Source organism: Phragmites australis, chromosome 1, assembly GCF_958298935.1.
Source record: "Phragmites australis chromosome 1, lpPhrAust1.1, whole genome shotgun sequence".
Classification (NCBI taxonomy): domain Eukaryota; kingdom Viridiplantae; phylum Streptophyta; class Magnoliopsida; order Poales; family Poaceae; genus Phragmites; species Phragmites australis.
In genome coordinates, this window is record NC_084921.1 from 39518252 (window position 1) to 39662430 (window position 144179).

The 144179-nt window shown below is 42.7% G+C and overlaps 8 protein-coding genes and 1 pseudogene across 16 annotated transcripts in view; 4 read left to right on the forward strand and 5 right to left on the reverse strand.

Moving 5' to 3' along the window:
• Positions 1-557, reverse strand: part of LOC133884744 (protein FAR1-RELATED SEQUENCE 5-like) — a 3055-nt gene extending 2498 nt beyond the window's left edge. The window contains exon 1 of the mRNA XM_062324290.1: positions 466-557. Within this exon, the coding sequence (XP_062180274.1) occupies positions 466-557 (92 nt within the window). The remainder of the gene's footprint in view (positions 1-465) is intronic.
• A 25745-nt stretch (positions 558-26302) lies between these two features.
• Positions 26303-31778, forward strand: LOC133918569 (putative clathrin assembly protein At2g01600). 3 transcript variants are annotated; one of them, XM_062362503.1, is made up of 15 exons: positions 26303-26545; positions 26669-26738; positions 26909-27006; positions 28004-28142; positions 28251-28378; positions 28525-28617; positions 28755-28805; positions 29041-29106; positions 29201-29266; positions 29370-29450; positions 29548-29625; positions 30026-30199; positions 30277-30352; positions 30432-30559; positions 31088-31778. In XM_062362503.1, exons 1-15 carry the CDS (start codon positions 26456-26458, stop codon positions 31445-31447), a joined length of 1698 nt encoding a protein of 565 aa, XP_062218487.1. In that variant the 5' UTR covers positions 26303-26455; the 3' UTR covers positions 31448-31778. The 3 variants fall into 3 exon arrangements, with proteins under 3 accessions (XP_062218487.1, XP_062218497.1, XP_062218505.1); XM_062362513.1 differs by having other exon boundaries at positions 30435-30559; XM_062362521.1 differs by having other exon boundaries at positions 28004-28049.
• Positions 31779-38177: 6399 nt separating this feature from the next.
• On the forward strand, positions 38178-42962 carry LOC133918589 (phosphoethanolamine N-methyltransferase-like). The gene is made up of 12 exons (XM_062362530.1): positions 38178-38453; positions 38627-38754; positions 40018-40155; positions 40274-40411; positions 40633-40776; positions 40953-41063; positions 41146-41287; positions 41374-41654; positions 41938-42099; positions 42216-42269; positions 42362-42436; positions 42548-42962. Exons 1-12 carry the CDS (start codon positions 38420-38422, stop codon positions 42641-42643), a joined length of 1503 nt encoding a protein of 500 aa, XP_062218514.1. The 5' UTR covers positions 38178-38419; the 3' UTR covers positions 42644-42962.
• A 2105-nt stretch (positions 42963-45067) lies between these two features.
• LOC133918596 (glycosyltransferase BC10-like) lies at positions 45068-54671 on the forward strand. 4 transcript variants are annotated; one of them, XM_062362566.1, is made up of 11 exons: positions 45068-45587; positions 45711-45827; positions 45938-46038; positions 46934-47005; positions 47122-47203; positions 47295-47375; positions 48025-48063; positions 48573-48611; positions 48804-48869; positions 48966-49112; positions 49634-50665. In XM_062362566.1, exons 1-11 carry the CDS (start codon positions 45351-45353, stop codon positions 49718-49720), a joined length of 1068 nt encoding a protein of 355 aa, XP_062218550.1. In that variant the 5' UTR covers positions 45068-45350; the 3' UTR covers positions 49721-50665. The 4 variants fall into 4 exon arrangements, with proteins under 4 accessions (XP_062218550.1, XP_062218536.1, XP_062218544.1 ...); XM_062362552.1 differs by lacking the exon at positions 49634-50665 and adding an exon at positions 54030-54671 and having other exon boundaries at positions 45073-45587; positions 48573-48605; XM_062362544.1 differs by lacking the exon at positions 49634-50665 and adding an exon at positions 54030-54671 and having other exon boundaries at positions 45076-45587.
• On the reverse strand, positions 54544-58753 carry LOC133918616 (farnesyl pyrophosphate synthase-like). 3 transcript variants are annotated; one of them, XM_062362575.1, is made up of 12 exons: positions 58477-58751; positions 57618-57642; positions 57412-57527; positions 57226-57312; positions 56527-56643; positions 56350-56438; positions 56168-56219; positions 55698-55793; positions 55546-55590; positions 55358-55447; positions 55213-55284; positions 54544-55040 (listed from the first exon to the last, which is right to left on the reverse strand). In XM_062362575.1, exons 1-12 carry the CDS (start codon positions 58597-58599, stop codon positions 54915-54917), a joined length of 1038 nt encoding a protein of 345 aa, XP_062218559.1. In that variant the 5' UTR covers positions 58600-58751; the 3' UTR covers positions 54544-54914. The 3 variants fall into 3 exon arrangements, with proteins under 3 accessions (XP_062218559.1, XP_062218575.1, XP_062218569.1); XM_062362591.1 differs by lacking the exon at positions 56527-56643 and having other exon boundaries at positions 58477-58753; XM_062362585.1 differs by lacking the exon at positions 57226-57312 and having other exon boundaries at positions 58477-58752.
• Positions 58754-59663: 910 nt separating this feature from the next.
• LOC133884755 (putative D-cysteine desulfhydrase 2, mitochondrial) lies at positions 59664-63371 on the reverse strand (annotated as a pseudogene).
• A 10789-nt stretch (positions 63372-74160) lies between these two features.
• On the forward strand, positions 74161-89861 carry LOC133918633 (ABC transporter B family member 9-like). 2 transcript variants are annotated; one of them, XM_062362605.1, is made up of 12 exons: positions 74163-74596; positions 83644-83698; positions 84172-84347; positions 84604-84825; positions 84911-85149; positions 85294-85819; positions 85904-86177; positions 86302-86941; positions 87026-87254; positions 87471-87737; positions 87816-88079; positions 88961-89861. In XM_062362605.1, exons 1-12 carry the CDS (start codon positions 74333-74335, stop codon positions 89603-89605), a joined length of 3801 nt encoding a protein of 1266 aa, XP_062218589.1. In that variant the 5' UTR covers positions 74163-74332; the 3' UTR covers positions 89606-89861. The 2 variants fall into 2 exon arrangements, with proteins under 2 accessions (XP_062218581.1, XP_062218589.1); XM_062362597.1 differs by having other exon boundaries at positions 74161-74596; positions 86302-87254.
• A 4413-nt stretch (positions 89862-94274) lies between these two features.
• On the reverse strand, positions 94275-100714 carry LOC133918645 (ABC transporter B family member 4-like). The gene is made up of 12 exons (XM_062362617.1): positions 100328-100714; positions 100172-100226; positions 98990-99165; positions 98527-98748; positions 98194-98432; positions 97422-97947; positions 97054-97327; positions 96325-96955; positions 96004-96232; positions 95635-95901; positions 95283-95546; positions 94275-95083 (listed from the first exon to the last, which is right to left on the reverse strand). The coding sequence occupies exons 1-12, from the start codon at positions 100592-100594 to the stop codon at positions 94439-94441; spliced, it is 3795 nt and encodes a 1264-aa protein (XP_062218601.1). The 5' UTR covers positions 100595-100714; the 3' UTR covers positions 94275-94438.
• Positions 100715-113924: 13210 nt separating this feature from the next.
• LOC133918652 (UDP-glycosyltransferase 88B1-like) lies at positions 113925-115693 on the reverse strand. The gene has a single exon (XM_062362628.1). It carries the CDS (start codon positions 115608-115610, stop codon positions 114174-114176), a length of 1437 nt encoding a protein of 478 aa, XP_062218612.1. The 5' UTR covers positions 115611-115693; the 3' UTR covers positions 113925-114173.
• Between the last annotated feature and the right edge of the window lie 28486 nt (positions 115694-144179).

Sequence of the window (144179 nt, forward strand, 5' to 3'; positions counted from 1 at the left end):
CTATTGCTGCAATGAACTAATCGTTCCTTATCATTGACTCCAATACTCCCTAAAATAATTTGCATCCATCACATTCAGCAGCAAGTTGCTTTTAAGCCCAAATTCCCTCTCCGGTACCACAAATCCTCATCTCTTACTATGGTGTGCTGCCTGCCATCTAATAGGATACGCCCTAAATGTTTCCATTCTATTCGCCTTCGAAAATAAAATTTGCATTGCCCTAATCTTTATTCAAGTTTATTCACAAATGTCCTTCACCAAACATCCATCCCGGCATGCCCTGACGAAGAAATGGGGGAAATGAGATTTAATCGCAATTCCATCTTTCTCGAACTTCAAATCTAGCCCTTCCCCTGTACATTCGCGTAACCAAACCCCAAAATGTTCGCTTCGTCGGTTCTTGCTACAAAGCTCAGTAAATCCGAATGCAAAACAGATGAACCAGATAATTATTTGTGAATGTACCTTCTCACATAATCGACATGTGTCTCGCTCGTGCCTACCATGGCCCGCTGATACCTCAAACTGCCGCCGCTGCTTCCAGAGATTGACCCCATCGCAATTCCTTGCACCGAATCTGTTTCGGCCCTAGCCGAGACGCATTCCTCTCGTTCAGCAAGCTCATTGCTCTCCAGACACCTCCCTTCTAGTCTTGTATCTCCGCTGAAGGCGGCTGCTATCTTAACTTGGTGGACAAAGGTTCCGCCAAGATGTCAATCCGGAGTGGGGTGGGGGGGAGCTGGGTGGAAGGGGGTGCACCAGAGCTCCTGTCCTGTACTTGCACACATCTGCTCTGCTCAAGATCGGACCATTGAACACGAAGGTTCGCAATCTGAAGATGCAATCGGTACTTCAGAATAACAGGACCGCTCCGTGTCTAGAATAATACCTACCAACCGGCCTCTTTTCCTCTCTCCCGCGTCCATTTTCTGTAATCCCCACAAAACTCATGATTCCCAGCGCACGCATCACGATTCTATGTCCAACGGTGTAGATAGCAACGTGGCTCTACACCACTGTCAAAAAATCCTCTTCCCACCGCCCTCTGGTTTGACAATCTCCCATAAGGGGGGGGGGAATAAGTGGGCCGCGCGTGTAAATGAGGCCCATGAATTAGTGGTTGCCACGTCCTGGATTTCCTTCCGCTGGACCGTCTCCGCTGGCCCACCTGTCAACGACGATGTCTCGGTGCAGTTACGTCAGAGGATTTTCTCCCACGGAAGCAGTTCCTCTGATGCAGTGACGTCGTCGTTGACACGTGGGATCCATTAAGAGTTGGTCCGTATGTTAGTGGTCACATCACGGTACAGTTACATCAGAGTTCTTCTCTCCCCCATGAGGCCCACGCACCACTCTGCCTCCGCCCATTCTCCATCGCCGCCATTGCCCCAGATCTGCCTTCCCCCTCCCTGTGCCACCCTCTGTTCCCCTGTCACTTCACATCTAGCTATAAGCTTGTCTGATTGAACTGGAAACAGTCAAGTGGAAGTTCTAAGGGACAGTGCCATTGGAAATATCAGAAGAGTTGGCACCTATAGAATTTGAGACAGATGGTTTGGCTTTATTAAACCCATAGAAATATTCAGACCTTGAAAAATAGCAGAAAAATCCCTGTAATATTTAGTGATGAAATCATTTCCAATGTATTGCCCAGATTCTTCAAGATGGCATGTAAAAGCTATTAGATTTTAGAAAATCATCTCGCCTAGTTTTCTGAACATGTAGTTGACATGAAAAATACAGCTAGTAACACTAACACCTAATACAACTATTCGATAAGATATGCCAAGGATTCTGAGAATTCTAGGCCAGAAGGTATTGGCCATATGCGCACAGCTTTATGCTGCATGCTAATTGCTGATACCTTGATACTTCAGGTGCAGCTGTTATCCAGTGTTTCAAATTGCATCTCTCAGTTTGGGCAAGACAACAAAGAAAAAGAATATTTCCTAAATAAACTCGTTGTCTGATTGTAGCACAAAAGAATCGTCAGCAATTTTTTAGCATTATTTTAGTTTGTTGGCGACTCAAGTGAGAATTAGTCCGTCATAATTTTGTGATGTGGCAATTTTTTTAGGGCAGAAAATATATTGAAAGATATTACAGTTAGACAATTCAATAACACACGGACAATCAACCTGAACAAGTGAAGGGGGTAGAAACTTATTTTGCTCTTCCAATCATAGTGTTCATAATGCAATATTTTATTATAGCTTTAACATATTGTTAGTGTTATTAGGCTAAGCTATCTTTTAAATTACCTGTCACTAATCTCTGACATTCATACAACAGCTGTCCACAGGTAAGTTCCAGATGAACACTGCCCAGTTACTGTATTTGTTCTGTGAAATGAACCAGGTATTGTATTCCTGATTTATCAAATATACAGCAGGAATGTCAGAACCTAACAACAAGGCTACTAAAACGAAGGCTTTAAAGGGTGAAAGAACAGAAAATGAACTAATAACCCTCAGTATACACATCAAAGAACCATTAATCATATATTCTGGAATCAAAACCAGAACAAAAAATGGAGTCTCAGACGAGAACAAAATGTGCTGATCGCTGATTAGTCGCGGTGGCAAAGAAGCATGGCGACGCATCGTCGGATGATGTATAGCCTCGCCTTCTGCTCCTTCAACATTGTGCCAAGGCCTCGACCATTCTTCCCTAGGCACTTTGCCTTGTTCATCCTGATTGAGAAATTGGGGGTGTTTCTCTCTTAAGAAATGGGCACGCTGTTTTGGGTCTATTCCTTTACTGTTGGCCTGGTGTTTCTGCTTAGCATGGTCTTTCTCATACTGGCATCTGGTGTGCTTTTATAGGCAGAGAACGCAGAAGCCCGACATCTCTGCCTCATTGCCAAGTTGTAACAATGTAACCTTGTATTAATGTATCAGCTCTTCTTAATGTATTCCCTTTTTTACGTGGCAATATTCCACTTCTCTAGAGTGGGTAGCTGCCACTCCAAAGCACATGCTGCTGTTTGACAACTTGTACGAACTTTGACGCCAGATCTGGGGGACAAATGCATCAAAAATTTGTTGACCATAATGCCTCATGAATCGTTCTGATTCCCAGGAGATACATATATATCTCCCTGGTTTTGTTTAGCTACATGTATGGTCTACATATTCATACTTCTTTGACATCAACTTGGTTTTGTCTAGCCCTGAGCATACATATCTTAGTTTCTGTCCTCAATTTGAAGATACTGATGAGTTGAGATCATAAGATTCCCCTAAACAATGTTCCCAAGGCCAGCTTTCACTCATCACTGACCCCACGTGCTCTACATTTGTATCGACCTGTACAGACATGGGCATATCAGTATATTTCAGTCAGTTTGATATCAATTAGTAGAGCCTCCATGCACTTCACATTCTTTTTAAGGATGACTGCCGCGGAACACAATTTTGTGCCCACGGATTCACTACTACATAACACCATATATGTACTGGTCCATCAATGCTGGTTCAACAGTAACCGGTACTGTTGACAACAACCACTGAGGAGTTAAGAACCGGCACTGATAGTGTCTATCAGTGTATGTTCCATATACCAAGTACTGATGGGATGTTACAGTATAAAGCCCTCTTCCCCCGAGCATGACCAGAGCCACCACAAGCCCACCAGACCAGCGTCGTTCATCATTTTTACCATCTCTACGGTTGGAGAAATCAAGATTTTGAGAAGTCAAGTGCTCTAAGGTTAATAAGATATTTTATATTTATTTTAGATATATTTACTTGGTAGATTGCTCTAGGGTTGATGCTTGGTATTTGTTCTACGGTTTTGGATTTAGAGATGCAATTGAGATCTAATTTAGGAAAAATTTGCAATTTGTCATTGGTAGATGTATAGAGATGATCTACATTTAATTCTTAGTTGCATTTAGTTGCTATATTGCTCTAGATTTGAATTTAGATGGTTGTTCTTTGGTGTTGAATTTTGGAATTAGCAAGAGCTCCAATATGATATAAATTAGAGAAAGATTGATATTTTGTCATTGTAGATGATTTAAGGAGTAGATTAATAATCACATGTAAATAAATATGGATGCGTACATTAAAATCTATAGATAATTACAAATTTGCCACTACTAGAACTGTTATTGTCATTAAAAAAATTACAAAAATATCACTAGAACTATCATTCGAGTGGTATTCTTGCAAAGAATAAAAAATCATGTAGGTATATGCAAATACTCTAAAATCTAGCTCTAATTTTCTAGTACGTGATTTACGTATATTTTTAAAGTCTTGAATTTAAATAATATTGTAGATGATGCATGTGACCACCTATAGATTTTTCAATGGCGCTGCGTTCTTATAAACACCTAGAACTGGAACGTAGATTTGAATAATCAGAACTTCTGATCTTCAATTTGACGGTCTAAATCGTCTCTCATCAGATGAAGCAATAGTTGAGTGACCAGAGAGGCTTGCAATTGTGTGTTTCATTTGTGTTGTCTCCAAGTTTGGGTGCTTTGACTGAATACTTTAGGACAGTTCATGATTTCCGATTGCATCAACCGCCAGCTTCCGTTTGACCGGCACAGACAGTGCCTTTGTTCTGCCAACGTTAGCGTTTGTGTCCTCCAAGGTTTCATTCAACGGGCTTGCGCGCCAATGTAGTAGATGTGTCGTCGCGTAGATGAGTAATCTCTGATGTAATGCTAGTTTTACTGATCCAAACTTCAGACGCCAGCCGAACCTCGTCGGTCGTCTAGATACAGCGTACCCTGCAAATGCAAGTCCGGAATGGATCGCGCGTGACCAGCTTCTATGCAGGAGCTTACCTCATACATGAATTATCTGGGCTTAAAGATTAATTTTGAAATGAGATCTTTTACTGATTAATCCTTTAAAATTTATTTAGAATTATACAAATATAATAGGCTAAGCCATATATTCTAACGATGCCTGTAACTACAACATCAACACCTCCGGTGTTCGTCTCCCTGGCGATGGATTTGATTGGTGTTGTCCTCGTTTGCTCTCAAGTAGTGTGTTGTGAACCAAAACCACCAATCCATCGCACTGTTTCAGCAAGCTACACTTTCATCGTTGAATTAGTTTCTTAATTCATGATTCGTGACCTGTTGTTGTCTACGCCATCGCCATTGCGTTATCACGGCCTCTGTTCCTTGACCTCTGTCGTGCCCGAGTCCCAACCAGGGTTTCAAAATTCGACGGTTACCGCTCGAAATTTGTGGTAGCGACCTTACCGCTCTGAACCGATTTTAAAATACGAACGGTTATGACTAAGTTATTGCAAGATCAGTGTTTAACAACTCTGTGGCAGTAGAAGGCTATGACTAAGTTGCAAGGCATGTGGTCAAAGATCATATACAAGAAGGGGTGTGATAACACTGCAGCCGACACTCTATCTCGTTGCATTCCAGCTAAGGTAGCAAAATTGATCGCTATTTTCTCCAGCGTACCTATGGATCACATAGATCATCACTGGATACAACAATGATAAGCTCAATCAGGAGTTGCTTGCCCAATTCAGCATGGATCAAACAGCAGCGCCACACTTACATTGAAAGATGGGGTCCTCGAATACAAAGGCGCATTTGGGTTGGCCATAATCCCATAATGCAACAAGCCATATTGCAAGCGCTCCATGCTAGTGTCATATGTGGTCATTCTAGCATCCAAGTGACTTATAGTGGAGTAGAAAAATTGTTCGCATGGCTGGGTCTGAAGCAGGATGTCAAGGAATTTGTAGGGGCTTATACGATTTGTCATCAAGCCAAGCCAAAACAGGTGCAATACCCATGGCTTCTACAACCTTTACTTGTTCCTGAGCACGCCTGGCAAGTTGTATCACTGGATTTCATCGAAGGACTTCCCCGATCGTTAGGTTATAATAGTATCCTTGTGGTGGTGGACAAGTTTACAAGGTATGCATATTTCATTCCATTGTCTCATTGGTATACAACATGGCAGGTGGCACTGACATACTTGAACAATGTATACAAGCTTCATGGACTTCCTTAGTCCCTGATTTTAGATTGAGATCGCATCTTCATAAGTACTCTTTGGAAGGAACTATTTAAAATGGTAGACACAAAAACTGAACATGAGCTCAGCATATCATTCTCAAACTGACGGGCAGACAAAGTGGATCAATCAATGTTTAGAGGCTTATCTGCGATGCTTCATGCATTCTTGCCCAACAAAATGGCATTCTTGGATGGCACTAGCCAAATTTTGGTATAACACTTATAACCACCTTTCTCTGGGTTGTTTCTCATTTGAAGCGTTATATGGCTATGGTCCTTGATACTTTGGGGTGTTCGACTCATCAGTCTGTGCTAATCCTGATTTGGTTGAGTGGGCTAAGGAGCGCCTGTTGCGCCATTGCGCCAACACCTGCAACATGCTTTTTAGTTTATGAAGCAGCAGGTGAATCAGAAGCATTCTGAATGCTCTTTTCCGAAGGGCGATTGGGTGTATTTGAAATTACAACCTTATGTGCAGTCTTCAGTGGTAGAACGCTCTAATCACAAATTAGCTCTTCGCTCCTTTGGTCCATTTCAGGTTCTGCAGTGGGTGGGCATGGTGGTGTACAAGCTTCAACTGCAGGAATCAAGCCATATTCACCTAGTGATCCATGTCTCGTAGTTGCACCGAGCACTACCTCCAACAACGAAGAGTCAAGCCAGCCTACCGGAGCCATTAGCAGAGGACACATCGACACCTGAGCCCGAGACGATCCTTCAATGGTGTCTCCATCGACATGGAACGAAAGCGACGGAACAAATGCTAATCCAATGGGCAGGCCAGCCAGCAACACTTGCAACCTGGGAGAGCCTTTCCGAGCTTCACCATCGTTTTCCATCGGCGCTAGCTTGGGGACAAGCCGATTCTAAAGGAGGGGAGAATGTCACAGCAAAAGCAACCACCACGACGATGTCATCCAGTCTTAAGGACAAGGAGGCTAGAAGTAGGAATGACATCATGGTCCAATGGGCCGGAAGCTGAGCCAGAAGGCCCAAGACACTATACCCAGCTGCAGTTTAGGCCGAGTAATGTAATAGGAGAGTACTTAGATGAGGGAAGAGGGGAGGGGAGAGGCAAGGAAGAAGAGGGATAAGTCTGTTATCTAGACCCCACGGCTCTATCTCCTTCCCAGGAACCATGTGCTGATCTCTAAACCCTCTGATTTCTATCCAATTCTACCTTAAATTGCTCTCGTGAATTGTTCGGATTTAGTTGGAACGTGACACAGGGGCCCCACGAGCACATGCCGGTCGTCCAGATGGTGTTTGCCTCATTTTTTTTATGAGAAGACCTTCTATTGCATAGTTGCCAGCTTGTAATAATGTGTTCCACTTTGATGTGGTAGTATGACACTTCTCTAGAGTGATGGTCAGCTGCCACTCCAAAGCACAATCCTCAGTTTGACAACTTGCGCGAGCTTTGACGACTCAATATCTCAGGGACAATGCCTCTAAAATCTGTGGACGATAAAGCCTCGTGAATCATTCTGATTCACTGGAGACAACTTGATACTGTCTAGCCCTAGCCATACATATCTTAGTTAGGCCACATGTATGGCTTACACATTCCTACATCTTTGGAATCAACTTGATACTGTCCCCTAGGCATACATATCTTAGTTTTTGTCGAAGATTTGAAAAATCCTGGTGCGTTAGGACCATGATGTTTCCCTAAATAATGTCCCCCAGTCCAACTTCGACTCATCACTGATATCATTTGCATCGAGTCGTACAGACATGCGTACTGCAGTCTGTTCGGTATCTATCTGTAGAAACCCCAAGCATTTCGCGCGCTTTTTGTGAAGAGAAAGGGAATATGACTAACGCGTGCGAACCACAATTTCATGGCCAAATATTGTAGATGATTCATGTGACCATCTATAGATTTTTGAATGGTATCGCGTTCTCATGACACTCACAGTACTGTACAGGGACAGTACGTAGGTTTGGTTAGCAAGAACTTCGGATCTTCATCACGACGGCCTAAATCTTCCTCATAAGATGAAGCAATGGTTGATTAGTCAGGGAGGTTGCAAGTGTGTTACCTTCAGAGTTTAGAGGTTTTGACTGTGAATATTTTAGGCCAGTTATAATTTTCTGGCTATATCAACAGCTAGCTAGCTTTCGTTTGACCGGAATTTAAAAACAGATCCGTGTGCCTTTGTTCAGTCAACTGGCTTGCGCGCCAATATAGCGAATTCATGGCGCGGACAAGTAATCCCATATCCCATACTAACTAAAGATACGAGGTAATATAAATATAATCTGATGATCCACGTAATTGGATATTTTGATAATTATGATAATCTTGTTAAAATTACTCACCGTGCTTTTGTTAATAGAAAGATCAACGCCGTAAACGTCGGATCGCTAACCCTAGTCGATGGGGAGTAAATGAATTCTTATGCTGAATACAGATTAAATGTTAAAAGGGTAATAAAATATTACTCTTTTTAGAGACATATAACTGCAGTTAATTATTTTCATGGCACGTATTTTTTTTCTCAAAATAACTCTTATACTATTATACTATTCACATATACTACCTATACTACCGATAAGAAATGAGTAGTATTCTGACTAATTTGAACCGTTAGACTCTAAAAATATATGACTCTTATTAATTTTAGACCACCGTAAAATTTTTCTTAGATTAGGCCAATCTCTAGACGCCAGTCGGCCGAACCGCGTAGGCCGTCTGGGTACCATGCATGTATATATCCTGCAAACGCAAGTCGTCCGATCGAGCTGGATCATGCATGCACAGCTTCGCAGCAGTAGTCGTGACCCGTACCTTAATTTGTTCAAGAAGACACCATTGGAAAATTTTGCTCGGACTGACTGTCAATGCTTGACAAATCGACCTGATCTGACATTTATTTACAACAGAGCTAAATGCACCATTTTTCCAGATATAGTGTTAATCAGATGATTGCTCTGCACTCAACCGAGAGAAAGATTCTTGCTCCTGGTTCAAGCGACGCAAGCAGACAGGAAGTATTTGCAAATCTACGAAGAAAAGTTGTGGCTCGCGATACGATACCGGCACTGGCAAGGTGGCGATGACCGACGGCAAGCCGGCCGGCGAGGGCACACCGGCCACCGGATGGGACCATCGAGGTTCATAACACTCGAGCGCCATCATAGGGCTATTGACGCCCGTAGCCACCCTGCCAAAACATGGGTGTTAATCGGATGCGTGCGTGGGTGATTGTTTAGTTGAGCGTTAAAACATTAGCTCGTCCCAAGCCATTCTTGAGTCAAGTGTTTATTTTTGCATCCACACGCGGGTAAGATAGCGGTGGCAAAATTGTTCGTCAATTCTTTGACGAGCCAGCAATTTGGCATAAATAGGTAGGGCATAATACATACATTTTTATAGGTCTTGTTTGATACACTGAAATTTATAGATTTTTATTGAAAATTATTTATAGCTTTTGACTATTGTTTTTTACGAGAAATATTTAAATTCTCAACACACTAAAAATTAGAAAAGTTATTCTCAGTCAGCTTATTAGCGTTTAGTTTATTTCATCAGAAAATAGCTTTTTAGTTTTTTAAAAGTCAATAATAAATCAATCTTATTGTTTTAGCTTTTAACTTATGAGAAACAAAAGCTAACAATATACTGAAACAAACGTGTCATAATCTTTATAGGTCTTGTTTGACACAACTAAAATTTATGGATTTTTGCTGAAAAATATTTATGGCTTTTGACTGTTAATTTTTACAAGAAGTTTTTAAATTCTTATCACACCAAAACTTAGAAAACTCATTCTTAACTAACTTATCAGCTTTTAATTTATTTTATTAAAAATAACTTTTAATTTTTTAAAAACCAATAATAAGTCAATTTATTTATTTTTACTTTTAGCTTCTTATAAGCAAAAACTAACAATAAGCTGAAGCAAACCTGTCATAATGTCGCGGAAAACGGACGGGATCAAGCAACGGCCGGACGGTCGAGATTACCTCGAATAATTTGATCCACGCCGTCCCGACTCCAGACTTCCAGTTGGCTGATCCGGGGGAAGGTCGCTGCATTTGCACGGAACCGCATGCAAAGCTAGCGCGGTCAAGTCCTCGTACGTACAGGCACAGGCACAGGCACAGCTAGCTGCCGTAGCTGCACGAGGACTGCACCTTGTGCGGCCTACATTGAACCATCCAGAACCCAAGCGCCCTCCCCGGTTCCCCGTGCATTCAGCCGGCCAGCCCGAGTATCTAAGCGCGGCCGCGGCAGGAGCGACGCCACCAGCCCAAGCGCTTTGCGTACGTGTCAGCACTCAGCACACGCCTCGCGCGTATTTTTTTGGTCAGGAGAGAACCCAACCAAAAAATTGAGCGGAAACATAATCGAGACCGGCCTTCACAGCTTCTAAATAGAAACTTAAATTCACAAGTCCACTGAAAACAAAATTTTGAACAGGACTTGTTCCCTGTTAAGCCTCTCCTGTCCGTCCCTAGTTTTGGTCGTCTGGCTTAGGAACCAGCTCCGGCCACGAGCTTGTTTGGGGAGGAGGCCGCCGCCAGCCCGCCCGATCCCCAGTCCCCGTGCGTGCGCGGTGCCATCAGCACACGCGTTTTTTCGCCGTTGCGTTGCCCGCGGGGCAGTGGAGGAGGGGATGGAGCTCGTGGTCATCAGGAGCCGAGAGAGGCGCGGGGCCGGGGGCCTCCGCAGGGTCGTGAAGGAGCACTGGGCGCGGCACCGCATCGTCTGCCGCTGCGTCATGCTGCTCATCCTTGTGATGGGCGGCGCTGATTTGTTTGTGTGTGTCACGGTCGATGCGTTTTGTGTTTGTTGGCCTGGTGTCTCTTGTTGTTTCCTCGCCGAGGGGCTCTTATGGCCACGTCTCTTCGTTTTTTGGGACGCTTTGGCGTGGGCGAAGTAGGGAAGTGTGTGTCACATCAGGTAGGAATTTTTTTAAATGACTGTAAGAGATTTGTTGTGTTTTATTTAAAGAAGGAAAAGGTATGTAACAATTTAGCTCTGGCAACAGACTGGGGAACATAAGCAAACAACTAGAAGGAAAGAGCCACTGTAGGGACTAGGAACATATCCGGTATGCAACAAGGACCACTAACAGAGCATACACCATTTTGCTTTAGCAAAGTCAAAGGATGAACAGTACCATGATATTAGTGTTTTTGAACTGTTAGATCTGGAATAGATGTACTAGATTATCTGCTACAGTACCTCTATAAACAGTAGAATCGCATTTCGATGACTTTGTGAAGCAAAGTTAGAAGATGCGGGTCTACACACCTTATATAAATGGCCAATCACATCAAGCCCTTTTTCTTTGATCTATGTCAGTTTTTGTTAGCATGGCTACTACCTCAGGTTGTAGCAATTTTCTCTAAAAACATGTCCATTTCTTTCTTTCCAAACATTCTATCAAATATAAATGACAACTCCATTGAACTTCCGCCTATCTTCTTTTGCTATTTTGATACATGTATGTTGCCACCACAACTAGGTGTTTTTGTGATCAGAGAGGGCAGGGAGATGGTTCCAACCGAACCATAGAGCTAGAAAGCACCAGACCTGATGCGTGTAGTGGCAATGTTTTGCAAGGTGTGTGACATCCTCACTTGTCGTGTGGCAGAGGGAGCAAAGATGTGTGTGTGGCCATCCCTTCGTTGCCAAGTTTTCTACCGTCAGGACTTTCCCCTGCATAAGGAGCCAAACAAATGTTTTGCATTTCGGGTCCGCATAAGCCGTCCAGACAGGCTTCATGTTGTAGCGCTTTATGAGCTCCAGTGAATTGAATATTGTAAGCACTCTGCGAATCATAACTTCCTCCCGTAGTCCACCTCCATCGATGGAAACCAAAACTACTAATGCCTTGGTCAAGTCAATCTTGTCTTCCCTGCCAACTTGTTTGCAAACCGCTGTCAAGCTGCCCAAGAAGTTCTACAAATCTCTAGACCGATACCGCTATGGTTTCCCATGGAAAGGACATGAGGACTGTAGCGGGGGAGCTTAAAAAGTTGCATGGAATATGATCTGCCAGTTAATTGAAAAGGGAGGCCTAAGCATCCTAGATCTTCAGAAGTTTAGTATGACGCTTTGGTTACGATGTTTATGGTTTCAATGGAAAAAGACTGAGAGCCCCTGGATAGGACACCTGGTGCCATGCGACGCTGCCGGCATAGCTTTATTCCATTCTTGCACCAAGATCATACTTGGTAATGGAAAGAAAGCTGTCTTATAGAGTGCTCGATGGTTAGATGGGGAGGCCCCGAAAGACATAGCCATTTTTCTCTACTTGCACTCAAGAAGGAAGAATAGAATCCAATACTTTCTAGGACAACAATTGGATTCGTGACCTTCGTCATAACTTGATGACAGACTTGAGTTTGTTATTCTGTGGGACAGGATCCATGTAGTCCAGCTGAACCAAATGGATGACACGATCACCTGGACACCGCCAGCAGATGGAATATCTACAACAAAGTCTGCCTATCTGGACTAGTTTGCAGACATGCCTAACAAAGGATACAAGAAGCTTATTTGGAAAGTATGAGCGCCACTTAAATACAAATTCTTTCATGGCTGATGATTCAGGATCGAGTTTGGACAGCCCAACGCTTACTACTTCAACGTTGTATCAACCAATACTTCTGTCCAATGTGCCTTCGAAATCTGGAGACATCGGTACACTTGTTCATTGAGTACCCAACTGCTAGAAGAATTTGGACATGAGTTGCGGAATGGCTACACCTTCCTTCCTTAAACCCTTCTGCATGGACCGGCACAGCCTCCATTGAAGGGTGGTGGAGAGAGAGCATCTGCCAGCCGACAAGCTTAAAAAAGGAGTTAAGACTCTCATCATCCTGATCCTTTAGGAGTGATGGAAAGAACGAACCAGCAAATTTTTCAGGCCGAAGAGCTCAATGAAGATGCCATTTTCAACAGGAACAGAGAAGAGGCCATGGTATGTGATATAGCAGGCGCCCATGCGTTATCATCTCCTAGAGATAGCAATAAGAATTTTTCTTTTTAATATGATATACCGTGATGTTGTATGTTTTTTCTCTCACCTTGCCTGGGCCTTGGAGTTGGCTGGCCTATAGGCATGTAACCTTGTTGTAAGCATCATTGATGCATTCTTTTCTATCTAATATAAACGCCCATATGGTGGCTTTAAAAAAAACTCCTAAGATAAACAAGATTGCCAGATAAGATGACCGCGTTACAAAACTTTTGGCATAGAACCAAGCTATGGTCAAAATCTTTTCAAAAAAGAAAAACGAAATTTAGGTTCGGCAAAGCCTGGCTCTCGTCTCGTTGGCGCCAAAACGAACAGGCCGTGTAAACAAACAAGCCTACTGGGCAAACAAGTACTCCTACTTCATTTACGTTTCGGCCCAGCCTGCCAAGTTGTTCTGGCTTAAAGGCCGAAAGCTCTACCCGTTTCGGCCCTGATCTGACTCGCCATTGCACGCTCGCAACCCGCAACCTAATAGGGTCGTCGTTGCACCCTAGGTTTTGCTTGCCATCGCCCAGGGGTTCACATCTTTGCCCGGGCATCGCACAGGCCTCGTCGCGGTGTGCCGCTGCGTGAGCGCGCCGGCGGCGCCCGCTCTGAGTCCCCTTTCCCTCTTCTAGCCGCGGTGCTCAACTCGCCGTTGACTCCGTGACCGTGAGTTCCACTTGCTTTTCGATGACTACTGCATGGGCTCGGCGCCGGGGACGATTAATTAGATCGGTTCAAAGGAAGCTGGAAGTTAACGAGGCCGGCGTGGAGCCGTGTCACCGTGTGCATGAATTGCCCGTGCCCAACCGAAACATTCGGTGGACGATTCTTTCCTTCCACCAACCAGTCGGCGCCAGCGTCTCTTTCCTTCTCACATCCAAGACCGGTGGTGGCGAGCGCAGCTGGTAGCTGCAAGACGTGCCAGCTACCCTGAGCGACTGAAAGAGAGAAGCCACCCCTCCTTCGATCATAAATAAAAAAGAAAGTTCAGGCTGTAAGGCCATTCATGAGATCAGACCGAGCTGTCATATACGCCTTTACAACCGAATCACAACATAGTTTCGTATTTGAGCAACACCAGCGCGGATCCGCTGGAGCCCCTACCCGGGGGCACTTGAGCGCCCTTAGACCATCTCCAACCATATTACTTTCATTTCGTTCCCTTCCCGATTCCCTTCTTCGTTCTCATTCCCTTTATTTCCTCTCATCTCCAACAGCTTCCCCTCGAGGGGAATCGCGAAGGGAATGGAGAGAGAATCCCGTTCTGAAGGGAATGACCCTGGGAATCCCGTCGTGACGGGAACCGTGAAGGGAAACCGTTGGAGCGCTGAAGGGAACGAAAATCCCGTCGTGAAGGGATTTTGGCCCCTGAAGGGAAACCGTTGGAGATGGTCTTAAGCCATCCCACTCAATTTTTAGGCATCCAAGACGAAGAAGAAAAGAAAAAAAAAAAGAGGAGAAAGAAGAAGAGAAAGAAGAGAAAGAAGAGGAGAAAGAAAAAGAGAATGAGCCGCTACTTGGAGACTCTGAATCCATCACCGCACAACACGAAATATGATTATTGCAAAAAGACCAGTCTATCTTCAGATTCTATATCCACTGCATGCTCAGCTCAGTCGACGCACAGAAAAAAGCTGGAAGGGCCAGCCAGGGCGGCGGGACTTAGAATTAGACAATCACTTTCTAAGTTGAATCAAGTCGAGCTAAGGGTTAATGTTTTTTTTTGCGAGAATAATTAATGTATGTCTTGCAAAATACAATTCCCGAACGGTCATGAGAAGAGAGGTGAGCTAGAGTATGCCTATAGCCAGTTCTTGGCAATACGGCTCTTAGCTTAAAAAAAAGACACCGTAAAAAAAGGCTTAAAAAAAGATAGGCACGCCAGAACAAATCTTGATAAAAAAACATACAAATATTTTTCAGTTTCGGGAATATATCATATCAAGTTCCTTTTTAAAACATGTATTAAATTCCTAATTTCCTCTGAAGACACAAATAATGTTGAAAATGACAGGTAGTACTAGATTCCATTTTGTCCCTACTACGGGAACGCAAAAACCAGTTTAGCACACCATTTAGGTAGTGTTTAGTTTATGGGATGGGATGAGACAGAGTGGATTTATTTTGTTTTTGAGTTGTTTGGATAGAAAGCGGTAGGATAGAATGATTCGGAATTAGTGAATATTCTTTAAAGATTTGGGACGGTGTGAAAATCCAAACTCAAGTGTGATCGAGTTTGGCGAGAAAAATGGTTGAGAGAAACCTAGCTCAAGTGTGACCGAGCTCCTTAAAAGAGACGTAGGAACCTCAAGAGTAGGTATCTGAACTTCAAGAAATAAATCTTGTGTCTCCTCTCTTGTTTCCTCGTTCTTGCTTTCCATTTGTGTATATTTGATCGATCTACTTGTTCATGCGAAATTGTATGTAGGTTCTCTATGGATCTACTTGGAATCATAATTTGGAACACACGATTTCATTTGGTTTAAGCTAGAACTTATTAGGCGTATTTTAATTTTAGTTTCGAGCACTTTCTCTATCTGAACTCAGAAGTTCCAGATTGAACCTGAAACTTCTGGTGAACAGTAATTTCGGAACTTCTGGTGAATAGTAATTTCAGGATTTTCAATTAGAGTTTTATTGTATATTTTTTGCTAAATTTGAATAATCTTTGTCACCCTAGGATTGTAACCTTCACACCTATTTAGGATGATTGTGTACTAGTTAAATCCAGCATATTTAGGTTTTTCAATTGTAAAAAATATGTTAGTTTATTTTTCGCTGTAAGTTTAGGACAACGGTAAAAGGGGACGAGTTTTTTTGTAAAAACGTCTATGCACCCTCCTCTAAGCGATATCTTTGTCCTTTCAGCGGCATCGTTGCCATGGTGCCCGTTGCGATGGCCGTCGAAGGTCCTTGTGGCTAGATCCAGCGCCCTCTTGTGCGGATCTGGCGGAAGTGGGGTTCTTCCCTGCCTTGTGTCGCTCACTCTGTCTCGGTAGCCTAGTGCTTATTGGGCTCCTCCCCTTATCGATCTATCTCTTCCCATCGGACTCGGTCGGTGGGGAGCCTAGTGGCTAGTTGTGGCCTTGTGGGCGGCATGCGCGTGAGGTGTCAACGGTGGCTCCATTGACGATATGACTTCGACAGTTGCATTGTGTCGGTTCGAATGGGTGGTTGGTGTGTGGGAGACTCCGAGTGAAAGCTTTTTTCCTTTGCTGCTGGGGCTAACAATGGTGAAGCCCTCCACCGCCGCTCCCCTCCCTCGAGGCATTGTCATGGTGCCTCCCACCATCCATTGGGGACTCTCTACAAGAAATAGTCCGATGAGTACACACTATCCATACCGAAACTTCTGGTGAACACCGGAACATACGATGTTCACACCGAAACTTCCGGTGTGTGTAATTTTTCTGCGTACAGAGAAGAATTCATCAATTCCAAACACTGCCAACTCGAGTTAGACATGAACAAGAACAAGCATCCACAAATACATGCTAACCAAGTTTAAGACACATCAACTATTGTCAATGTCTTATCACAAGCAAACCAAGACACTTCTCAACTTGTTTTCTCAATATCCCCCTTGCTGAGTATATTGACAACCCTCAAAACACAATTATTTGGGATAGAAGAAGTGAAGCATATCCGAGTGACAAAAAACTTGAGAAAGAGTAAACACAAATCACTTGGTATAAGACAGATTGCAAAAGGTCAAAGATTTGCAAAGACAAACCAAAACCTAAAAAGAGCAAGAAAACCTAAAAAGAGCAAGAAAGCTCAAAAACTCAAAAACAAATGACCCCCCTTGATGAATGCATATTTTTTATCTTTCTTTGAGATTTGTTGCAAATTTTCTCATTTCTCCTCCTTTGTAGCATATTCTCTTCTTTGTGCATATGCTCTCCCCTTTAGCAATGCAAACATCAAAGATAAAATATTATGCAATGCATGAACATGCACTCATAGTGAGCTTTCATAAGTATACCACAAAGCATTTGCAAGTGCTAGAAATGTCAAAAGGGCTCCGGAAAGGAGATGATGGAATTCACAATTGCATAGAGGTTTAAAAAAAAAGAGTGACACAAGAACATGAAGCTTACATATGCAAACAAGCATTTATGATAGTAGGCTTTAAAAACACTCACATATGAAACAAAGACTTAGTTAGAACAAGTGATTAAAATAAAATTGATCATTTAGACATATTTCTTTCATTTTTATCCTCAAGTTGACTCTTATACAAGCAAAGTGCCGCGTGACTGGGTACGGTAAACACTTTGAGGCTTCAAGACAACCGTATTGGATCACATTTTAGCACAAGATACTTTAATTCACCAGATTATTCACAATTTCACAATGAAACAACTTTTCACATGATCAAGTCAAGTAGCATCTTTGCGACATAAGGAATACATGTTCCCCCAATATTTTATCATGAGCTAAACATTTGATAAAAGCAAAAAATATAGTGCAATGTTCCCCAATCCATAATCTTGAATCAAGAAGCTTAGAGCAAGATATCTATCAAACTAGCCTTAACACAAGTATTGACTAAGCCAAAGCTATTACGAACATAGTGATCAAGAATGTAACATTTTATAGTCTACATGATTCATAAAATTGTCAAATTTCATCTTAAGGAAAACTAGTTTACTTGAAATGTATTATGTCGAAGCATCAGGAAGAGCCTAAGATTAAAAGCTTGCTCCACACAACTACTCAACTTAGTCTAAATTCAAGTTTAGTAACCGAAAATACTAAAGACATACAAGTCAAAGCTCAACTACCATGATTATCTTACATAATGAGATACAATGCAAATGCAACAAAAGTAAGATAGAGTATGTACAAAAAAACTTTTCCTCACACAATACCATAGGGATGGCACACACCAAGCTCTCCTCTCAAATAGACAAATCTTGTAGCATCTAGTGGCTTGGTGAATATATCGGCTAACTGGTGTTAGGTATCTATGTAGCTCAACTCAATGTCTCTCTTCTCACTATGGTCTCTTAGAAAGTGAAATCTTATATCTATGTATTTGGTTCGAGAGTATTGAACTGCATTGTTTGCTAAGATTATGGCACTGGTGTTATCACATAAAAGTGACACACTCCTAAAATTCAACCTAAAATCTCTCAAAGGAGCAACCATCCACAAAATCTGTGAGCAACAGCTAGCAGCAGCTATATATTCAACTTCAGTAATAGATTGTGTAACGCTAGACTGTTTGCGAAAAGATCAACACACAAGAAAAGTTTCTAAGAAGTGACAAGTACCAGAGGTACTTTTCCTGTCAATTCTATAACCAGCAAAATCCGCATCTGAAAAACCTCGAATAGAAAGCGAAGAAAAAGCAGAAAACCAAAGCCCATACTCGAGAGTGTGGTTGAGATACATCAAAATGTGTTTCACCGCTTGGCGGTGAGACATCCTCGGTGAAGCCAGGAAGCAAGTACACAAGCAAACGGCGAAGTGGATGTCAGGTCTTGTCACCGTCAAGTACAGGAGAGAGCCGATCATGCTCATGTACTCCCGCTGGTCCACCTCCTCGCCATCTTCATCTGGATCAAGCACGGTCGAGGTAGTCATCGGTGTTACCAAGGGCTTCGCATCACTCATATCAAACTTCTTCAACAAATCCTTGGTGCACTTCATCTGGTGGACGAATTTACCTTGCTTGCATTGCTTGATTTGCAGCCCAAGGAAGAAGTTGAGCTCGTCCATCATCGACATCTCGAACTCCCTGCTCATAGTTTCTGCAAACTTGACCATAAATGCATGAGATGAGCCACCAAAAATAATATCATTTACATGTGTCTGAACAAATAAGAAATCATTATCATGCCTAAGAGTGAACAAAGTTTATTAGCTGACCCCATCATACCCATTCTATAGTAAGAAAGACCTAAGCCTATCATACCAAGCTCCAAGGGCATACTTAAGCCCATACAAAGCCTTTCTAAGCTTGTCAAATCTATGTGGGTATTTGAGGCGCTCAAAGCCTAGTGTTGCCTAATATAGACCTCTTCCTGAATAAAATCATTAAGAAAAGTACTCTTGACATCTATTTAGTACAACTTGAAACCTCAGGATGCTGCAAATGCAAAGAGGACACTAATGGCTTCTAGTATAGCTACCGGTGCAAAGTTCTCTCCAAAGTCTATCCCCTCTACCTGAGTGAAACCCTGAGCCACTAGTCTAGCCTTGTTTTTCACTACAGACCCATCCTCCCCTTGTTTGTTTTTGAAATCCATTTTGTGCCTATGGTGTGAACATTAGCGGGTGGCTCTACAAGAACCCAAACTTGGTTTTTCTCAAAATTTTCAAGCTCTTCATGCATAACATTGACCTAACTCGAATTAGATAAAGCATATCCAATATCATGAGGATTAAAAGAAGCAACGAATGTAGAATCAGTAAAATAAGCATGAGAAGCTGATTTGGACCTCGTTACCCTCTCATTGATATCACCGATCATCGTCTGTGAAGGGTATCGTCGCTGAATGTGTTGAGGGGCCTCACGTTGTGAGTGTACCTCCTCCTCAAACACTGCTAGTGCAGACTCGAAAGCAGCTAAAGTGGAAGTAGAGGATATAGGTTCCTCTGCTGGAGTAGAAGAAGCAGGAGCCAGCTCTAGAGCAGGTGTGGTAGAGGGAAGTAGAAGATCATCCTCATCATCACCAAGAGTTGGAAGGTCGCCATCTACAAAGATACTCTCGCTCATCTCCTAATCACCTACACTAAAAAACAGAACTAGCATAGAGAGTTGACTCATCAAAAGTCACATCATAGGATTCTATGGTTGTGTTAGTATCAAGATTGTAAACCCTGTAAGCACGACTATGAAGAGAATACCCTAAGAAAAAGTCATCAGAAGAACGCAACTCGAACTTGTCAAGATTGCCACATTTTAGAATAAAGCACCAACACCCAAAAACTCTCAAATGCGAAATCTTCAGCTTCCTCCCAAAATGCAACTCATAAGAAGTTAAATTCAAGATCGAGCGCAAGAAAATTCGATTGGAGATGTAGCACGCCGTGCTAATGACCTCAGCCCAAAACTTCCTAGGAGTTCTATGCTCATCGAGCATCGTCCTAGCCATCTCCATCAAAGTGCGATTTATCCTCTCAACCACACCATTCTACTGAGAAACGCGTGAGGCAGAAAATTAATGCTCGATGCCATGCTCAAGACAGAAAATATCAAAGAGATAGTTCTTAAACTCGATGCCATTATCACTGAGAATTGCTTTCAATACACTGGGGAGTTCTTTGAACAATATCAAAGTCAAGCTCCGAAAGTGTGAGAACACTCCATCCTTGCTCACAAGAAATAAGACCCAAGAGTAGCGAGAAAAATCATCAAGAATAACAAAAATATACCACTTCCCACCCGCCAAACGAAGCCGAGAGGGACCAACAATGTCTATATAGAGAAGTTCTCCCAGTCGTTCAGTCATCACCAGATTGACTGGTGGGTGGGAGGCAGCAACCATCTTGTCATATCGATAAGGAGCACAAATAAGATTCTTCTCAAACTTGAGTTTGAGGAATCCTCGGATCAAGCATAGGGCACTCAAACGAGTAAATAAATCAAAGCTTACGTGCCCTAGTCTCCTATTCCATATCGAAAGTTTAGAAGAAGGTTGAGTAATCAAACAACAAGAAGAACCAAGAGATTCAGAAAAAACAGCTCCAAAAACTCTCCTAACTCGAGAAATCTTGAAAATCAAAGAACCAGAAGAATCGAGAACTCGTGAAGTATCGCATTTGAAACGCACTTCCAAGCCCTTATCCAACAACTGAGATACAGATAGAAGGTTGTGTTCCAGATGCTCCACCAAAGCTACATCCTTGACAGTGAAACTCTCATTCACCCTTATCTTACCTTTGGTTTTCACCATTCTTTTCCGATCATCCCCGAATGTGATATACTCATGTCGTTTCACGGGGGTGAGGCTAGAGAACCATGATGAATCTCTGGTCATGTGGCACGAACAACCGAAGTCAATGAGCCACTTGTTCTCCAGACGTCCGCCTGCCACCTACATATGAGAGGAATAATAGATGAATGACTTAGTACTGGGGTTAGTAAAAAACCTCTTAGGAATCCAGTACTGGGTTATCCGTCCTGAAGTGGTAAAAGTAGGTGCATGTAAAATAGGTCTAGTACGCTAAAGGCGAGTACCACGATAAGAAAAATGTGGTCTGCTAAAGCGTTGAGACTCAAAACCTCTTACATAAGGACCAAAACCATATGAGTCATGGAAAAATCCACGCTAGGCAACACCTCTAGGAAGAGACTGAAAAGCGCTAGGGACTCGTGAGTGGAAGCGAGAAAAAGGCTCATGCACACCAACAGAAGAGCAGTACATGTCCCAGTGCTCCACTCCCACTCATGCCACTTATCTCTCCTACGATGAAAGCAGAACCCAACCAAGTAATCCTCTCTCTGGTAATAGGTGCAGTGGTAGCGTCTCTCGGGAACTCGACTACCGGTCACTCGGGGCTCTCTCATAGGCTCTCTTATCATAGGTTGTGGAGCTCTCTTGGGTTGTGGTACGTGTTTCTTCTTTGTGAGTTGAGGAATGGGTTTCTTAATGGGTTGTGTTGTGGTATTGATTTTGGACTTCTCAGTTTCTAGGGTAGTAGATATGGTGAACATAGTCTAACTCTCCCCACTGTAAGCCACCCTCTCAAAACCCAACCCAAGAGCTAAACCCGTCTTTTTTAACACACATCTTTGTATTGGCCAATATCAAATTCATTTTCCCTTTACTCTTTGAGCACTTCTCCATCAGACAAAGGAGGTACTCATTCTCAGTCAAAAGTTTTTAACTTGTCCTCTAACTTAGTTGAGTTTATCCTGAAAGATAGTGCAGATGGAACAACTTAGTTGCACATCCTTAGAACTTCCATCACTCTCCAATCTAGATTATAGATCCTTCAGGCGTTTGTCTTTCAGTTCAACATCCTTTGCAAGCAAATGACAATTCTTACAAACACATAAGAGAGTAGACCTAGACTCCTCCTCAAGGAACTTCTTCTCGGCACTCTCAAATCGACTGGTAACTTGAGCATACACATTACGAAGCTCAGCAAGTTCAGCCATGACTATTAGGCAACTCTCATACCCCTCAACATCGAGCCTAGACTAAGCAATGCAAGTTCAGTAAAGATAGACTCATACTTAGGCCTAAGATCCTTCAACTCACGCACAACTTTCTTAAGTAACATATCCTGGCTAACGAGAACATCATTCAAGGTATTGACTTGGATGGAAAGCTGGTCGTAGAAAGACAATACCTCGAAAGGATCTAGCTCGGGGTCGCTGTCATCATTGTTGTCATCCACCATGAAGTAGATGCCAGTGAAGTCCTTAGCCTTCTTCTTGTTCTTTGCTTGCGGTTCATCCTCCTACGAGCTCCCCTCCTCGTTGGAAGAGGTGTCGATGTCGCTAAGAGTCACCACGAATGCCCTAGAAGCCACCTTGATCACCTTCTTGGTCATCTTGTCACGGTTCTTTTTGAAGAAGGATTTCTTGTGCTTGTTGTAGTCATGGTCGCTGCCCTCCCTCTTCTTGAGTTTGGAGTAGTCTGCCTTGAAGTGGGTAGTGTCACCACACTCAAAGCAGGCACGAGGACCACCCCTCCTCTAGTCTCAGCAATTGTTGTAGAAGTGAGTGAACTTCTTCACAACCAGCGCAAGGTCCTCATCATCCAGCGTGTCCATCTGCTCCTTTGTGATAGAAACTAAGGAAGACAAAGTAAATTCACTCAGTGAAGTGTTAGCACAAGAAAAGCCTGCTACATACTAATTACCGCCACCAGATCTGGAAACCAACGCCATGTTCTGAGACAAAACATCTTTGAGACTGATTCGAGCCCTCTTGGCTATCTTAGTAGACTTGAGCTTGCTGAAGAGCTTATCACAAATCAATGTGTCATAACTTGAAGGCTCTTTAATACTTGAGATCTTCACTTCCCATATGTTACGGTCAAGAGCATAGAGAAGCTTGATTGCTCTCTTATGGTCATAATAGGGCAAAATATCAGTTGATCGAGTATTGCTAATAATCCAATCAAAGCGAGCAAATATTGCATCCAAAGGCTCTCCGAGACCTTGCACAAACATTTGTATTCTTGGTTATATGTGCTTTGATGTCTGGCCTTAATCTGATTAGTGCCTTCATGATAGAAACTCAGAGTATTCTAGATCTCCCGGGTAGTACGAAGGTACTGGACCCTGTCAAACTCATTCCGACTCAGTCTATTGAACAAAATATTTCTGGCCTTATTATTGGCTTCATATTGTTCGATTTGAACCTGAGTCATGCGAGCAGCAGGAATCTCATGGTTGGAATAAACTACTCCCTATATTGCACTTCCTTGGCATAGAAGATAAGCCTCCATGCGCACCATCCGGTACGAAAAATCATGGCCATCAAATAGCGGAATCTTTCCACTTCTCTCTATGTTGCCTACAGATCACAAAGTCGGTTAAGGTCAACAAGTGATTAAACCGAATTTGATACCAATTGTAGGATCGAAAATGATGACTAGAGATGGGGTGAATAGTCATCTCAACAAATTTCTTACGAAATTAGTGTCCTCTCCTATTCGAACACTCAACGCACCTCTACAAGAGAATCACAACAGAACGCAACACAAATACGCAATAGAAAAACTACACCTACCTAGAAATTCCGAAAACTCCGGAGAAAGATAAAAAACCAAACTAGAAGATTCAACAAAAAGTGAGTCTCATGGTTAGAATCGAACACTAAGTTTCACAGCAAACCAATCCATGACCCATCCCCACATAAAGGTTGAATCTTAATAAAAGATAACTCAAGGAACAAGAGATGGACACCAGTGAAGAAGATCTCCAAAATGATGGTCTAACGGCAAGAAAATTCAAGGCCCTATCATATATGCATGTGTATGTGAATTTTATGCCTTTAGCATCAAGAAAATAACCTCCCAAGATGTTAAAATTTCAGCTAAAAAGAAAAACAAAAATCAACACCGAAAAAGAAAAACTTACACAAAAGGCAAGGGAACCAAGAGAGAGAAACTAGAAGGATGTGAATTCAAGCATATGAAATAAAATAAATTTTATTACTCAAAGAGGTCACCCCTATTTTAGACGAATTATAAAGATTTTTCTCTCAAAACTCTCACCTATTACATAGGTTAAGCACTCATCCTCCTCTCTTCTAAAACCATAACACAATGCTCTTATATGAGTGGCACAAGGGGCTTAAATGGCTGATTCATCCTCTCACATAACCCTACCCCTCTATTTATTGGTCTAGAAAACTAGCCTTTTCTCAAAATACCTCTCTCTTGTAGTACACTTCTACCTACCACTGAGAGCATCTTAGTCCATTTTCGTCTCTATTTATTAGACGGCAGCGGCGCCTTTACGACTTAGCTTCATTTTGACGCAAGCTTCGCGATGGTGCAATATACTCCTTCAGTTCTCCCACGGTTTTGAGGCAAAACCATGAAACTCTAGCACGCTTTTCAAAACGTGACTAGCCGTCACTTGCTTCCACCTGAAGCAAGCACTCCGATGATGACGCGTATCCTCCATCTTATGATCTTGACCGTCAGCAAGTCTCTCCCGATCCCTCGGACCGTCTTGTCACTTGCACCGGCATCCTCTTCACTTAACTTTGTCAATATGCCATCATCCTCTGTTTCATGCTTTGTTTGACCTTCATGTATACAGCTAAGATCACCCTTGACTCCGTCTGGTCCTTCTTGATCGTCTGGCACCAAGCATCCGCTTAGCCCCGATCATCTATCATTGACCACTAAGTTATATCCATCACCTGCACACCTTGAAACAAGTAAACATATTTCTCCATACTCCAAAACATCCCCAAGTTAGCACAAAATCAAAAACTTCAAATCAGAGCATATCATAAAAAAACATGAACACTGGATGTTTCGATGTATTCTGTTACTGAATACCAGATCATCTGGTGAGTGTAACACTATCTGTTCTAATTTTTTTTTCTCTGCAAGAAAAGGTTAGGTAAAAGCTTTCGGTGATCTCATGTCCATCACCGGATAATCCGGTGTGTGTCAATCCAACGAACCATCTTTCTGTAACCTCTCTGCAACAAAATGTCAGGTGCATACTCCGGTGTTCACAATGTCAGCACCGGACTATTCGACGTACATAATCAAACTTAGCGTAAAAAGTCTCCTCTCTAGAAAAAATATTCCGGCGCTCTCGAAGTCCATCGCCGGATCATCTGGTGTTTGCTTTTATTTCTACTTCAGCACTGAAAATGCTCTGGTGCTATCCTCCGACGTAGCCACCACACCTAACGGGTCTTCTGGTGCATTGATCTTCAATTTCGTCCGAAAAATTGCTCTCTACAAGAAATAGTCTGACGAGTATACACTGCTCACACTGGAATTTCTGTGAACACCGGAACATCTGATGTTCACACTAGAACTTCCGGTGTGTATAATTTTTCTACGTACATAGAATAATTCGTCAATTCTAAACACCGCTAAATCGAGTTAGTCATAAACAAAAACAAATATCCACAAATACATACTAACTAAATTCAAGATACATCAACTGTTGTTAATACTTAATCATATACAAATTAAGATACTTTTCTATTTGATTTCTCACTTACTTAAATATTATAGTTTAAGAATCTCTAGAGCTGGAAGTGCATAAGTCTAACAATATTTAAAAATAGAGATATACTAAACAGATCCTCGCCCATATAAAAACTAACACTAATCAGACTTTGGAGGGAAAAAGGTGTGAAGGTAAGAAACACACTCTCTAAAATTGAGATCTATATTTTGTGAGCTTGACCATATGCGTCAGTAAGGCCATCTCCAATAGCTGCGGTTTCAAGTTCTACAGTTGCGCTACAGTGAATAATGCCGATCGAATTTACCGCAAATCAGCTCCAACCGATGCCGTTTTCACCTCTACAGTTGAGCTACAGGATGCTGACAGGAGTAGTTGGCTGCAAATTTGTGGAAGGAAACCGGCTGCCATAACACTATTCCTAGAGATTGATACGTGAGTTCGAAAGGAGGAAGAGTAATGGAAGGTAAGAAATAGGATACCTGTTAGAGATGAAAAAAAAGATACTGTAATAATATTAAGGGATATTATAATAATATTATAAGGATAGATTTTTAAGTATGTGTTGAAGATGAGGAAGCTACTAAGACAGGATCCCGGTCGCGCTCTCTGCGCCTCCCTGTGCAGTCTGCGTCGGCGAGCCCCTATTTATTGGCAGCTCCGTAACCTCCGTTTCCGTGTACCGCGAGCCCGCGGCCGGCATTTCACGCACAAGCCAAGAAAAGAGCAAAATCGAAGCAGGCGGCAGGCGAGAAAACCAAACGAAGCGACATATAGAGCGAGAGGCGGAGTAGGCGACGGCAGACGGGCAAGCGGCGGGGCAGAAATGTCGGCGCTGCAGAGCTGGCGCAAGGCGTACGGCGCGCTCAAGGACACCACCACCGTCAGCCTCGCCAACCTCAACTCCGATTTCAAGGCATGCGTCGAATCCTTCCCCTGCCGCCCCCCCGATCTCCCGGTGCTAAATCGGTTGGGGCGCTCGTGAGTGTGCGCACTGCATTTGGATTTATCTCCTTTGGCTTGTGATTTTTTTTGGTAGGATCTGGATGTGGCGATCGTGAAGGCCACCAACCACGTGGAGTGCCCACCCAAGGAGCGCCACCTGCGCAGTGCGTGGATTCCTATATTTTCGCTTGCGATTTTTGATTAATTTAGTGTGTTATGAATTGAGGAGCTAGCCAGATCGTCGTGGGATGACAAGGGTGCACGCGTGCCGTGGGTTTCCCCCATTCTCGGTTTGGGTTTGGTGTCTGATGGGTTGGTTGTGCTGCTGCTGCAGAGATTGTGGCAGCGACGTCCATCGCGAGGCCCCGGGCAGATGTCGCCTACTGCATCCATGCGCTTGCACGCCGCCTTGCCAAGACCCGGAATTGGATCGTAAGCACTGTTGCACTCTAAATGAGAGGTTTTTGTTATCCATTTCGCGTATTTGATGCTCCGAACGAGTTGTTTTGGGGACTAATTTGCTGCGTATTTTGTGTTGCTGATGATTTACTGGCTATTCACCAAGTTTAATTTATCGAACGCAGGCAGTCCGAAAGGTCATTTGTTAGGATGCCTAGGTTTCATCTGTATACAGGTATAGTGGTGTTGCAGGGGTGCTGATCTGAGCACCTAGACTTAGGTCCTAGGGCAGTGGAAAGCGTATATTTAGTTACCCATACATCACCCTTTTGAATTTGGATTGGAGTGCGATCGCTTTTGAATTTGGATTGGAGTGCGATCGTATCACTTGTAGTGCCCTTTTGTATAGTTTGAGTGTACGTATGGGTTATTTTGGATTTGGGAACTAAATCGAAAAGTTTGACCTACAAGGTTACAACTGAAGATTTTGTTCCTTACAACTGTAAACAAGATTTTATACACCTTGTTGGAATTTCCTTGCTTAGCATAATGAGTTCGGTTTTACAAAGACGCTGTGAAATTGTGACTTGAAAGTTGAAACCTAACTTGAGCACGCAACTAAGGTTTATCATCTTCTCTATATTTGATGAAATTCTGCATTTTCTATGGTCACTTTGTTGATACTGAGAGCCATTGATTTATGATACATGGTTCCTTTATTTTGTTGGTTATCCTGAAGCCTGCTCTTCATACTGTACTGTTGTTTTCTCTCATTAAATGGTTGCTTTGGAATGGTTCTTCTTGAGTCTTAACTGATTTGATTGGTGGAATTCAGTTGAGAGCTGGCATAAAACCCGAATGTGTTTTGCTGTTTTTTTGTGTGTTTTCTTGCAACTATCTCAAAATTATTTTGAGTTCTTGAATTGTTATTCAGATGAGGTTCTAGTGTACTGCTTCTTCTTGTAAGTCTTCATCAACCCATCATCTTAGGAGCCAATTAATGCAGCATGTAACTTTATGTGTTATGTAGGTTGCACTGAAGATACTTGTGGTGATCCATAGGCTTCTCCGAGAAGGTGATCCTACATTCCGCGAAGAGTTCCTTAATTTTACACAAAGAGTGCGGATATTGCAGTTATCAAACTTCAAGGATGACTCCAGCCCGATTGGTCCGTATTTCTTCGTTTGAATTTGACGCCTTGTCTTATTCAGGCCATTAATCTTTTTTTGTACAACCTCCTAAATTTCCTGTCTTTATATTATGGAATTGGATCCAGCTTGGGACTATTCTTCATGGGTTCGCACATACGGTTTATTTTTGGAGGAAAAACTGGAATGCTTCAGAGTCTTGAAGTATGATGTTGAAGCTGAGCGTTTGTCAAAACAAGGTCAAGGACTTGAAAAGGTCTGAACTTTATGTCTTTAACATCCTCATTTGGTATTATAATTAAAACAAAATTTAATATTATTATCATAACTGTATCATGTTATTACTATTTGCTGCTATCTTGCTGGTGCTACTTTGACGTATCATGGAACTATTATTTTCAGGGGCACAGTAGAACTAGAGAATTAGATTCTCAGGACTTGCTGGAGCAATTGCCGGCGCTGCAGCAGTTGTTATATCGACTTATTGGATGTCAGGTGATTCTCTCTTATGCCTTGCCGCAACTAATTAGGATTAGTGAAAGAAATGAATATTCTAAATATCTAATTTTCCAATCTGTATTTTACTATTTTAGCAAACGCAACGTGACACTAATATCTTTTTTCTTATGCAGCCCGAAGGAGCCGCAAACAACAACTATTTGGTGCAATATGCTCTAGCTCTTGTAAGCTTTATATTTTTAGTCAAAATTGTTTTTGTGATTGACTTTTTTCAAGGTGAAAATGATATTTCATTTAACCAGCCTACTGATCATTTTTAAATCCGTTCGGTTGCTTTGGCATTTTATGATCCGTTCAAATGGAGATCCATTTTCTGCTGTTAATGTTATAATAGACCTTCAATTCTTAGAACAAGGGCATCTTTTATGCAATTTGAATGTATCTCCTGGTTTTGCATAGGTTCTTAAAGAAAGCTTCAGAATATATTGTGCGATAAACGATGGAATTATCAACCTTGTTGATAAGGTATAGTAATTTTCAAAGCGGCCACAATTTTTTTTCATGTTGCGGTGAGCTACGTGTATTTATGTTTACTGTTGATTGTTGAACAACTGTGCAGTTTTTTGAGATGCCGAGGCACGAAGCACTCAAAGCCCTTGAAATTTACAGGAGGGCTGGCCAACAGGTAACTCTACAAGATATTTGCCTTAACTTATGGAGAGTCAATGTGGTAGCAATTACGTGTGCTTAGTTGCTATTCTTACTGAGCAACATCTTTGATGCTTCAGGCTGGAAGTCTATCCGACTTCTATGAAAATTGCCAGGGCTTAGAACTCGCAAGAAATTTTCAATTTCCCACTTTGAGGGAGGTGAGGTTCAGTGTTCCAGTGTTTGGCGTGTGACCTTTCACTATGTACTACCAGATATACCATTGTAATCACATATAACTTATTCTGTTTTTCTCAGCCACCACAAACATTCCTTTCAACCATGGAGGAGTATGTGAGGGAGGCTCCGCGTATGGTTCCGGTTAAAGAGCCATTGGTCAGTTCTTGGGCTAAAATAACTTGTTTGTATTTTTTACATGGCACCTTTATGTTTTCATACTAACAAGTAGAAGCCTTGATAACGGTGTTTGTCCTTTTCTGTGTCTACAGCATGTTAAAGTAGTACATCAAAACTTCATTCTTCTTTTAATAGCTATCATCAGAAAACTATCTAGTGTAAACTGAAGGCAACAGGTAGCATCCAATCAATATTTGTGGCATGATGAACAAGTTAGTCTGTTTACTTTGATATTTGTTGTGATCCTTGTGTCACCAGTGTGAATGTCACATGTTTTTGTTTTTGGAGAGAAATTATTACAGTTGATTTTGTACCACTTAAGCAATCTACTGACCAGGGAATGGTTCTTAAATCCAAGTTATTCTTCTTATTTCATCAGGAGCTTCCTGAGCGACTTCTTCTGACATACAAACCGGAAGAACCAGAAGTTATCGAGCCTTTAACTGTTGTGGAGAAAAAACCACAGGTTGAGGAACCTGCTCCAGTACCATCTTCCACTGAAGTAGTTTCATCTCCTCCCGAGGCTGAGGTTGCAGATACCGGTGATTTACTGGTAAGGACAAAAAATATCACGAAATTGAATGTTGCATTAATGCATTTTTCACAATCTAATCTCATAATTGCTCCTAGGGATTAAGTGATCCAAACCCTAGTGTATCAGCAATAGAGGAAAACAATGCTTTGGCCCTGGCTATTATTCCGACAGGTAAATAGTCAACCTTCAATTCATAGTGATGTCTGTTATGAGCTTGTGTTATATATAAAAAGTGTCCGAATACATGCAGCAGGTGCTGATACTTCAACAACTAGCACAGCTACACAGCAAGATAAAGGATTTGATCCAACAGGATGGGAACTTGCTCTTGTTACCCCTAGCAGCAACACAAATTCACTGGCTATGGACAGTAATTTGGTGGGTTTCTTCACTCTTTCATTTGAGATATCTTTCTGTTGGTTGCTGCTATTTTCCAACTCTGGATGGAAACTGCTATGCTGCTGCTACTGGTTTTGTGCAAGTTTGTCACCATCCTGCTGTGCTGCTACTGTTATGCTCAACTCAGTTACTGGCTGAAAGCCAGGAGCAATGCCTACCTAATGCCTATTTTATCAAAATGCATTTTCGTGAAAGAAAAGTTTCATTTGCATGAAAGGAAAAGTCAAACCTTCATACTTGGTGTGAATGGTGAATAAATCAGTAGCTCATAGAAATGCTTTTTGTCAGTGAGAAATCTGTGCTGGTGAGAAGTACAGGACTACAGGAGTACAGATGGATGAACTATGACAAACAACTATTTTCTCGCATTTGATTAATTTTGCTTTTGTCAAAATTAGAATGTGGTTTCGTGTTCTATGAAAAAGAATGTGGTTTCTTTGTTTGTGGATTCCCATTTCAGATCTGACTGATCAAGCCATGATTTGGGGACCATACTTCCATTTGCAGGGTGGTGGATTCGACAAGCTCACATTGGACAGCCTATACGATGAGGGAACCTACAGGCAGATGCAGCAACAGCAGCTATATGGCTCAGCACCACCCATTCCTTTCATGGTGAGTGATCCATTCTCGGTGTCAAATCAAGTAGCTCCCCCAACGGCAGTTCAAATGGCCGCCATGGCTCAGCAGCCCCAGCAGTTGCCTATGATGATGCAACCAAACCCCTTCGGACCGCCACTACAGCTGCAGCATGCTGGTATGGCTCCTGCAGCGAACCCCTTTCTTGATGCTGGGTTTGGCCCATTCCCGGCAGCAAATGGAATGCACCCACAAACCAACCCTTTTGGAGCCGCACAGCTTCTCTAGGCATACAGTAACAATGTTATATACAAGATGTGCAACCTGTAGAGACACATACGAGACGAGCAATCTGCTTGTCGGGAAGCGCTACTTTCGTTTGTCACCAGTTGCCAAATTTGTGTTGGCCTCTCTTAGGCTTTGGCCGCTTGGCCATTCTTGTGTAGCTCCCGTTTTGCTGTGCATTGGTTTTCCATCATCTGGGGCGGCCATTGGACCCCTCCTCCCTCCTTGTAAAGAAATTTGTTTCTGCTGATGGACCCGGATAAGAAGTAGCAGTCCAGGACCTGGATGACTCCATGCTGGTATATCTGTTGTGCATTCTTTCTCACCCGTTTAATGCGTGTAAAAAAAACTTCAGCGTTTGTTTGTTCTTTACTCTCCTGCTTGCGAGGAACTCATGATGATAGGGAATATGTGTCTTGGCCTGTGGGAAAATTTCCAAAATTGTCTCCAGTTATTCTTTTCTTTTGCAATTGTATTGAAACCAATCCCTTATAACAGATCGATTAGAAAAGACACCCTTTTGTGATCCCAATTGTGTTTGTTATTTTCCTTTGTGGCCAGAACTCCTTTGTGGTCAGAACTCAACCGTGTAATCAGGTGGGCAGCGGACTCTAGTCATCCAATGGCGCGGCGAGTTTTCTAGGCATTGATGTCGTGGTGAATTTTCCTGATAGACGAGCGATCTGCTGCTTTCAGTTTTCTCTTCTTTTATATCAGAAAGTGGTAGATTCGAAAAAAAGAAAGAAAGAAAGAAAGAAATTTATAGGCGTGGTGACTGGTGAGAGGCACTATTTCAATATCAGGTTTAGGTATGGGAGTCATAGTTTTCAAACACCATGGCATATTGGCATTGAGAACCTACAATTTTAGAAACCAAAGCTCATGTAATATCATGATTTGGAAAAAAAGAGAGGCCATGTGTGGATTTTCTAAAACTCCAAAATTACAAGTTTTGGTAATACTATGGTTTCCAAACTACAAGATTTGTTACATCCAGACACTTATAGTTTTTTCAAAACTAAGTTTTATAAAACATAGTATTTTTTTTCCAAAATTCCAAATATACTTCGTTTCCAAACAAGGGTTTAACTTCTGTTTTTCTAGGCATTGACTAATGACAAAAGGTAAGAACGGTCAACAGATTTGCTCACTGCTACTTAAGATGCCACTGATGTCAATTAGCAGACTAGTATTTATGATAAGGACAGGGGACCTCCTTAAGATTTATCCCAGTGCGTGACCCCTTCCCCCTCCTTTTTTTGCGCGAACCCCTCCCTTCATTTCCTTTGATCCATCAACTGAATGCATGCAACTCATGCTAGCTAAATCAGATGGAGGCAGACACGTCGTTTTCGTGATGATGTCAACATAATAGTGGTTGTGTTGGTTCCTTTGAGTGATCATAATTTTTTTCGTTCTAAGTTTTGTTTGCACTATTATGTTCTATTTAATGAGCTTTACAAAACAAGATCATGATTGCATATGTTGGTAGTAACTTTAGTGAATGTTACATAGCAACTTTATATAAGAAAAGTAGCAGCTTATGAAAAAAAAGTATGGTAGCAACTTTAGTGAAAAATCAGGTAACAACTATAGTGAAAAATTAGGGTAACAACTCTGCAAAACATGGTAGTAATTTTAGTGAAGAAGTTACGTAGCAACTTCAGTAAAAGTTAAGTTCAACTTCGACGAAATATTAGGTAGTAACTTGAATAAATGTTCGGTAGCAAATTATGTAGGCTATGCAGCAAAGCAAATTTTACTATGATTTGGAAGCCTAGAAAATATTTCGTAGACTTTGCTATGACTTGGATTTGGTAGCAATTTCAATAAATATTTAATAGCAACTTATGTAGTTGTATCTTACGTGGATGTCGTGTCTCAACTTCAGCGAATACTTGATAGCAACTTCAATCATATATGTGGCAGCAGCTTATGTCGAGACGATGTAACAACTTTTGATGAGGTAACAAATTTAGGGGGATCTTGTAGCAACTTATATAGGGATTGTGGCAACTTCAGATGATATAGCAGAACTTTGGTTAATATAGTTGGTAGCAACTTATGTGGAGACTCCTATTAGTAACTTTACACTTAAGTTGCTAGTCCCATTAGACATAACTTGCTAGTAAACATAAAATGACTCCAAAACATATGCAATGTGTGTCTTGTTTTATAGATCTCATCGTAAGAAACATAGTGGTTCAAATGGAATTGAAAGCGAACACCGGATGAGAGCAATGAGCATTTAAAGTTGCTACAATGGACTAGTACAACAAATGTTGGCTCATGCATGCATGCATGCCCAAATTAGCCTTTCCATGCTTGATTTGCTGACACTCAGCCCACATGATGACAAGATCTCATTTGTTTACCCACCAATAGTCGTGGTCCATGATGCGAGGGAAGTCATGCGCTTTGCGGAACGTGACCCATTGTGTGAGAGACTTCTCATTGTGATAACCATAAGGTTCTTGATTGTGATCCATTTGAATGGATAGCCATAGCATAAAGGGGTTAGAGAAAGATTTTAATGATAATTGTGATTCCACCTTTTAGATATAAATATATTGCTCATATTTTTCTTTCAGCTTAGCCTTTTTATTGAAATGATGGAACATGAAACTTCATGATACCATCGACAAATGGAGATGGTGGTACTATGGTGTGTTTGATTTGAGGAATGGATGGTGAAACATCTGATTCTAGCTCCAAATCTAGCCCACTTTGGTTTGAGGAATAAAATAGGTTGATCCATCACTGCCTCGTTCCTCACGATTATATCATAGTATAATGGTGAAAAATTGTGTCATCCCACCAAAATTCATAATGGATCTTGTAATATATTGATCTTATAATATACCATTTCATCCTAGGTGGGATGATCCCTCAAACCAAATACCCTGCATCTACCGGGTATCCGCGCGGCTAGAATCAAATCTGACGTGTGTCCGCAATAATTGCAAATTTGCAATTGTGGAGGAAAAGAAAAGAAAAGATGTCGCAACGCAACATCCACTCAGACGGTCTGAGTCAGGCCTCACGATCAATCGGTTGGTCGGCTCTGCTCACAGTTCCATTGACCCCCACCTCCCATTCCATGTATTGCTTATAAAATGCCTTCCAACTTTCAACCTTGCCCAGTAGCCATGGTTCACGTCGCCTCCAGTTCTTCCTCCCAACCACGTCATGATTCGGTGGTGATGTATGTAGCAATGAGGCCGCTCTTACAACCACCACGCCCGAAGCTTCTCCCGAGCCCGCATCGTTGTCAAGGGGTATTAACCTCTCAACCTTCTCCAATCAATCCCGTTCCTTAGCCTTGCACTACACTAAGCTGAACTTTGACTCCAACGAACTAACGAACGCATGACATGTACTGATGGATGCCACCATCGTTGTTGCTAATAATGGTAAGCGATGGGACCACCGTGCCTTCATTTTGTCTTTGATTTGATTACGGATAATTATCGAGCTCATGGTGTGCAGGCCTCGTGAAGGTTGGTATTGACTGTGAGGATGATGGTTTGTGTGTTGTGTGGGTGTTGAAGGAGGACCAGAGGTGGAGAGGAAGGCGTAGAAGAGCTACTTGGAGAACTCCATGGATCTCACCGTTGAAGGGTCCACTCGATTATGATTGACCAATTAGCCAGCAGAATTGGTCTACTTGTGTGAACACTTGTGTGATCTTTTCTTGAACAACTTCTAGAGAACTTATTAGTGTCTCGGGAAGAAAGACAATATGCATCACCTTCGCTAGGAGAACAATAAGACTCCACGGAAATTTATCAACAGATTCAGTAATATCAATAATACAATTCATCTAATTATCGACTCTTTAGTTATTTGAGATTTCTTACAATGAGTGCGGAACATAAGGCTAACTGAAGATATGGCCATGCACCGCCTCAAAGTTCAAGGAACTATTCGATATGGCTGACCGTTGTGCCGCAGTTGCAGACACGGTCAAGTGGAGCCATTCCCTCAGTAGGGGAGGGGGGGGGTAAGTTGCAATCAACCTAACCTAGAAGGTGAGACCTTCAAGTCGGCCGACAAACACAAGCTTAAAAAGAAGGTCGATAAGGCCAAGAAAAAGAACAATGTTGAGGTGTCAAATGTAATGATCGTAACCAACGACTAGGACTTCAGGTCCCATCATTTTTCTAGCAAGGGTAAGAATCTCTCATTGGAGGACAGCACAAATAGAAGGTGATGTCCTATTCATGAATTAGATACACATGACTTGGTTACTTATTGTGTCATACTTAGATAGGTGGAAAAGAACTTGGGAACAAAATACTCGTGTAGATATTCTGACTCTAAACCCCGACAACGCGAAAAAGATGATGAAGACGATGGTATGTTGTTCCAGAGCAGTAAGCATACCATCAACTATATATTTGACGATCTAGTCAAAGCGATAATACAAGTGCCAGGGAAGGACGCACCTGCGCTTGGAGGATCCCTGGCGATTCCCGTCCGCGTGGGCGGATGCTGACGGGGGTTTCCGCCGCGTGGGCGGCAGCGATGATTGGCGGCACCTAACACCGTGGGCACGTGGTGGATGCAGGCATGCAGCAGCGCCACAGCTCCTACAACAACCGCCGCTCCCGGAGCTTCGCCCCCGGAGGACAAATCACCGTGGCCTGAGCTCTTGATTGTATATATTCGTATCTGATGCTCCCTGTCGCGCTTGAGTCCGAACACTGGGCAGCGAGCGCTACTCATTTAATGACGTGGTGAGTTCTATAGGCACCAATGGCTGCAACCAGTTGTACTATCTTTTAGCATACCAGCAAAGTGAAATACGTGCTGAGAATTTTTACTTGTACACGTGATGCTGCTGCTGCTACCCGTTCTCGATCGCCTTTTGGTCTCAAAAGGCCAAGATGATCTGAATAGCCAGCGCGCCATGCTACTTTCACTCACCGGCAAAGCTAAAGCTCTCAAAATTGGAGTGTATATTTGAACGTACCTGATCTAGATAGTCTATATATTTAGAGTTAGATGGTGTAATTGATATTTTTTTGATACTGGTGCCCTTGCTTTCAAGGCCACGTGGTACCATGTGTAGTTTCTTTTCTAAAAAGATTTACCATGGGTAGGATGCAAATATCAAGTTAGTTAGGCGCGTCACTTCACGAAAATCGACAGAGGACAGACGGCAACTCGTGTGGAACAACACGTGTTTGAGCTTCGGATGTTACAGTTTCAAGATCTGACGACAAATACTTACATGGTTGGATTCCATGGGACTATTTTTTTTCTCTCTCCCTGGATGTCGCTTGTTCGCTCACTCGCCCAAGATCGGAGGTACGTACCGAGATAATGCAGCTCATGGGCGGACCCACCATGATGCATGGGTATTCAATTGAATACCCAACTTTTTTGAAAAAAATTAAGTATATAGCATATATACTACGTATATATATCTTTGCTGTTTCAATTCATCAGACCACTCAGCAAATTGTAAACTAATTGTTTTAGTAAACTAATAAAAGTGATTTCACTAATTTTGGGGGTGTTATGGATTAGTTATGAATTAATCTATCTGCAACATATTTACTCAATCCTGCACGTTACAATAACTATTTCAAGATTTCATGTATTTTTACAATATAGAGGATCATGTAAGAAGACTAAAAAATTTTGTTTCATAATTTTTGGATTAGTAAATAATTAACTATGCATTTAACTCGAATTAATAAATGAGTTGCACGTTTTTCTTTTTTTTCAAACTTACTCTCCATGTAATATGATGTAAAGGATATTATTTTTGAAAACAAATTTCACAAAAGGTCTTATAATTGTCTCTAGTTTTTTTTAGAATTTTTTGTGATTTTTTTAAATTTTTTAAATTTTTGGACGTGTTTTTGCAACAAAATCAAACCTTTGGGGGGTTTTTTTTGCAACAAAACAATTTTTGGAGGGGAAAGTTAAAATCCAAGTGACTTTAGGGGGGGTTTGTATTTTTCCCTAACTGAAAAGAGCCCACATAGCAACAAATATCAGGTATTTATGATCTTTATGTTGTGACTATCCAGTTCGGCAATCAGCAGTTGAGCGTAAATTTTTTGTGCAAGTTAAGGATAGTGACATCATTAAACGCTTCCAAGCCATAAAGGAACACAAAGTTAAATTGTAATTTTGTTTAAATGCTTTGTAATTTCTTTTAATTAGTTGAAACTTCTCTACTATGAACAATTTATACTTTAAAATTTACGCTACTATGGACTTCTCGTATTTTGGATTGAACATTTTTTTTAATACTGAATACCCAATCGCTAAATCCTGGGTCCGCCACTGATGCAGCTGGATAGTGCAACGAGGTCTTATTCAGGATTTGGTCTTACGAATTTGCAATGGTGAGCCATCCAATGTACCTATATCCTTCTTTTCTAGTGCCATTTATGCATGTTACAACTCCAACGTATATCTTAGAGTATATTTGGTAAAAATTTAGCTCTAACAATTTTTTAAGCTGGTTATTTTTAGTTTTGAAAATTCTTGTAGCTAGAGTTGCAGACGGATTGAGAGTTTTTTTAGTTATTTTATTCTTATTTTAATTTACAAATATATATTTAAATCAATTTATTTTGTTGTACAAACTATGAATCCTTTGGTGTAAAAACAAAAAACAAAATGCCAATGCAAAGCTGCGGGAGGCCCCACCCGGCACAGATCTCACGGTCGATCGGCTCTCCCGATCCCTGCATATATAAGCTCGCCCCTCCCGTTCCAGTCGCCCAGCCACAGCTCTCGCCCCTGAATCTCCTGTCGCCCCCTCCCAACCGCGCCGCGATCCGGTGGTGGATGCAGCAGCGCGGCCGCTCCTTCAACCGCCGCTCCCGGAGCTTCTCCCGCGCCCGCCTCGCCATCGAGGGATCTTAATCTCACAGCCCCTCCCCGTAACCAATTCCCCTCGTTTGAACTCGATTCTGATTGACGTACGAACGCACGCACGGACTTGCCGTGATGGCCGCCGCCGCCGCCGTTGTTTCAGCTAATGGTAAGCGGTTGGACCGCCCCGCGCCGATCCGATTCATAGAGGATCAGATCTGCTCGTTGCGTTTGGGTTCATTTCGTCCTGTTGGCTTGGCTGGGGACAAGTTTCGAGCACATGGTGTGTAGGTTCGCGTTGTTCGTGGGGATGATTGTTTGCGGGTTGTGCGGGCGTTGCAGGGAAGCTGGAGGTGGAGGAGAGGAAGGTGCAGAAGAGCTACTGGGAGGAGAACTCCAGGGACCTCACCGTCGAGGCCATGATGCTCGACTCCCGCGCCGCCGATCTCGACAAAGAGGAGCGCCCCGAGGTGATTCCGCGATTTCATTTTTCTCACCAACACCGTCGTTTAGGGAATACTTTTAGTGTTTTGTTTAGTACCTTTTGTGATCCATCTTCTTGGATCTGGAGAGCATGTGTCTGCCTTTGCTCCCCAAATATCATATGGCAATCTCTAATAGGGATGCGTGGTGAAAAAAAAAGGGGGATACACAATTCTTTTGGCGCAAACTGGTCTGCAATTTGTGTTGTTCAGCACAAGTGTGCTATGACTGAAACTGGAGAGGGTGAGGTTGACAGTTACCTTTTGGGTTTTGACGAGTGAAAAGTGATCTGTCTCAAGAAAATTGCGGGTCGCTAGGTTTTAACTTCAGATATGAGATATAAAAAATTTCTTAGGTAAACACCAAACAAAGTACTTGGTTGCAATTTGGCAAACCTGTCTAACGCCAAGTGCCACTGTTGGCCTTGACTTTTTGTGCAAAAATCTATTTAGCTGTCTACCTTTTTCCAGACTAGTTGAAACACTCTGCTTTGATTAAGTGCGGTCGGTAAACATGTTTGCTTTGGATTAGTGAACTTGCTTGTTGATCTTAACCATTTTCTTGGTGACCTGAAGTCCAAAAGGAAAATTATTTGGGAGAAGGAAGACAAAAGTTAGTTGAAATAAACTAACACCTTTGATTTATTGTGTGAGACAGTATAACATTAACATAGGTTTACAGCAACAGTACCTAAATAGTAATTTTGTGGAACAACCCTCACATAAAATTACCATATTGCCCTGACATGGCGATTGGGAAGTGAGACCCTATTTGATTGATGATCCCCATAAGTCTCCTTTTCAATTGTAATGGTTATTTCCCACATTCTTGACTGTCAAATATCAATCAATATTAAAAAAGTGAAAATCTAATTTACATATTGATACATTGATTTTGTTTTGTGATATACACCTTGATTTTTCTAGAAGGATGTTGATTATTTCTTTTGAAGAAACACAAATTCTTTTGGTGCTGTCAACCTGCAGGAAGCATGTGTTGATCCATTCCATGTTGCGACTATGATATTTCTTATTTAATGTAACATCTGGAAAGAATTTAGCATTCATCCACTTTTTAATTTAACAGTTCTATTTGTTTTCAACAACAGTCTGATATATGCACACTAGGTGCAAAACTTGAAACAACTGAGTAATTTTTGCATTCAGTAGGCATCATTTGGATATATCAGAGAAGGTGCTCCTGGGTTTTCAGGGTTAACATTTTGATATGGTTGTGCTCCTTTTCTGTAGGTCCTGTCTTTACTTCCTTCATATGAAGGAAAATCAGTACTGGAGCTTGGTGCTGGAATAGGTCGTTTCACAGGAGAACTGGCTAAAACAGCTGGGAACGTTCTTGCTCTGGATTTCATCGAAAGTGCGATTAAGAAGGTATTGAATTTCACAATTTCTTCTGATTTTAAACGTTTTGTCTTAGGTAGCATGAAATGCTATCGCTACATGTATTCTATGCTTGATTCATTGGATCATTTTTGCATTTTTTTTGTAGAATGAAAGCATTAATGGCCACTACAAGAATGCGTCATTTATGTGTGCTGATGTGACATCCCTAGACCTGATGATTCAAGCTAAATCTATTGATCTGATATTTTCGAACTGGTTATTGATGTATCTTTCAGATGAAGAGGTAATGGGTGAGCCATGCTTTGAATAATTAACAAATTCTTGGTCCACGGTGATCATCGATTATCCATCTGAGATTGTTCTTGTAAAATAGATCTGCTCCAGAAAAAAAACTGAACTGCAAATGTTGCGTATGCGGGTTAAATTTATTGTTGGAATGTGCTAAATTGGGATATGTTTGAATATCTATCTCCTGAATTTTCTAACTTTTATCTCTTATTGTAGGTTGAGCAGCTAGTTGACAGAATGGTAAAATGGTTGAAGGTTGGTGGCTATATCTTCTTTAGGGAATCTTGCTTTCATCAATCTGGAGATTCAAAAAGGAAAGTGAATCCGACACACTATCGGGAACCAAGGTTTTATACTAAGGTGAGAAGGCAAACTGTCATACTGCTTTTTCCCTTTGATTCTGTCACTCGAGTTCAGACTTGACAATTAAAGATTTTCTGCACATATATGAAGGATTGCTGTGGCACTCTTTAATGTCCTTAGTTTCAGTACCATTTTCTTTGAAATAGCTGATCAGTTTTTTCTTTCGTAAATAGGTTTTCAAAGAGTGCCATACCTTTGATCAAGATGGGAAATCCTTTGAACTTTCTCTGGTTACTTGCAAGTGTATCGGAGCTTATGTTAAAAACAAGAAAAATCAAAATCAGGTATTTCTCTGTCCATGCACATACGGATGCATTTCCCATGGTCAAGTGAAATTAGTGATGGACATGACTCCATGGTTTACAGATATGTTGGCTATGGCAAAAAGTCAATTCAACAGAAGACCGGGGGTTTCAAAGATTTTTGGACAATGTGCAGTACAAAACTAGTGGAATATTACGCTATGAGCGTATCTTTGGAGAAGGATATGTGAGTACTGGTGGAATTGGTGAGTGGATGCATTCCCTTATAATTTAAATCTGTGATTCTATTTGTAATATGCCCTTAAATGTGATTATTATAACTATCCAACAGAGACTACAAAAGAATTTGTGGATAAGCTGGATCTTAAACCTGGACATAAGGTGCTTGATGTTGGATGTGGAATCGGGGGAGGTGACTTTTATATGGCTGAAAAGTATGATGCTCATGTTGTTGGTATTGATCTTTCCATAAACATGGTGTCATTTGCACTTGAGCGTGCCATTGGGCGCAAATGTTCAGTTGAGTTTGAAGTTGCTGATTGCACCACAAAGACATACCCAGATAACACATTTGATGTCATCTACAGCCGTGACACTATCCTTCACATACAAGTATGTTTTTTAACATATCACTTACTGTCCATTTGAAGTGCTTTTTGCTTCCCAGATGATTGAACTACAGTCTGATGGGAAAGCATATCTGGTTATAGATACATATTTTGTTTGGAATCCCCATTTTGTACATCTAAAATTCTAAACTACACAAAATGAAACTCAAGGAAAATTTTTGGGACTTCTAATCACCCGCCCAACATTAAATCCATGCTGAACCCTTTATTTGGTTTCAGAATATAACATTAATTTGACTAACATGACTTTTGCTTTTGTTTTGCAGGATAAACCCTCTTTGTTCAAAAGTTTCTTCAAATGGCTCAAGCCTGCGGGGAAGGTCCTTATCAGCGACTACTGCAAGAGTCCTGGGAAATCATCAGAAGAATTTGCAGCATACATTAAACAGAGAGGTTACGACCTCCATGATGTGGAGGCTTATGGACAGGTGCTTCTTACTTGCACTCTTATATGGTTAATATTTAATACAGTTGCTTTGATAAAAATGTAGAACTCCTGCTGACTTGTTAATACTTAATACTTAATACGGTTGCTTTAATACAGATGCTCAAGAATGCTGGTTTCCGCGATGTCATTGCTGAGGACCGAACTGATCAGGTTTCTCCGTCTAACTAGTTTTTCCACTATTAACATGTTTGGATGAACACAACTTTATATTATTCTAATCACTGCTCTATGTTATATTTCAGTTCCTCAATGTTTTACGGATGGAGCTAGCTGAGTTTGAAAAGAACAAAGATGATTTCCTGTCTGATTTCACCCAGGTGATTCGGCAAACCCTCAAGAAGTCTAAACCATGAACTTGCAGTCTACAAGTCTGCATCCTTTTTGTTGCTCTTAGGCATCTCTAACTCGATAGCTTCATCTATTTCCAGGAGGACTATGACGAAATTGTGAATGGATGGAAGGCAAAACTGCAGAGGAGCTCTGCTGGTGAGCAGAGGTGGGGACTGTTCATCGCGACCAAGTGATGACCCAGATGCACGTGGATTATCAAATAATGTGCCTTCATTGCATGTGGCCCTCTTATTATATTTGTTGTTGCACGCGTTACTCCGAATTAAGGGGCTTGTGTTAGTACCTATCATGTTTCTTTGTGCCTTGAGAAAACCGGTTTAGTTTTATGGTCCTGTGATTGCATTGTTATTATGTGGGGTGCTGCACCAGTACAATGTATCTGTGAAGTTCAATAAGGTCTCTGATAGGAAACTTCGCAAAGAGAACTTGTTGCCTTTAATTGAGAAAGTGGCGGATAGACTTCCCGGATGGAAAGCTGGGCTTTTGAACAAAGCTGGGCATCTAATTTTGGTTAGGATGGTCCTCACTACCATCCCCATTTATGTCCTCATTGCCATGGACATTCCCAAATGGGCTGTTAAAGCAATTGACAAGAAACGTCGGGCTTTCCTTTGGAAAGGAAGGGAACAAGTCAACGTGGAAGTTGTCTTGTTGCGTGGGATAAAGTGTGTAGGCCATTGGAACTCGGAGGTCTCGGAATCCACAATTTAGAAATGCTTAGATAGGCGTTGAGATTGAGATGGTTGTGGTTGAAAAAGACTCAACTAAATCGCCCATGGGCTGATCTTCAAATTCCGGCTCATCCTATTGTATCAGCCATGTTTACAACTTTCTTCTTTTCTCTATTTGGTAATGGCCTCAACACTCTTTTCTGGACTGATCGTTGGTTAAACGGTCATTCTTGGCTTGAGATTGCTCCTGCATTAGTTTCTTTGGTTTCAAAATGTGTGTTTGAAAGGCGTACGGTTGCTGAAGCTCTCACCGATCATAGATGGGTCCATGATATTCAGGGAGGCATGTCGGCTGATGTGTTGATTGAATACCTGATCAAATGGGATACCACGGAAAATGTATCTTTGATCCCGGAAGAGCCTGATCAGCATATGTGGCGGCACTTGATTTCAGGTCTGTACTCCTCCAAATCTGCCTACAAAGCTTTCTACAATGGATCTATCCGGTTTGAGCCATGGAAGCGTTTATGGCGGTCGTGGGCTCCTCTGCAATGCAAATTTTTTCTATGGCTGGCTATTCGGAATAGGTGCTGGACAGCATCCAGCCCGCTGTCCTCTTTGTGACCAAGATGATGAATCGACTCAACATCTTCTTACTGGCTGTGTCTTTGCCCGTTAGATATGGTTCCATCTTCTCTCACGCATTGGCCTGCAAAATCTCTGTCCAGAACCACATGACACAAAACTTCGCTGATTGGTGGCGGCGTGCTCTACGTCGGGTGGGCAAATCGGATCGTAAAGGCTTCAACTCACTAATTATTTTAGGAGCTTGGTGGATTTGGAAATATCGGAATGCTTGTGTGTTCGATGGAGTTGCTCCCTGTGTCTTAAGCGTGCTGGGAGATATTGCTAATGATCTCAAGCTTTGGTGCTTGGCCGGAGCAAAAGGTCTCGGTGCCGTGGCCAGACTAGTTTGGGATGTGGTTTAGGTAGTGGTAGCTTTTTTCCTTTAAGTGGTGTGTTTGGTTAAGCTTGTGTGAGGTGTGCGTAGGTGTTTCGTTTTAGTTTTTTTTGTGTGGCCTATGTAAGGTGTTCGTTTTCCTTCTCTATCTAATGCAAAGATACATAACTCTCCTGCGTATTAAGAAAAAAAAATCTATACACGACTTATTTGATTGATCTATGTGCTAGTTCTTTTACAATTCTTTACATGCCATTGTAAACTAATCAAGAATTTATTTCCGTTAATGCCACTGTTCTTAAAAATTTGGTGCCTTCAATGCCACTGTCATCACTTCCATCTGGTTTGACTGAGATTCAACCTTTGTAATACCCATTTTACCCCTGTGATTCTCCTGCTTTTCTATTCTCTTTCTTTCATGACCAAGTCAAAATCAAATCATAAAAACATCATGCCCGCATCTCTAGCTTCCCGGACCGCTTCGCAGCGCCAGCGCTCCTGACACCCCAAGCCAAAAAAAAAAACTCTTAAATTTCTAAGCACATGGATAGATGAAGATCCTGTTTGTTTTCTATTTTTAGTTTTGTTTTTTACTGTTAGAAGTAAAAAATTAGAACAAATTTGAGTGACTTTGACAAATCAGAAGCCTACTTATGAGAACTGAAAAACTTGCTGACATACGTTTTTCTGAGAAATTATATAAAAAATCAAAAATTTATTATAAAACCCAACAATCTATTTTTAAAAACAGTTTTTTAAATAAATCAAAAACATAACTTTTCAGAAAAAAAAATAAAAACAAAAATACACTAAAATCCACCTAGTCCTCGAATCCCTCGATCAAAAAATAGACAAGCAAAATCCCCCCTGCAACCGCAATCGTGTACCCGCAGTCAAGATACAGATCCCACGCCCACCCAGCCCCACACCACCCGCGCCCGACAGGGACGTTGTGCGCGTCACGGGGCCGAGGGGGGATCGCACCAAAATCTTCCGCAAAGCAAAAACGCCACCACCGCGCACGCACAGCACATGGCATCACCGTCTCCCCTACGCCTCTCCGCGCCCGCGCCGTAACGCCACGCCTCCCAGTAAACGCCACCGCCTCTTTAACCCCGCCGCGGCGGGCTCGGGCGCAGCACGGGCTCCCCTCCTCCGCTGTTAGTTTTTGATGCCACGGAGGCCTCAGCCCAGTAGACCAGGACCCCACGCCGCCGTCGCCGCTAGTGCCGCGCCCGCTGCCCGCCGATGCCGGTGAAGCGGTCGGTCTCGCTGGCGGCCCTCCCGCTGGCTGGCCGCCGCGCGCGGGCCCGCCTCTGCCTCCGCCTCGCCGCGCCCCTCTCATTCCTGCTCCTCCTAACGGCGCTGCTCCGTGCCCGGCCCTTTCTGGGCGTTCCGCCCGCCGCCGGGCCTGCCAAGGTCGCCTTCCTCTTCCTCGTCCGCGCGGGCGTGCCGCTCGACTTCCTCTGGGACGCCTTCTTCCGCGTAAGCACAGAGCCACCTGTGGCCCTCTGATTGATTCGTTCGTTCGTTCGTTCGTTCATCTGTCGCGCTTAACTGCCTATTCGATTGGTGTGTCCTGATTGTGATCGCCGCGTGTTCTGGTAGAACGGCGAGGAGGGGAGGTTCTCGGTGTACGTGCACTCGGCGCCCGGGTTCCAACTCGACCGCACCACCACGGGATCGCCGTATTTCTACGGGCGGCAACTCACTAGGGGCGTGAAGGTTGGACCTTTAGGAATTTTTTCCTGACGATGTGGGTTTTCGCGGCATGGTTGCTCACATGGAGCCCCGTGTACGATTTTAAGTTGGGGAAATACGGCTGTGCCCCGCAGGTGTCGTGGGGAGAAGCGACCATGGTCGAGGCAGAGAGGATGTTGTTCGCCGCCGCCCTTCAGGATCCGGCGAACCAGCGCTTTGTTTTGCTCTCGGATAGGTGTGGTGATTTCTGTCTTTTTCTACATGTGTTAACCGATCTTGTTCGTATATATAGTCCAAATTTTGTGAAGTAATCCATGATGAAATGCGGGGTATGGTTGTCTGACTCTTGATCAATTTAATAACCATTAAGAGATGTTTGGAAATGGTAATCGACAAGTGAACTCAGACTAAAGCCAGGAATTCTTTAGGCATGCATTTGGATGTTGTTCTCCTGTTGTGCTGCTGGTACTGCTTACCGTTTTGGATCTGCTAAGTGATGCTAACTTAAATAATTGCAAGTTTGCAACTTCAATGGCATTCTATGAATCCTTTTTTTCCCCTTAAATACGCAGGAGAGCTACATATCATTGCATTAAGGGAGGAATAAATCAAGTACGCAATGTAAAAACACATCACTCACACACACATCACCGAACCAGCTAAAGATTGCATGCGCGCCACAGGCCTTTAACACGACCCCAACAGCTTCTAGCTAACCGAGCTCAAGTCCCAGCTAGCTGTGACAAACCCACCACCCCTGCATCACACCAAAGCCGGGCCTCCTCACCAGCCTATCGCAGGACCATTTGGATGCTAGGCATAACACTGTTAAACACACAATCATTACGATGCTTCCATATCAGCTCCAAGTATCTCCAAAGAATTGAAACCCCATCTCGCTGGTTTGAATCCTTGTTCGGTTTAACTTTTTGGGTGCTCCCACAGTCCTAATGGAGCGGCCTCCTCCCCAGGCGATAAGAGAGTTTCTGATTATATTCGCTAGTATGCATGTCTCTCTATTGTCGTTTACCTCTTGCTTTCCTTTGTTGGCATAATCATGTCTTGACTTCTTATTTGAAGCTTGCAGTTTATATATTAACATTTCAATACTTGTCCTTTTCCTGCTGCAGCTGTGTTCCTCTCTACAATTTCAGCTACATATATACTTACTTGATGGCTTCACCTAAAAGTTTTGTAGACAGGTAAAGGAAAAGGACCATCTGTAACCGTGCAAGTTCTTGTTATGCTCCTTTAAACTTTCTCATAATCTGCAGTATTTCGATTATTTGTTCTTAAATCTATTCAATTAATCTCCCAGTTTCATTGACAAGACAGAGAAGCGTTATAATCCAAACATGTCTCCGGCCATTCTAAATGATAAATGGAGGAAAGGATCTCAGGTTATTGTAGTTTCTGCGCTTTCTTGTTCATATAGATATTTTAGTACCTATTGAGAGCTTTATTCTGAGTCCATCTGTCTACACATTTCAGTGGGTCGCATTAATCAGAAAACATGCTGAAGTTGTTGTTGGTGACAAAACTGTGTTACAAGTATTCAGAAGACATTGCAAGGTATATTGTCAGTCTCTTCGTGTTGACACCAAATGTATTCTTAGCTTGATTTGGTCCTTTATAAACCTTGACCTTTTTTTTAAGAAATGTAATTACCGAAAGGTTTTTTGATGCACCTGTTTTGGTTTCTCTTCATTCCTGTAATAGTGCTAGAGCCTTGGATGTTTGAACTTACAACTAGTTCAACAAAACATTACCTGTAGCTGACCTTTATTGAAATTAGATGAGATGCCAAGACTCGTCTTTTGATTCGCTAGTTTGAAGATATGGCCATTTAGGGCTCAATTAAGAATGCTAGAACCCTATAGCAGCCTTGGATAAGTAGCAAGCAGGCTGCGCAAATGCTTTTAAGGTCTACATACTAATCTGAAGTTGCTTTATGACAATAATTATAACTAGAGGTCTTCTGTTCCACAACTACTTTTGTCAGCAGTACTTTCTGTAGTCTTAGTATCTATTTTAATTAGCACCGTGATTTGGGTTCCCTGTTCATATGACTGATGCATATGATCTTTATCTTACTTTCATGAGGCTGTCGAAATACTGTACCAATATAACTAATCTTGTGCTAATTTAACACAGATAATGTAGTCTTCATTCTTCGTCCTATGGCAGAATAATTATATTGTGTTTTAACTAACTTCTGCAGATGGTAATGACCAAGACCTTGGCACGAAAGCCAAATGCTGTAAGTTTTTAGTTTACTTCATTCTTGTGCACTTTTATTAGACTTGTAAAATATTTGTGTCTCCATATGGAAGTTTTGGGCCAAAAGGTTTGGCATTCAATAGCTGTTGTATTGCATTTTCTAGGCAAAACATTTATTAATTTAGTTTTTCCATTATGATTTCTAATGTTATCTAATTGTCCTATTGACGAGAAGATCATTTTAAGGTACATTGGAAAACACCATATACAATAACAATCTTCACCTATATCTGTGCAATCTTAGCTAAAATGGCATTCATTTTTTAAATGTGAATGTGCTATTCTGTAAATGATCTTGACATGTCTAAGTTTTATGTTAGGTAAATGCTTTCTTTTTGTTTCTTTGGATCATCAATCAATCTAACATGCAAATCCCATTTTCCATCCCCTGTTCAGTAATTATTCCACGCATCCAATAACTGATCATCAAATTGAACTTTCTTGTGTGTCCGACTATTGTTCTCATATAGAAATTTACTTTCATCGCAGAGACGATTAGGATTCAATTTTCAGAGAAACCAGGTACTGGTAAGTTTCAGTTGTCCACATTCTCTTCACGTATTCTCAAGCATGTATGCAGATGAAGTAGATATAGATTGTAATCCTTATGCATATGATTGCTTGAAAAATGTTAACCTCTAGCTGTTGCTCGTAGCGCATTAAGTTTCTTATTCATTGAGTTTTCTGTCTGACACATGATTTTTGTTTTTAACCTTGCAGAAAAGAGCTGCTCGAGAGGAGCATGATTGTATTCCGGATGAACACTATGTGCAGACATTATTTTCTGTAAGCTTTGTTATTGCTTCTATAAATTTCAAAGTTGGAACTGACATGATTATCACATAGATTCATAATGGTTGGCGCATTTTTTTAATATTCTAGATCAAAGGTCTTGAAGATGAATTGGAAAGAAGAACTTTGACCTATACATCATGGAACCGATCATCAAATCCAAAAGACAAAATGGCTTGGCATCCTATGAAATTTGAGTATGACACCTCTAGTCCTGAGCATATCAGTGCTATCAAGGTAAGCTCTTGATTTTGTTCTGCGTGTCTTTAACCTTTTGGCACCATCGTGTGAAGTTTAGAGACCTTAAATAATTAGTGCTATATTCCTGTTATATTCTATCTATCTTGATCATAAAGCATATTGAACTGCGGAACAAGAATCCAGCATCTAATTTTCCAGAATAAAGAAATACTCAGATTCAAAACTTGTGTTTGAATGGTAGAAATTATTGCCAATTAGTTCCCTCAAAGTCAAGAATAGGTTTAACTGTTTATGATACCTGATGGCAAGTTGCATGCTATTATGCAAGCATTATTAGTGTACCTTGTGTCTCGGTTAGAGGTCAGCTAGTTTAATCTTTTTTTGCTATGTCGGTCACTGCAGCAACAGTATGTCGGTTTTGTGCCTTTATAATGGGTTGAACCCCTTGGTTGTAAGCATGCATTAGATGTTCTAATACCATTAGAAGCTGTTAGCAGCTAGAAAACTCTTGTACCCAATGTGTGCTCGTGTGTGTTCTTCTAACTCATTTCTCGCAGGATCGAACACAACAATTGGTCTCAGAGCCAGAGTTGATCGATCCTGGCGATGTCGGCTCCTACGAGTGCTGCGGCTTTGAGTCCTAGGCAGCAGTTCAACCACCACCGCTCCCCATCACCGCCACCATGACGATTGCGACACCGAGACAGTGGATACGATGTGGTCATCTGACGTGTGTGGTCAAGGAGGTTGGCGGCGCGTCGTACCCGATCCTCACACGGAGCAACTACGCCGACTGGAGCCTGCTCATGAAGGTCATGCTGCTGGCTCACGGCCTTTGGGACGTAGTGGAGTTTGGCGATTCTGATTTCCAGGAAGACCATATGGCACTGGAGGCCATCCTCCACGACATGCCCCAGGAGATGATTGGCACACTTGCTGTCAAAATGAGCGTCAAGTAGGCCTGGGACGCCATCAAGGCCTCGGCGCAACAGCTGTAGAAGGAATTCGAGGCAATCTCGTTCCGCGACAGGGAGACGATCGATGATTTCGCGATGCATCGGCAGAAAGCTTCTCACCGAGGGGCAATGGCTCGCGCGCATGAAGGAGCGGAAGCAGGGCGAAGGGTCCTTGGGTAGCAGCAATGCCCGTCCCCGTGCGCGCGCACCACGGAAGAAAGAGGGAGGTGACAACTCCGATAGCAAGGAGGCCGCACACGATCTCTCCCATGACAAATTCCGCAATTGCGGCCACTATGGCTACTAGGCTAAGCACTGCCGATCACCCAAGGAGTAGGTTTATTTAGCCCGGGGCGAGGAGGAAGAAGACGAGCCTGCGCTCCTGATGGCGTAGGTGTGCGCTCCCAATGATGCGCAGGAGCCACCGCCAAGCCACATCCACCTCGATGAGCCGGCGCGCGCAAGTCCACCTTGGTGCCAGTGACGACGGCGACCACCTAGAGGGGCTGGTACTTCGACATCGGCACCACTATCCACATGACGGGTCACCACAATGTCTTTGCGAAGCTCGATTAAGGTGTTATAGCCTTCGTCTGTTTCGGAGATGGCTCGGTGGTCGACATCCGCGGCTGTGGTACCATCCTGTTCGCCGCGACATCTACTTCATCTCACGGCTGAAGAACAACATCATCGGCGTGGGCCAGCTGGACGAGGGTGGCTCCAAGGTGCTGATCGAGGACAACATCTTGTGGATTTGGGACCGCCAACGCCGCCTCCTCGCCAAAGTTCGTCACAGGCGCAACATGTTGTACATCCTGCGCCTTGACGTTGCTCGTCCCATCCGTCTTGCGGCACGCCATGACGAGGACACCTGGTGGTGGCACACACGCTATGGCCACATAAGCTTTGACGCACTCTGACTACTGGCGTGCCATGAGATGGTGCGAGGCCTACCGCAGCTGTAGCACGTTGAGCAGCTGTGCGACACGTGCGTCACCACCAAGTATCGGGCGAAAGAGCACCTCGACCTCGTCCATGGAGATTTTTACGGTCCCATCATGCCGGCGACACTAGGTGGGCGTTGTTCCTTCCTGCTGAAGGTGAACGACGCCAGCCGCTATATGTGGCTGACGCTCCTGGCTGTGAAGAGCGACGCAACGGTGGCGATCAAGGTGATCCAGGCGGAGGCAGAGGTGGAGAGCAGTCGGAAGCTTTGAGTCCTCCGCACTGACAACATCGAATTCACGTCCATTGAATTCACGCTCCATTGCGTGAATCGCGGTGTCCAGCAACACTTCTTCGCGCCGTACAGCCCACAACAGAACGACGTGGTGGAGAGGCGCAATCAGTCGATCGTTGCGACTGCGAGCGCACTCTTGAAACAGAGGGGCATACCGGTTGAGTTTTGGGGAGATGCAGTGAGCACCGCCATCTTCATGCTCAATCGTGCACTGACGAAGAGCCTGAATGGCATGACACCGTTCGAGACGTGGCATGGCCAGAAGCCGGTCGTGAACTTCTTGCGCACATTCAACTATCTGGCATACGTCAAGGAGGCGCGACTGCATCTGCGGAAGCTTGATGACAGGAGCACGTCCTGTGTCTTCATCGGTTACGAGCGTGGCACGAAGGCGTACCGCCTCTATGACCTGAGCACTAAGCGCATCCGCGTGTCGTGAGATGTGATCTTTGACGGGGATGCCGGATGGAGCTAGGAGGCAGATGCAGCTGTGAGCGTGGCTCCGTTGAGCGAATTCGCCGTAGAGTTCATGGTGAGTCAAGTCCATCTCCCAGTGACTGACAGGTCTACCTCAGCCGGAGGAGGAACACCGGCGGCGGAACCACCTGCACCAAGTCCAACGATGGCCGATGCGTCACCCAGAACCTCGAGCGGTGAATCTACCAGGGAGGTGAACTTTGTCATGCCACCGCTGAATGATAGCGCTAGGCTCGACGCACACCACAGCGACAACCCAGTACGCTACCACATCGTCGACAAGCTGCTCGGTAGCGAGGGAGCTTCGACGGGATACACTACCCCGTGTCCTGGATGGCGCCGAGTTGCACCTGGTGAGCTGGAGAGCCGCGCTCCTTCGTCGAGGCAGAACGTGACGTGGTGTGGCGAGCAACGATGCTAGAAGAGATGAAGTCTGCCGAGGAGAACAGGACATGGACGCTGGTGGAGCTGCCGCGTGGACACCGCCCAATCGGGCTCAAATGTGTGTTCAAGCTCAACAAAGACGAAGCTGAGTCTGTAATCAAGCACAAAGTCTGCCTTGTCGCCAAGGGCTTTGTGCAGCAGCTGGGTGTGGACTTCGATATGGTATTCGCATCTGTTGCCCGTCTAGAGTCTACGCCTGCTGCTGGCGCTAGCTGCCCAAGAGGAATGGCTGGTCCATCACATGGATGTGAAATCAGCATTTCTCAATGGCGAATTGAAGAAGGAAGTGTATGTCGCGCAGCTGTCGGGGTTCGTCGTCGCTGGAGAAGAGCACAAAGTCCTGCGGCTGCGAAAGGCGCTCTACGGCCTGCGACAAGCACTGTGCACATGGAACGTGAAGCTTGGTAGCACTTTGAGGGCTCTCGGCTTCGAGCAGAGCGCGCACGAACATACAATGTATCGGCGCGGCCATAGCAACACGCTGCTGTTTCTTGGGGTCTACATGGATGATCTGATCATCACGGTATTGACAAAGAAGAAGATCGATCGATTCAAGGCGGAGATGAAGACTCAATTCAGGATGAGTGACTTCGGTTTGCTCTCCTTCTACCTTGGGATCGAGGTCTAGCAGAGCGGCGGCGGTGGCATCACGCTATACCAAGCGCAATATGTTGCTCGAATCCTAGAGATGGCGGAGATGAGAGACTGCAATCCCGCACACATCCCAATGGAGGAACGGCTCAAGCTTAGCCGCTCGAGTACGGCGGCAGAAGTGGACGCGACAGAGTACAGGAGGCTTGTCGGAAGCCTCCGCTACCTCGTTCACATGTGGCTGGATCTTGCCTTCAGCATCGGGTTTGTGAGCCGCTTCATGGAGCGGTCAACTCAGGAGCATATGGCGATCGTGAAGAGGATCTCGCGCTATGTTGCCGGGACGATCAACTACGGTTGCCGCTACGGGAAAGCAGAGGAGGGACGGTTGATCGGCTACAACGACAACGACCTCGGCGGCGACATTGATATGCGGAAGAGCACTTCTGATACTCCGTTCTTCTATGACGATAACTTGGTGAGTTGGCATTCTCTTAAACAAAGGGTGGTGGCCATGTTGTCTTGTGAAGCAAAGTATGTCGTCGCCGCCACTAACCTTGTGTAGCTGGCTCGATTGCTCGGCGACTTCAAGAGGAAGCCTGCCGACACTGTCAAGCTCAAGGTTGACAACAAATCAGCTCTAGCACTGTACAAAAACCATGTGTTCCTTCCATGAGCGCAGCAAACACATCGATATGCGCTACCACTTCATTGGGGAGTGTTTGGACAACAGGAGTGCCAGTGCAGACTTTATTGGCACCAGGGACCAGCTCGCAAACATCTTAACAAATGCATTAGGGTGAGTTCGATTCTAGGAGCTTAGAGTTAGGACTGGAATGATCCAAATTAAACTTAAGCAAACACACAAGGCTTAGGGGGAGTAATGTTAGTGTAACCCTTGTTTGTCGGTTAGAGGTCAATTAGTTTAATCTTTTGCTATGTAGTGTTGCAACAGTATGTTGGTCACTGTAGCAACAATATGTCGGTCACTGTATATTGTAAGCATTCATTAGATGTTCTAATACCATTAGAAACCGTTAGCAGCTAGAAAACTCTTTTGCCCTTATGTGTGTTCTTCCAACCCACCTCTCGATCGAACTCAACAAGCATCATATGGTTTACATTGTGTCAGACCACTTTTCTTAGGATAAACAATTAAACATTGTATTCTGTGTACAGAACACATATATAATATTATTCAGTTACCACCACGACACTTATAGTTTGTTATGAATACTGTTCTAGAGTATCGACCATGTCAACTACCAAATGGAGTACAGGACAGAGTGGTGCCAATGCAATAGTAGCTCCGTTCCATGTTTTCTATTTGCGAGGAAGTTCTCTTATAGTGCGGCCATACATCTGTTGGAGCAAGGAGCTGTTGGCCCGCGGAAATCTGCTCAGCTACTGGTTAACTTCTAACAAATATTTTATACAAGTTCACTTCATACTAATCGTTTTGACGGGTCAGGCACTGTTCATAACCGGTACCAGCCTCATTGGGTGCAGTAGAATTTGCAGCTGAAGCTACTAAGGTATGGAGTATCATAGTGTAATGACAGCGATCAGATTGCACTTAGACGGTTAGGACAGAAGAGGTTTGATGTACAGAGCATCAGTTTTGAAGGTTGTCAGCTCCATCACTACGCAATCTCCAGTAGACAGATTAAGGCAGGGTTATCTTTGCTGTAATGAAGGATGGAGTCTGCGCAACCCTTCCCAACATAGTACTACTAACAGAACAGGAAAGTTGTGACAGTAGCTTAAATGATCTTATACATATTCTTCCCCTTGTAAAATAGAAAAAAAGGACTGAATTTTTGGCCGTTACGTACAAGCTCTTAACCATACTGAATACAAGCACAGGCCAAAAGATATATGTGCTCATCTGACTGTGTTTGATATGCTGGCCATATTGGCCGATGTGAAATTTCTTGCTTGAGACATTCCGTAGAACAAAGAGAACTCTTGTGCTCTTTTTTGCTGTTTTTTTTTCCTCTAGGGAACGTGCTCTTATTTATCCACAAACGTTCGTCAAAGGTGAGCCACAAGTTAACTTATCAGACCTAAGGTTCAGCAACTCAGCAAACCCAGATGGCTCTGCCATAATTCTTTTGCATGCTGAGAATATTACTTCCTCTTGTAGATCCTGTGCAGAAAGGACTTCAACACCGCCTGTACCGTTTCACTGGGTTGTGCTTCAATGTCTGATATCAGCTTTTCGTAACTCTCCCTTTCATACTCAGAGAAGACCCGCTGGAAGTGGGAAAAAATCAAACAGTGTCACACATGGTAAAAATATGATTTATATATGAAGGGTTGAACACAGAAATATGCTAGCACGTTAGCATATAGCACAGTAATGTAAAGGAGAAAAGACACCAAATATTTTCTAAAAAACAATCCAATGATAAACACAGAGGGCAACCTCAAGAGCAAGTTCTTTATACAGAGCCTTCACTTTTGCTACACATGCAGGATCTGGTTTCCCATAATTTTCCTGCAAATGGCAAGCAAACATTAATATAGTGCTTCTAGTAGCATTATTCAAAGATGTAGTTCATGGTCCTTACAAATAAGACATCCTTTTGCTTATCATCAGCACGCTGAAGTGCTTGAACAAACAGCCAAGAGCACTTGAAGTTTTCAATGTCAGTTCCAATCTGCCATAGGATGCTTTGGGATAAAACACAAAGTACTTTTGATAATATGATATTTTTAAGGCACTTTTGATAGTATGATTGTGGATTAATGAACTTACCTTGTCGATAACATCTGGATCACCAAAACAGTCCAGGTAATCGTCCTGAAAGGAAAATCTGACTTTTAACATCAAATATGAAAGCATACCTAGGGAAAAAAAACGTTGAAGTTTGAAAAGATAAAAATGCACTACGAAGATGATTACTGTACCTGAATTTGGAAGTAAACACCCATTTCAACCAGGATTTTCTTCACTTGAACGTAATCGTCCAAACTCTGACCAGACAGTAGCAGTGCGCATGCGACCTTGTAACAGGTTAAAAGAATTTTGCTGCTGATGAATCACAACTCCAGAGTAAGGTTACCGATCATGAAAAGAGAAGAGAATATTGAACATCACTAAAACATGTACATACACACTTTCCACAGATATGAATTTACAGAACTGTTTGTATGTGTTCTCACAGTGAGGAATCATGGTCATCACACAGTGAAATGGGTAGGTAACAGTAACCATTTGAATTCGTTTGCTAGTTCCGTAGTTCTATTCTTTCCAGACATGGAATGCAATGATGCAGGTATTCACAACAGCGGGAAAACAGTTATCAGGTTTTTCCACATTGATGAACAATATGCTAAAGCAACTGTGATGATATATTAGATGGAGCACATATTTTTACCGGCAAATAAAAGGAATAGTATGCTGTCTTGTATTCTACAATGCGCCGGTAACTGCATACAATTCAAACTTTTGTCAATAGCAGGCAAAAAGGAGTAAAAGTACAAAATGGAAAATTGATTCGTAAGGTACTTTGAACACGTAGTATGATATGATAGAAAAGTTCATAATCAGGTGACGTACATATGCACAGTATACTTGTTCAGATCTTTGCGCCCTTCATTTGTTATAATTTGATCTAGCAACTCTCCTGAAGTTGTCTTAAACTCAACCTAGATGTGCAGTAACAAAATCATGGTCCTGTACCAAAACTTGTCCTAAAATGACGCCAATTTTGAGCATAAATAAATAAATAAATACCTCGTTGAATAAGTCCAGTAGATCAACATAGTAAATTTTCCCGAAAAAATAGCGCCTAAAGATCTGTGAAATTTGGCTACGGAGGACAAGTCCATCATTTATAGCAATGAGGCCAACCTACTCAGAGTGAGAAAAAAAACTATAACTCGACCATCTGACTTAACAAATGGACTAGAATGCAAAGAATATTAATCTGCATATTCACATCATGGTGCTAGTTTTAAGTAGTCCAGTCAATAACTTGATAACAACTGCTTGCAGTGACACAATGTCCCTTTGATATTAGTGGCTATGACCTATGCTCAAAGGCCAAAAGGGGGAATTTCATATCTGAACAAGTACTCACGCTTGTCTTTCTCATTTATAGCAATGAGGCCAACCTACTCAGAGTGAGAAAAAAAACTATAACTCGACCATCTGACTTAACAAATGGACTAGAATGCAAAGAATATTAATCTGCATATTCACATCATGGTGCTAGTGCTTAGTAGTCCAGTCAATAACTTGATAACAACTGATTGCAGTGACACAATGTCCCTTCGATATTAGTGGCTATGACCTATGCTCAAAGGCCAAAGGGGGGAATTTCATATCTGAACAAGCACTTACGCTTGTCTTTCTTTAGTTGAAGCACAAGAATAAAATCTCCAATGAATTGTTGAGTCATCTTTAGACAGAGCAACAAGTTAGTTGGCAAACCTTTGGAAGTCTATACCAACAAGGCTTTCCCCGCCTAGTATGAGAATTCTCCATAATATCATCAAGAATTAGAAAGTAGGCCTGAAGCTGCATAGTACTCAAAAGAACAACAGCCCAGGAAACAATCAGACCTGCTAACATGGTTTTACAATTCTCAAATCAGTAAACTGCAGAAGTGTTGTATACCCATTCAATACCCCAACCGAGGATGTAGGCAAGAAACACTTCCTCCTCACTCGGTTCAGATCCAGCTTTCAATAATTTATAGCTCTCAATAACAGCCAGGCCACGGTTTAGATTTCCTGTACATTAGCAAATCTAAACATCTGCCGAATAAAAATCGCCATGTATCACCGTGTCACTTTTTCTCAAAAATCAAATAATTTGCTCACCGCCAAGCACATTGTAGTCTAACATCTGATCAGAGAAAATGTTTAAGAAAATGTTAGCAAACCATGTACAACTAGTTGTAATTCACAAGAGAAAATAGCTAACTAAAGGGGCCAGCAATTATGGATGAACAAAGGTGGGAAGCATACCAAGAGGTACACCAGTAATATCAATAGCGGCTTGAAGTTGCAGCTATATCAGATGTGCTCATTTCACACATTCAAACATTATGAACTAAAACTAAGGTCGACATCATGCCATTCGAAATTTCAGACTGGTCTGAGCATCACAACACCATCGTAGACAACTTACGTATTTCATCAGTTCAGTGGACAATCCTTCCCTGGCCTGCTGCGAGATATTGGGAGTTCTAAATGGAACTGAAGGCGAAAGCTAAGAATTAGAAAACTTCTCAAAAAACTTCTTCTTTTTCTTTGCAATGAATAGCATCAGGGGAGAATTGCGCCACAGTACCAGCGACTAAGAACGGTGTGAACTGCTTAGAGAAAGCGAAAGGGTGCACCTTTCTCTTTTTCTTTCTTGCAATAAAACCACGGCCACCAAACTGTCCTATGTCAAGTCTAAGCTGCCAGCTGATGAATTATTCACTGTTCAGTTTTGTTTTGGATGAACACACTGTCCAGTTGAGTGTTCAAAGTTGGAAGTTCAATTTAGCCTTGTTATAGAAATCCATATACTCCAACTTGTACATCGGATTTTTGCAAGTATTTGTTCGTAACTTCCTATCACTTGACCGCATGCATCGTGTAGTATAATCAGAGCTATGTCTAACTCCAGCATGCACTGGCATGCAACAACCGTAAGGGAAACGAAAGAGAAGCAGAGACAAGTATTACTCACTCCGTCGAGCCATCGGATGGCGTCGTCGTTGAAGTCGAAGGCGGGGTCCCGGAGGAGCTCGTCCTTGAGGGTGTCGTACACCCGCCGGAACGCCGCCGACGCCGACGCCGCGGGCGCAGCCATAAGCCGCGTATCCTTCTTGCTTCCGCGTGTGGGTGTGGGCGCGCTAGCCGTGTAGCACGCGTCGGCCCAGTCGGCGCGACGTGTGGCGTGGCGAGCCTACTCTATCCCGTCGTTTCAGAACGCTTCCTGCTTCTTTTTGTTGTGCGCTGGTTCAATTCCAGGAGCATCACGACAACAAAGGGGACGCGCGCGCGAGTCGTTCTCGCTCGCTTGCGCTCTGCTGCTTTCTGGTCCTGGAAGGGTGGAGCCGAGCCGCCCGTCGTCGGTCATTTTCTTTGGTCTGTCTCTTGGCGACCATCCGCGACAACCAACTGTGCCGCGCGGCGTGAACACTCCGGCCTTTTCAAGGTAAAAAACAAGGAGATCGAACCAGACATCTCTCGTAAAACGTAAGGACGCAAAATCATTATATTCGTTCACAGGCCAGAGAGTTGCATGGTCATGATTTGCACCCGGTACTTATTACTCGCCGTGCCGTCATGGCCGCCGTCCGCGATTTGCTCAAGCCTCAAGGATATGCCGGCTGAGATGGGGGGAGAGACGAGAGTCTCGGCAGATGCTCGTCGCCCTGCCGAGACTCTCAGGCTGCAACGCCACGCGCGCCCATGCCCCATGCCCGCCCGGGGCTCCACGTCTGCGGCAGCCACCACTTCGGCGGATGGCGGCCATGCGCTGGGGCATTTTGTGCTACACCGGCCGGTGCTGGCGCGCGGCTGCACGAAGCTGACGCAGTAACAGCCTATCAGGGTTGTAAGGTGACTTTCTGTGCTCTACTCGCGCTTTATCAGAGCTGCGACAAGCAAAAAACTGGAACAAGCACAATCGCTAATACTAGATCTGACTGGTGCACCTGTATTCGATCAGAGGCTTGCCATGATGCCATCACAGTCCAGTGCAAAGTGTAATTTTACTCTAGTCAGACCCAGGAAAATTCCAAAACATATTGTATTGCGCACCCAGGGAAAGGGGCTCCTATACTTGGCCCGTTGGTGCCTCGTCATGTTAGAGCAATTCATATAGCTGAAAAGAAGAAAAAGAAAACTCAGCCAGCCAGCTCTTCGGAATCAGGCTGATAGCGTGTACATTGGATCCAGCAGGATACCAGTTTGCTGAGAAATCTGGCGGCACATCGCGATTTCACCATTCAACACCTTGCCAAATCTGGAGAAAAAGGTCAAAGGTATTCATAGCTCAGTGCAAAAAATAGTCCAAAGATTCTAGTACCACTGTCTAAAATGACTATTTTGTTCACTAAAATAAATTACATTGAATGCCAATTCCACTTAGAGAGAAGATGGATGAATGCCCTCAATCACAATCAGAATACCAGTGCGAGAAATAGTATATGGATACCCACAAATTACAAGGTCGTGAGTACGCTGAATGTTATCCGTTGAATGATACTGTAATTAACTTACAAAAAGATATCAAACATGCCACGCAAGCAACCATTTATACCGTAAATTATATAACTTTGAAGTTCCAGGGAACCGTATTGCATAAAAATATTATTTATCTGTTATGTGAAGTGTTTAAAAGGAAATATATAACTGCATATTGAACAAAATGAGTAGTACCAAGTAAAATGCAGTATATACACTGTAGTATATGACTAAGGCATACCTTCTAGGTGAAAAGCGCTCCGTCCATTGAACTAGACTGTCATGAGTATCATCTTCCGCCATTCCATGGTAAACTTCAGGGCAAAAGCCTTTCAACACTAGATACAAGGGGTTGTTCTCGTTCTTTATATCGTTCAAGAGTGTCAGCAGGCATGACAGCAGTAAACCTCCACTGAAGTCTGCATTAAGGAGAATGAATTATTTCATGTAGCAAAGATGCGTGGAGCAGCACTAACGACATGTGGTGATGAACAATCAGAACTGATGCAGTTTTAAATTCCTGCTGCGATAGAATTTTGTATCAGCGCGCCAGCGCTTAGTGAAGGAAAATACCGAAGAGTTATCTCAATTGTGTATTTCTTACCCCTCTTTTCTTTGCTGAAACAAATTTAAAAGATCCTCTCTTTTTTTGGTGCTCTTACGAGATCTATCAATGAACAGGCTCCTGTATGATGAAAGCCACTATATGCAGGTCTTTGTATCAAACGTACCCTAGACATACCGCTCCAAGAGTTAACACCACAGCTGCTGTGCCTGTTCCAGCATCTACCACGATATGGACTTTGTCATCCTTTCCAAATAATGTCAAACCAGAAAGGTACTCCACCAGCAGCATAACACCTGAAGATAAAATAAAATCATATGAAAATTAGCACGATCTCTTTCTCTTTCAGGGTTCAGTAAAAAGCTTTTTTTTCCAAAGCTCACAAGAGATCTAAGTAATCAACATATTGTAGGACGAAAAACTGGATGATACTGATCCTAATGCTTGGAATTGAATTTTTCAGTCCTGATGTAGGAATCAGTCAAAGATGTATGCATCAGAACTTGAGCTTATCAAAATTTCTGCTGTTGAAAAATCATCCGTAGTCATGAATGAAAAATGGAAACAGGCTAGAAACAATCCGTTTTTACCTAGTAATGCTTGAACGCTACCTGCCCCTTCCTTAACAATCACTACTCTTCTTCAACCGTTTCCATCAGCATTGTCCTCGTCCACACCCAAATCCTCTCCAATAATGTCACCAGCTCACATCTGTACCACTACCACCTGCAACCTTTTATGGCATGCTCATAAAGCATCTCATCCCACTACTAAAAAATTATTTTTAGAGGCAGGTGTTAACTCGTTTTCACAGGCGTTTAGTGCACCCGCCTGCGATCGAAGGTCTGTAGAAATGAATAATTTTCACAGGCGCAAAAGTAACCGCCTGTGGAAATCTATTACCATAGGCGGTTCCTTAAGCGAACCGCCTGTGAAAAATGATTTTCACTGGCGGTTCCTTAAGTGAACCGCCTGCGATAATCGGTCCCTCAATCGATATTTTTGAATAAAAAAAAGCAAAAAAAAAATATTTTGGACCGACCAGGAACCCCACGCGGTCGCGAAGTCACAAGTCACGCGTTTTTTCGCGCGCTACGCGGTTTTTGACACTCGAACTCGAAACCTGTCGGGTCGCGTGAACCCTCCCTACCATCACACTAGAGAACGACTTCTGAACAGATGAGCATACGTAATTCTTTTGATATCTGCAATCCGAAACTTCAAACGATTATTTGGACATATAAATGACTTCAAATGAAAAACTTTTCAACTACAAAGTTGTAGATCTCGTCGAGAGCTACAATTTTTATATAAATTTTATCCTCATCTGACTTCGTATGAAAAAATTATGATTTTTTGAAGATAAATTATCACCTATTTCTACAGGCGGTTCCTTATACAGACCGCCTACAATAACATGGTCATTTCTACAGGCGGTTCACATAAGGAACCGTCTGTAGAAATGAGTAACAACTTATTTTTAAAAATTTATAATTTTTTCATACAAAGTCGAATGAGGATAAAATTTATATGAAAATTGTAGCCCTCGACGAGATCTACAACTTTATAGTTAAAAAGTTTTCATTTAAAATCATTTAGATACCCAAATAATTATTTTAAATTTCAAACGATTATTTGAGCATCTAAATGACTTCAAATAAAAAAAAATGTCAACTACAAAGTTGTAGATCTCATCAAGGACTACAATTTTCATATAGATTTTTTTCTCATCCGACTTCATATACAAAAGTTATGAATTTTTAATAGATGGTCATTTTCAAAGACGGTTCACATAAGAAAACGCCTGTAGAAATGACCATTTTTACAGACGGTTTCTTATATGAACCGCCTGTAATAATAATCTATTATCACAAACGGTTCCTTATGTGAACCGCCTATGAAAATATATTTTCACAGGCGATCCATAACCGCAGGAGGCCCTTATCAATTATTCAGACGGTTTATTTGAAAAACCGCCTGTAGAAAGTTACTCTAAATATCTCGAAAAATAGTTTTTTAGTAGTGTCTCTTTGTGCGTACATTGCCCAAGACATATATGTCACATTGCCAAACATCAAAGATATCAGATTATACTGTAGGATTGATTATGTGTAAAATACCCGATCAGAGGGAATGAATAATTACAGAAGCTAAATTCAAAGTTTAAATCACCCTAATTAAACATTCAATTTATTCAAAAAATTCAGTTCGAAACAGACAACTATCACATCACTAAAAGCAATACCCAGAAAGATCCAACCGTTGGATTGCTCTAAGATTTTTACTGTAGAAACTAGATAATCATACAAATATATTTCATCAAGTATAAAGTCAATCAGATATTTTGATCTAAAGATATCGTAAGCAGATGTGACAAAAATAGATCAAACCTGTATCTCACAAAAATTACAAAAATTTGATCAACCAAAACTTTCAGAGAGTTACCTTGATGCCTTATGATGATTTTGGATGAATCAAGCCGAGACAAATCGTAGCGATCAAGCGATCCAACAAAAAAGTCACTGCAAAAAGACGAACGCAGAGAATATAGAGAGAAACTTACTAAAATTTAATCTTCATTGCATGAATAGATTCATAAGATGCACATCAAAACATCCCTAAAAGGTTTCCTCTCAAAACCCTCAAATTAGATATATTTTTCTCTGCCGAAAACTCTCCGTTCGCCTACTGTTCCTCGCTCTATCCAGATCGAACTCCAACACAGCCGAACCGACCGCGTGGGCCTCAGCACCATCCATCTGGCCGCTCGGCCTGCCTGTGGTGCGCCAGCACTGCTGCACGGGCCGCACAGCGGCCTGCTCCATTGCCGCCCAACCACGTGGGCCTCCTGCTTTGCGCCCCCGCGCAGGCCAACCGGCCGGAGCTTCCTCAGCCGTGCACTGTTCTGCTCCACGCTGGCCCACGTGTTCAGCCTTGCGCCGCACCTCACGAAGCCGACTTGCCTTTGGAGTTTTTTTTTAACATTTTCTAACTTAAATAATTAAATAAATAGACTCTGATAAAAAGATTTACAATAATAAACGTCGGCTTCGGATTTTGGGAATTTATTTGATGATTTTGGAAATTTATTTGATGTCCTTACAATTGCTAAAAATTATAAAAGTAGACTTTTTTGAGAATTTTAGTTCAACTTCTACACAGGTTTTTTATGAATTCAATTAAAATGGATTGCACATGGATTATAAAATATATACAATTTTTTTTAAATTTTTGAGCAATAGAATATCACTGTTTTAAATAGAGAAGATAGCAAGAAAAATTGAATATTGAGCATTGTTCATCACGGGGGCACTGATCATGATAGGGCTACCCGCCCTATCTCAACAGGCGGTAAGGCCTAACCGCCCAATGAAAAAACGGTAAGACCTGACCGTGCTATAGTAAATTTTTTCATCTGGAGTCTATTTATTTAATTATTTAAGTTAGAAAATAAAAAAAACTCGCCTCGACTGCCCATGGATTTTTATATCAAATATTTAAGTAAATAGATTCATAATGTCAAGATTTATAAAAATAGGAGCCTACCGCCCCTGAAAGGGCTGAGGACGGTAAGGATTCCATAGTGGCACTATCACCTCTTGCCGCCCTCTGAGAGTGCGGTAGGGCCCTCCTCCTCGGCTGCCCCCTTACCGCCTTATGAGAGGGCGGTTAGCCCCTTACCGCCCTCTCGGGAGCGGTGGGAAAATTTGTTTTTTTAATTTAACTTTTATATACGTCAATTTGAAAAATAATGCATATTCATTCGGTGAAAATTTTAGTTGTCGATATTTTGGATCGAAACGGTCAAAAAGTGGTCAAAATGGCATCACGGAGTAGTTACTTTTTAGAAATTTTGGATCGATGCAAATTTGTCGATATTTATTTATTTATTTGATGTAAAATTGTAAGAGTGTTTTTTTAGTGACATAATGTTGGGAGGATATAAAATCTAATTTTTTGAATAATTGTAGATGTGAAGCACTATTAGTATATTACCTGATGCGGAGGTTACATACGGTGACAAACATTACATGGGACCCTAACCATAAAGACACACCGACAACAAATAGTGGCATGTATGGTATGCCTAAAGACCAACCTAATAACGTGCCGGTGCTAATCCTAACATGCCTTAGGGAGTGAAAATATACCGGATTACAGTAGATGCTCTCTGGTGAGTGCACCTAAGATATTTGCCTTTTTTCAGAGTATTGGGGCCACCCACCTTAGCACGATAGGCCATCTCCCGCTTACTTGCACTCTCTATTTCGCGTGCTTGAGCCGCGGTATGGTCATGTGATGTCTTCCTCATACGCTCCTCCTTCTGCCACTTCAGCCGTAGTTCCTCCTGCTGTTGCTTGTACTCCCGGTGTGCGTACGCTTCCCTCTTCCACTGCATGCTCATGTCAACCCACCGCTTCTGATCTTCATTTTGCTCCATGTCGATCCATTCAATAAAGTCATATATAGGTGGAGACTGGACAAATAAAACAAGATGTGAGATTAGTAAAACAGTGCGTGAAATCGGGAACAAGATGTGAAAAGTGCCACATGACTACCTATGTCGCTATACCGGTGGGTACTCATACGGTCCATGTTGAGATTTATAGTATTGATAGTTGGCACACATGAAGAAGCGTAGGACATACGTGTAGGAGATGTCATGTGACTCGCAAAGCCTACAAAGGTCGTAACATAAACACATCGGTGGTTCGACTCCCTAGGGGATGAAAATCCCCCAATATTTCTTGGGTGAGCTTGGTGGAGCTGAGGAAGACATTGCAGTTGAGAGAGCCAAGCAAGGAGTGGTTTATCCATGGATAGAGGTGGGGTTATTTATGGTTGCTGGGAGCTGGTGCATGGACTGAGTGCATGGGTTTGGCTGGGGGCTGGAGCATTGGATTCCCTGTTAAAGATGGAAAAGTTATGGTATTGCTGCTAGGCAGAGATTCCTTGTATCAAGATAGATGTGTTGTCATTTAATTTATGATTAAAGCTCTCCCATGTGGTCACTTCATGTCTACAACTTGCGTCAGGACAAATGTGTTGTCATTTTATGATTAAAGCTGAGTCATGTGGTCACTGCGTGTCTACAACTTATGTCAGTACAGAGGTGTTATCATTTCATGGTTAAAACTGAGTCGTATGGTCACTTCGTGTCTACGGCTTACGTCAGGACAAAGGTGTTGTCATTTTATGGTTAAAACTGAGTCGTGTGGTCACTTCATGTCTAAAGCCAGACTCCCAGTAGAGGTGTCGTGTGGTCACTTCGTGTATAAGTAGCTTTGTAAGAAATGCTTTTCTAGCTCTGTCGTGAACGGTTCATACAAAGCTGAGGACAAGGAATGAGACAACCTGTTGAAGAAATGCAACGAGCGTGCGGTCATGTGGGATTAAGAAATGCAGTTATGACATGGTAAGTAGACCATAGAAAGTAGACATGTCCGAATATGTGAGACTAGTTCGTGAATCGAAGATGCATCATGAAACAGACATGTAAGTTACAATAGCAAAGATAAAATCCTACTGTTGTCTCCCCTACTGCTGTCGGTCATTCCCACCATCATGGTCCTGAAGCCGCTGCCACTGGTTCACCTTCAGGTGGCCCCTAGAGTAGGTCAGGGCGTCTGGTGGATCAACCTGCCTGGTAGGCCTAGTAGGGATCAAAGGTGTTGAGGCCTCTTTCTGGGTGTGCTGCGTCCGAAGTGGAGCACTGGGCAACTAGGACCGCGCGACGATATCGTAGTCCGGTGTGGCCCTGAAGAAGTCCCTTACAAGGTCGAACGGGGGTCTAGCCCAGGCTCATCCTCCTGACTCGGGTATGACGACTGCGATGGTTCCACCGTCATCTATGTGTAATCACTCGATAGGCCTGTGAACAGATAAATTTATTAGATACGGTAAATGTGCAAATAAAAGTATTAGTATAAAATACAATATTGTACATATATGGTATGCAGCTGCAGCAATAGATGGCTAGGTGTGAGTGCCGTAGTAGGGTGCGAACGGTGGAGGTCCAAACAGTCGAGGTGCATATGAAGACGTCTCGGCTTCCTCACCATAGTAACATGTGGAATATATTAGGTATACTATTAAATATATTGAATGCAGTAATGTATTGAAGCCCATTGCCTGAGAGGCCTGCAAGTGGTGAAGGTGTCAGCATAGGGCATGATCTAGGTGGCAGCGTCGAGATGTATGTAGGTGCACCTAATATTTGTTTGAAATTAATGCCTCAATAATAAAAGAATATCACTAACCGTTGTGCATATGAAAAATGTGTACCTGTTGTGTCCAGGCATGGAAGGCGTGGTCCAGGTGGTAGTGTGGATGTCGGTTCTAGTGGACGTTGTTGCACATTAGACCTCCTGGACGACTCTGCGTGGACCCTACTCAACCTGGCAGGAGCACCAGCGACGTCTGCGGTAAATCAGCAAGAGGTAACCTTCACGGCCCGCGCGGTCTTATCGAAAACCCGCTTGACAAACTCCGCTACATCCGCCGCACTAAGTTGCACCCCTTGCCTAAGGCGGTGCATGGTTCCAGCCGCATCTCTATAGATATCGTAAATGATATCGGCCTGTTGAAACAAACATGAAATGATAATTTTAGTTTATAGTGGTTCTTATAGGATTATATGATAAATAAACGAGACGTTAATTACACATACTGCTAATGCAGTGTCCTCATCCCAATGGCCCCAGTAGGCCTCTATAGTCGACGCGACGTGCTGCCGGACAGTATCTGAAGTGTAGGTAACCCGTGTATGTATACGCGAGACGTACCACCGTAGGTACTCCTTGAAGCTCGGCTCAATGAAAGAACAAGACTCCTCGACGACATCCTCAAAGGCATGGGCCTATGCCAAGACGTATGACGCCAAGCGATCTGCCTAGAGGTTACCACCCGACTGGCCCTTTCATGTATACTGTAAGTTAACCACGTTAGATAGACTGTAAATAAGACGAATGTTATGAATTATTTATTTAATTTTAGTTACTTGTGGATGTGACTCGGAACCGTGCAAACGTTGATGAGAGAAAAAGCCTAAAAGCGTTTGAATTGCCGTGGATTTGCAGTTGTTGCTCCGGTGAGAAAGAACGGGGAGATATGAGGGCGGGATGGTTCTGGTGTTTGTGCGCTGCTCAGATTTGAGGGAGAGAGAAAACAGGATGTGGAAGAAGATAGGTGCAGGGGCATGTATTTTGTTGGTGCCTCTTGTACTACTTTAGGGAAGAAGAAGAGGAGGACACGGCATGGGAAAAGAGATGAAGCGCTGCCACGATTGAGGGCGCTGCCGCTATGATCGAGTTGGGAGAAGAAGAGAAATGTACTATTGCTGTTCTGATTTTTGAGGTGGCGCCCGAGAGAGAGTTGGTATTGTCTGCTGCTTCTGACAGACGTGGAGTGGAAGGAGATAGGAAGAATCCTGATAAACAGTAAACGACAGAACCCATATATTTCTCCTGCCTTTTCTCTCGGTTCAAACGGATAACTTCCCACCCTCCAAAATTCATATGCAATCTATTTTAACAGATCTGATCTATAAATCTTGAACCAAATTTAAATAGAGGACAATGATCAGGAATAGATTAATAGATTATTCGGAGATTTGGATTTGGAATTTGAGTTTTAGCTAGATTCAAATCTAAGTCTGTCTGACAGGATAAATTAGTCTAAACCAACTGCCACTAAAAAGTCCAAAGTTGTGATTTTTGCTATCGTGGAAGATGATGAAACACAGGGTGTTACAACTTCCCTTGGACTCGTCGTTGACCTCGCTGCGGTCCCCTCCAGCCTATCGCCGACCTCACCATCATTCCCGTTGCCTACCGTGATTGCGCCACCTTGCTCCCCATCTCCCCATCTCACTCCCCTCAGGCCCATTGCCAACCTCACTGCCATCCCCGTTGTCTACCGCGGCATCGCCAACCTGCTCCCCGTCTCCTCTCAGGTCCAAAAATAAGTGGTAATAAGTTGAGTGTTTAAGATTGTGATAATAAGATAATCTAAATAGTGATATAAAACATATTTACTTTAAAATGATTATGTTTTCACCATTTATTTAGATTTACTATTATCACTGCAGTTTAAAATTATAGTTTTACTATTTATTTAGATTTAAAATACTCTACTACGAATATCTCGGCATGAGGTCTCTATCTCAAGTTTTAGATATAGATCTTCATATTAAAGAGTTCCTGGTAGAATATTTTTTACATATGAATGGATTATCACTACCGGTTTAATACATTAACCAATAGTGATAGTTGGGTTATTATTGCCAATCCAGAGTTAGCGGTGATACCAGTTTAGAATCGACAATGATAATCTATTCTGCAGTAGTGGTGGTAAATCGGTGTACACCTGTACGCCGATGCACTGATGCTAGAAAAGTAGAAAGGAAGCCATCCGGGCCGCGTAACAGGAAGGATACGCCTTCTTGAATCTTTGGCGGAAACTGTCTCAAATAATCGATGCTTTCCTCAATGAATTGAGGTATTATTTTGTTTATACCACTGAGACGACTTTGATCTCAACCTTGCCATTATTTGTTTTGACCTCTTATGGGCTTCTCAAAACTGTCTTTTGCCACCGTCAATCAAGGTGATTTGACTGTTAACGAAAATAAAAGAGCTATGGAAATAATAAAAAGGCTTTTATGGAAAATTCATGAAATAAGAGAAATTCTAGAAAATAAAAAAGATCAGTGATCCCTTCTGAATGAATGAACATTTATAAATTTCATAGAAAAACAAATTACATCAAGAAAATTTTAAGTGTGTTTTGTAAAAGATTAGGAAGACCGAAATGCTTGTCAATGTAAACTTATGGAAAATTGTTCTTGTTGAGAATATCTCTATTTCTATTTTTCATTTTTAATCTTTTTCAAGATTTTGTTCATTTAATTAGCTTTTAGGGCCTTTTTTTTTACGAGAAAGCTAGTTGATGGACCGAATAGTGGCGACGTTTGCTTTTTTGAGAAGCCCCATAGCAGAACAGTGCCCCGCCAAGCTGTTTTCACTCTTAGATTATTCTCAACCAGCAATAACTACACACGTAGACGACGCATCAGCAACTTCCATTATCTAATAGCTGGACGAACCTATCATGGAAGTGCAAACGGTTGCAAGTTTAAAGATACAGAAGAGTAAATTATTACTCCCATTCCGTTCAAAAATATAAGACTTATTTTGTTTCAAATAAATCAACTTTTTATAAGTTTTGATAAATAATTAGTCAAATTATATACATATTTAGTATATAAATTTTGTTTCAATAATTTTATATTTTAATGTATTTTTAATATAATATCGATTTTATAATAATTGATAACATATTGTAAGAGACATTAACGGTTAAAGTTTACTTTTAATAATCTTTTTAAAATAAAATATGTATTACGTTCTTGAACAGAGGAAATATAAGTTTAGTTAGTCGCGGAAGTTCAGGTAACTGTACGGCAATTCTTTCCAAAACAAACTCCAAGTTAAATGTTGTTCCAGATGTTAGGGGGAAGATCATCAAAATACTTGTCGAAACATTTGTAAACCCCTGTCTATAGTTCGAAAAATCTATTGAACATTTTTCCGAAGCACAACCGAAGGTCCTTTTCAAATAGTAGACTCCAGAGGAACATACCTCGTGATTTCGATCCATTTACTCGATGACATGGATCGAACGTAATCAATCGTCTGCGGCTGCCTGCCTACAAGGCTACAGCATAACAGGTCCCAATACGAGGCTGGCGTGATTGGAGCGGTTCATGTTGCCAGGAGTCAGGACAAGATGGACTCATATGCCACCCTTTTCTCACTTGCTCTTTCGCTTTATGCTTATGTTTAGCTGAAGTAAGCTTTACGATCGCATCTTGCCACATCTTGGAGGCAAAGCCACCGTAGGATTCAATCAGCAACCACCCGAAAAACAACAAGTGAAAATTAATTCATTAGCTTCATGCCTTTTCTTTTTTACTTTTTTTTCTTCTTCTCGAGGAAATGAAGATTATTCCCTGATGGTAATCGCTGGTTAGCAGGCGCTCTCCCGTCATTGTTACTTGCTCTTTCAGAATTGAATTCTGAACAAGCAATCTCCGACGCCATTCCCATCATGCGTACTATGACAGGCATCAGCAGCATCATGATTTGTCTGATGGCACAGAACGAAAAGATGCCCAGCTGAGCCACGTAGGGAGAAGAAACGCTGTATAGTTGATCTGAAATTAATCGGTAAATTAACCCACTTAATCCGTGGTTCGTACGCTGTCGTTATTTCTCTTCTACCACACATAACGATGATAAATAATATTTCCTTGCTGTGCGATATTTTACAATCAAGAAAAAACAAGCTTTACCAACCATGCGTAGTCCCTATCTCGGTAAAGGGTTAACTTCAGACATCGACAAGCCATCGCCACAACGTACACTCGTCAACCAAACATGTGCACCTAAGTAAAATATGCATCTTTGATTACGATCGATCCTCAAAAGGTGTGATATGTTACGGGTGAAGACATTCATATCATTTTCACCCGTACTAATGTAACGCACCATAGAATGGATCACCCGGCTACCGTGTGAAATTTGGCAGCGAGAAGCTAGCAGCAACTGGTCAAATAGTATTTAGAGATAATTGAAGACGATCCGGAGAACCTCTTTTTGAAGTAGATGTTGTTTTTGAAGTTTACACGGATACTGGCTAGTGGTTAAACTTTTACAAATTTTACCGTGCGGATCCTAAACAGACATCTAATAGTGGTATAAGAGTGAAGTGAGATAGAGAAAAGAGAACGACCATGCGTGGAGGTGCTAGTGTGATTTTGACCAAAAAAGAAGAAAGGAGACTTGTTTATCAAAATTGAAGGACCTCCACTGCTCCACATTTCCTTTTCTTCACAAATATTTGTAGTGAACATTGAAATCAACTCCACAAATAGAGAATGCTCGCCAAAAAAAAAACACTGGAATCGTGTTATAGAATAAAGTTGGTGGGATTGCCTCTTTTCATACCTTTTGACACGTGCTTGATGCCGATGACTTATTGTAGCGAAAATAATTTTATTAAGCTATGATTATAAGTTTGATAATTAATGATAGCATAATTATTAGGACTAACATGTTTATTAAGAATATATGATTAGTAGATCTCATAGATACAATACATGATAAAGTCATTAAAATTGGGACAAAGTTTGATTGAATTGGAGAAGTCTCAGGAAAAATGACTACACTGAATAGTCTTATGATACCACAAGTATATACACCGGAGCATTTCACAGAAGGATAGAAAACTGAGCTAAAATAAGATTATACTCACTGGAAGGTACGATGATCAGAATCAGTATATACCAGAACATTTAACAGAAGCTTTGTAAGTGTTGAAGATTGAAGACCAATACAGTGTACACCGGAATACTTTTTAGAACTCAAAGAAGATGAAGTTATACACATCAAAAGGTCCAGTGATCAGAAGATCAATACACCAGATAATTAAACAGTGAAGAAGTTGGCTTGGCCAGGCTCAAGTATACACATCGGATAGTCCGGTGATAGAGATGAAGTATACACCGAACAATCCAGTGTTCAGAAATGGTTCTGAGTAAGTTCTAACAGCTAGTTTTTGAGGTTGTATACACCAGATGGTCCGATGCTTGTATTACGAATGTCATCGGATCATTCGGTGTTCACAGTAAAGTTAAATCATTAGAGCAATGGCTAGTTAGTGAGTTTGATGCTATAAATACCCACCCACTCGATCATTTGAAGTTGCTGAAGTCTAGAGAAGCTCATATACACTGGAGAAGACATCAAAGCTATTAAAGTGCTTAAAGTGTTCATCCAAGGCAATTAAGTACATTATTAGAGGGTGATTAGTATTTATAGTCCTAGAAAGAAGTGTTACTAGGTGCTGCAACCTAGAGAGTGGATCAAAAAGTGATCCAACCGTGTACCGAGAGCTGTGACAAGAAGAGATTTGTCTTGGTAATTTCGTATCTCAAGAGCCGTGACAGGAAGAGACTTGACGACCAAGATCATATCCTTTATGGAGCTCCAATATGGATTAGGGGTGGCTTGTATACCACCGATACCACAGGATAAAAATCTCTTGTACTGAGTTTGTCTCTCTACCTTATTTACGTTTCCGTATTTACATACTTTCAATTTACCTTGCTAAATTAGGTTGCAATCCTCTTGAGCAGTAGAGTAGAAACACTAGATAAACCTAGAGCACATTTAGATAGAAATTGAGATAGATTTATCTTGTGAAGTTTTTAGAGCCATTAATCTCTAAATATCCTAATTCACCCTCCTCTTAGGACGTAACCGTTCCTCACACTTATATATTTTTTCCTGAATAATCGACACGTTCCATTATTACAAGAAAACATAAACACACATCTAGTTCCACAATCGTCCTGGTGCGCATAAGATTTAGGGTGCGCTTTGGTTGGAGCGCAATGATAGATATGTTATGGCCATCTATGATTTTAGGGATGTGTCCATCCAAGTTGACTGTTTGGTTGAGTAGATAGAATGGTTTGATTTTGTGTTTGGTTGGGGCGATGAGGGCGAATGAGTGAGAGTAATTTAACTAAATTATATATCTTAATTTTAAATAATAATAGTTAATTATATATTAATCAACACATACTAACACTTATCAATATTAATCTTATCGTAGTAATTACTAATTACATAACAAAACATGCTAATGATCACTAATAAACACACTAACTCTTAACAATCATAATCTCATAGTAATAAAAACTAATTAGCAATATAACATGCTAATTATTATTAACTATTTTACTAATGATCATAATTAGATAAGATGGGTGACCTCGTTCAGTCAAAAATGATAGATCAATTTATCTAAGCATCTGTGAAGAATATTTCTTAAAGTATATATATATATATATACATATATATATATATGTATATATGTATGTATATGTATATGTATATGTATGTATGTATGTATCATTGCGTCTCGCTTGAGTAACCACGAGGTCAAACATCGTCAGTACCTTACCAACCGTTGATCACGTATTGTCGGGGAAGGCTGATGGGTAAGCATCAGATTGATTAAGACGTCATCCCCCGGTGTGTGTGTGTCCATGCTGTAATAATTGAGTAAAATAGGTGTATTGGTGCGTCCACGTCATGTTTGTTTTTTTACAAAGAGAACGATAAAAGAAAATTAAAAATTTGGTTTACTAATTTTTTTAATATTTATTTATAAATTTATTATTATTTAACACATTCATTTAATTATAGAAAAATAGTGGTACTTTCATATATGAACATAATTTTAACATGTAGACGACAGTAATATGAACCTAACTAAATTTTTTTCATATTTTTTTGAGTTTTAGATATTTTCTTATACATTTTAGATTATTTCAGCCGATTTATCAATATAACTATTATTCATTTTACTATTTTTTCTGAAATTTCGCCAAAAAATACATATGTGGCTACAGTAGCCACAGTAACGTAATATCCAGAATCCCTTCAAATATTCGCCCCTTAATATTGTAATAGATATGAAGGGCTGGAAAAAAAAAGAATGCAACACTCCACCTGCAGACAGACAAATAGGTATTCACACATCAGGGACCTCACGTCGCTCACCTTCCCTCCACAGATATCATGCCACACCATGAGCCCGGCTGGCTCCATATATCACCCACCGCCAGCGCGCGCCAAGAGAGAGCAGGCTACCCTATATATGTGTGCAGAGAGAAACGAGCAACAGCAGGTGGTAACAAGTCCGAATAAGATTCATGGGGGGAGCAGCGGCGAGGAGTGAGGAGACGGAGACGGAGACGGAGGGGAGGAGCAACGATGGGGTGGCGGCGACGAAGGTGCCGTTCCTGGGCATGTTCAGGTACGCCGCCGACCGCACCGACGCCGCGCTGATGGTGGTCGGAACGGCGGCGGCGATGGCGAACGGCATGTCGGAGCCGCTCATGACGGTCGTCTTCGCGGCGGTCATCGAGTGCTTCGGCGCCGGCGAGGACAGCACGGTCCTCCACCGTGTCAGCAAGGTACGTACGTACAAACATATCCATAGGTTCGTTCCACGCGCGTCCACCTCTCGTGACCGTAGGAGCTAGCTACTAGTGGTCGCCGGCTTGGCCTGGCGGCTGCGCCGCGCGCGCGCTCGTGGCCATGGCACGCGCGACCGCAACCGGCCGGGTGCCTGGCAGCTCTGGTACGGCGTGGCGGCAGCGTGCGCACGCGGCGGTCATCCATGGCCGCCATTGGATACGCACTATGCAGCGTACGTGTACGTACATTACTCTGGTTTGCTGCGTGCGTACCGTACGTACGTACCCGTGGCCGACGTCGGTGAAGTCCGGCCACCGGCACTGGCGCAGTAGTTTATTTTAGGGGAAATGCTTCCGCTACAACGTCCGAGAGGAAACAATAACATCGAACCTTGTCACTCCGTTGACTCGGTGTGCTCCAAGCTCTTTTTTCTCTCTCTCTCTCCCTGTGAATGTTATTTATATCCGATGAACGTCTGATACGAATTAGACGTCGTGTCATATGCTGTATACACGTAAGTAACGGTAATACTTGGGTCCGGCCTTTCGGACGTATCCAATATTTTAATTGGGTTCACTAAAAATATTATCTATTTGAATTAATTTTGTGGTTTTGTATTTTTAATGTTTTAAGGTTTAAATTTAATGTTATTGATGTTATGAAAATTTATTGGAATAGTTATTTTCGTATGTTGTATACTAAAATCTCTTGTGTGAATTTAAAAAAATTATCTATTTAAGTTAATTTCTATTTTTCACATCTCCAATATTTCAAATGTTCAAATTTAATGTCTCGAACGTTATGAAAATTTATCGTCATAGTTATTTTCGTATAAATATCTAACGGTCTAGTTAAAACAAAAGTCCATATCAAATATAATTAATTGTAGAATCGAGATTGATGACTTTCACCTATTTGAACATCCAATACACCTGTACAAGAGAATCACAACAGAACGCAACATAAATACACAGCGAAAAAAACTACAACTACTCAGAAATTCCGGAAACTTCGAAGAAAGATCAAAAAACAAACTAAAAGATTCAACAACAAGTGGATCTCATGATTAGAATCGAACACTAGGTTCCACAATAAATCAATCAATGACTCATCCTCACACAAAAAGGTTGAATCTTGAGAAAAGATCACTCAAGGAACAAGAGATGAACACCGGATGAAAAAGAACTCCAAGATGACAGTCTAAAGACAAGAGAATTTAAGACCCTATCGCACATGTGTGTATGTGAATTTTATACCTTTAGTATAAAAAGAACAATATCCCAAGGTGTTAAAATTTTAGCTAAAAAGAAAAGCAAAAATCAACACATAAGAAGACAAACTTGCACACAAGGCAAGAAAATCAAGAGAGGAAAACTAGAAATATGAGAATTCAAGCATGTGAAACAAAATAAACTTCATTATTCACAGAGATCAGCCTTATTTTAGTCAAATTACAAAGATTTTTTACTAAAAACTCTCACCTATTTTATAAGCTAAGCACTCATCCTCCTCTCATTTAAAACCCTAACACAATACTCTCATATGGATGACACAACGGGCTCAAATGACTGGTTCATTCTCTCCTATAGCCATACCCATTTATTTATAGGTATAGGAAACTTGACCTCGAAGTTTCCTAGATTTTTCCCAAAATACTCCTCTCTTGTAATACACTGCTACATACCACCGAGGGTATTTTAGTCTATTTTTTTCTCCATTCATCGGACAGCCGCATCACCTTTACGACTTAGTTTCGCCTCAACGTAAGCTTTGCGATGGTATCACGTACTCCTCTAGTCCTCCTACGGTTTTGAGATCAAACCACGAAACCCTAACACGCTTCTCAAAGCGTAACTTAATCGCCATTCGCTTTAACCTGAAGCAAGTGTTTCGATGATGACGCGTGTCCTTCGTCTTGCGATCTTGACCGCCGACAAGTCTCTGCCACTCCTGATCCCTCGAGTCGTCTTATCAGTTGCATCGGCATCTCCTTCGTTTGACTTTGTCAACACGCCATCTTTATCCTTCGTTTCATACTTTGCTTGACCTACATGTGTATAGCTAGAATCACCCTTGATCTATCGTGGACCCACCTATCATCCTCTGGCAATAGGTAAGCCCACGCTTAATCCTCCTATTACATGCCATAGAGGATGACAGGTGGGCCTACGGTGAGAAAGTGTAGTTTTTTGCAACATGTGTCAAAATAGTTGTAGGTTTTTAAAATAGACACCAGCAGTTGTAATTTTCTGCAACATACATCAAAATAGTAGTAGGTTTTTGAAATTTACTCTAAAATTGTAGAAGAAACCAAGAAGGGAGATAGGATCTAGAGCTTCACTGGAGAGAAAGCAGCAAGATTGGCGTGAGAGAGAGAGAGAGAGAGAGAGAGAGAGAGAGAGAGAGAGAGAGAGAGTCATCCACCAACTAGGTCTGTGCGTGGAGCTAAACACCTATGGAGAGTACCCAGCCACCGCACAATGCCAGAGTTGGATGGCGTGAGCTCGATCCAGCAATAGCAGAGCTCGATTCGAGTAGCTCGAGCTCAATCTATTTTTTCGAAGGTGGGGTGACCCCATTTCCATTAATAGAGTAACGGAATATTATCAGTACATAGTTTCAAATGTATTGACACAAACAAAAGGAGGAAAAACTAGTCTAGAGGTACTAGAAGCTAAACCAGATGCAGGACATGGAGAGCAGAGTCTGAACGAAAGGATAGTCACCACCACCTAACAAGAACAAAATCAACGTAACTAGAGGATCACAGAGAACACAATGCAAGCACTCAATCTGAAACCTCCTCATTCTCCTGATCATTATCAGTCTGCTCATCCTCATGAAGAAGCATCAGCTGACCGCCATAAGGAGCTTGTGGTGTTTGATATTGCGCCAACATCTGAGACATAGATTGCAGCAGGCTATAGACGTCTCGAATCAACTCCTTCTTGCTCATGTCTTTAAGAAAATCTACCTGCAGGGTTAGCAAAGAACAAATATGAAATATAATTTCACTGGGATGATGAATCAACTTCTTTTCAAAACAAGCTTTGTTCCTACCTTTCCAAATAGCCCAGCAAACGACTATAAGGCCCATAGCATAGAAAGAGTTATCAATTTTCATATGTGAGTCAATCCACTTGTAATATTGATTTATAGAGCTAGGAATGGTGCTAGCCCCACACCAACTAGCCACCAAGCCCCACACTGCCTTTGCAATAGGACACATGAAGAACAGATGTCTACAACTCTTGGGCTGTATACAGAAATAACATGTACCATCATCAACCCATCTTCTTTTTATCATGTTGTCTTTAGTTAAAATTGCATTCTGTTCAAGGAGCCAAAGAAATATTTTGATCTTTTCAGGAAGTTTTCCCTTCCAAATATGTTTATATGGATGGTCAAGAGTGTCTCTCATCAACCAATTATATATGGATTTGACAGAAAATTTACCAGAAGGATTAAAGCTATAGACCATAGTATAAAAGAGGAGCAGCACCAATCACAATGGCCTTTCTCAGTAGACAATTGAAATTGAGAAACCCAATTAGTTATAAGTCTCCATTGATCAAGAAGATCACCAGTGATCCATCTCCTAAAGGAGATCAACCATTGATTCATAGCAACCACATGAACAAAAGAGTTTTTATTTAAACAAATATTATAGAGGGTAGGGAAGATGACATAGAAGGGTTTATCTTGAATCCAGACATTCCCAGAATCTGGTTTTAAGGGCATTACCCACAATGCATTTTCTTCCAAGAAGGTAAAGAGGCTTAACCTTTAAAAGATCAGTCCAACAAGGGAAATAATCAAATTTATGTTTGGCAAGAGCAATAGAAGTATTAGCGAGGTATTTTTTTTTTTAACAATCTCCTACCACATCCCTTCATTGTTCTCTAAACGCCACCACCATGTGCATAACAAAGCATATTTTATTTTATTTAAATCCTTGATATCCAGACCTCCTTTTTTTCTTAGGTCTACAAATCTTGTCCCATGCAATCAAGTGGTACTACCTCTTAGTCCCACCCCCTGCCAGAAAAATATTTCTCCTAGCAGCATCAATATATTTAAGAATAGTCTTAGGAAGAAGATAAATTTACATATGATAAATGGGCACATTAGATAGACTAGCATTTATTAGGGTAACTCTCCCACCAATGGAAAGAAGCCCCCTTTCCAAACATCAAGGTTTTTCATAATTTTTTCCTCCGCTGGAACCCAATCAGCAACATGAAGCCTACTAGGGCTTACATGCATTCCTAAGTATTTAATTGGGAAATGACCAATTTGACAGTGAAAAAGCTTAGCATAATCAGCTACAATTATGTCATCACCTCCAAACAAATAACGTCACTCTTTTGAAAGTTAATTTTGAGACTAGACATCATCTCATAGAGATAAAGCAAAAGCTTGAGATTGTTAGCTTTGATCAGATCATGCTAAATACAAATTATTGTGTCATCAACATATTGAAGAATTGCAACCCCCCATCAATCAAATGAGAAACCAATCTAACAATTTCACATGTTTCTTGAGCAAGGTGTATCATTTTAGCTAAACAATCAGCAGCAAGATGAGAGTTACCAAGGTAGGATTCTTTGGTGCGAAAGCTCTCAATAATCTTCTCACCACCTTGTGGTCATCTAGTTCTTCACTTTCAAGTCATATAATCTTGTTCACTAGTACCATCATACGGTCATACATTGTTTGAGGGGTTTCATCATCTTCTAGCATGAATCTTCTCAATTTTTCTTCAAGCAACTCTATCTTTGATTCTCTCACACTCGTGGTGTCTTCATGTGCGACTTGAAGTGTGTCCCATATCACTTTGGCCTCCTCAGGCCCATCCACTTTGTTGAACTCTTCGGGGCTCAAGGCACCAGCAACACACTTGCGGCTTGTGCATTGCGGTGGAGGTCATGCTCAAGTTCGAAGTGAACTCTATATCTTCATCCGATAGTTCAAAACATATACACATAATCTTCCAAATATTTGGATGAAGAGATATTAAATGCAATTTTATTTTGTACCTCTAACCAACATAATGCATGCTATCAAAATATGGAGCACGCCCAAATAGCATGGAAATGTAAGAATGAAATGTATTTAATTTATCATAGTTGAAACCTATTTCAACTCCCTTATTCTTACCATTGCCTGATGTTTCATCCTTCATACTCTTCGAGCTTTTCTCCTCGGATGTCGACATCTTCTAATTCTTCAAGCGGTAAAGCCTTGTAGGAGATTAGACTCTGATACCAATTGAAAGGTCGAGACATCGATAGAGGGGCAAGGGGGGTGAATAGGCATTCCTACAAAATAAAATTTCACAGCGGATCAACAGAATCCGAAGCTTCCATGTTCAATCCAGAACTTCCAGGTTCCAGAAGTTCCGAGATCAACCCGAAGTATCCAGGTACAGAACACAAATTCGAAATTAAAATGCCCTTAAGCAAGTCTAATTAATTCTAATGGTTACCATAGGTTCCAAATGATGTCTAAAGACTTTTCTATGGCCCTCCTGTAGTCACAAGCTCACAATCAAGTAGATCGGGCAAATTACCTAAAAGTCAACTAGAATAAATATGAACTCAAGTAAATAAGGAGACAAAGATTTATTTTCTGAAGTTTGGATACCTCCACTTGAGGTTTTCACGTCTCCGTTAAGGAGCTCCAAAGAGCCAGGTCTCTTTCAACCCTAATCCTCACCAAGCAACCACCTAAATCGAGCTTGGGCTTACTTAAATGTCCTCTTCCCTTACAGAGGCGAGGATGAACCTTAACAAACGTCCTAAGACACACCACAATCTCGGGTGCTCGTTAGGCTACACCTAGCCATCTAGAAGGATGAACCTCCAAGAGTAACAAATACGATGTGAACGGCTTGACGATGAACTCGAGTCCTCAAAGATGGGAATGACGCTCACTAGCACTCTTTCTCAAAATCTCAACCCAACTTTCAAATCCTTGCAAGAATTAAAGCCAAGAGGAGTGGGGAGAGCTTCTAAAGGGGCACTGAATGATTTTGTCTCAAGGTGTTACAACACTTTCTAGACTTACCTAGAACTTCTGGTTTTAATCCGGAACTTCTAGGTTAGCTATAGACTTAGCAACCGAGGACCCTGCTCAGAAACATTACGGAGGTTCCAGCATTCGGAACTTCCGGGTTAAACTCAGAGGCTCTAACTGAGCACTCCTGTCCGGACTCAATCTGGAGGTTCCAGCTACTCAGAATTTTCGAGTCAACCCAGAACTTCTGGGTTGGAATTAAAACACCAAACAGAGCACCCCTGTTCAGAGCTCCACCTAGAGGTTCCGACAACTCGAAAATTCCGAGTTGCACCTGAAAAATCCGGGTACACAGAGCAACAAAGAACTTCCTATCCCATGTGAATACACAGAGTAATAAAGAACTTCTCAATGTTCGTGGGGGTATTTTGTGTCTCTTATTTTTTTTTTGTCTAAAAGGGTACTTTGAGCACTGAGACATCTTCAAGTATATCTACACGCATCCCACTTGATAGTACAACATTCCTAAACTCAAATTCAAAAGTAAAACAAATTTAAATCTATAGAATATTCATATGTCACTTCTCTTTTCACTTTTTGAGGGTTCCTAGCGTCATATAAATTCTTCATGGGATGTGACTAATACCTGTTAATAAACTCATGTAACTTCATTAGTTCTTTAATCACTTGTCATCAATTATCCAAAACCAACATATGGAACTTAGATGCACTTTCATTCCTAACCTTCCTTTCACCGGTCTTTGCCCAAATCTGTCGCCATTGCCCAAATCTGTTGTCGTTGCCCAAATCTGTTGCCGCTGCCCAAATCCCGTCTGCTCTTCCCGATCCCCCAAATCCAGCATTGCCACCTGAGCTCCTCTCATGGCCCTCTAGAGAGCTTGATGCTAGATTCTGAGCTTGCCGATCATGCTTGCCGCCAACCTTTCTACATTTGCGTGTTTCTTGGTACTTGCCACCTGCCACGAGTTTGTGCCACCATGCCAGACCACGCTGCCTCCGTTGCAGGATTGTCAAGCAACACCATATCCATGGCTTGCTGGAGATGCGACTGGAGAGTGTCGCATGCAGAGGAAAGCCATAGGAGAGAGGATCAAAGGAGGCAAGCGCCGCAATGCCATGTGCAGAGGGGAGAGAACCGTGCACGGTCGCGGAGGTGGGGAAGAGTCGTAACGGGATCTGATACAACTCAATATCGGGAGTAATGAGATTTGTATTGGGCTGTAATCTATTACTTGGGTACCTGATTACACCTCATTCAAACCAAACAAAATCTAACGGAAACAAATCACGGTGTAATCGAATCACATCCATTTTCCAATGAACCAAAATACAACCTTAGTAGTAATTACATCAAGAATATTCTAGCTGTGAACATCTTCATGGCGACATAGGACTTGAACTAGGTGTCACCGATACAACGAAGCAGGACTCCCGGATACTCGACGGCGGTAAAAAAAAATCGTGTAAACCATACCTAAAGAGCGTCCCAAGACAAAATTTGCTTTTGCTATCGCCGTTCTTAAATAGATATTATCCTAAAATACGTGTAGTTAAATTTTAGAAATTTTGATCACTAATATACACAAAACTATTAGAATTTGACATATAAAAATAATAGCAGTGAATTTATCATAGAAATACTTTGATATAATCTAATTTTTATCAAATTTTATTAAGAGATAGTTATTAAAAATAATAGTCAAACGTATTTATTAAAACTGTTTATGTCGGAGCGTTACAGAATGCGCGAAATCTTCGGTGATCTCGGAGGCGGAGAGAAAACCTGGTAGAGAAGGGAGTACTTCGAGAGCTTGTCTGTTTGTATCTTATTTATTTTACAGACTGTCTAGGGAATCCAGAGGGATGACCCTGACACGTTTCTTTGACCTGGGCTGAGCACGGAGATGGCAAGGCAGTGAATCCAATGCGCCGTCACACGATGAATGATTCCCTTGTCCACACTGATCTCTCAGGCCCAGCTTGTGTGAGCGAGAAAACATCCCTAGCACCCCATTGCTACTCCCTCAGCCTCACCTAGGCAGGTCCGAGTAAGTTAGACACTTGCTGGGCTTTGTAGCCTCAGCCATAGAAATGGGTGACTAAAAAGTGCCGCGACATTTTTTCTGCAAGAGAAAGTGCGGTGCTAATTACCTAAGTAACCTTAAGGGCGGTAGAAAAAAAAAAAAAGAAATGTCACTCTAGTATTTGACCTAAACATCCCCGCGACTATGAAATGTCACTCAAATGATGCTTTCTAGTCCTAGAAGAATGTTGGGTCTACTTATCCAGGTTCGTTTTTCTTGATCAAAAAGTGATATAGCGAACCATCTCTTGCATATATATATATATATATATATATATATGATTGTGACTGCATACCTTATCTAGTTGTAATTATGCACTTTTTTGTCATGTGATCGCAACTAGGTCACCCATGCGTACACTCCCAATTATGATCAAAAAATAGTATAGTTGCTATTATAACTGACTTTTTTGTCATGTGATCGTAACTCAACTATCTGTGCTGTTGTAACTGACTATTTTCTTAGTCGTAACTGTGATCGCAACTAGGTCACCTCTGCGCACACCCCAGTTACAATCCAAAAAGCAATATAGTTGCTATTATAACTGATTTTTTGTCATGTGATCGTAACTCAACTAACTGTGCTATCGTAACTGACTATTTTCTTAGTCGTAACTGGGGGTGACGCAGCAGTAAACTACAATACTTCTCGTAATTAGACATTTTTTATCATGTGATCATAACTTACCTATATGTGTCGTCGTAACTGGGGTGGTGCAAAGGCGACTGCAACAACCGAGGATGATGCAACATAGTTCATTGTTGCGGCTAGGCGCATAATAGACTCGTCGTGTGTGTACGTGTGTGTGTGTATATATATATATATATATATATATATATATATATATATGTATTTATGTGTGTATATATATATATCACGCGAATCCCCAATGGTTCAACTTAACAATTGTGTTTCTCCAGGTTGTTATGTACTACATCTATCTGGGAATCGGAACAGCAGTTGCTTCCTTTCTCCGTAAGTATGTTTGGACTTGGACTATACGTAACAATGAATAACTGATGCTCAACCGTTGCATAGTTGGGAGTTGGGAGTTGAAACAGCTGGCGTCATAGAAACAGCTAAAGCTCAAACGAAGTAAAACGGATATTTTCGTTACTGTAATCCATCCACAAAGACCCAGAGAGTACAAAACGGATACTATCAACTGAATGCGTTATTCCTAGAGTTACAACTTGGTTATTCTCTAAATTAATTTCCTGCACTTTCACATTAAGCAGTCTAGCATTTCATGAAATATATATGACATGCGATTTACCACAATTTAGAAAGGAAACCTACCGTTGTTAATTTTCTTATTTACAACTCGAACTAGGTAGACAAAAGACTTGTACTAGCAGCTGGTAGCATGATCTCTGTTTAGTTGGATTGCATTGCATCCATATGTAGCAGGATCTCAAATGAGTGGCTGAAACATTTACCTGCTCCAGAGGTGTCATGTTGGACAGTGGCTGGAGAAAGGCAGTCGACACGCCTGCGATCTTTATACCTTGAAGCTGTTCTCAGACAAGACATTGAATTCTTTGACGTGGAGATGACAACTGGGGAAGCAGCTTCTAGAATGTCCGCAGATACTGTACTGATCCAAGACGCCCTCGGTGAGAAGGTAACAGGTGCCTTGGACTATATATAGGGAGAAAAAGAAATAAAGCAAAACTTGCTGTCAAAGAATGGTTTGAAAGATACATATGCACTACACAGATGGACTTTTACTATGCAAGTTATTATTGGTTTGACAAGAAAAAGGTTTCTTATAGCAGACAATATATGTCTAATTTCCAGTAAATAGTCTTTCATGCTCAGAACTCAAGGAAATTAAGATCTTATGTATAACACTAAAAAAATTGACTTCTCATGTTAAGGTAGGGAAGTACATACAGCTTTTGACAACCTTCGTTGGTGGCTTTATCATTGGATTCGTAAGAGGCTGGATGCTGGCTCTCGTTGTGCTTGCATGCATGCCTCCAAGCATTCTATCCTTTGCAACTGTCTCACGATTGCGAGCTCAAATATCTGGCAAGAGGCAAGCATCATATAGCGATGCAGGGAATGTTGTCGAGCAAAGCATTGGAGCAATAAGAACAGTGGGTTCTAATGATTTTGAATTATAAATGAAAGCTAATAATAGCTACTTGCAACTGCTTAATATCAATAAAATCTCAAAAACAGGTTGTTTCTTTCAATGGCGAGAAGAAAGCAATCGCAATGTACAATACTCTCATAAAAAGGGCGTACAAGGCTACTTTCATGGAAGGGATCATCACTGGTCTTGGAATAGGCTGTATATTTTTTGTTGTATTCTGCAGTTACTCTCTAGCCTTTTGGTATGGCGCCAAGTTAATCATCAGCAAAGGATATACTGGAGGGCAGGTCATCAATGTCGTATTTGCAATTTTAACTGGTTCAATGTGAGTTTCCCATTTGTGGACTACAGATGTCATAAATGATTGTACAAAAATAACAAGTACTGTTAGATTCTTCCTTCCAAATTGAATTAAAATAATTAACATAATCATTACTAATTGACATTAAGGTTTGGTTATTTGCAACAGGGCCATAGGTAATGCATCACCATCTATTTCTGCAATTGCAGAAGGGCAATCTGCAGCACAGAGGTTGTTCGAAATTATCAACAGAAAACCAAAGATTGGCATCACCGACACTTCCGGAATCGTATTAGAAGATATCAGGGGAGATGTCGAACTCAAGGATGTGTTCTTTAGGTATCCTGCAAGGCCTGAACAGTTGATACTTGATGGCTTGTGTCTACAAGTACCTAGTGGTACTACAATGGCTATAGTTGGGGAGAGTGGAAGCGGAAAATCAACAGTAATTAGTCTGGTGGAGAGATTTTACGACCCACAAGCTGGTGAAGTGTTGGTAGACGGAGTCAACATCAAGAGTTTGAAACTACACTGGATTAGAGGAAAGATCAGCCTTGTCAGCCAAGAACCGTTGCTTTTTATGACCTCCATCAAAGATAACATAGCCTATGGTAAAGAGGATGCTACACTTGAAGAGATCAAGAGAGCAGCTGAGCTTGCAAATGCAGCAAACTTCATTGAAAATCTGCCAAATGTAGGCTATGAAACACTACTTATTTATGAATCTTACTCTAGTTTCTGGAAATTAATTTCCTATCTTGCCTTCCACATCACACAGGCATATGAGACAATGGTTGGTCAACGTGGTGCTCAACTTTCTGGGGGCCAGAAGCAAAGGATTGCCATAGCAAGAGCAATCCTTAAAAATCCAAAAATCCTTCTGTTGGATGAAGCTACAAGTGCTTTGGATGTAGAGTCTGAGCGGTTAGTGCAAGAAGCATTAAATAGGATCATGGTAGGGAGAACTACACTCGTTGTTGCTCACCGCCTGAGTACCATCAGGAATGCAGACTGCATAACAGTTGTTCATCAAGGGAAAGTAGTTGAACAAGGTAAGAGATTCGTGCACACCAATTACTTGGTTTTTCCTCATAATCAATCAATCAGTATAAAAAAACATGGAGGTAGTTCAATTCATTTTCTTGGAACCAGTTAACCAATTGACATGTCATATAGGTGCACATGACGAGTTGATTAAGGATCCTGATGGAGCTTATTCTCAGCTTATTCGGCTACAACAGGCACATACCGAGGAAATGCATGAGGCTCCAAATACTGTGGTGTCAGGTTCAATATATAAAAGTACAAGTTTGTCTTTGGAACAATCAATAGCCAGAGATTCTCCCAGGAACAGAGGACAACATTCCTTCGCAAAATCCATCGGGTTGTCTGGATCTGATGAATTGCACAGGCATGTTATTACAGACAAAAAGGAACATGAAGAATCTGGTGATAGTAAGGCTCCTAAGAAAGCACCAATCGGACGACTATTTAAACTTAATAAGCCGGAAGCACCAATCCTCCTATTAGCTGTTATAGCTGCCTTTGTGCATGGTCTTCTTTTCCCATCATTCAGTATAATGATGTCTGGTGGTATAAGAACTTTCTACTATCCACCACACCAACTTCGAAAAGATTCTAGATTTTGGGCATTGATGTGCCTTCTGTTTGCAGTAATTGCTCTGGTTTCAGTCCAATTAGAATATTTTTTATTTGGGGTGGCTGGTGGGAAACTTATAGAACGTGTCCGTTCTTTGACTTTCCAAAGCTTAGTGCATCAAGAAGTTGCTTGGTTTGATGACCCTTCAAATTCCAGGTTTGCTACTCGAACTATTTTGCAAATTTATTTATTTATTCCTACAACTGTCTGGACACCAAGTTTCCTTTTTCATTTTTACAGTGGGGCACTTAGCGCAAGGCTCTATATTGATGCTTTGAACATCCGACGCCTCGTTGGAGATAATTTGTCCATCCTGGTGCAGTGTATAGTAACACTTATCGCTGGCTTTTCCATAGCATTTGCTTCTGACTGGAAGCTCACGCTGATCGTCATATGTGTGATTCCTTTAATGGGTTCGCAAAATTATATTCAAGTGAAGTTCTTGAAAGGGTTCAGTGAAGATGCTAAGGTGAAAATATAGAAGTTCCTGTTGCGAACATGATTGTCTTTATTTTAAGAAAGCAAAGCAGCACATTAGATGATGTGAATTTTTTTCAACATCATCTAATTTCCATTACTACAGATATATTCCAAGCTTACCATCAACAAAATGTGGTTCTTCAAAAGTAAGAATTAATGAATTATTAAAAGTTTCTCCTAACAACTAACTGCAAGTCTGCAACAGGTGATGTATGAAGATGCAAGTCAAGTTGTAACTGAAGCAATTGGTAGTATTCGGACAGTAGCATCTTTCTGTGCGGAGAAGAGAGTAATTACATCATACAGCCAAAAATGCCAAGCTTCAATGAAACAGGGCATTAGAAGCGGAATGGTTGGAGGCCTTGGTTTCAGTTTCTCGTCCTTAATGTTGTATCTCACGTATGCTCTTTGTTTCTATGTTGGTGCGCAGTTTGTATCTGAAGGCAAATCCACCTTTAACGACGTTTTTAGAGTAAGGGGTACACATTTGACATCATTTACGTATGGTCGTTTTATTCAGTAACTCACTACATAATCTGGTGATTCGCAGGTTTTCTTTGCTTTGGTTTTCACAGCGTTTGGAGTTTCCCAAACAAGTGCAATGGCATCAGATTCAACAAAAGCTCAGGAATCCACAGCTTCCATACTAGCTATCATAGACAGGAAGTCTAAAATTGACTCAACTAGTGATGAAGGCATGATGCTAGAAAAGGTTGATGGCATTATAGATTTTAAAAATGTAAGCTTCAAATACCCATCCCGCCCAGATGTCCAAGTGCTCCGTGACTTTACTTTGGACATTCCAGCCAGAAAGGTATTGTTGTCCTGATACTTGTCATGATTTTCCCCCCTAATTTTAATAGTCCTTTCAGCAAAAAGAGAGAGAGAGAGAGTGGCGTTTTGACATGGCAGAGTCAATAAAATGCCACTTTGACCACAAAATTTTATTGTCGTATATAAAAAAATGTTGTTAAACTGTAATATTTTGAAAATATTTTTTATGAAACTAAGTCAAACCATTTTTAAATAACCAAATTACATAAAATTAGTACCATTTGACCCCAGACTCTGGAGGCAGTAGTAGTTCATTGCAAGAAAAAGGGGAGGGGGGGGGGGGATCTTGCTAGGTTACTGCCAGGTATTGAGATTGAGATTAGACCATACTAGGTGTTTCATCAGAGGGTCATGGCAACTCTTGAACAGCTTTAATTCAACTTCAGTAACTTTATTTCAAAGAATGAGAACATCAATAATATTTCCTACAAATACGGTAGCCATTTGCTCAAGTGTTGAGTGCCCATTCCATCTTAACATAAATTTCACAGAAGTATTAGACAGGTGGTACAAAATTCATCTAGCATTCTGCAAAATTTCAAGTTTAAACTCTATTTTCACAAGGAGAACCAAAAGCAGACAATATGAGGTGAAATTAGAAGACAAAAGGATAAAGTTACTATGCATTAAGTTTTTTCCTGTTGTTTTATCTCTATGGGATGTACGATTGCCACAATCCCTACTTCTCATTCTTTGAATATTTTTATTATGATATACATGTCATTCAATGTGAGTAGTAGAACTGGAGTGCTGGATACTTCCAGTCAATGCAAATGACCATGAACAAGAATGCAATTTCTTAGTGTTCATATTTTCCTCTACAGTTGTACTGATGGGTTTACAACCAATTGTTATATGCAGACTGTTGCACTTGTTGGAGAGAGTGGTAGTGGCAAGTCCACAATAATTTCTTTGCTCGAGCGATTCTATGATCCGGATTCTGGCACAATCTCACTAGATGGAGCAGAACTCAAAAAACTAAAACTGAGTTGGTTAAGAGACCAAATGGGCTTGGTAAGCCAGGAACCTGTACTCTTTAATGACACAATTCATGCCAACATAGCATACGGAAAACAAGGAGAAGTGAGTGAGGATGAGATTATCGCTGCTGCCAAGGCAGCCAACTGTCATGAGTTCATATCTAGCTTACCTCAGGGATATAGCACTACCGTAGGTGAGAGAGGAACACAGCTATCTGGTGGGCAAAAACAACGGGTAGCTATTGCAAGGGCCATCCTGAAGGACCCAAAAATACTTCTACTTGACGAGGCAACAAGTGCCCTGGATGCTGAATCAGAGCGTATTGTTCAAGATGCGTTGGATCAAGTGATGGTCAGCAGGACCACGATTGTCGTGGCTCACCGACTGTCCACAATCAAAGGGGTGGATATGATTGCAGTTGTCAAAGATGGTAAAGTCGTTGAGAAGGGAAAGCACGAATCCCTCATGGGCATCAAGGGTGGTGTTTATGCATCGCTGGTTCAACTACACTTGAAGTCAGCATAAAGACATGTGCAGACTTTGATTATTTATTTGAGCAAGCGGCGTTTGGAGTACTAGCTAGTCATGTGATGTAAACAAATGCATGGAAGACTTATCATTCATACTCCTGGTTTTGCTATAGGTCAGTCCAAAACTCCAGGGCAATAAAGATAACATCGCCTCATCATGTATTTCAGATGTTAGTGTACTGGATATCTATACATTAATGGTAGAAAAGAAGAAGAAAAATCGCCCTAATCACTAAGGGCTTATTTGGATATTCCATTCCCCTCCGGGATCCTAGGTACTTCCTTGGAATAGTTTGGCCCGTTGATATACTCCTCCTTCCAGCCCGGGTGGCTATTTGGATACAGAGCGGGTTGAAAAATCCACGGGCCGTTCCACTCCATTCCCCTTCTATCCACGGGGAAATAAAAAAAATGCATGCTGACACGTGAAAAGTTATCCCCGTCGTCTCCGGCTTGCTTGATCTCTCAAATCTCGATTTGTCTTCCTCACGGATCCGCGTGGGATTCGCCTCCTCTGTGGCCATGGCTTTCTCCTCATAGTCCTAGTCCTCCGTCAGTGGCACCGCCAGCTCCCGCCCCGCCACCATCGGGCCCTGCGGCACGCCTACCACCGCTGCCGGCATGCATCGCCGTCGCGCCACCACGTCTGGTGGAGGAGGGGGCTTCTCCGGCGACAGTGGCAACATGCTGCGCTTCTACACCGACGAGGCGCCGGGCATGCGTCTCTCCCCCACCATTCTGCTCGTCATGTCGCTCTACTTCATCGACTTCGTCACCGACCTCCATGTCTTCGACAAGCTCTACCGCTCCCACACTGCTGCCACATCCGCATGATCCCATCCCTCCGACTCCTTCCTCTTTTTTCCTCAATAGATCAGATCAGATGATTTTGATGTATAACGACCATGTTGTTGTGTTGTCCATGTGGCGACGGAGCGACAACAATGGTGAGCAGGAGGCATGCTGCCTCGGAGAGCATGAGCTTCAAGTCATGGTTTGGCTGAGCCCCTTGTGATGGTGTCGTTGAGCACCCTGGAGTTGATGGCTGGACAGACGTGGATTTCATACTCTTGCCCCCCTTCCAATTCCCAAATGCAGAAATTTATTTTCCGGGGTTTTGCTGGGGATTCATGATGACCATCTCAAATCCTCGTCGGGGGTAATCTCCCCGCGGATTTTTTGATTGAGCACCCAAACAAGCCCTAAACTATTATTTAATCGATGACATATCCTGTCAAAAAATTTGTTGCAAACAACATGACATACTCCTGAACCAAATGTTATTTGCAATAAATCAAAACAATGCTTACAACAAAATTTTCAAATTTCCAACACTTACCCATTTTCACCGGATATGTCCCCTTCTACAAGTCCAGTAGCCCTAAGTTCACACAAGGTGTCTAACTTCTAAGCTACATGGCCAAAATTCACAATAACTTTGAACATATTGGAAAGAATAAGTTCGGTTCAAATGCAGCTACCGGTTCCCGAATTTGTGCCAAACAAAATTGTGGCGTCTTCAAAAGTTAGAACGGCGTACCTTTGGTGCACCGAGGTCGCCTTCCTATCTTCATGTCTGACGGACGCCAGCCTAGCTGCTACAGCAGAGCCAGTTCCCACCTACATCACTACCATTCCTAGCCTCAGGGAGCCGCTCAACGCCTTTCTGCCTCCGGCTGGCGGAGTCTCCGCTGCACACGACCATTCCACAGAAACGGCGTCGCGTGCCTTCCGCCCTTCCACCGCTTGCTGTTTGTCAGCCGTCGGAAAATTGATTCAATGGCTTAGATTGCTTGGGTCCATCTGTCCGGTGATGGTTAGTGCTCGACTGCGGCCCAACCGAGGCCCATGCCCAAAGCAGGGATCACAGATCGGCCGACGACGGCGGCGTGACCGTGGGGACGAGCTCGCTAGCCCTAAAGGTGAAAAAATTTCTTGCATGCTACACTTACTGTCTCAGCTCTGGTCAGATGGTGAGTGAAGTAAAATGCAACATCTATTTTAGCCCTAAGATCTTGGTGGAGTCGAAAGTTCAAGTTTGCTAAACCCTTAATATTATGATTGAATCATTGAATGATAAATATTTGGGTTTCCCGACCATGGTAGGAGTGGAAAGGTCGGATTGTTTTCAACATCTTGTTGACAGAGTTTGTGCAAAAATAATTGGCTGGAAGGAGAGAATTCTATCGACAGGGGGAAAGAAATTTTGTTAAGGTTGCTCAATCCGTGCCAATATTTGCAATGACAGTGTTCAAATTTTTGAAAAAAAAATTCTCAAAAGAATCTCTGACGCTATTGCAAGCTACTAGTGGGGTGATGAACAAAATCACAAGATGATGCATTGGATGGCTTGGTGGCGACTTTGTACCCCTAAATTCAGTGGTGGTATGGGCTTTTGGGATTTACACTGTTTTAATTTAGCGGCGTTAGCTAAACAATGCTGGAGGCTATTAGAAGAACCAGACTCACTTTGCTCTACTTTTCTTAGAGCAAAATATTTTTTGGATGGAAATCTATTGAAATTCAAATTGAAAAGTGGCTCCTCCTTCACCTCGCAGAGTATCATGGTCGACTTGGAAGCTGTTAAAAGAGGATATATTTGGTGTGTGGGAGATGGAAAATAGATTGACATATGGGAGGACAACTGGATTCCCACAAACCCAAATTTGAAAGTTCAAACACTAAAAGGTGCTACTTTGCTTCGGAAGGTTAGTGGACTTATCATTCCTACTACCGGAGATTGGGACGAGGAGTTAGTCCAGGATTTGTTCTAGCCTATAGATGCGCATGCTATTCTCTCTATTGCCTAGCATCTGGACAGAGAAGACTTCGTTACATGGTACAATTTCAAGAACAGTTTGTTTACTGTTAAATCAGTTTACTATGGTGAATGGCTTCACAAATTCAGGCATAGATTTGTTCATGAAGATGGATTAGGAGTTTCCAGGGTTAACGAGTTTTGGAAAAAAAAACTTGTGGAAAGCAAATCTCCCTGCAAAAATGAAAATTTTCAGATGGAGGGTGCTTCATAGCGTTGTATCGTGCCTGGGAATCTTGTCCAGCTGGCATGTAATTACAAACGGGCAGTGCCCTCTTTGCCTGATGGGATTTGAGGACCTACTTCATATGCTGTTCTTATGCACACGAGCTAGGGATATTTGGCAAAAGCTTGACCTGGAGAAACTTGTTGACAAGGCACTGGCAGTTGATCGCGCAGGCGCTATGGTACTGGAAGAGATGCTCAGTCAGTAGTTATACATGAGGTTCGTGTCCATGAACTTGTCTTAACAACGGCATGGTATATTTGATGGGAACATCGGCAACTAACACATGGTGAGCAAGTCCAATCAATCCCTAGAACTATTATGTCCATCAGTGCACTTGTGATGAATTATATAAGGATCTACAAGAAACCGCTAGCTAAACAGCGAGAGGGATGGTCATGTCCATCGGAAGGTATGCATATGATTATCTGTGCTGCTTTCAATCCGGATACTAACGATTGTGCTATTGGAGTTGTTATCCATGATGACAAAGGGGGCTTTGTAGTCGTAAGGAGTTATAAGATCGACAATGCCTTTGATGCTTTCATGGCTGAAACATATGCTACACAGGATGGACTTTGGTTGGCCCAGCAGATCGGGCTTCATAGAATTGTGCTTTAGTCTGATTGTGAAACAGTGATTCAACGTTAAAAGAAGGCGGGTTTTCAGCTACGGCGAGCTCTTCGATTTTTCAGGAGTGTGTCTTGAGGGTGAGTGGGTTTGATAAAGTTTTCTTTGAGCACTGTCCAAGGGAAGCCAATGTGGCGGCGCATGAGGTAGCTAGGTCTATTTCTTTGTTTTCAGAATCTTGTACTTGGGTCGATGAACCCTCTAGTTTTTTCTTGCCGTTGCTCTTGAACGATGTAACTGTGTTTATTAATCTATAAAGTGCGCTAGGTGGCTTTCCCTAAAAAAAGCCATGTTTTAAAGTACCATCCTGGCTCATATATCATTGACACATGTGATTTTATGTGTCAGTAAGGCAGAAGTGACATTTTATCAAAATGCAACTAAATTAGCGGCAACTGAGCAAATCCCCAAAGGTATGCCGCATTCTTAAATTTGCACCCATTTTGTCTTTCAGATCACTCGCATCCGGTAGGCGCGTTTAGCAGTTCGTGCTCATCTTATGTTCTTTTAGATCCGCGGGCAAACTCTTTAACGTGGAATATACAGTTTTGGTGAATCAGAGGCTAGAGCAAGTGAAGTTTGGTCCCTTTTCTATGCATTCCTCATTTTCATTGATGCAGTTTGGTGTTTGAATCAAATAGAAAACGCAATGCTGTTCATAGGCTCAATCTTGTGGTTGTTTACTTAGGCCGTGTTTGTTTGCTGCTTCTGGTTCTGCTTCTGCTACTGGCAGAAGCCAGAAGCCAGAACAAACGAGGTTTTGGAGAAGTGACTTCTGGAGAAACCAGAAGTCTGCTTCTAAGAAAATGAACTAAAGCTGAAAAACTCACTGAGATGTGCTTTTCTAAGAAACTATATGCTAAAAAGCTAAAAATTTATTGTAGAAACTAACAGCCTATTTCCAAAAATAACTTTTTAGACAAATAAAAACACAACTTTTAAAAAAACTCAAAAACAGAAGCTTAAACAAACACTAAGGTTCATGCACTTATTTTCTCTCATCACCTACCAAGATCCGAGGGCCTTCCGCGCAACATACTGCAAAATGCCTCCGCTCAAATTCTGCACTAGCTTCCAAAATAACGAACAGTTGGATTCTATGGGTAGTTGTACCTGTGCAGATTAACAAATGGTCAATATATAAATACATCATTCTATTCGGAGTTGGAGCGGAGCTCCACTAGTGAGGCGTAGGCTCCATCCTTGATGCGCATCAGGGCTTCATGCCTTCCCTTCTCTGCAATCTTGCCTTCCTTGAGGACTGCAATCATATCAGCCCCTTTGATTGTGGAGAGGCGGTGCGCCACCACAACGGTGGTGCGGCTGACCATGACCCGATCCAGTGCATCTTGAACAATGCGCTCCGATTCGGCATCCAGGGCACTGGTTGCCTCATCAAGGAGTAGTATCTTAGGATCCTTTACCATGGCCCTTGCAATGGCTACCCGTTGTTTCTGCCCGCCAGACAGCTGAATTCCTTTCTCGCCGACCATGGTGTCATACCCTTGTGGCAAGCTTGATATGAACTCATGGGCGTTGGCTGCCTTGGCCACGGCCAGAACCTCTTCCTCTGTTACCTCTCCATGTTTCCCGTATGCTATGTTGGCACGGATGGTATCATTGAAAAGCACTGGCTCCTGGCCTACCAGCCCCATTTGATCCCTTAGCCAGCTAACTTTTAAGCTCTTAATTTCAACTCCATCTAGTGAGATTCCACCAGAATCAGGATCGTAGAATCGCTCCAGTAAAGCAATTATTGTGGACTTGCCACTACCGCTCTCTCCAACAAGCGCCACTGTCTGTACAACAGGAAGGAAAAGGTTGCATCACAACTCTTCCAGTGCTTGGGAAGGATCAGATGTGAAATAAAGCAGCTGCTGGTTGCAAATATAATGTCACTGGAACTAGATGCATCCAATTATACGTATGTATTCTTAGTTTCACATAGAGATTAAAATTATATTATATATATAGAAGGGGGGGGGGGTTCAATTGTACCTTTCCGGAAGGAATGCGCAAGGTAAAGTCGCTAAATATCGTGACATCAGGGCGTGACGGGTACTTGAAACTAACATTGTTGAAATCAATGTTGCCGGTGACATTCTCCAGTGCCAGACCATCATCGCTACTTGAGTCAATTTTGGACTTCCGATCTAGAATACTGAAAATGGAACTAACAGAATCCCTTGCCTTAGTTGCATCAGAAGCCAGTGCACTTGCCTGTGAAACCCCAACAGCTGCCAAAACTAAGGCAAAGAAAACCTGGAAAACATCCGATCAGTTCGTGAATGATTGATAGAAGTAATATTTGCGCACCAAATGGCAACTTGAAGTGAGTAGGTGTTTTTACCCTAAAAACATCTGGAAAAGTAGTTTTTCCTTGACGTACAAACTGTGCACCAACATAGAAACAAAGGCCGTATGCGAGATACAAAACTAAGAATGAGAAACCATAACCAAGTCCTCCAACAATTCCACTTCGAATTCCCTGTTTCCTTAGGGCTTCACATTTCTCGTTGTATGTTGTGACCACTCTTTTCTCTGCACAGAAAGATGCGACAGTTCTGATACTACCAACAGCATCAGTTGCAACTTGACTTGCATCTTCATACATCTCCTGCATAATAAGATCACATTACCATGATAAGCAACACAGGGATCATTAGAAAATCTCATTCTCAATAAAATAGGAAATAACTTTACTGCTGGCATGCATCACCTTAGCACCTTCGCTAAACCCCTTCATGAACTTCACTTGAGCATAACCCTGTGCACCCACCAAAGGAATCACACATGTGATGATCAGTGCAAGCCTCCAGTCTGCCGCAAAAGCTATGACAAAGCCAGTTGTTAATGAAGCTACAGACTGCACTATAAGGGCTAAGTTATCTCCTACTAAGCGCCGGACATTTGACGCATCAATTGAGAGCCTTGTACCAAGTGCCCCACTGCAATTTGATAAAGAGGGCTCCTTGTGTTAGTGTAAATCTAAAAATGTTTAGAAAAATTAAAATAAGTAAAAAACAATTGAGTGTCATACCTGGAATTTGACGGATTATCAAACCAAGAAACTTCTTGCCGCACAATGCTTTGAAATGATAACGTACGAATACGCTTTATAAGCTTGCCACCAGCAATCGCGAACAAAAAATATTCTGCTGGGATTGAAATCAAAATAGCAACCCCCAGAACAACAGATATCAGCGCCCAAAAGCTAGTGTCTTTTTGCAGCTTATCTGGTGGTTCGTAGAACGATTTTATAACACCAGACATTTGTATACCAAACAATGGGAAAATGACTCCATGCACTGATGCTGCTATAGAGCCTAACAGAAGAACTGACACTTCTGGCATGTTAAGATGAAAAAGTCTTCCAATTGGTGCTTTCTTAAGGGCCACAACATCGGAGAGCTCTTCTCTTCTCTGTCCATCTGTGATCTTATCCTCATGTAACTCAACAGACAATCCTAAGGGGTTCCTGAAGGAATATCTGTTGCTACCAAAAGAATCTTTAGTTATTGACCGTCTAAGCGACAAACTAGTGCTTTTTGATCTGGAATCTGGCACCCCAGAGTCTGGTATTTTACGCCTCTCATCAGCACGAGTCTCTTGTAACCTAATAAGCTGGGAGTAAGCACCATTGAGATCTTTCACTAGTGCATCATGAGGACCTGTATATATAATATATATTTGTGAACGAATGAATTATCACACTTTGACAAGGGAAAATTCGAGAAAGGAGAAATAAATATGTTTAAGAGAATCAAACCTTGTTCAACTATCTTCCCTTGACGAACAACTGTTATGCAGTCAACATTCCTTACAGTGCTCAAACGATGAGCGACAACAAGAGTGGTCCTTTGTACCATTATCCTATTCAGTGCCTCCTGAACTATCCGCTCAGATTCCACATCCAATGCACTTGTTGCTTCATCAAGCAAAAGTATTTTTGGATCTTTGAGGATGGCTCTTGCAATTGCAATCCTTTGTTTTTGTCCTCCAGAAAGCTGTGTACCACGTTGGCCAACCAATGTATCATATCCCTGGTATGACATGAAAACATTGTCAACTACTTATTGCATTAACATAAGCATAAGTATCAAGAACTTGCAAAGATTCAACATTTTCTTTCCATACATTCGGTAACTTATCAATGAAGTTTGCTGCGTTTGCAAGCTCAGCTGCTCTCTTGATCTCTTCAAGTGTGGCATCTTCTTTACCATACATAATGTTATCCTTGATGGAGGTCATAAAGAGCAGTGGTTCTTGGCTAACCAGACCTATCTTCCCTCTTATCCAATTAAGCCTAAGAGTCTTGATGTTAATGCCATCTATTAAAACATCACCAGCCTGTGGATCATAGAATCTTTCAACTAGGCTGATAACAGTTGACTTGCCACTTCCACTCTCTCCAACTATGGCCATTGTTGTTCCACTGGCTACTTGTAATGACAATCCATCTAATATCAATTGATCAGGTCTTGCAGGGTAGCGAAAGTAAACATCTTTTAGCTCAACGTCACCCTTGATATCATCTAACTCCACGCCGCTGGTATCACCTGAATCTATCTCTGGTTTCCTCTCAATCGTTTCAAACAATCTGTATGCTGCAGATTGACCCTCCGCAATTGCTGAAACAGAGGGTGTTGCATTGCCTAGAGAACTGTTGCAAAGAATTGACAAGTGTCATGTTCAGGACATTATTGTACTATGCACAATGACCAAATTAAAATGTATGGATTTCTTAGTATGAAGTAATGTTTGCATATTTACTGGTAGAATTCCAGAAGGTAGAATTAAACTAAGTGATATCATGAAGGTAGAACATTGTGAATATAATTAAGTACAGATCTAGAAGGTTTAAACTGTGCGCTTTCATGTTTCTAATGTTAGGATTTCAGAAACTCACGTTGCACCGGTTAACACAGCAAACAAAACTGTAATGATCTTCCCACCAGTATATCCTTTGCCAACTATTAGCTTTCCACCGTACCAGAAGGCTAGGCCATAGCTGCAGAATAAAATGCAATAGACAGATCCCATGCCGAAACCATTAGTAATGCCTTCCTCAATATCAGTCCTGTACGCCTTCTTTATGAAATTGTTGTACATTGCAACAGCTTTGTTCTCGCCGTTGAAGGAAACCACCTGCATATTGAAACAAGATATAATACTAACTTATTGTCCTCTATTCACAAAGTAATTGGCATACTTTGAAATAATTGGCATAATTTGAACTCACTGTCCGTATAGATGCGATGGTCTGCTCAACAGTGTCCCCAGCATCTCCATACGATGTCAGTTTCTTGCTAGAAACCTTGGTTAGAAACTGTGCAGAAACTGCACCGGCGATAGCAATTAGCGGTAGTGATGTTAGCATGACAAGGGTTAGGAGCCAGCCTCTTGTGAATGCTATGATAAAACCACCAACGAAGGCAGATGAGAGTTGTAGAAGCTTTCCTGCCTGTAAATTATAAGTTAACAGATGCATGAATTATCAGCGCCAGCGGCACAAGGTGAGACTTAATGCTGAGAGTATTAACATAGTACAGTTAGCTAACACAAAAACTAATGTCCATGATCCATTTTGCTAAAAATGTAAAATGTCTTCCATTAACTCGCGTTTATGCAGGTCTGTGCACGCTTGTGTTTGCGATGTGATGGAATTTTGTGCTCCTTATTTAGTTATGAAAAGAATGTAATACTTTCTCGCCAAGAGCATCCTGAATCAGGAGGGTATCGCTAGACATCCGAGAAACTGCTTGGCCTGTTGTCAACTCTGTATCGAAGAATGCAATATCTTGTCTCAGGACTGCGTTAAGGTACAAAGAACGTATGCGGGCTGACTGCCTTTCTCCTGCCATTGTCCAGCATGATACCTCTGGAACAAGTGAAAGGTGAGAATTCAATTAGCATTTCAACTATACAAGCAGAACTAGATTCTAACAAAGAAATAGGTGAATGAATATGTAGCTAATTTCTTTGAGACTGAATGTCATAAAGCACGAAGAGTCAATGATATTTGAGAACTTGGCTATATTGGGCACTTTAGTATCGTTGACAAATGGTATATAGTTCGTATGACTAATAGTATCGTTGACAAATCTTATATTTACTAATTGGAGGTTCTTTTTGGTGCCTTCATGTTAATCTAAAAAAATTCTAGAAATTCCAAAAAAATAAAACATCCGACCGTCGAATTAATTAATTGACTAACTGTAACCATAGATCAATAATCAGGTGAAACAACATAGAAGATTAAAAAACAAATCAAAGAGTTCAGCTCCAATACTACTTCTTGCCTTGCCTTTCCTTCCCTTTTTTGTTATAGATATCATTTATCTAACAAGATTACGTTAGCAAACTTCAACTTAGTTACGTTAGCAATCAACACACTTTTTCAAATCAATTATAATCAAACATTACAAAACTAAAACAATAGAACGCAAACATATTACGGATTATCACACAAAAATAATATCAAAGAATTTATAATGTATTAAAAAAATAATATGAGATACGGTGACGACATTAAAAATAATAATAATTTCAAAAAATCAAGAAACAAATAAAAAATGAAAATTATAAACTAGATCTATTCACAAATAATAAACATGATTCCAATATTATGAACAAAAATTATATTTATATTTTACATTCTAATATTTAAATATAAATAGTTGATGTATCTTAGCATACAACCATTATTAATATAAATATCTACAATTTAATTATAAGCTAAATTTCTAGCCTGTGTAGACGCACGGGTTGATACGCTAGTGGTATATTGTTCGTATGACTAATTTTTCCTGCGTCGTTTCTTCACATCCATAGTTTTCAGTGACACACCTTTCATGAATCCGACAGCAGAATGAAATTTCACTTACGAAGGAAGGATACAACTGCTGCTCCGATGCCCAGATATACGAAATCCAGAACAACCTGGAGGAAGAAGACCAGACCCACCGTTGAAATTGGCTGCTCGTCAAGCGACCACCGGAAGACGATGGTGACGCGTAGCTTCTGGCCGCAGGTGCACTCACCTTGGTCACGCTGCGGAGGATGCTCTCTGTGGTGCTGTCCCCGAAGGAGTCGATGACGTTCCCGAAGAGGATCGTCACGAGGGGCTCCGCCACGCCGTTGGCCACGGCCCCCACCGTGCCGATCACCATCAGCAGCACGTCCAGGCGATCGGCGTACCGGAACATGCCGAGCAGCGACACCTTCTTGGCCGCCCCCTCCTTCTCGCCATCGACGTGTCCGTTCTGATCGTCGGCGCGGCCAGCGGCTCTGCTAGCCGTCGCGTCCATGGTGGCGTCAAGCTAGCTCAGCTTGCTGGCGTGCTGGAATCTTGTGCGCGTGTGGAGTATGAACAGTTTCAGTGCCCCACGGCCTAGTGGAGGCACTGCATATACGCACATTAGTTTTGGCGCAGGCGTTCGACATATATTGGAGATCGGAAGCGACCCGGGACGATCAGTGGATCACTGATAGATAGTGATTGAGAAAGAGCATGCATAGACCGGCCGGACAGGTCATGCATGGCATGTCGTTACTGTGCGAAGCGTCAGTATTACTACTACGGGTGCAAACTGGTGGAATCATGCTTCTTTCTTCTTCTGTAAGCGTGATAAGCTTGGGGCTCTCTAACGGTCTCATAGTGCAGCACGACTAACAAGTTGATACCTTTTTATTTTGTCGTGCCTCAAAGAAGGTCCACCTCTTCTTTGATCCTTCTACTGGTGGACGGACGACGGACACCAGCGGCTGACGTTCCTTGCATGCCAAGCATGGATTATTTACCATGTTGGAGGTTGGAATCTGGAAGCCTAGCCGCACGAGGTGCGCACACGTGACGCTCCACAATAGGCCTGACAACGGGTGGGTCAGAACTGGATGCACCAAGAACACACTTGATTAAAACCCGAATAAAAGAAATCTGGTCCATTTCTCAAACTCCTAACGGGTGAAAACTCATCCTGGCTCTGAACCCGACAAGGACTCAAAACCTGATGGAGATCCCGCGGTAGGAAGCACACGGCGGCACGAGCGGGAGCGGTTGTAGCGCGACAGCGGTGGGTGCGGATGGCGGTCGGTGGCACGGGTGTTGTGCTGTTGTAGTGCCTGTGGATGAAAATGGACCCCTGCCTTCGACCCGAAACCAAATCAGGGCCTCGACCTGGGCCCCCCTAGGGCAAAATTTGCCCCCAGCCTCACCCTAGCCGGTGTAAAACCCATAACGACCCAACCCAACCCGACCCGCCCCGTTGTCAACCCTGCTACACAAGACATAGCACAAGAGTTCGGTGTTAATTTGGGTCGACATTTATGTTGACTCATCGAAAAGACACTTGGACACTGTCCTAGCTTGCTCGGCCCGGCCCAACATATCAGGGTGCTTATGGCACAATGAAATCAAGATGGGCCAAGCCTAACAGATCACAGCCTAGCATTGGAATTATATATATATATTTTTTAAAAGAATTATAAAAACTATGCGGCTATTTTTTAATTTTGCAAAAATAGCCTCGTCCCACATGTTCAGTGGGTGAAAAGTAAAAATTGCTCGTTGAACGAACGGGGGGGGGGGGGGGTGTGAAAAATCGCCCTCTGATTAGACAATTTTTCTTCCCACCTAATCAAAAAAGTGAGCTGATGCCACAATGGCTTCCTCGGCTGACATCGAGGCGAACCAACCTCCCACACATCCATTAGGGCGGGAAGTGGTCGTGGGCCCCGTCGCATCAGCCTCCCGTCTGTTGGAAGGGCAGGAAGTGATGCGCGAACAGTCACCTACCTCACGCCCTTCCAATAGGCAGGAAGTGGTGGGTCCTGTCGCAATGGTTGGCCACCAATGGGCGCGAGGTTGGCCTATTAAAGTCCGAGTGGCTTCCCAGCCCACTCACACTAGAACACACTCTCCCTTGAAGAATAGAGAGCTTGCCCTGTTTAGAAGGGAAAAGAAAAAAAAGGAAGGGAGAGGAGAGGAGGAGCAATAAGCTTTGTCAGATCTGATCTTCATTGACACTAAATTGTCTAATCTTGGTACTTTATTTTGCAAACCAATTAGGTTAGTCATCAAATACTTTACTTTGAAAACTAATTAGATTAGCCATCAAATTTTTCAGATATAGTGTCGAGATCGGTTCAAGAAACAAACCAATTTCATCTATGTGATGAGTCTAGAAATTAATCTCAATATATAGTGACTTCATTGATGATAATCATTATAATATCTATGCTTAATCAAATTATCTGTCTTACAAAGTGATCTTCAAAGGTCGAAGAACCAAATAAACCGTAGTGAAACTAAATGAACTACGAAGCCTCTAATCCTTCACCTCTTCCACATGCATCATCGACAGAGAAAGCATTTTAGAATGATCCACCTTCAGCGTATTCCTCGATACCTTCTCCAACTGAGTGTTTGGTGATAGCAAGAGTGAGCACTTGTCGTACTCAACAAGTTGTGAAGGAAATAGTATACATATGAAGGCTTAATAAGAATAAGGCTAATATGGCTCTCTTGCATAAATCAGTATTTAAGTAAAAATATTTGAAAGCAATAATAATTAGGTGAATAAAAAACCACCTCAAAATTCTATCCATCTTGACTTAACCGACTAACCAACACATTAATGTCACACCCGGTTTTAATGGCCAAAAACAGATGTGGCTTATGTGTGTACAAGATGTTCAACACACATAAGGACGTCACAGGTGAAGTAACAAAAATAATACTTTTATAGAATAAACGTTAAACTCTTACAATAATTGACATATATTATCTCTATGAAGATATCTGCAGCGGAACAGAAGCACTGGTGCCCAACAACACCGCAGGCAATCAACCGAGAGACACGCGCCTAGAACGTCACAACCTCGTCTTGATAATATTCAACATCTTCATTCACTTAGCAGCAGCACACATGTCGCATGGTGTAGGAAAAATAGCAAGTGTGAGCACATGACGCGCTCAGCAAGTACAGAAAAAATAATGATATACAAGCTAATATCAAGAATAGGCTAACACATGGTATATTTGCGTAAATACGAGTAATAAAAACATATTTGGACTCAAAAGCATTAAGCAAATATTAAGTGAATGTAACTCATACAGTCCAACACCCAGCATACAAGGCTTCCCACCTTGCATATCATAACCGTCTAGTATTTCCTGTACTATAACCAAAACTACAACCATCTAGTACTCCCTGTACCAGAACATAACCACAACCATCTAGTACTCCCTATACCAGAACCATAACCACAATCATCTAGTACTCACTGTACCAAAATCATAACCACAACCAAATCCATAACCACAACCCACTAATCATGTGAGGATCCAAGTCTCCCATAACCGTGAGCACGGCTGTTATAACAGTTGTTACACTCTGCAGAGGTTGTCCAGCTTTCCCCACGAGTCAGTAAATTCTATATTACTGTGTTCGCGAAACACTTAACACACGCTAGTGGTGTGTCGCCAAGAATAATTGAATGACATTTTTCACTAACCAGAGACTAATCCAGTATGTGTCTACCCACTAGGTTTCACCGCTAGGCTTTACGCAAGCTAAACTCCTCCAAAAAGCCCCCTTTTGTGCTGACACAACACACATTGGATAAACTCTAATTAGTATGTCACGTCTTACCCATATCAACCTCGTGGTTGGTACATTACTTCTTGGGTTGTCGCTCCACGAACCGGTCCTTACTTAGGTTACTTGAGCAAATACTAAACCAACATCATAACCATAATATCCATCAAAACCACTTTGCTCAAGACCTAAGGTTCCATGTTGTTAGACCATTAACACTTTAACCATCATTATTGCATATGTTCATTAGTAAAGATTATGACACTTTCCAGTATCCCAAAAGTATGGCTAAGCAATCTACCCAACAAAAATACGTAACCATAAACTATCTAGGTTCCAAGGGATGATAAGGGAAAATCTAGAGAAACCCTAATAAAGGTGACTACCTATCATATTGACACTGCATGCAATTTTGTAAAACAAAACATTTTAAAATATAGGTTCAAGATGATCAAAAACACTTGCCTTTTACCCAATGCTGCTCAGTGTTGTCGAAATCTTGGCATTGAAGTCCCTCTAACTGCTCCGAAACGTTATCGACTAATTGCGAGAATAATCGATAAACAACACAAAGGAAAACACTAAGAGCAACATACCAAACATCATCAAAACACTTTAAAAACACTATGGTTGGATAAGGATGATTTTAGAAATATTTAGACGTAAGAATCATCTAAATCAGAGTTAAGATGAAAAGAGAACATCTTTCGGGAGATGGATTGGACTGAAAAGAAAATGCTGATTTTCCGGAACTATCTTCTTATGGGAAAGGCTTTATTGCACAATCATTGTGTCAGGCTTGAAAACATTATTGTGCAAGATTCAAGAAGTATATGGCAGACTAGGCTTCACTAACTAGGCTAAGAAGAATGATATGGTGCTGACTTAGCATGCTATGCAAATAACATCTTGGATTAAAGAAAGGATACGCTGAGATCTAGTATCGACCACCTATGATGGATTAAAAAGACTGAAGGTTATGCTTCTAGGTTAATGATACTACTGATGACTCTATGTAGCGGTGGTGGTTCGAGTTTCGTCGAAGATGGCGATCGGGCATGTGGCTACAAACATCGATGCCGGCTTCAGTGGTGTTTCAGTGAAATGAGGGAAGCATGGCGTAGAACGTGGAAAGACTAATTCAGTGGTATGGTTGGTTTTGGAAGGGGTCATCCGAGGTAGCGGCAAAACAGCGATGACTGCTGCTAGGTTTGGTGGTGACCGCGAACAGATACATGAACAAAGACGCTCGCGTTCCCAGAGATTGACTATGAAATTTATGAAACCGTTTAAACAGAGATGTTCATATATCTCGGGAACATAATGCTATGGTATAGTTTTGGGTAGATCATCCACTGAGAGGAAGAAAGATCAACGGAGATGAGACGAGTGATGGCTGCGACGTGCTGTGGTTGGCAATGGCGTCCTGGTCATGTCGCTGCACAAACAGGGATGAGCTTCTAGGGTTACGTAGAAGACTCCATGTGACACGCCGTGACATGGTTGGTGCATCCATACGGCTTTTAGATTGACAGGGAACGCGAATGCAAATCCGGTGCGCTCGCAGAATGCATCCAGAAACCGTACAACTGGTATGTCGAACTTGATTTCGATAGTTTGGCTGCTCTGCGGGCCAAACTGGTTGGTTAGAGCGTGGGGAACATTTTGCGCCAGTGAAAGGGCTTGGTGATTTGACCTCTGGTCGGTCGGGAACATCGATGCCAATCAACTACAGTGCGGCTGTCCGCGACAGCGACGACTATGGCAGTGTAGATTGGGCTTTGGCCGGGGCTAGGGCTTGGCTAGGGACTTAGTATGATGCTAAAATAGTAGTAAGGGAGGAGAATAAGGGGTCATCACCTTGCTTTGATGGTTGAGGAAGAAGGATTCGCGGAGAAGACGACGTAACGCATCACGGGTGACGGCGGCTCCGGCGAACGGCGGCACTCCGGCGACGCACAGGCATGGCAGCAGCGACTTCTAGTGCTTTGGGACATGGAATAGGGGTAGGAAAGGGTGTGCAACTCATATTTATAGGGCTAGGGGCGGCTGGTTGAGGTGGAATCCAATCTGAACACGAATCGGATTCTAGTTCGAGTCGGTTACAGTTTCCTTTTTCGTAGCCCTCTATTCCAAAGATGATATCTCCATCGTCCGGACTCCAAATTGGACGTTTCTTGATTCTAAATTGTATTAATAGAAAAGATATACAACTTTGGTAGTCATTGGAACTTCTGAAAACGTCATCTTGATTTCCAAAAATGCACCACAAGATAAACTGTTTGAACTCGGACTTCTCTGTGTAGCACTGATTTAGGGGGCCGTAACTCCTAGCTCCATTATCCAAAAGAGGACTTGCATATATTCAAATCGAAGCTCTCGACGAGACCTACAACTTTAGTATTGTTAAGATTTGCATATGAGGCCGTTTTGAACTCTAAAATTTCATGAGAAGATGAGGCTGTCCAGAACTCCTCGAAAATGTACAGAATTCGTGGATCCTTTGTTGAGCCATCTAGAAGACTTGGCTAAGGGTTTGTACTTGAACAAGATTGGGCCCAAAGACACTTTAGTTATATCTAGGGTTTAGAAAAGAAACTTTTGCAGAGAAATTTGAATAGAGTTTTGAATTTGAATTGAGTTTAGAGTGAATTTAAGAGAAACGAAAAATGAGGTTGAACAAGAATATGAGTAGATAAGGAATTTGAATTTGGATTTAGGTAGAACTTTGAGAAAAAGGAGTGATTGGCTTTAAACAAAGATTTGGATGAGATTTGAATTGAACTAGAGAAGGATCAAGTATGATCAATGATTAAATAGATGATGAATTCAAGGATTTTGAATTCCAACCATTAAGATCCTTAACTTATTCACTACTGAGTTTTGTAAAAAAACTTTTTAAAATCTTTTTCACTTAAAACACCAAAGAGAAAGAAAAGAAAAAAGAACTCTAATGCATTTACTTAGATCCTAACAAAATTCAGCATGCAATGCACATAAAATAACAACCTATATTGATTGATTGATTAAGAAAGTAGGTTTTAAATCTATACTACTGGTGAAGCTATTCAATAATCTTGAAAAATTTTAGAATTTTGAGAAATCTGAAAATTTGGGTGTTACAATGAACCTAAAGTTCCATCCGCTAAGATTGAACCCTCAATCATAGTTCCCATTACTATGATTGACCATCCTCAACTATGGCTCTCACCACACAGTTGACCCAACTAACCAAAACATCAAGTTATAATCATAGTAGGTTTTCAGTGCCACTTATGACCGTGAGCATAGCTGAATATTCAGTTTTAACTCTGCAAAAGTTGTACTTTATCCACAAGATGTTTCATCCTGTTTTGCTGAGCATCCGTTGGTCGACAGATAACTCTTACACACTACTGAGGTGTGCGTTAGAAATCCACTACAAAGCCTTTACAATGTCTCCTATCAGCACATGTCTACCCGCTAAGGTTTCACTGTCGTGTGATTTCACCTTAACAACGAAAGCCCCCTTTTGCGCCTTTTGGATCCCAAGATATCACCCATTCACCGCTCTTCTGCCTGGTCTACACTATGTTGAGAGTAAGTAAATTACTTGGCTAGGTCCATCACATACCAAGCTTGTGGTTGTACTGTAAACACAAAAATATCACCCTACGAACCGGTCCATAGATTTGAGCAAGACTACCACTTTTCCAACAATACATCTCATCATACCACCTGCTCAAATCCTTATACCATGTTGCTACAAAAATTATTCCATCATATTTTATCATTATTGCATATAACCATTATTAAGTTTGTGGAACAATTATCATGATTACCATCCCAAAGTAAGGCTAAGCATCATCTACTCATCCATAATCCAAAACCATACTGTAGCGACAAGGATGATAAGGGAAAAACTAGGGTAAAGTCTACCTCTTGGGATTTCTAATAAATTATTAGCATGCATGTTTATAACAAAATATTTGTAGAACTAGGATAAAAATGATTAAGAACATAACTTGTCTTCACTGAACTCAGTTGGGTCTTTGAAATTTTAATCCTGCGGACCTTCTAGATCCTCCTGAATGTTGGCATCTACTCACAACATATGCACCAAGATCCAAAAAGAACCAAATATCACATAACAAACATCATCACTTACAATATCACTCTAGTTCGAACAATCCATTGAAAGAACGGGTCAAAACGGAGCTACAGTTGACAAGTTATGATTTTCTAAAGATTAAAACAGGACTAGAAAGATTATCTACAGATGAAATTATGTTGCTAGGTATTTTCTAGAATTTTTTCAAAGCCATATATGATTTTCTAGGTTTTTTCTAAAAATTTCTAGCATTTATTTGAATTATAAAACTAATCAAAACTATTAAACAAAATTAAATATACCTATAAAACATTATTAAACATTTTCAAAAACTAATTTCCAAATTACTATTATTTTTAGATTATTTTTGTACTAAAAACTATTTATTATGCAATATATAATAATTATGATGTCAACAAAACAATTTAAAAGTAAAAGAAAAAGAAACGTTGGCCGGGCTACTGACTTGGTTGTTTGGCAGAGGTGGCTTGATGACAGAGCAGACACGTCGGACGCATGCGTCTACGTGGCTACCATGTCATCGGCTGACTGGGATTAAAACCAAAGGGGTATGCAGATCTAATCTCGCCCATTGGTTTCGGATCAGAAGGCTCACTTCGGTCTTCTTCGCTCCCGACGACGATGACAGCGGCTCAGAGGGTTCCTATGGTGGCGTGTCACCGGCAAGAGGCGAACAGCTCGTTGCTGTGCTCCAAACGCTCCGACGAGCGGTGGAAAATGACCACGTGCTCACAATGGACAGAGCTGGGCTAAGAGTGGTCGTTGACGTTGTGCAGTTGAGGCTAGAGACGGTAGGCGACAGCTTGAAGCTTTGGTTCCCACGGCGATGAGCTCTGGTGATGATTTCTCGACAAGATGGGGAAAAGGCCCGGGATGATCTGGGAAGGGCATAGGGACACATATTTATAGGCGGGTGGTTCTCTTATCTCTAATTCTACTTGGATTTGAAAAGGGGTGATGGCGGCGGTCCGAACTCAATTCTGGCAATTCAAACATGCTCGAGTCTATCTCTTGGGAAAAAGTTCACGCTTAGCCTCTGGATTCTTCCTTCCTTTGCTGCTTGGCTTAACTCCAACGCAAACCCGCGAATTTGATTGGAACTTCATGCGACTAGTGGTTGAACTCTTGTGCACATCTTGTGATTGGCTTAGGCTCTAGCAAAATTGGTCCAGGCTTTAGCTTCTAGAGGCTCAACGATCCCGTTTGGCGGTTGGGCGGCCGATCTCTGACTCGGACACAACGGTGACTACACGAGCGGCGGCCAGCTGATGCTGCTCTGCGAGCTGAAGCAGAGAGGGAGGGAAGAGAGGAGAGAGCAGTGGGCTAACTTGGCTAGGCCAGTTGGGTTGGGCCGAAACAGAGAGAGGAGAGGGAGGTGAGATGGGCTTTAGTCCTTTAACACAAAAAGCTTTTCTTTTTCCATTCTATTCTCTCTCATTTATATACACCTGTATATCATACTTATACATGTATATACTATATATATCCTTATATTGGCTCACAAAATCAATCAAGCAATCAAAATATATATTTATTTTATATATATATATATATGTATGTATGTATGTATGTATTTATACACATAACACATATATCCACATATATTCTTATATGTATAAAGCATAAATACACATTTAGGGATTTATTTAATTTTGCAAAACTCTTTTTAATTTCTTTTGAATAAGTTTTTATTTATTTTTTGGTTTTAGGAATTATGGTTGTTACATATAGATTAGCCATCAGATCTAGGTTAGCAGAGATAATTGGAGTTACTTGTACTAATATCATATCTAGATTTTTGAGCAAGATAGAGTAATAATTAGACTTAGGATTTGATAGTTAGTATTAATTGAAAGTGGTAGTCACTGTTACAATATTTTAAGTTTTTTATGGATTGTTATTTTATATGTAGTAGTTACAATTTAGTATTTTTTTTTTCCAGATTTAGTTGTTGTAGGTGGAAATAATAGTATAGTTTTTTTATTAATCATGGGTAGGAATGGCATACACGTTGTATTGCAAGATTTTATTTGGAGATGGGGAGGTTGCTTATGATCTGGATGGGTAGATTTGTTAGGATTTTAATCACTGGATAAGGGTTTAGGCAGTGTTCGCCTAGATGCGTGTCTAACTCATCTAGACGATGTCTAGATGCTAGTCTGCTGGTTGACGTCAAGTTTAGGCCCTAGGAGCAGCTCTAGACGAAAACCCGTCTTGACGATCAAAAACGGTCTAAACGACACCGCTGGACGTTACCTGGACGCGATTAGGCGGCAAGGCACGCGCCTAGTCGACCGTTTAGGTGATGGAATTTTGGCGCGATCAAATGGATGTGTGACCGAAAGAATGGATGAGCCCGTGAAAGCGAAAGGAATGGCCAGGTGTGTGAAAGGAAGGTGTACCCTCCTGGCCTAATTGGGTTTAGCCCCAAATCGAGTCACTACGTCAGTCCAAGCGAGAGCTAGCTCATCCCAGTAGGTAGTAGCAGGACCGCCTCCCGTCGGATTGTGACACCCGGTCGCTTCTCCATTGCCCCCTTCGTCGGCACTTGGATTTGGGGAAGGCGGGCTCTTTGTTGGTGCGCGCTATCAGATGACAATGGAAGGTGTTGTGCGGGCAAGAATGGAGACAGAGACGAATAGCTCTGAGCATAAAATCTTGGAGACTAAGGGAGACGATGAAAGGATTCATAGGGAACTATCGGCACTCTAATTTAAAGGACTGCCGCGAGGTCTGGTTTGCTAAAAATTTGAAAGGTCGTGTGTGGGGAACCAAAATTTCTTCGGATCTGATGGCAATTAATGTTTATCTCTCCCATGTTCTCTCCCACGTGAGCTCTCTCTCTCTCTCTCTCTCTCTCTCTCTCTCTCTCCCCACAGACATTTAAGCTCCCATCAGGATGTGGTTTCCTAAGTCGACCACAAAAGCGGGTTACGTCAACGACCACTCGTCGCGCAATGACCACAGTCTACTATGGCAAACTACTCTGTTCACCCTATGCACGATGAAGCTTAGGGACTACTGTCGGTGTAATAGATAAGAGGTGCCCTATAGGCCACGCCCCACACCGCCAAATATCAACTGACAATAGATATTTCCAATACTATAGGACTCATCGTGTAACAGGGGGCTCATGCGACCAGCCCTCTGGGCACAGACAGAAACCCTACAACCAACCCTTGCTGTTAGGACATATTTAATGCCATCTACTCAAGTGTTTTTTTCCCAGGCACTCTCTTTCGGTGAGCGATGGCGTGGGAAGGCGTGATGGAGTAGTTATCCGTCCCACATCATTTAATGCTACGAGATAGCCTTGCCGGTGAGCGTGACGACGTTCGAGGACTAGACTGGTCGTGCAGGACGACTAGAGTAGAGCGGACATGCTTATCCGACGTCATGAACCAACCCTTGCTGTTATGACGCATTTAATGCCATCTACTTAAGTGTTTTTTTTTCAAGACACTCTTTCGGTGAGCGATGCCGTGGGAAGGCGTGATGGAGTAGTTATCCGTCCCACATCATTTAATACTACGAGATAGCCTGTCCGAAGAGCGTGACGACGTTCGTTGATGAGACTGGACGTGCAGGATGATCAGAGCAGAGCGAACATGGTTATCCGACGTCATGATGGGCTAGAGGTGGTTGGCTTCGTCCAGGGTAGGTCTACCGCGTTGTTTGGCATGGTTTGTTTGTATGTATTTCTCTTTTCTCTGCTATATAAAGGGAGCAGGATGGTTCGAGAAAAGGAGATAAGGAATACTCTGTAACCATTTCACATACTAAATAAGAAAATACACATGACGTATGACTATTATCCCACAGAGGCCTAAAACTGGATAAAATCTCTGTGTTTTTGAATTCGTTCGGTACACACCCACAAGAAACATAGATCAATATGCATGTCGTCCGATATACCTTAGATTTATTATCAGGAATCATCTCTAACAGATACTTATATACTTGCTTGCATTATTATTAATTAAGTTAGGTTCTTTCAAAAATAAAATTAGGGACGAGTGAATGGGGTTGTACTTGCGTGTGGTGTACATATATTTCATAGGTTTGCAGCTAGGCGACTAAATGAAAAGAACGCATCCGATGGAACCGAACCAGATAGTTGGCACGGATTTTTTTAATTTATATACTTTTTATTTTTAAAATAATAGAAATATATGTATCTTTTCAAAATTAACAAAATTATGCACTTGTCGTTCGTTGTATGAGCGATAAATATGGATTGCCCGCCCATATTAATGGACCGAGGGCGATATTTGGCGTGGCATGCCCGCATGAGAAGACCCTCTGTTGTCCAAGTTAGCATATCATGTCAAATAACAGGCATAGATGATTCATATTTATTGGCATGTCACGTCAAATAACAGACAAATTTATTGCATAAGTTGACAAACACTTATTTTTATTAATTTTTAAAAATAGATACATATTTCTACTAATTTTGAAAAATATTTAATAAATAAATAAAAATCTGGTTGGCACCATGCCAGCGCCGCCGTGCCACCTGTTGTGGAGGAAGGAAGGCCTCTGCTGTATCACGATGAGATTGGCCCACAAGTTACATGGGGTCGGGTCAAGCCGATTCAGCTCTAGTCGGGCCGTCGCATGTAGATTTAGTTGCCGAGCCCACTTAAATAGAGAGCCTGCAACGAGGAAGCTGTTTGGGCTGGTCCGTGCAGCTCACAAGTCTGGGCTACTTGAGCCCACTCATCTCACACTAAACTAATTTATTTTTTATATTTAAAAATAAAAAATTGTAAAACTAGATGTTAATTTGTAAAAAATTGTATCAATAGCCTAATATCTCTTGTTGGAAGGGCGACAACAAGATATCGATCTTCTAACATGTGACATCTTTAAAAAAATGGAGATGTCATATTTTCAATAGACGACGGGTTAAAAAACACTGCATTCTATTGCTCTCCAAATTCAAAAAGACTATTGAAATAGTAATGAAATTTTTGAAAAAACATATGTTGCGGAGGATACTATGATCTAGCTTAAAAAAATTTAAAACAAAAATATAATCTATAAAATGAGAACAAAAAGACAAATTTCAAAATTTGTTTCTCAATTTTAATAAAATTTGTCCTTTTTTCATTCTAAAGGTAATTGTTTGGGTTGAAATTTTTTTAGAGAGATATATTATAGTATCCTCTACAATATATTTTTTTCAAAAATTTCTATAACTATTTTGATAGTGTTTTGAATTTTAAAAGTAATGAAACATAATGTTTTTTTAACCTATCGTCTATTGGAAGGATAACGTCTTGTTGTCGCTCTTGCAACAGACAATAATAGTCTATTTATATATATTTTTTCAAATGGACGTCTAGTTTTACAAATTTGTTATTTTTGAAATATTAAAATAAAAAAGCTCCACACTAAACTTGGCTACTTCCTCTTAAAAATACTAGCTAAGTGCATGTATGTTGTAAGGAAAACACAAATATAAATATTGAACGTGGTAACATCAAACATAAACTCAGAGTGTGGAGACGTGATACGCTATGGGAACATCACCGAATGAATACGTGAGGAGTAATACTATAGTTTGATTTTAGATGAGATATAAAAAGGAGTAGAAGATTATCCGTTAATTTTTCTCCTAATTTATTTATTTATTTTTATTAGTACAGTAGATTTTATATATGCAGCCGTAATAAGACGAGAAGATTGAAGGATGGGAAGAGATGTTAAAAGTGAATAAATTATTTAAATTTTATAAGTTTTTAATTAGATGTGAGAAGAGTGAGAGAAGATGAGATGTGAAATACAATATATATATTTTATACAGTAGAGAATGTAAACCAACTATGTGTACATTTTTTGCCGTCTCAATCGCCAATCTCTTGCGATTTCTGTTAATGACAACGGAGCATCTATTCTAGTACAGCAGTCAAACAGCGCGAGTTACCTCCAAATGGAATGCATACTTTATTCCTTTTTTGCAAGAGCAAAACACTCAAATCACACAGGTGAAACTGAAGTCGCACGCTAACGACCGGCCGTGTGTTTACTTCCACGACCAATTAGAGGGAAATCCATGTCTGCGGGTAATAAACACCCAACTCTAAGGGCGGAGAGAGTCCTATTTCCACCCAGCAAAAGCTACCTCGTCCACGGGATGTTGATAGTCTGAGAGAAGCCGCCTTTACCACGTCACGCGCTCCTCCACGAGTCGACCAGCCCGGCCAGCGTCGCCTCCGACTCCCCGCCCTCGCGCAGCGCGTCGTTCGCCTGCCGCATGGCCGTCCGCGTCCGCTCCCAAAGCACCCTCCCGCCGTCGGAGTCCATCAGCCACCGCACCTTCGCCGCCACCTCCTCGGCCGTCACGACACCTTTGTCGCTGTCGTACCCTTCCACCGCCACGGCCAGCTGCAGCTCCTTCTCCAGGAACACCCGGTTCAGCCGTTGCTCCGCGTACAGCGGCCACGCTAGCATCGGCACGCCCGCCATCACCGCCTCCAGCACCGAGTTCCACCCGCAGTGCGTCACGAACCCGCCCACGGACGCGTGCGCCAGCACGTCCCGCTGCGGTGCCCACGACTTGACGACGAGGCCTCTGTCCTTTGTCCGGCCCAGGAAGCCCTCCGGGAGGAGCGCGTCCAGGTCCGGCTCCGGTGGCTTCTCAAACTTCTTCTCCGGGTCGTCGCTGGGCGGGGTCCGGACCACCCAGAGGAACCGCTGCCCGCTCGCCTCCAGCCCGGTGGCCACCTCCCTGATCTGCTCCGCGCTGAACCGGCCGATGCTGCCGAAGCAGAGGAACACCACACTGGCCTTGGGCTGCGTGTCCAGCCACGCCAGGCACTCCTCGCCGCCCCTGGCCACCTCCTGCGACTTGATCAGCGGCCCGATGCAGTAGACGGGCGGCGTCGGGAGGCCGGGCGGCGTGCAGTGCCCGGCGACGACGGTGTCGACGGCGCGCGGTTCGAGCGAGTAGAACGTGTTGACGATGATGCCCTGGGAGCGGCAGAGGTCGGTGCACACGTTCAGGAAGCCATCGTAGGCCACGTCGTCACGCTCCATGATGGGCAGGATGGCGTGCGTCGCCGGGAACGGCGGGATGCCCGGCATGTGTACGAGCTCCTCCCCCATGTCCCGGAAGCTCGCCGTGGTCCGCGCGTGCAGAACCGGGAGGTGCAGGAAGAACGCCAGGACCTCGGCGCCGGAGGTGAAGAAGAAGTAGGCGGGCACGCCGAGCTCCCTGGCGACGCCGAGCGCTATGCTGCAGAAGAAGTCGACGATGAGGACGACCGGGGACGCGGCGGCAAGGAAGTCGCGGAGGTGCGGGTTGGAGACGCGGATGAGCTCGAAGGTGAGCGCCTCGTAGTGCTTCGACGCCACGGGCGGGAGGTCGACCTTGGGGAGGCGGTGGAAGGAGATGGACGGGTTGGCCGCGGAGACGCCGTGGAGGAAGGGCCCCGTGGCGCCCGTGTTGTAGGGCGGGTCGACGACGACGATGGTGACGTCAAGCCCGCGCGCGCCGAGCGTCTTGCCGAGCTCGATCATGGAGACCAGGTGGCCCATCCCCGGCGACGGGTACAGAACCACCGGCCTCCGGGACCTCGTCGCGGTGGTTGTTGCAGCGCCGTCCATTTCCCTGAACGATTGCGTACGCAACGTTTGGCTAGTGCGTTGTGCGGTGGATGGCGTGTTTCTGCTGTGAGTGATATCGTGACGAGGCCGACACTTTATAGAGGCGCCACTCCGACGCAGCTGGCCGGTGGCCACTGTGTCGTCGCTTTCCCCTACTGTCCAGGATTCACACCACACAGAACGAGCCAAAGGGGTCACTCTACCAGCACTATCGCGATTTTTTTTCCGAGCCTCTGGGTAAGCACTCTGGCGACGTGAGCACCTTGAACATTGGCAGTGACAACTGTCCATCTTGATCCGTCCCGATCGACAAGAAGATCATAGCCGTCTTCGGTAATGAACGAGATGCGGCAACGTCACCGATGACGAATGGAATCGCTGCGGGTCCCGCATGCCATATAATTTGCTCCCGCGCTTGACTAACACGCACTGACCCCAGCAAGTCAGGTGGTGTGCATCTGGCCGTAAAAAGTCGCTTTGTTCATCTAACAAATTCCCTTCAATTTTCACGTGCATATATGCATGGTTCCTGGGCTTTTCGCTCAACCTTTGTCACGTGCGTCGTTCGCGTGTATGTGACCGTGGCCGTGGGAATTTTTACTTTTTTTTTTACCCTTTTCAAAAATGTATTTTACAAATGAAGTTTTAAAAAACGTTGTTTAGAAATAGATCATTCACATGGTGTCACAAACTTTAGCGCCGTTAGATTATTATTGGCACATCTCATTTGGTGTTATGCATTTGACATGTAGAATATGCGATGTAAGCTCTTATTAGCGTGTCAACACACAACGGCACCAGGTCCTTTGACATCGTACTTCAATGGCATCACACCACAACCTTTGATGTCATGGAATCTGCGTACATGAAAAGACTAGTCATCCAAACCCCAACCTAATAGCTTCATATGGAGTGCCCTTCAAAAAACCTCTCATTCATATTTCTTCGTAGTCCAACAGACTAGTCATAATTCATCCTCTATATTATATTCTTCTATATTTTAATAATATCTTGTAACTAATCAAATATTTGTAACGACAATATTTATAACAGTTATATTTTCAACAGCTATATTTCTAATAACTATATTTACAACAGCTATATTTTTAACGATTATTATTGATATAATAGATAAAGGGTGCCCCACAGGACGGGCCCTATACCGCCAAATGTCAGCCGACGGTAGATATTTTCAAGATCACATAACTTGTCGCGCGAACAGGGCGGGGCTCGTGCGACCAGCCCTTACTGGTCACAAGGCAGGTATTCAACTGACCTATTATGCGCATTTAATGCCATCCACTCAAATGTTTTTCCTTCCCCAATCACTCTCTTTCGGTGAGCGAGGTCATGGGCAGGCGTGGTGCGACAGTGACCTGTCCCATGGCATTTAATGATACAGGATGGTCTGGCCGGTGAGCATGACGGTGTTCGATGATGGGACTGGATGTGCAGGACGACCAGAGCAAGGCAGGTATGCCTATCCGACGTCATGATGGCTCGGGTAGTTGACTTCATCAAGGGTAGGTTTGCCACATCATTTGACACAGCCTGTTTGTATGTATTCCACTTTTTCCTGCTATATAATGGGAGGAGGAGAGTTCAAGAAAAGGATATAAGGAACACTCTATAACCAGTTCACACACTCCGTAAGAAAATACATAGGACTTGGGGCTATTATCCCACAGGAAGCTTGAACCTGGATAAAATCCTCATGTTCTTAAGTTCGTTCGATACATACCCGCAAGAAACGTAGATCAACACACCTTTCGTCTGATATACCCCGAATTCATTATCACATATCACCCCTAACAGTTGGTGCGCCAGGTAGAGGCGTGTTTTTCGCATTTCTGCAAGTGTTGATACTATGGCTGGGCTACCCATGTCTGAATCTATGGTGGCCACGGAGTCTCATATCAAGGACCTCGGTCGCCGTGAAGTGTTCGCCATGGGGTATGACCTAGACGAGCTCGGTGTGCTCCAAGTATGGAAAACAGAGACATAGTCGAAGGATTTCGAGATTGAACATGAAGTTTGCATGGTAGACCATGCAACGAAAGGCAGCACAGACCCTCATGTCCCGGGTACCGACGGTGAGCCCTGAGCCATTTGCCCAAAGGGAAACCAACCTGGCACCGGACATGGAAGCGGTCCAATACTGCCCCAGCAACTATAACCGCACAAAGAAGTGCCCATCTAGGGTGCAGTCTTTAGCGGCGACGGTGTCTAGGCCTTCACACCATGACGTGAATGCGCATCGTGCGCCAAACAATAGTGTTGGGTGCTCCCCCTCGCGATGTTTCACCGCTCCGTGGTCAGCAGGTCAACTACAAGGCCATGATGCCTACGCAGAATCTGCAGACTACGCAAGTGCTTCTTAGCCACCCACCAATGGCAGTACTAGAGGGTTCACCAGTAGCACCATGGCTGCATGACCTCACCCTCTTGGTAGAGACTACCTGACGCCAAACCGTGATGGCAACCACCTCGTCTGTCGCAAGGACTGATGAAAGTCACGATTGTTAGGGTTTGTAGCGAGCCCCATAGCAGGAGAGAGCCGATGCTCCCTTAGTAATAGGGTGAACTTGGAGACCCCCATCGTGTCGGGACAGCCAGCCCATGAACTTGTGTGACTCTCTTCGCACCTGCGACCTCCGTGATGTAATCCAAGGCTATAGGGCCACCCGAGAGTAGGAGAATCGTGCCCAGCGAGAGCTAGAAAAGGGCAAGCGACCATGCAACTCTCCCTCCCCACGCAGGGGGGCATCCAACTCCTACATCCCATCGCCAGGGCCATGAGATCGTCGGCTCTCTCCCCGGTCGCGGGCTGCTACCCATCGGCAAGTGGCACCCCATTACAGGATGGAGTACAATTCTTTATCGGCCCGACTACGAGAGGTGCGCTGGCCTAACAAGTTCTGGCCAGTCCTAGCTAAAAAATACGATGGCGCGACCAACCCAACGAAGTTCCTGCAGAACAAGCGCTTATCGATGTCCACTTTCATAGAATTAGAAGAAAATGTGTTCGAAGAAGACCCTAAGGACTAGACTACGAACAAGACCCCAAGGACCGAACTACTAAGAAGAAGCAGATGATGACTACAACGAAGGCAGGTAGAGCCTTGTTTTAAACTATAGTAATATGCATGCTTAAATTAACTCTAATTTAAGATGTTGAGATAGTTATGACCTAACTTGTTATAGCCATACCTTGTTATGATTACCTTTATTCCGTTGAAACCCTAGAAGGTCCCCAACAACTATATTGATTTCTTGTACGATTGCTTGCCTACTAGCATGCTTAGGACTACTCTGCTTAAATAAAGGAATCATCATAATAATCTGAATCATGCTTTTTTGAAAATTTGTGAAATGTGGTGTGTGTGCTTGGTGGTGTGAGTGAATGTGTTAATGAAGAAACCCCAAAGATGTTTTGACAGGGGTGAGTATAATGATGATGTTGGGAGACACTCACCTCGGTCGCATAGGGATCGGTTCGTTTTGACATCTCTCCTAGTAAACATCATGCAACCACGCGTCCTGTATGGGCAAGACTTGAACCAACCTCTTTCGACATAGCTCAATACTACGCGAAGGCCGGTAGTGGTAATGGGGACTAGGAGAAGACTTGGGCAATGTACAACCCGAGGTCCGGCCGTTTGATTCATGGGATTACTATGTGGTCATTCCTTGAGTTATTTAGGCCATGCTTGAGCCATGGGGCGGCTAAGTGATCTTCCCCTTATGTTATTATAAGGCCTCTGATATCTTAGTGCCCCTGTGGGTGGATATCGTGGCTAGGTTGAGAGTGTGTTGCGACTCGTTATGCCAGTTCCAACCACTATGGTGGTGTGGGTCTGTGCATATCGTGCGGGTAAAGCTGTACAACCTCTGTAAAATATAAATCTATTCAAATAGCCATGCCCGTGATCATGGGTGATGCTACGATGTGGTCTTGATGATTAGCTCCATGGTGTGAGTATTCCTTGGTACGTGAATGGGCAAAGTACCCGTAATTTAGAAAGTACAAATTATGTGCCTTGAGTTGGCGAGGACAAGATGTCCACCAACTATAACACTTGGGAACTGGCAGGATGGATTGCATCTCCCCTAGGGCTAACAACCCCATAATATTAAACTCAACTTTGCTTTTCTCAACTGTTTCAAAAAGGACTTTGCAAAACTAAACTCCTACATCAAAATTGGTGTTCCGCAAAACCTAAAAACTCTATAGCCTTATCCTTGTTCTACCATTATGCATCAATTTATTTCCCTTGAGGTAGGACTTACTGAGTACTTTATATACTCACTCTTGCTTTGTTAAACTTCAGTTGAAGATTGAGAGAAAGACTACGCTGATGGCGATGAAGAGTATAATACTAAGGTTTCGTTCGCACCCAAGTTGTCTATAGGGCTTGTGATCTACCTGCTGCATCGTAAGTTTCAGTTCAGGTATAATATTCGAAGTATGTCTATGATTAGTGATGTTCAAATGGGTCGTACCTACTGGGCCGGCCTGAGGCACACCACTGTAGGCATAACCCAAGCTAAGACGGGTCGGGTAGTCCTGGGCCGAACGTGTGGCACGCCGTGCCGACACGGCACGACGCGGCTTAGACGGGCTGGCATGGGCACAACCTAGGCTCACCCCAGCCATCCAGCCCCACCCCTGCCCCGCCCCGGTAGCTCCCCACGCTATCCCCGCCCTACCCCGCCCTACCTCGGCCACACCACCTGGCACGGCCCGCTGTGCCACAATCGTGCCCAGGTCGGCCTGGCACGTCACTGTGCTTCACGGGCTGTGCCATGGACTGAGGGTGCGGCACATGGCCCTGCGCGGCACGGCACGATCCATTAAACTCACCAAGCCCGTCGGGCCGTGCCCTCGACACGGCACGACCCATTTGGATAACTCTATCTGTAATATATATTTCTGTTGAAATTGTGAATATCAGCTACTAATCCAGTGACTGATACTATTTGCACAAGGAGACCCAAAGGTGAGGTCCGACAGGTATCGTGCGCCCTCGCTTTTCGTCCCCGCCTTGGCCACAGCCATGGCCTGGCGAGGCGAGGCGAGCGAGCATGAGCACATGTACTTCTAGTCTTCTTATCCACACATTCTAAGTGAGTGGAGGAGATAATTTTTTTAAGTTAGCCCTCTACCTCTACTAGAAAGGTAGGACTAAAAGATACACCTCCACTTAGTTGGTCCTTTTAGATTTATTTAGAATTTTTTTTAAATATATTGGACTAAACCCATATATCTAACAATGACAGGTAAACGAGGGCATACAACACACCTCTTAGGTGTAAAGTGCATGGCACCAAATCAGATGACATCTAAGAATGGTCTAACGACGTCAAATTTTATGACACCGTGCGAAAGATCTATTTATGGACAACTTTTCTAGAGGATCCATTTATGAAATACATTTTTGTAAAGGACCAAAAGGTAAAAAATCCACTCTGCACCGGCCTACCGCCCCATTGGAGCCGACCGAGGACGTTGTCGAGTGGCCGCCACCGTCGTGGTGGTGTAGGTTCTACTGCACCGTCTCCACGAATGGCAGAGCTAGCAAACACGAGACACCATTTTGAAAGAAGATAAACCCCTAACAGAATGGCAAGCACAACTACTACTGAACCAAGGATGCTGAAGAGTATCTCCAAGCCACGGTTTCTATCCATGGCTGCTTGCAGAGTGGAAAGAAGTGCATAGACAAGTGTGCAAAGTAGAAATATGTCAAGCTGTGGATATGAATAATCATTCTTTTTAATTATACACATCCATCGAATTGAGAAATCAAACACACCATTCAAAACGGGGCATTACAAAAGTAGAGGCCTAAAGGGGTGGGGCGTACGCCCCTCTACTAGTACCGTAATATGTTTAAAGAAAACACATGAGAAGATATATTAATATAAATGGATACATGAGTTGAGGGGCTACTTTGTTTAAAAACTACTTAAGTTTACCAATAGAAGTTACAAAATGACACAGGGTAATGTGCACTCAAATATACAGAAAGATGTACGTGATATCACATTGAATATCTCCTATAAGCAATTGTCATGTCCAGAACTCCAGATACGTACTCCATTTTAGTATCAGCAACATGGTGTGCAGAAAGATTATTAACAAAAAGTGCTTGAACCAAATTACGTTCCTCAAGGCCCTTGCGTTGCTTTTCCAAAAGCTACATTGCCTATGTACGGAGTGTATATGTCAGCAATTATCACAGTTTCAATTTTTTTAGAAAGGAGGGAGGGGAGCCAGTACCCTACGTACCTAATTTTCATAACAAGTATATAGATAAACGTTCTTTTACATGTGGAGGAGATAAGATGGAGCATAAAAAGGAACAAGCACGTGCACGTGCAGATCGAAGGATTACGGGCATTCGCAGGCTCCACTTAAGCCAGGGAAATAACATCGCTAAACTCGGGGTTGTCGGCCTTTCCAATCTCAATATCCAGTAATAACTTTTTTCGTTCTTGATTGTTGGTTTTGTGGGACCAAGGTTTCATGGAGTCGATACAATTGTTCTTACTCATCCGGCGCTACACTACATCATCGAACACGTGCTTATTCCTGGCTAACCAAATGTTTCATGTGATCACGGGCACGCATTCAGTCTTGTAAGATCCCAAATTGGCTATAACCTTGTTAAGCCCGTGCTCCGTCGAGTCCAAGCTGCTACTAAACATCTGTGTTCATTGTATAAATCTTCCTGTTATGATCTATTTATTTCAGATTCTAGATTCTAAATTATGCTCCATAATTAGAATATATAAATAAATAGATGGATTTTGAAAATAGATTGCAGTAATCAGATTTAGATTATGACACCATCCACAATCCATCCTAGAATAGCTTCTACAACCTATAATCTAAAATATTCTTACAATCTGATAAAGGAAACAAATAAACATTAGATGCACAAAACCTTAAACAACAATTCAACGCATGGCTGAGCGCCGCTGATCCGACCCGGCCGGCAACCGACACGTCCAGACGCCCTGCAAACCCCCAACCGGAAAATGCTACTCCACTACCGAAAAGTGTTTTCCTTTTTCCTGTTCACAACGCAACCGGAAAACAAATTCCTTTGGAATTATGAATTATTTGGAACTGCGGTCGTTTGGGCAGGATTTGTAGTGGGCCTTGTACTCCCTGCATTCACCGTCGCAGGCCTGTTCACATTCAGTTTCGAGTTTTTTTTATATTTTCTAATATAAAATTTTATTTAAATATATTTTAGATGAAAAGATTTAAAAAATAGACGCCTACCGCCCTCTCGTGGGTAGGAATGAAAACGGACGGGATAAATTTTGTTCCGTTCCGATCTGTTTTCTATATTTTCGATTCCGTTTTCGAGAGAAAATGTGAAAATGAAAATAGTTATGGGGTTTTCTCGACCGTTTTCAGATTTTCCGTTTTTAATCTAGAAATTCCCGTTTTTCTAATTGAGATCAAACTTCACAAATCACAATGTAGCCCACATGCCAAGCCCGGTCGGCCAGTCCAAACATAACCCATATCCTAAAGTTCAACCAGATCCCAGTGGTCCAGTCAGTCGGCTGCTGACCTACCGATGTTGTTTAAGCTCTTGCGCCACCTCCAATCATAGTCTTTGTGTGATTGTATGTTATATTGAGTACTCGAATTACGACATGGTAGTTGTTTTTTAGTTGATACTTATGTCATTACATGGTTCATCTGTGTATGATATAAATTATTTTTGTTGGTGTGAATTAATTATGTGTCGCACAGATGCTTGAAATCATTGTTTTACGGATCGGTGTTCTCATTTTAAATTATCAGTTACTTACTGATACTCGCATATTTATGTTCGGATTGATTCATTTTTGATATCCCGACATTCCTGAGTTCGTACCCGTTTTCGGCTTTCCCGTTTTCGATTCCGTTTTTGAGAGAAAATGTGAAAATGAAAACGGTTAGAGGGGTTTTCTGACCGTTCCTGTTCGTTTTCATCCCTACTCACGGGGCGGTTATGCCCTTATCGCCCCCTGAGAGAGCAGTAGTCAGGTAAGCCCCCTACATCAACTATACATGAACAGTAACCCACGGTGAACAGTAATCTAAAGTTCAATTTCACCTCCTATCTTCTCTATTCAAAATAGTAATATTCTGTTTCTCCAAAAATTATAAATAATTTTGTGCGTGTTCCATAATTCATGTGCAACCCATTTTAATTGAATTCACCCAAAACTCTAGTTTAGAATTTAAAATAAAATTCTCCAAAAAAAAAGACTACTTTATAACTTCTAGCAATTGTTAGGAAATCAAATAAATTTCTAAAAATCTGGTAAAATTCACTAATATTCTTATTATGTGATGTGATAATTTCTAAAATTATTTTTAACCCTAGATTATATGGTAAAAAAGTGGATTCCTTTGTAATGCACCATTTATATGTATTTTTATAATTTCATGTGATATTCTTCTTTTAACTTAATTTGAATACAAACATATATAAACCTAGTGCTAAAAATAATTTTAGAAATTATCACATCACATAAGAAGAATATTAGTGAATTTTACCAGTTTTTTAGAAATTTATTTGAGGCCCTAACATTTGCTAGAAGTTATAAAAGTAGTCTTTTTTTTGGAGAATTTTAGTTTAAATTCTACACATGATTTTTGGGTGCATTCAATTAAAATGGGTTGCACATGGATTATGTAACACATACAAAAAGTTTTAGAATTTTTAGAGCAACAGAACATCATTGTTTTGAATAGAGAAGGTAGGAGGAGAAATTGAACTTTGGAGTACTATTCACCGCGGGTTACTGTTCTTGCACCGGGGCTTACCGCGCTTCAGAGGCTGTAAGCCTACCCGCTCTATGAAAGAGCGGTAAGAGTCAGTGGGACTCCTTACCGCTCTCCCAGGTCTATCCGCTCCATGAGAGGGTGTTAAGCGTTTAGTTTTGTAATTTTTTTCACAAGGAATTTATTTATTTAAAATTTTAATCAAAAATATATATATAAAAAAACTCTTCAGTTTCTGTGTGATGACTCGATGGTTCCTCTCCCCGAATATGCCGCCGCAGTTTGCATCCTCTTCCTGGGCGACAGTGGGCGACTTCGATGGAGACATGCTAGGCGGCGTAGGCCTGAGGATCTGCGTAAATATTAACTACGGCACGAAGGTTCAAGCAATGAGGCACATGAATGTTGGATGACCATAAATATTTGTTGTATAAATAGTTATCCAAACAGCATCACGGAGTGATTCGTTTTTTCTTTAAATATGGTCCGTTGTAATTTTGTTGATATTTCTTTATTTAATTGATATAAAACTTTGTGCGTAATTTTTTTAGTGAAGTAGCATTGAAAGGATATAAAATCTAATATTTTGAAGAATAGTAGTTGTGAAGCATAATTATCATAGAACCATACACTGATAAACATTACATGAGATATGAGGTTTATCGTCGTTATACGAATGAACCATAACTGTCGGGAGTGATCCCTGACAGTAATCTAGGTATACCTAACGACGTGCACAGTGATTCATGTTTCTTATACATCTTGTATCAACTAGACTCAAGAACACTAAGGTTTATCCAAGTTCAGGTCTCCCGTGGGATAATAGTCATACGCTATATGTATTGTTTTATGAAATGGATGAACTTGTTCCCGAATGCCCCCCTACAAACAAAATCTCAATCCCTTTATATATCAGGGGCAAAAAATACATCGACAAACGTACCATGCCAAACCCTATGGCAAACCTACCCCTATTGAAGCCAACTACCTCTAGCCCATCATGACATCAAATAGGCAGGCCTGCTCTGCTATGGTTGTCCTACACACCCTGTACCATCACCGAACATCGTCATGCTCACCGTCATAGGCAATCTCGATGTATTAAATGCTATGGGATGGATCACTGCAACTCCACGACGCCCCATGACCTTGCCTCGCCGAAAGCAAGTGCCCAGGGAAGGGAAAAACACTCAAGTAGGCAGAAAAAATTAAACTTGAGTGGTTAGGTGAGTACCTGCTCCTGCGACTAGCAAAGACTGGTCGTAGGACCTCGCTGCGTGACCAGAGGGCTGGCAGCAAATACTGGTCGCACATTGTTGTAATGGTCTTGACAATACCTACTGCACGCTGATACTTCGCGGTATGAGACCTGCCACGTGGGGCACCACCTTACCTATTACACCAACAATAACTATAAAGAGATGATGACAGCAAACGTTGGCATGTACGGTACGCCTAAAGACTAACCTAATAGCGTGTTGCTGCTAAACCTAACATGCCTTAAGGAATTAAAATAGGTCGAGTTACAATAGATGCTATATACTTACTGCACCTAGGATATTTACCATTTCTCAAGGCATCGAGGCCCTTTGCCTTAGCGCGACGGGCCTTCTCCCGCTTCATTTCCCTCCTTGCTTCGCGTGCTTCAGCCTCAACGTGCTACTTCACTACCTTCCTCATGCGCTCCTTCTCATGACGCTTCAATTGTAGTGCCTCTTGATGTTACTCGTACTCCCGACGTTCATAAGCTTCCCTCCTTCATCGCATCTCGATGTCGACCCACCACTTCTGCTGCTCATTTTTCTCCATGTTCAGTCATTCTATGAAATCATAGATAGATGGAGTAGAATGGATAAATGAAATAAGATGGGAGATTAGTAAGACAGTGCATAAAATCATATGAAAAGTGTCACATAAATGATCTACGTCGCTATACTGGTGGATACTCATATGGTCTATGTTGAGTGGGTTGTACTGGTAGTTGGCACACATGAAGAAGTGTCTGTCATAGGTGTAAGAGATGTCTTGTGACTCACGAAGCCTACAAGGATCGTCATAGAAGTACATTGGCAGTTCAACTCCTTGGGGGATGAAAATCACCCAATATTTCTTTTGTGGGTTTGGCGGAGTTGTGGAAGACATTACAGTTGAGAGAGCTGAGAAAAGAGCGGTCTATCCATAATTGAGGGTGGGGTTATTTATGGTCACTGTGGGTTGGTGCATGGATTGAGTGTATGGGCATGTGTGAGAAACAATGATGTCCTAAGAGGGGGTGAATTAGGACACTTAGAAACCTAAATCAAATTAGCTCTAAAAACTTCACCAGATAAATCTATCTCGATTTCTATCTAAATATGTTCTAGATTTATCTAATGTGTCTACTCTACCACTCAAGAAGATTACAACCTATTCTAGTAATGTAAATTGCAAGTATATAAATGCAGAAACGTAAATAAGGTAGAGAGACAAACTCAGCACAAGAGATTTTTATCATGTGGCATCGATGGCATGAATGCCACCCCTAGTCCATGTTGGAGCTCCACCAAATATATGATCCCGGTCGACACCCGGTCATGACTCTTGAGACACCAAGCCACCAAAGCAAGGCTTCAAGCTTGATGAGCCACCAAGGCAAGCTATCACCACCAGCCTCTCTTCCGGTCACTTACCGTCGTGATCACTTCGGAGCTTGAGCCACAAGGGTCTTCACATCCCCGTACACGTGTATTGCTACCGCTCCACACAAAGTCGAAGGGTCAACAAGCTTGAGCCACTAAGGCCCAAGATACCGATGAGTCACCAAGACTCTAAGGTGTCATTGTTCCTCTCGGTACAAGATAGGATCACTCCTTGATCCATTCTTCAAGTTTCAGCACCTAGCTACAACTCACTCTAGGCCTATAAGCACTAAACACTCTTTAATCTTGTGCTTAATCGTCTAGGATGACCACTTTAAGCACTTTGGTAGCATGAATATCTTCTCAAGTGTGTATGAGCTTCCTCTAGACTCCAGTAGCATACCATACCTTTAAATGACTAAGTGGATGGGTATTTATAGCCCCAAACCCGCCAACTAGCCGTTTTCCCAACGGTTTAGAAAAGGTATTAATATCGGATGATTCGGTGAGAACAGTAGTACTAACACCGAATCATCTAGTGAGTACAACCTTAGAAACTAGCCATTGGAACTTCACTCAATGCCTATGTGAACATCAGACACTCCGGTGTACCTTCAAATCTATTACCGGACTTTCTGGTGAGTTATCTTGAGCCATCTGAGCCTTTACAGTCTCTCTGTGTAAAATGCTCTGGTGCATTCATCAAAGCGCTGGACCTTCCGGTGGATTGTTCTTCATTCTTCAACACTTGCAGTCGTCTCTGCAAAAAATGCTCTGGTGCTATAATTCAGTGTGCACAAACCAAGCACCGGACCATCCGATGAGTTGATATTCAGTCTTATGCACTTGCATTTTTCTCTACAGGAAATACTCTTGTGTTACCCAGTGTAGATCACCGGACTATCTGTGTAAGGTCCTCAAACTTCTCTCCCTTTGTCAGAAAACACTCCGATGAATTTAACACATAGAGCACGAGACCATCTGGTGAAGTCATCAGCCTTCACTTTGTCTCTGGATAAAATACTCTGGTGATTTGAACCCCTGAACACTAGACCATCCGGTGAGGTCAAATCTTCCTAGGACTTTTCCAATTCAGTTAAACTTTGTCCCGGCAACGGTGGATTCTTGATGTATTAGTTCCATAAGACCTACTAACATATATTCTTGATAAACATGTTAGTCCCAATGACTATATCTTTATTAATCACTAAAATCACAATTATGACCTAATAAGGCCATTTTCTAACTAACACACTATTCTAACAACTCAAAATATCTAAAGGGGTAACCTCCTAAACGAACTCATAACTTTGCCAAAACCTCAGGGTGTTGGTGCTGGACGACGACGGCCCAAAGATGGTGCGGGGAGCGCAAAGTCTCTTCCTCAGACTTAGAGTCAGAAAAAGAAGTCTCCCAACAATCCGGGTGATGACTCTTCTTGTTGCGTAGCTCACTATGCGCCTGAGCTAGCTTGCCTCTCACATACTGAAACTCCTCGACGGTACGATCCAACTCATGACTCAGCTCTAAAGCCAGGGCGATCTGCTCTCCAAGCCTGGCAGCGCCTTCTGCGATGACGGGTGTAGCGGTGATGTCAGTGTAGACACTGATACGCTGAGGGTAATGGTTGAACTAAGTGAAGATCAGGTCGTTGCTGTGGCGGTGGTAAAGGACCAGAAGAGCTTGCATGCACTGTCATGAATTCCAGCCTCGAAGGTAGCTCTCGGTGAGATGGCGTAGTGGATGCTCGTCACTTCGTAGGCTCAACGCTCTGGTAGCAAACCGTAGATCACCACTTCGACTTTCCACTCAGGAGGAGAATCGGCCTACTCAGTCTTTACTCCTGCATACTCAGGTGCCTTCTCGAATCCCAGACTGTGAAGTATCTCTTAAAGCTTGGCGGGGAACCATCCTGCGCGGCGTCCATCGGAGTGGTAGACACGACTCCAACGCTGAACACAGGGCGGTTGTGGTTTTGCAAAAGCTATAGCACGGGTCGGGGTCAACGATCAAGCAGGGAGACGACCACTAGTGCTCTTACATGCAATCTGACGGGTCCAGGCCATCTATAACATTTTGAAAATGATAGGGAGAGTAAGTAATAGGGTTTAAATAGATTAAGCCAAGAAAAGCACAGAAAAGCCAAGGTAGAGTTTTTCGTAAATAGTTTTCTTAACACAAATAATCCTTAAGACCCGACCATTCTAACTAGGCTCGCATCCTTTGGTCAACACGGCTCTGATACCACCTCCATCACACCCGGTTTTATAAAGGGACAAAACCAGATACAAACCACATGTATGCTAGAATTAAGTTTTATATATGTAGCGACTTCATCAGTGTATCATACACAGTGCCACTTTAGATAGACCTCAAAGTCTTTAACTAAAGCACACAAACTAAATACAATGAAGCTCCCATTTTCCATAGGCAATTGACTGAGGAATCCACCAGCCTAGCAATCTTCATCTTCATCAATGTAGAAGTTAGGTTCTCCTTCAATATCTCCATTGTCTGAGCAGCGATTTGATGCATATTTGGATGGAAATAGCAAGTATGAGTACATATCATACTCTGCAAGTGTGGGAAATATATGACATACAAGCTTGATTAAAGCAATAGGCTATAACATGTAAATTTGCATAAATGCCAACTATGCTATCGTAAAAAGAGTTATAAAACCAACCTATTTATCTATGTGAATCATCACTAAACTCCCAACTCCTAGGAATATCTCTACATGTTTCCCAACCACCTGAATTTCACATCAGGTTCCCAAACCAACCAACTTAGGACCGGTCCTTAGGACACCAAGCAAACACTACCACCCACCAAAGTATTTCACACACTTGTGCCTCACGCACCATCATCAACCAACCTTCTGCTCGACAACCCTAAGTTTCATGTTGCCACACAAGTTTCCATAATTCCCAACTCATAGCTGTATAGTTCATTAATCATGTTTAACTCATAACCCATCCATACCCTTGTGCAAAGCTAAGCATTAACTACCCATAAACCACTACTGACAGCTATGCGACAAGGAATATATGGAACATGGTACTATAAGTAAATGGGATTCAAAATTAATAGCATGCACGTTTGAAATAAATAACACATTTTAAAACTTGGGTCAAAATATTCAAGGACACTTGCCTCTTCCAACTTGCAGCTTAGACTCCTCAAAGGCCTTATCCTGGAGCGAACTGCTCTTCGTCTTCTCTCGGAACACACTAGAAAAGCACACACAAAACTAGCTAAGAACATTACACCAAACAATAGCTAACATCTATGAAAAGGATACTAAAAGATAGTACACACGTTGCTACAAACGCGAGAGCGCAAAAATCACCTAAAACAGAGCTAAAACGAGAAAGTTACGTTAAACACAAGTTTTGGACTAAATCAAAAAAAGAAAAGGACCTATTTTGAATTAAAAAGAAAGTTTAGGGGCCTTTTGTAAAAATAGAGGGATCTATTTGTAATTATGGGAAAGTTTAGGGGCTAAACTGTAAAAAATATGGGCTTTTAGGTGATTACATCAAAGTTCAGGGGCTAAAGTGCATATATCCCACTTTTCTCGAATTAAAATAAATAGAAAAGTTGATTGGATAAAGGGTTACTGATGTGGCATGAAACGCGGGCGAAAATGCTGATCAGGTGGCCAGCTTACGTGGCAAAGGGGCGGCTGATTGGGATTATAGATGGCATGTCATCATGCGGTTGGCTTGGCGAAGGGGTATGCAAGATCTAATTGTGGCCTTCCATCTCAAATCCGATAGCTCAGAGATAGGGGAGAGGATTAATCAGTCGGCGGCAGGGAGAAGGCGGCGGTGGGAGGGGAACCGCGACGGCAGACTCACCAGAGAGAGGCGGAGACCTCGACGCTGGGCAGGGGGGAGCGGCGGCGAGCGACGGAGGAGAGAGGAGAGGGCGGCAAACCCGTTTGAAGGCATACCTTGGGCGGCGGGACACAGGATGATGGTCGGCGGCGGGGTAGACATCGACAACGCTTGAGTGCGCGACGGGGAGGAGCTCCGGTGGCCGGGAAGCGAAAACGAAGGCTCCGGCGCACACGGCGAGCGACGGCGAAGCACAAGGGTGGCTCAAACATGGCAAAAGGCGGTGGAAATGACAGATGGTGTGCTCGGCCAATGTGTAAAGGCAGTGGGTGGTGGGAGCTAGGGTTAGCAAAACAGATGAAAAAGAGAGGGGGGTGTGGACCTTTATATAGGTAGAAGATCACGTGGAGAATCGGATAAGGGCGGGAGTTCGGTTGGGATACGGAATCGGGAGAGGCGGCGCTCATATCTATCTCGGACTCGACCACCGCGTCAGCGCGAGGAAGAAGGCATGCGCGGGTGTCTCGCGAGGGAGAAGGTGGCCTCGCCCAGAGGCGCCAATATGGGGTGGGAGGCAGCAGCGGCTGCTGGGCGCGGGCTACCGAGCGACTCACTGGGCCTTGCCTTTGGACGGCCCAGGCGGAAAGCTAGGTGAAGGGGAGGGCAACACGGGCTCGGCCCGGGAGAAAAAAAAAGGAATCAGGCATCCACGAAAAAGAGGGAAAAGAGGGGGAAAAAAAGAAAAGGGATTTGGCCCGGGAGAAGAAAAGAGACTTTTCTTTTATAAAAGCATTTTCAAACTTTTTCCAAAACTCAAACGTCGCGCTTGATGTTTGTTAAAAACTTGTTTTTTTCACACAATAAAAAAAACTCTAATGCATCTATTCCAGCATGAATGCAACACACTTTAATATAACCTAAATTAATTACTTAATTTAGAAAGTAATTTTTTCCACCTAGGATTTTGAGACAAAGGCTAGCATCCTAATTCTAAAGGAGAGATATTTTATTACTCTTTTCAAAAAGTTGAAAATTAGGGTGTTATAAAGAATATTCTCAACACATATCTCATTGCAAAGGGGTGAGCTAGATAAATTAATTAAATCATCACAAAAAGTGTAAGCATCTACCTTAGGATTAAAATTAAATAGAGAGGTAGATTGCTCCAAAGGGGCCTTGGATTGAGATTCAGTGCACTCAAATTTTGCCTTAAGCTCTACATACTTTTTGTTTAGCAAGTTGAATTTGCTCAATAATTGTTCATAATTAGAAACAAAGGTATCATGAATGTCATTGAGGGCATTGAATTTCTTAAGTTCCTTATATTATTTTTTAAGGGTCATTTGTTGCTCATTAATCAAATGAAGTAGTTCATTATATGAGGAAGAATCTTCATTGGATTCATCATCACTTACATCACTATCTATATTTTTGGCCATAAGGCACTTGTGTGATGACTTGCACGATGATAACTTGTGTGATGATGACTTGAGGAAGAACTTCTCTTAGAGGAGTGGGTGACAGCTCTCATCACTTGAGCTTGAATCTTTATCTTCACTCGCACATCTTCCTATACTTTGGATCTTCCCCTTGTCTCTTTCTTGCTCTTGGTCTTCTTCTCCTTCTTGATGTGATTAATAGTTTTGACCAAGTCTTTCATGAAGATTGAATGATCAATCTTGGCATTGATCTTTTTGATGTTCTTCTCCACTTGAGAGATGAGCTTGGCGACTTCAGGGTCCATTTCTTCATCATTTGATGTGTTTTGCTCATCATCTTAATTGCTCTCTTTATCTTCATCTTCATCTCCATCATCTTCACTTGAGCTTGAATGTTGTTCTTGCCTCTTCATCTTCGCCTTCATGTGTGGGCATGGTGCTTGCTTGCTTGTGAGAGCAAGATTCTTGGTACCAGATGAGGAAAAGGCTTCCACCCCCATGTTCATGGTCATCTCATGGGCGGTGATCTTACCGAGCACTTGACTTGGAGTCATCTTCTTGATGTCGTTGTTGTTGTAGATGATGGAGACTATTAACTTATACTTTGGAAGAAGAGCTTGAAGTATTATTCTCACCATTTGATCATCATCAATTGGCGTCAAACCTAGCCCATTGATCTCATTGATAAGAATATTTAAATGTGAGTATATGTCATTAGCACTTTCATAAGTAAATTATTTGATGCTATTGAGTTAGTAACAAACACATAATATTTCTCATTACGCACATCCTTTATGTCTTCATGTATTTTAATGAGATTATTCCAAATATCATGTGCATTGGTGAGAGAATAAACACAATTAAATGCATCAACATTTAAAGATGATAAAATGATACTCTTCGCCAATGCATCTATTTGCCTCTCCATGTTAGTGATGCGAGGTCTCATCACTTCCTTAGTGACTCTCCAAACATCTAGACCTTTGGCTTACAAATAACAAGATATTAGAATTTTCCAACAGGAAAAATTTGTGCCATCGAAATATAAACCGCTATGGGTATCCATCTCAACCCCGGATATCACAACTCTAGGATGTTAAGCCTATCAAGACCATGAGGCACTGATACCAATTATGAGGAACGGTGACATCCTAAGAGAGAAGTAAATTAGGACACTTAGAAACATAAACCAAATTGGCTCCAAAAACTTCACAAGATAAGCATATCTTAATTTCTATCTAAATGTGCTTTAGATTTATCTAGTATGTCTACTGTACCGCTCAAGAGGATTGCAACCTACTCTAGCAAAGTAAATTGAAAGTATGTATATGTGGAAACATAAATAAGGTATAGAGATAAACTCGGCATAAGGGATTTTTTATCTCGTGGTATCGATGGCATGAATGCCACCTCTAGTCCATGTTGGAGCTCCACTAAGGATATGCTTCCGGTCGGCACCCGGCCATGACTCTTGTGCCACCAAGCCACAAAGGTAAGGCCTCAAACCGGATGAGCCAACAAGCCATCAAGGCAAGGTCTCACCACTAACCTCTCTTTCAGTCACTTGCCGCCGTGATCACTTCAAAGCTTGAGCGACCAAGGCAAGGGTCTCTGTATCCCTGTACACATGTCTTGTCACCACTCCACACCAAGTCGGAGGGCCAACAAGCTTGAGCCACCAACGCCCAAGATTCTAAAAAGTCACTCCAAGATAGTACTATTGTTCTTACCAGATCATCCGAAATTCTAAAGTGTCAACACCTGAACATCAAACCATCCAGTGAGGTCAAATATTCCTAGGACTTTTTCAATTCAATCAAACTTTGTCTGTGATGCAGTGTCTTCTTGGTTTATTGCATCTATGAGACCTACTAACATATATTCTTGACAACATGTTAGTCTCAATGATTATATTGTCATTAATCACCAAAATAACAATTATAGCCTAATAGGGTTATTATCTCTAAAGCATGGCTGAGGGCTGGTGCTTGGGAGTATTGTGCACATGGACAGATAAGCAGGAATTCCCTGTGAAGTTTAAAAAGTTGTGGCAATGATGCTTGGCAGAGATTCCTTGTGTCGGAGTATTGAGTGAGGAGGCATCCAGACTGACAGGACCCACGAGGCATATGGCAACTGGCATGAGATATTTCCTGACAAGGGCAAGGCTTGCGTGACTAGCCTCGTTGCGCAACCAGTGTGGTCTCGCACGACCAGGCCAAGTGTTCAGGATTCTACAAAGGGAATCATTCCACGAATGGGATGGGCACGCGGAGCTCTCACAGCAAGTTGGGATCACCCAGTTCTCCATAATGATGATCCAAAAGTAGAATATCTAGTCAGGCATGGGTCTGCTGAGGACCCACTTGTAAGTTCTCATTCTGTCTAGTATATAAAGAGAGAAGGACCCAGTTTGGAGTGGGACAAAGAACGATGAGTCTGAGAGACTGATCTGTAACCAGTTAAAAAAAACACTGATAACCAAATACATAGGACTTATGGTTGTTATCTTTCGGGAGGTCTGAACCTAAATAACTCATGTGTTCTTAAGTTCATCACACACACAAACACACATACACCGCAAGCGTTGTTCACACGACCCTCAATCAGTATACCTAGAATCATTGTCACGAACTAATCCTCGATAGTTGATGCGCCAGGTAGGGGGTGTGTTTCTGTGTTTCAGTAGATGTTGAAGATTGCATTGGGCTATCCATGGCCGGATCCACGGCAACCGCTTAGTCCTGTTCTGAGGACCCCGGTTACCGTGAGATATTCATCATGGGATTCGACCCAGATGAGCCCATTGTGCTCCAGGTATGGAACATCAAATCAGAGTTCAAAGGCTCTGAGGCTCAACAAGATGTTTGCATGATAGTTCCTTCAACAGGGGGCAGTGGAGGCTCCTGTGTTTCGGGTGCCGGCAATGATCCCCAAGCCACGTGCTCGGAGGGGAACCATACCAGCACTGAACATGGGGACGATCTCACAAAGCCCCAACCACCACAGCGTCGCCCGTAGGAGCTGCCACAGAGGACCCGATCTTTGGCAGCGTTGTCACCAAGGACATCCCGTCATACAAATGTCTGGGGCTCCCCCCTCGCAATGTGTCGCCACTCTACGCTCGACAACTCGACTATGAGGCCACGATGCCTACACAAAATTTGCACACAGTATGAATACTTCTTAGCCACCCACCAGTTGCAGTACCAGAGGGTTCACCAATAGTGCCATGGTTGCGTGATCTCGCCCTCCGGGTTGAGACCACCCAACACCAAACTGTGGTGGCAAACACCATGTCTGTCGCTAGGAATGTTGAAGGTCGTGATCGCTAAGACTCGCGGTAGTCCCCACGGTGGGAAAGATCTCGCCATCCCTTGGTAACGGGTAGCAATCGGAGACCCCCGCCGCATGAGGATAGTCAACCCTCTGACCTGTGTGAGGATCTGCGCCAACATGACCTCTGTGGCGTGATCCAGAGTTAGGTAGCCACCCAAGAGCAAGAGGACCACACCCGACGAAAGCAAGAAAATGGCAAGCAACCCTACCACTCGCCTCCCACACACAGGGAGGCGTCTAATTCCTCCATCCCATCCTCAAGACCACGTGACCATCGTCTCTGTCCCCAAGCACACGTCATCACCCAATAGCAGGTGACTCCCCATTATGGAACTGGGTGCAACGCCCTATTAGCTCGACTGCGAGAGGTGAGTTTGCCAAATAAATTCCGACCGGTTCTAGCCGAAAAGTATGATGGCTCGACAAACCCTGAGGAGTTCTTGCAGATCTACACCACCATAGTTTAGGACATGGGAGGCCACGAAAAAGTCATGGCCAACTACATCCCGATCGCCTTGATAGGTTCAGCCCGGTCCTGCCATATGAACCTCTCCTATGAGTCGGTTCACTCATGAGAGGATCTGTGCGACCAGTTTGTCACCAACTTCCATGGGATCTATGCTTGACCCGTAGTTGAGGATGACCTGTACCAGGTTAGGCAGCGAAAAGGTGAGTCATTGTGAGACTTCATCCGATACTTCACCAAGCGTTGAAACACCATTCCAAATATCACAAGTGAATCCATGGTCATAGCATTCAAGAGAGGAGTCAGAGACTAAAAGATCGTCGAGAAGCTGGCCAAAAAGCAAATACGAAGCACTACCGAGCTCTTCAAACTCACAGACAAGTGTGCATAGGCCATTGAGACCCAAGAGGGTCAGATTGATGCCAGGTCACAGCTAACCTTCGATCAGCCCACCTCCTCCAAAGGGGTCAGTCAGAAGGAGAAAAGGAGGAACAAATGCAAGTAAGGATCATCCAACATCATGGCGGTCAAGCAGACCAGCCAACCATTCCAGCACTTTGAGAAAAATGAGGGGAAGAAAGGTCGTGGCTACTACCTGATACATCGCACAGATGCCCACGACCTGACCGAGTGTAAGGTGGTGTGGGGCATCATTGACAAGTTGCTTGGAGAGCATAAATCCAGGCATGATAAGGATGGTGAGGATGGGGCCGGCCCCGACCAGTTAGCACTGCGCTACTAGCAGGCCGATCACATAGTCTACCACATCTTCGGTGGTGCCACAATATATTCCTCGAACAGGGAATACAAGTCGGTGATTCGAGAAGTGTGGGTGACCGCGCTGAGCCCAAGCTCGTGTCTAAAGTGGTCGGAGGTACCCCTTACCTTTAGTTAGGCCAGACACCCCGCAAGTGTCAAGCGACCTAGTCGCTACCCTATTGCGGTCTAACCTATCGTGCAGAACATCCAACTGGGTCACATATTGATCGATGGAGGGAGCTCCATCAACCTCTTCTTCACTGACACCTTAGACGCCCAGCAAATCCTAAGGAGCATGTTGAAACCGTCTCCCCCTTCTTTGGAATTACCCCGGGCTCCTTAGCTAGGCCCTTGGGGTGGGTCGAACGGTCTGTCACTTTAGGCTTGTCGAGCAACTTCAGGACCGAAAAGGTCTTGTTTGATGTGGCAGACTTCAGGAGCGCTTATAATGCAATCCTAGGGTAACCAACGATGGCCCAGTTCATGGCTGTCGCCCACTATACGTATCAGGCAATCATAATCCCTAGTCTGATCGGGGCCATCACCATCTTTGGCAACACAAAGATGGCCTTACACTGTGACAAGAGTTGCCTCGACATGGTCAAGCTAACTCCCGGGTCACAGCCAGAGAATGCTACGCCTAGTAGTCGCCCTGTGAAGGTCCACATTGCCATCAGCCAGGACAAGCAGCTCAAGGAAGTATGCCTCGATGACTCCAACCCGTCTAGTACGGTCCAGATAGGGGTAGGCCTGGACCCCAAATAGGAACTCGTGCTTGTCACTTTCCTCCAGGCGAACACGAACATCTTTTCTTGGAGTCTGTTTGATATGCCTAAAGCCCTAGAGACATGATTGAGCACAAGTTGTCAATACGACCTGACACGTGGCTAGTCAAACAAAAAAAGCATGTCAGTTTGCAGCCGATCAAAAGGAAACACTTCATAAGGAGATCGACAAGCTCCTAGAAGCAGGCTTTGTCCGAGAAATACAGTACCCAGAGTGGCTGGCTAACCCAGTCATGGTCCAAAAACGTAACGGTAAGTGGAGGATGTGTGTCAATTTCACTAACCTCAACAAGGCATGCCCAAAAGATCCCTTCCCTCTACCCTGGATCGACTAGCTTGTTGACTCAACCACTAGTAGTGATCTCCTAAGCTTCTTAGATGCCCGTTAGGGGTACCACTAGATTAGCATGTATAGGCAAGATGAGGAGAAGACTACTTTTGTAACATCTTTTAGGGTCTTCTGCTATATAAAAATGTCTTTTGGTTTGAAAAGCATTGGTGCCACTTACCAGTGTTCTATTTAGCTCATTCTTCGACCACATCTCAGTAGAAATGTCAAGGCATATGTGGATGATGTGGTCGTAAAGAGTAGAACCAAGGACGACCTGGTTGCGGACCTACAACAAACGTTCGATAACCTTCAAAAGTACCGCATGAAGCTAAACTCTGAGAAGTGCATGTTTTGAGTCCCATCAGGGAAGTTGCTCAGGTTCCTTGTTTCTAGTTGAGGAATATAGGCGAACCCTGATAAGATTAGAGCCATTGACTAGATAAAATCCCCAACTAGGCTAAAAGAAGTCCAGAAATAAGTAGGATGTGTGACAGCATTGAGTAGGTTCATCTCAAGGATGGGAGAGAGGGGGTTGCCGCTCTTCAAGCTCCTAAAGAGGAGTGACTACTTCCGGTGGACCCTAAGCAAAAAAGGTCCTCCAAGATCTAAAAAGGTACCTCTTCTCCCCTCCTGTACTGACCGCACCTCGACCAGACGAGAAGCTCTTGCTCTATATTGTAGCTACCCCAGAGGTCGCGAGCGTGGTATTGGTTGTCGAGCAAGAAGGTCTTCAGCGACAAGTGTACTACATCAGTGAGGTCCTACACGACGCGAAAGCTCGGTACCCACAGGTTCAGAAGTTGCTATACGCCATTCTAATGGCCTCTCGTAAGCTCAGACACTACTTCTAGGCTCACAAAATCAAGGTAATATCATCGCTCCCGATTAGAGAAATTCTACACAATAGGGATACGGCAGGAAGAATAGCAAAGTGCACAGTAGAGCTCGGGGAGTTCAATCTCCAATTCATCCCCTGAATGGCTATCAATTCCTAGGCGCTGGTCAATTTTGTGGCCAAGTGGTCGTCCTTTGAGCTTGAGCAAGTACACTGACCAGAGGCAAACGAGCACTGGACCATGCACTTCAATGGATCATTCATGCTAAAGGGAGCGGGGGCTAGAGTGGTCCTAACCTCACCAACCGGTGACATTCTTAGGTACGCAGTTTAAATATATTTTCCAACCACTAACAATATTACGGAATATGAGGGCCTCTTGTCTGGAATGTGAGCAGTCTCCGCACTTGGGATTAAACGTCTTTTAGCAATAAGGGACTCTCTACTGGTAGTTAACCAAGCGCATAAGGAGTTCTAGTGCTCTGATCTGACAATGGCGGTATACCTCACCGAAGTGCGAAGACTGGAGCGATGTTTTTTTGGTTTCGAAATCAAGCACGTCCCTCACAAGGACAACTTTCTAGCAGATGAGCTAGCCCGTCTAACTTCTTCTCGCAAATATGTCCCGGTCAGAATCTTTGAAGAAAGACTAACACGACCATCCATCGCGGTCTTGGGCTAAGGTGAAGGAGATGCTCCGCTTGAAAATAGAGTACCAGAGGCAAAACCTTTGGAGGCAATGCTTCCTTCGGTGTCGTCGACTTCGGACGGCCATCATGTGGTTGCCATGCTCGATTTGGGTACGACCTGGATGGATTAGATCTCAAACTACCTTTAGAATAAAGCAATCCCTGATGATAATGTGTTAGCAGAAAAGGTCTCGTGGCAAGCCCGCATGTACTCCCTGGTAGAGAGACGCCTTTACCGCTGGGGGAGGAATGACCTTTTACTAAAATGCATCACTCAGGAAGAGAGGAGCACAGTGCTCTCTGATATCCACGGAGGCATACGTGGTAGCCACGCTTCGTACCGTACTCTGGTTGGAAAAACATTCTGGTAAGGATTTTATTGGCTCACATCCCTTCAGAATGCTTGCGAGCTAGTGAAACGGTGCAAGTCATGTTAGTACCATGGCCTATAAACCAACTTATTAATCTAAGCACTACAAACTATATAACTCTCTTGGCCTTTCGCTATCTGGGAGCTCTATATCGTGGGACCATTCCATAAAGCCCTAGGCGGTTTTGAATTCCTGTCCATGGCAATTGAAAAATTCACCAAGTGTATAGAGGTCGAGCCCATTAGGAAGATAACCACCATAGCAGAGATTAAGTTCATACGGGGACTGGTAGTGCTATTTGGCAGTCCAAATTGCATAACTACGGACAACGGGACTCAGTTTGCCAGTAGTGCTTTCCAGGACTACTGCAAAGAGATCGGGACCAAGGTTTGCTATTCGTCGATGGCACACCCACAGAGAAATGGATAAGTCAAAAGGGAAAATGGGATGATACTGCTAGGGATCAAAACCCAGGTCCTTGATTGGCTTAAAAGCTATTCAACACATTGGGTGGATGAACTACCCACAATACTCTGGTCGCTGCGAAAGACTCCCAGTAGGGCTACGACTGAAACCTCTTTCTTCCTTATTTTTGGCGCAAAGGCAATGCTTCTCTCCAATATCACCCTTCAGTTGCTTCGAGTGGCCAACTACTCGAATGACGACCAAGTGGAGCGATGAGAGGATGATGTAAACCTGATCGAAGAGTTCCGCGAGTGTGCTCTAATTCGAGCTGCCCAGTATTAGCAAAGCTTAGACACTATCACAACCGCAAGGTGCAAGAGCGGAGACTGGTCGAAGGCGACCTCGTCCTTAGGCAAATTCAGAATAAGGTCGATTGGAATAAATCCTCTCCCAAGTGAGAAGGCCCTAAAAAGTAGTCGATTTCACCCAACCTAGTACGGTCAAGCTAGCTATGGAGGACGACCATGAATTACACAACTCCTGGAATATTATCCAGTTGCACAAGTTCTATGTGGAGGGTTGTTCGGAGATGGGTCTGTTTCTCTATTTTCCAGAACCTTCTAGACAAGCGTGGAATATGACTTGTAAGTTTTTAAGTTCAAAAGACAAGACTTTCTGTTTTGTAGGATTTCACGACCAACATCGGACCCCCACTAAATTGGCTCTCTAACTATAGCACATGACAATGCTCGACGGCCACTATAGGACCTGGCGACCAAGAAGTTAAAACGACCAGATGGTCGAGAGCTCTAGAACAATGTGGGATCGCTGCTCACACAAAGTCAAAGGTACGAGTGACTCGGGATAACAACCACAAGGTCATAAGTCCTCGCTCGGGTCGGGCGCCTGGTCGCCGTCGAGGGACTTATCGTGCTAAGGGATGTCTTGTGCTTTGAAAGCCAAACTAACGAGCAAGACAGAACAATCAGAGGCTACTAGCCATGACAACACAAGGAAAACTTCTCTGAACACTCCAAACAGTGGTTCAGATCAGATGGTCCACAAACTGCGAGACTCCTGTGTGGCCTTCTGGCCATCAGCGAGGCTTTCAGAAAGGGCCAGAACAAGGGTGAACATCGTAAGACCCCAGCATTTTCATTCAAAAACAAGATAAGTTACATGAGGGTCGATTACATTCAATCGGACTAACTATCCTATTACATATTTTTTCTTCCCCTCTTGACTCGCATGGCTAGCGCAAGATGGACAGAGAGGATCCACCTAACTCTTACAAGTAGTGAAGATCCACCACCTCCAAGAGTTCAGAAGTATGCGGACCCCTATTTGCCCTTGAACAAGTCGAGGAACCTCTTATACTCTTCCTTGGGGTGGCAGCTGGTCGCCCCAGGAATCGGACGATAGCCTGCGTAGGGGTCGGGGAGGGTAGCTGACACGAAGACCCTGCTAGAGCTACTGACTAACGTTGGTGAACCCGGTTGACCCTCCTTCTGCTCCTCTTCCCTCTTCTCCTCTTCGTCGGACTCCTTCTTTAGAAGGTCCCAGTCAATCTCCTCCTCGTCGTCGGAGACATCAATAATCTCAACCGGAGTAACAACTCGGGCCAAAGATCAAGCAGAAGAGGCAGGGGAGACCCTCTCTATAGCGAGAGAAGCGTGATGGTGGCTGGCTCAAACTTTGGAAGCAGGACCTTGAGATTGTCTGCCCCTGGGGGCACCACAGCAAGCAGAGCTGGCGTCAGAGGTGACTCAGCCCTTGCCAAATCCTCCAAAATCATCGATCTTCCCAACGGAGAATAGGAAGAGGATACCATGATCCACAAGAAGAGTTTCCTTCTTGCATTGCAAAAATCCTCAATGGGTGGCCGTCTGGGTAAACTTTTGCTTTTATAGCCCAGCTAGCCATTGATTCACGCCTCGGGAGGAAGGCAGAATCACCGTGGAAAATGTCTCCGAACCTTTCATTTACTACCCTGGCGGTCTCATGGCCATGCCCCGGCCAAACCCATGCATGTGTGACAGCGTCTAGGCACAAACACCTTAGTTTTTTATACACATCCCTTCAAAACACCTCACTCTCGGAAGTACTAAGGAAAATCAACCGGTGTAACATCAGAACCGCTCAAAATCCAAGGGGGCTTGTATGGGGAACCGAAAGTCCCTTGGGCCCAACGGTAGTCAATCTCTCTCTCTCTCTCTCTCTCTCTCTCTCTTCGCTTAACCTCACCACGTGACGTGAAGTTTAGAGCCTAACTCTGAAAGCTAATGGCATTGACGACCACTCTCTGGGGGGGGCTATGATCCCTCGGGGCCCAAGTGTACGACCAAACCTAACCACGGCCACGGGGAAGCTTGGGGGTATTGTCGGAGTATTAGGTGAGGGAGCATCCTGACTTATAGGACCCACGAGGCATATGGCAGTCGGGAGGAGATATTTCCTGACCTGTTGCCCAATGTGTGACCAGGTGGAGACTCGCATGACAAGGGCAAGGCTTGCGCGACCAACCTCCTTGCGATATTATGCGATCCCATAACCTGTCTCCTTGACATACTGTGCGATCCCACAACCAGTCCTTACTGGTCACAGTGCCGGTCCTTACTTAACCTATCTAATCGCATTTATTGTTGTCTACTCCAGTGTTTTCCTTCTACAGTCACCCCATCCGGTGAATAAAGTCATGGTTGGCACAGTTGTGCATTAGCCTTTACGGGCCAACGTAGCACCACACGATGAATAAGATGGGGTCTGCAGGACAGTCAGGCAAGTGGATGATTTTGAAGGTAGACTTGCGGAGCACATGGACAAGACGGTTTGGCAAACGATCTTGCAGCACATGGCGATGGGACAGGTCAGGCGTCCAGGGTCCACAAAGGGAGGCGTTCCACGAATGGGACGGGCACATGGAGCTCTTAGAGCAAGTTGGGATCACCTAATTCTCCATAATGATGATCCAAGAGTAGAATATCTAGCTAGGCATGGGTCTGCTAAACGGAGCCCACTTGTAAGTTCTCCTTCTCTCTAGTATATAAAGAGAGGAGAACCCGGTTTGGAGTGGGACGAAGAACGATGAGTCTGAGAGACTGATTTGTAACCAGTTAAAAAACACTCATAACGAAATACACATGACGTAGGGCTGTTATCCTTCTGGAGGCCTGAACCTAGATAACTCATGTTTTCTTGAGTTCATCACACACATAAACACACATACACCGCAAGCGTTGTTCACACATCCCTCGACCAGTATACCTCATAATCATTGTCAGGAACTAACCCTCAACACCCTGTGTAAGTTGTTGCTTTGTGTGGTCATTTCATTCTACAAAAGTTCAGCAAGGAGTTATTGTTGCCTCTACATGAAGGTAGGGAATCATATGAAATGCATTGGATTTAGAAAAAAAAACCGTATTGGTAGAATAATAAATCTTGGCTATTTCATTGATGAAAGTAAAATACATCACATATAAAGTCATCATAAGCATTCATATAAAATCATCATAAGATAGGCCCTGGCATAGCCAGTAGGCCGCACACGCATTGTGGAGGAACCTACATGTTACCGCATATAGTGAGGTACTTATCCCACCACTCTTCATTGAGCTCTCATAGCCTCATCTTCTGTTCAACATCTGCACGCCTCATTCTCTCAGCCTTGTCAGCCGTAGTTGATGTCCGTATACTCTTCTTCGTTCGTGTTCTATTCGTACTTGCACCTGGGCGTGTCATACTGTTGGAGGGAAGCAGGTGAATTAGATGAAATTCATAGCACGGTAGTATGTCATGCACATTTACCCCACATCGGTACCAAGCAACTGTGGCAAGCGGTAATGGTTTTAGGTGTGCAATTTTACCGTGGCCACACCTTGGCATACGTGCCT

Excerpts from the sequence above, each read along its gene's own strand:
- LOC133918616 (XM_062362575.1), bottom strand. The coding sequence starts at position 58,599 with ATGGCTGCGCCCGCGGCGTCGGCGTCGGCGGCGTTCCGGCGGGTGTAC. Across the intron at positions 57,528-57,617 it reads AGACTACAATGTGCTTGGCG|GAAATCTAAACCGTGGCCTG; the intron begins GTGAGCAAATTA and ends GCTAATGTACAG. Across the intron at positions 55,041-55,212 it reads ATAAAGAACTTGCTCTTGAG|CGGGTCTTCTCTGAGTATGA; the intron begins GTTGCCCTCTGT and ends TCCCACTTCCAG.
- LOC133918645 (XM_062362617.1), bottom strand. The coding sequence starts at position 100,594 with ATGGACGCGACGGCTAGCAGAGCCGCTGGCCGCGCCGACGATCAGAAC. Across the intron at positions 97,948-98,193 it reads GCTGTGTTAACCGGTGCAAC|TTCTCTAGGCAATGCAACAC; the intron begins GTGAGTTTCTGA and ends TCTTTGCAACAG. Across the intron at positions 95,084-95,282 it reads TGCGCATTCCTTCCGGAAAG|ACAGTGGCGCTTGTTGGAGA; the intron begins GTACAATTGAAC and ends CCTGTTGTACAG.
- LOC133918596 (XM_062362544.1), top strand. The coding sequence starts at position 45,351 with ATGCCGGTGAAGCGGTCGGTCTCGCTGGCGGCCCTCCCGCTGGCTGGC. Across the intron at positions 45,828-45,937 it reads AACTCACTAGGGGCGTGAAG|GTGTCGTGGGGAGAAGCGAC; the intron begins GTTGGACCTTTA and ends TGTGCCCCGCAG. Across the intron at positions 47,376-48,024 it reads TATTCAGAAGACATTGCAAG|ATGGTAATGACCAAGACCTT; the intron begins GTATATTGTCAG and ends TAACTTCTGCAG.
- LOC133918569 (XM_062362503.1), top strand. The coding sequence starts at position 26,456 with ATGTCGGCGCTGCAGAGCTGGCGCAAGGCGTACGGCGCGCTCAAGGAC. Across the intron at positions 26,546-26,668 it reads ACCTCAACTCCGATTTCAAG|GATCTGGATGTGGCGATCGT; the intron begins GCATGCGTCGAA and ends TTTTTTTGGTAG. Across the intron at positions 30,560-31,087 it reads TGGCTATGGACAGTAATTTG|GGTGGTGGATTCGACAAGCT; the intron begins GTGGGTTTCTTC and ends TTCCATTTGCAG.
- LOC133918633 (XM_062362597.1), top strand. The coding sequence starts at position 74,333 with ATGGGGGGAGCAGCGGCGAGGAGTGAGGAGACGGAGACGGAGACGGAG. Across the intron at positions 74,597-83,643 it reads TCCTCCACCGTGTCAGCAAG|GTTGTTATGTACTACATCTA; the intron begins GTACGTACGTAC and ends GTGTTTCTCCAG. Across the intron at positions 88,080-88,960 it reads TGGACATTCCAGCCAGAAAG|ACTGTTGCACTTGTTGGAGA; the intron begins GTATTGTTGTCC and ends TGTTATATGCAG.
- LOC133918589 (XM_062362530.1), top strand. The coding sequence starts at position 38,420 with ATGGCCGCCGCCGCCGCCGTTGTTTCAGCTAATG. Across the intron at positions 38,454-38,626 it reads CGCCGTTGTTTCAGCTAATG|GGAAGCTGGAGGTGGAGGAG; the intron begins GTAAGCGGTTGG and ends CGGGCGTTGCAG. Across the intron at positions 38,755-40,017 it reads ACAAAGAGGAGCGCCCCGAG|GTCCTGTCTTTACTTCCTTC; the intron begins GTGATTCCGCGA and ends CCTTTTCTGTAG.
- LOC133918652 (XM_062362628.1), bottom strand. The coding sequence starts at position 115,610 with ATGGACGGCGCTGCAACAACCACCGCGACGAGGTCCCGGAGGCCGGTG.